Raw genomic sequence first — 144179 nt, forward strand, 5'->3', positions numbered from 1 at the left:
GAATTTCTAATAAATGATCTGTTCTCCCTTCCAGATTGTGGCATTTCTTGAAATTGCTCCATCGAGCTCTTTACCAGAGAAGAGTATCCTGTATAGAAAGATAACTGCTGAGAGGTTCGATGTGCGTCATATTGCTTGGTTACTGAGTTTTCCAGCAATTGATTGCTGCCATCCACTGTCTCTAAAAATTCGGAGGCATTGTGTTTGTTGTTATCTTCTACTTCTTTCGATATTTCAACAAAATCATTATCTGAGAGATCCCTGATCCCAGGTTGGCCAACTTGATTAGTTTCAAGCTTAAGAATGCCTCCATGATTCAGCAGTGTATTGTTGGCGTCATCCTTACTCTGAGTTCCAGAAAATGGCACTAAAGCTGGATAGTCTCTGCTTCCTTTTCTAGATTTGCTCCTATCTGCCTCATTTGATGGGTAAGCTTGCTTGATTGTTTCAGGTTCTGATATAGAACCATGTTCATAAGGATCTCGCATATGAAAGAAAGATGATTCTGACCTCAAAGTTCCATTATTTGATGTCTTAAAGCTTCTTCTTCTCTGTAGGAGTGCTGAATCCTGCCTTATCTGCACTACTCTACCATGAAAACCTTCTCTGGTACTGTTGGTAGAGGGTCCAAGTGTTGCTCTTCTTAGAGTGATCGCTTGTGATTTATTATTATAATTGCTTGACCAAGTTGTATTTGTCCCCTTATATTTTATGGCATGCCTGAATGCATTATTTTGTGGAAGTGATGAACATAAACAGAGATCATTGAAGCTGCTTCTTTTTCCTCGTCTTGGATTCCAATACCCCCAGTCCCTTCTCGCTCTTCGACAAATACATCTTGTAGGTGAAGAGGCATAAAACGTTTTTCTTTTTCTATTGTTGCTAAAGCTAAAACTGTAAAATTCTTGTAGTTCACTAAACACAGTCGACGCTTTAATATGCCCAAGTAAAGCCTCTAGTTCATAGAGTGATTCTGCAAGGCAAATCCTTGCTCTAGTAAAGGGTTTCTTGAGAATCATTAATTGAGTGGACTGGTTCGGTGTGACGAAAAGCTGACCATGCCTTTGTATTTCTACGGGCTTTTGCCCTCTATTCGCATCTTCTTGATTCTTTCTATGTTGCAGATGCATGCTTGACATTTCATGTTTTGTCACAAGAACTCCATCTATAGGATCTTTTGTCGGAACCACTTGATACGTTAAGTTCATTGTCAAAAAATTATGTTCTGTTTTGTGGTAGCAAATAATGAATAAAATCAGTTTTCGTATATTTACTTTGCACATACCCATGCCACTCCAAATGCTAGAACAATTTATGGTGTACAAATAGTGTTCACCCCATATTACAATAAGAGGCGTAACAAAAATGCACGTTAACAAGCCTCTTATCCATGATATTGCATCCACATATAATCAAAGAGAGCACAAGAAGAGATCAATCGACTTACCATTTCTTATCCATGCATATTGCATCATCCAAAGGGCATGAGAAGAGATTGATTGAGCTATCATTACTTCTCCATCAAAAGGGTCAAATAAGATCAGGCCATAGCAATGTGTCTGGCACATAGGCCACGTCCATCTGGGGCCCACAGCCCCATCAACCTTGTTATCAACAAATCCAAACTATTGCCTCTGACACTGATGTTAAATACTTAGATAATAAGAATATATGGTACGGCCCTCTTAGAGGTTCTAGCCAGGGAGCCCGAAGGTCCCAGAAACGCATAGTTTCCCCCCCAAAAATGATTTCTCCCGTTGGACCATCCGAATTGAAAGGAGCCGAAATAGTACTGAAATAAGAATCCTCCCTGGATATTTTTATACTCCAGAAGGACTAACCAGTATGTCCAAACAGGGTGATATTCTGATTCCACCAGGTAATATTCTTTTTAATCAATATAAAAATGAAAATTGGGTTTATCCACGATCAGTTACACTCTATGGGAAAGGAGGAACTTCTGTCCTAATAGGACCAGTCATAGAATATAGCGTATTCAACAATTCTTTTGTAGGAATAGTCTCCCATGCAGAAAAGCCAAACACACAAATACTAATTAGGTTATTTTAGTTCAGTCTCAAAAATGTGACAAGTTTACAATGTAATCTCTTGTTCAGTTTCATTGGCCATTTTGAGCTCTTAAAGAGGTCAATTTGTCGTGCACGTAGGCCCCGGACCCATGTACCACGACCTCAGCACCCTTGTCATCGAAAGATAAAGGCCATTATCTCCCGCCATCGCAAGTGCTGCCCTCGCTTCGGAGACCTCTCCATTCTGGATCGACCTATGCTAGAGATTTTTCCAAGGCAAAAGTTGCAATATATCTAACTTAAAAATCTCACATGTGCAGAAACCAAATTCCCTCATCTGGTTTTTTTTATTATCTTACCTACTCTTATATTTCCGGAGTAATACTCATTTTAATTTGATTTGTTGTTCTCAAAGAAAAGACAACACTTAAGATGTAATCTCTTGTTTGTTCTTATAGGCCATTTTGGCCTATGCGCTGCGTAGTGTGATAGGGCAGCTAAGAACTTCATCACATCAGATACAGATTGAGGTAGGCAGATATACACGACTACCTCTAGAAGAGAGAATTTGCCAATTGTGTCATCAAGGAGTGGAATCTGAAGAACACTATGTTTGTCATTGTAGTGCCTTTTATGAAATCAAAGGGAGATACCATTGCCTCTTTAAACAAGGCTTTGGCCCACTATGCAAAGTAATGGAATATGAGGACCAACAATGCCTAGGACTTTTCTTGCTAGAGCTCAAGAGACATCGGGAAAAGTTATTGAAGAATACAGCCACACAAGCTCATCCACAAAGAACAATCACAACTTTCTTTAGCCCCATCACTCCCACTAATCCTACAAGTCCATCACAGGATACACAAATGGGCTCCAGACCAGGACATAACGAAGGGGTTACAATCGATCGGGCAATGGCAATTTGCCGTGCACGTAGGCCCCGGCCCCATGGACCACGACCTCGACACCCTTGTCATTGACAGATAAAAGCCATTATCTCCCGCCATCGTAGGTTCTTCCCTCGCTTCGGAGACATTTCCATTCTGGATCGATCTATGCTAGAGATCTTTCGAAGACAAAAGTTACAATATACCTAACTTGAGAATCTCACATGTGCCAAAAACCAGATTGCCTCGTTTCTTCTCTTTTCATCTTATTTACTTTTATATTTACTGTGTAATATTTATTTTATTTTGATTTGTTCTCAAAGACAAGACAACACTTAAGATGTAATCTCTTATTTGGTCTTATAGGCCATTTTGGCCTCTTAAAAGACTTTAATATATCTTTCTTTCTTTCTTTCTTTCTTTCTTTGTCCCATCATGATGATTTGGTAACTCCCCTTCTTAGGAAGGAGTCACATACAAAATGATATGTCAATTTTGGACCCATACGTCAATTTTGGCCTCCTCATGAATGATATTCTATTCAAGAGGATCGCATAATAGCATTCTAGATTGTGGGAATTCCCAAAATTTGTCATAATGTTAACACTATTACAAAAACGGGATCCTACATTATTTTCACAAAACATCAAGTGTCATAAACTGATATTCTGCATGAAAAATAGCTTTACTTCTAAGGCAAATTCTAACATAGAAAAACTCGATTCAGATTGACAGGGCTTCTCAGGGCAGATAAATGCACATAAACTACCAAAGATTTTGTTCAGAAACTTAACAAGGACAAATAAACTAAACAAAACCATATAAACTCAATTAATAGCATATAAATTACCAAAGTAAAGAGTACAGAAAGAAAGGGATGTTTCAGAAGCCTTGATTTCAGTTGAATAACACTAGCTCTACTGGTTTGAAACATACATGCATGTATACACATACACGTAAGCATTCATCTACATACATGCATGCGTGTCAGTGTACATTCATAGATGCTATGTATGCATGTCAAGTGTACATTCATAGATGTTATGTATGCATGTACATGCATATATCTATATCCATGGCCGTATCATACATGCATACATATCATATCCATATGCATATCAAACATACATACATATCACATCCATATGAATATGCATATGTACATACAAACTAAGCATGTCGATCATGTCCCTATCATGCATGAGGAATGCAACTAATATCCATGTCCGTACATACCTGTGTGTGTAGATATGGATTCTTGTTCCCCGGGGCACAGAAAAGGGAGATGTTTTTTTTGTTTTTTTTTCTGGTTTGGGGAGGCGCTGCTTCTCTTGGCGCAGGCAACGCTTTGAAGCCCTTCCTTCCTGTTCTCTGATTCCATAAGATTCGTGATTCCATAAGATTCTCTTCTTCATTGCTAAAGACCCCCCCCCATATGTTGATGTGACCCAAAATCATGATAAACACAAGCAGCCCCAAAAAACACACACACACATTTGCTAGGCACTTGCATTCGGTTTCCCTCGTAATTGCGCCGCCTTCTTGTTCTCTCAAGTGTTGTATGTGTCCTGTCTGCGGCCCGGAAAGGCCTTGCGCCCATACCCTCCTCGTTCTGTGTCGTGCCTTTTCTTCTCACATGGCCTTGCCTCGCCATCAAGAGCCAATCCAATCCATCGCACCGCCCTTTTTTGTGCTCATTGTACACAATCAAGGAACTTTTCTGTTGTCCGAAGAACGCGATGTGGTTGGCATGTCCGCTGAATCGAGCGTCGTATGTTGCCGGTATCAAATCGCTCTCGCGTGTTCCCCAGTACCGAACAAGCATGATCCGTGTCTTTTTACATAATTGTTTGCCATGTGTTTCGTGGTGTGTGTGTTTACCAGTCCCTTCTATTGTGTTGTGAGAATGAGATTTGGAAAGTTTTTGCTATGTGAAGACCATGATTTGTTTATGAATTGCGTGTTATTATGTCTTTACGAGATTATTCATTGCGTTCCCTAATGCCTTTCTAGCATTGTCTCGTTAAATGCCATTGGATTGTATTGATATCATTATTTGGAAACATTTTGTAGCATTAGTAATGTTATTAGGCTAACTTCCTTGACCTTACAAGAGTACATAACTTTCACTTGTGGTTTTCCCTTTACCTTTGATATAATTAGAGTGCTTTATTCTCATTTTTTTTTGGGGGGGGGGGGGGGGGGAATGAGAGAGTACTCTATTCTCTTTATTTGATGTTTTGTCTTTATTAATGTTGTCCTTCTATGCAATAGCTCATACTCTCTCGTGATGATAAGTTAATTAGGATATCACATAATGTTCTGAGTTTAGAACCTAATGCATATTTGTCACGCTTTATATGCCACATTAGTGTATTGAAATAATGAACTTACCATCTCCAAACCGCTAAACATATCCATCTAAACTATAGAACGATATATTGGCAATGCACTCCCCATTTTGCAACATTGTCAATATCTTTATTGCTAAGGATTAAAGGTGCATCACATAATGTTCCTCGCCCCTATCTATCAATTATTCACCAAAATCCAAAGACAAATCATATGGTGGGGTTTTCATCATAGGATAGAATTTGATTAAACTTCAACATGTACACAAATGTGGAACATGAGCAATACCATATCTAGAACATCACATAGTGGCTAGAATAGTTGTTGCAAAAACTTAAATTGGAAGAGTGTAAATTTTGGGCTTCCTCCATACAACCATCAAAGAGAATGGCATGGTATAACCAACACCTCACAATTCTCTATGGTTTAGGGAAAAGGAGAAGGTGTTCCTTGTTTGATCAATAAATCAAGTACATATAAATTAATATACAACTCACAAACCCATCATTTGCCTTTGCAATTTGATTTTTTTTATAGTAAACAACATAATAGTATCCCATGAAGTCGTACACAACTTGATCTTTGCCTTTTTTGTAGGCATATTAAGGGCTCAATGATTTTAAGTAGCCACGAACGAAAAAATAACCTTAACGTGCTAAACAACAACATGAGAGAATTGCCTAGGAATGTTCTGTATTTATAGCTCATGAATATTTCTTGAACAAATCAAACAAAAGTCCACACATTAACAATGTCATGCAAAGGTGCGCCTCAAACTATGGCTTGTTTATAGAATGATAATCTTTGGAATGTGAAAGGTAACTGTCCCCTTTTATACTACACAATGTCGGGTAGGGCATCCTGGGGTTGTGCATGTCAAAGAGCAAGGGTTTAGTTCACCAGATAGATGTCATTCGAACACGATAAAGTGATTGGCCACTTTATAATGTGCGGTGTCACGTTAGGCATTTCTGTGTGCGCCCGAGAGTGAGGGTGTGCTTGTCAGATGGATGTCTTTGGAACACAGTAAGTGAGTGCGCCATTTTCTACAAGAGTGACACCCAAGGCATATGAGACGAGATTGGCTAGTTTATACAAATGGATGTCTTTGGAACATGATAAGTGACTGTGTCGATATCACTACCAACAGTGACACACGAGGCATATGATGCAGGAGTGACTAGTTTCTACTGATGGATGTCTTTGGAACATGATAAGTATTGCGTCAATATCTATGTCAGGAGTGACACGCGAGGCATACAACACAAGATTGGCTAGTTTTTATTGATAGATGTATTTGGAACATGATAAGTGATTGTGTCAGTATCTACGTTAGGCATACGACACGAGATTGGCCGATTTCAATGGGAGTGATAAGTGATGCATTCGATAGGCCACTCCACATAACAATCCCCAAAAATTCGGTTTAGTTCAAGAGTGTCAAAACCAAACCGTTTTAAAAATTTGAAACTTGAACTAAACTAAACCGCGAAGCCATTTAAACAGAAACTGTTTAAACCGAACGGTTACAAGAAATCCAAACCGTTTAACTATTAATGCGTAAAAACCGCGGTTTCGTGGTTCGGACTTAGTTTTGAAGTTATAAGTCAAAATTCAAAATTCAAAATTTAAAGATTTTTCCTAAAATGTGAGAATTAGGCTTACAAATGAAAAGGTTATTTAAAAACAATATTAAAAATAAAAAATAAAATCAACAGGCAACCATCAAACCGTTTTAGCCGAACCGAATTGTTAAAAAAACTTGAACCTAGAACCGAACTATGGTCGATTGTAAGCTCCGCGATTGTCCAATTTCTATAGGAGTGACACGCGAGCGTCCGCTCCGTGATTGGCCGGTTTTCTATTGGACTGATATACGAGAGGCATCGGGCCGAGGCTAAGTTGTCTTCTTTTTTAAACTGTGGAGGCATTTATTTGTGTATATTCTTCCCATATGCATCAATCATTTCATTATTGTCAAGCTCAAAGTTATGTATACATATATTAAAAGGACGAATAAGAAGAAGGCCTCACTCGTATTAAGAGTTAGGCCATGATAGAAGAAGAAAAAGAAAGAAAGAAAGACAGAAAGACTCGGTTAGGGAAGAAGCAAGTAAATGAGAGATTGCTGCATCGATCAAATAGCCCTGCCTGTGCAGAACCATCACCATCACCATCACCATCACCATCAGAACAACAGGACTCCTTCTCTTCCCAATCCTCATCGTCTCCAGTGGAGAACGCAGAAGACACCTTCTTCTTCTTCTTCTTCTTCCATGGGGATATCTGGATCTAAGCTCGAGAAAGCGTTGGGGGATCAGTTCCCCGAAGGAGAGCGGTACTTTGGCCTGGAAAACTTCGGAAATACTTGCTATTGCAATAGTGTCTTACAGGTCAGCCTTAATCATACATTTCTTTTCTTTTTCCTTAGTTTACTCGGTCCATCCAGTCTGTTGATTTCTTTGAGCATTTTTATATCACCGGCGTAGGATTTTGATTCCACTTTTGGTTTCTTCTATCGTTTCTTGATTTCTTCCACTCTTGGTTTCTGTCTAATATTGCATTCATTTTTCGAAAGTTTCCATTTTTTCTTCTTCTTTGCTTATTTCTTCTGGGTTTCCTTTTTCATGCATGAGGTAATATGCGATTATGAGAAAAGGGCACCCCATTGGTTGGAATTTAACAGAATATCGATATATTTGCAATGGATGTTTTCCCACCATGAACAAAATCTGTCATGAACAATTCTAACTGGCATGTCCAAACATTTGACACGTGTTTTTATTAGAAATATTGAGAATCGAGTAGATAGGTATATAGAGTTACAACTGCAGAGATGGATATATGAAAACAGAATTTCTATTACATATGAGAGTAGTTCAAAATGGTAGTTTTCCCATGCGCTCACACCTTAGAGCTTAGATAGGATATGGACCGGCTCACTACAAAATTAGTGGGGACTAATGATCAATCTGACCACTGTGTGAGAAAAGTGACTTATAATCTATGTTTGGTCTTAGTATAAATGTGCAAGTCAGTTGACAGTAGTGGAGATATTCCTTTTCTGTCAACTGACTTGTCATTTAATATGACCCAACTCCCTAGGTACAGGCTAGTGCTAGATAATACTTATCTTGAAGTCAATGACGCATACTTCAAGACTAAGTACATCGTAACTTGCCCACAAAATATTCTAGCTGACTTGATTAGCCAATCCTTTTATCTATTTCTCTCTTTCCTAAATATATTGTGTCCTACGCATCTACGGTTTCCTAGATTAACACCTTATCGACCCATATGGTCGAGTTGCACACTAGCCGCTCCTCATTTGGGGCGCTATCACAAAATGTGCACTCTAAGAGCACATATGGGGATAGATTTACAACTTGGGGCTGATCATTGATTATATCTAACAGTTTTAACGAATGGGACACTTTTTTCCTGAACATGGTTGGATTGTTTGGTGGACATTTAGCCTTGTTGATAAATGTTTATCTGCTTTTGAAACTGTGGCTAGTGGTTGGAAGAAAATTTGTTGAAATAATTTATTAACAATTTTCTCAATATCTGAAAGCCTTCTTTCTGAATCATCTGAAAGTTGGAAGGTATTTAGTGTACATCTAAATTCACAATGTAAAGGTAATTTTCAAATAAGCTCCGATTAGATTTTTCTTTCAACCACCAAAGATGCCCCCCCATAGCTTATTACTATTTTCTGGATGGATAGATGCTAGAGGTGGACAAAACAACTAAAGGCCTGGTTGACCTTAGTTAGCAAGTATGCTGAATAAGCTCATCCATGGGCAGTCTCTAAATACATGCACATATATATATATATATCTCAGCAGATGTGATCTCAATGGCAGATCCCAATCACATTACTTTGTTAGCTTTTTATAGAACTCTAACTTACATACTTGATATCCTTTTTTTTAAACATTAGGAGTGCAATATCATTAGTTACATGTGAACTGCAATTTCCGTAAATACAAATGGGATATTAAAATAATCAATAGTAATATGTTTTTGTAATGGTGTATTTTCCAACAATTCTTGTACTAATGCTCTCTAAGGACAAATGTTGGGTATTTTGAAGTTACCTTCAAGAACAATGACATTGCTATGTATGTATACGCTCATCAATGCATAGCTTGTAAACTCCTTGATGAACAAGGATATAGATGGAAATCTGTATGTCAGCCCCAACTGTAGAAACCAGGAAGCACTGTAGACTCTGGAGGAGTGGCCATGCTGTACAAAAAGGAGCTCCACAATAGAGTGCATGTTGTGCATTAAGATGTAGATGCACGTTATGTGGATACAAATAAAAAGAGGGGATCTTAGGGAACTATATATTGCAAAACTTTCCATTCAAGGTTTGCACCTCTCAGAGAATCAACATATCTACCACTATATGATTATATCATAAGATTTGCTACTATGGGGGACATAATACTATTAGGAGACTTCAATGCACAAACAAAGGATGAACAAACAACTATGTTTGACACCAATGAGGTTGTTTATGGAGAAGTTACATCAGAAGAGGTTGGTCTAAAGTGACAAGCTCAAGATATGAGTGAAGTAATGGATTATGGCAAATACTTTCTAGCCTTGAGAAGTGCACATGGATTTGTGACAATGGCTAGGATCAAGTGCTTTGACATATTAGACTCCAAAAGGATGTGCAAGCACAATCGATTACCTGATGGGATTTCCATCTCTTATACTTGAATAACAGATGTCACTATATCTATTAGACCTATTAGCTTGGCAGCAGATCATGCACATCTACGCTTTGAGATGAAGAATGGATGCACAAGGGATGTATATGCTAAGAAGGAGAGTGAGATGCTAAGTACCAATTTACTCGAGTGACAATTGATGTGTATAGTTGAGTATATAATGGCATGCTAGACTTGGATCCTTTCGTATACCTAGATGAAGTTTCACATGTATTGTCAAAGTCATTGTATAAGCAGCCATAAATGCCTTTCCCTATGCTATGAACAATGCCTCCAAACCTGGTAGTCATGCAAAATAGTTGGTATGATGGGAAACGACGTGATACAAGGAGATACTTGTAGCGCGAAGTAACTCAGGGTGTTTATACACAGAAACAAGCAAAAGCAACCTTCCAATGCCTCGTGAGGAAGAAGACGAGATTTTATTGAGCTAAATTTGAAGATAATTTGTATTGCTTGTTTCTAGGGCAAGAAAGTAAAAGAGCACAAAACATGTTTAATGAGAGGCAACCTACCACACTGTTGGAGGGTGGCAGCTCCAGGCCTTCACTCTTTTTCATCTTCATTATCTTTGTTCTACATTCTCTCTCTTCCTAGTTTCTTCTCTCTCTATAATTTGCAACTCTTTAAATGCCTTCTCTCTCTAGAATCTGCAACGCTTTAAATGCCCTTTCTCTCTTTTTGTACGGACAAAGGTTTGTCAATCAACATGAATAAAACTAAAGTGATGGTGTTTAACACCACCCAAGCATGGGTAACAAGATCAGAATCAGAATTCTTCTTGGGAGAGGAAAAGGTAGAATACACACGCTCCTACACATACCTAGGAGTAACATTTACAGGACCTAGGTTCTCCTTATAGGAGGCCGCTTGTGCTCGACTTTCTCATGCATATGCAGCCCTTGGTGCTCTTGAGAGACAATGTGCACATTTGCAGTTCCAAGAGCCACAGACTAAGCTATGGTTATTTGATACACTTGTCACACCAACTCTTCTCTATGGAGTAGAGACATGAGGACCGAGTCTTAAGGCAAATCATTGGAAAGATTTAGAGAGACCTTTAGTGTCAATGATTGCTCGCATGATAAGGAGCAAAGCATCGGTGCCCCATGATATAATCCGGGCAGAGATGGGAGCAACACCTATAATAACCGAGGTGTTGTTCTAATCAGTGACATTTATCCAACGTCTTTGGGAGCTCCCTAAACGAAGGTACCCAAGGTTGGCACTTATGTCATCAAAACAACTGGCTGAAAATGGACACTCATTGTTGGTATGCTCAAATGCAGCAATGGTTTGAGTCACATGGCATGAGTATAAATGCCCTACCCCCGTTCCAATATAGCTTGGACTGTCCCCATCTAAATATGACCAAAGTGGAAAAGAATAGAGTGATCCGAACTGATATTATTAACTTGGAAAACAAGATAACATGGATCAGCCCCAAAATACCACTTGGTACAAAGATGGCCTACTATAAGACACACTTCTTACATACATCGGAGGATGGATTTGTCATCAGGCCACCTTATATGGACATACATCTATCCTATGCGCTGTGTAGTGTGATAGGGCAGCTAAGAACTTCATCACATCAGCTACAGATTGAGGTAGGCAGATATACACGACTACCTCTAGAAGAGAGAATTTGCCAATTGTGTCATCAAGGAGTGGAATTTGAGGAACACTATGTTTGTCATTGTAGTGTCTTTTATGAAATCAGAGGGAGATACCATTGCCTCTTTAAACAAGGCTTTGGCCCACTACGCAAAGTAATGGAATATGAGGACCAACAATGCCTAGGACTTTTCTTGCTAGAGCTCAAGAGACATCAGGAAAAGTTGTTGAAGAATACAGCCACACAAGCTCATCCACAAAGAACAATCGCAACTTTCTTTAGCCCCATCACTCCTACTAATCCTACAAGTCCATCACGGGATACACAAATGGGCTCCAGACCAGGACATAACGAAGGGGTTACAATCGATCAGGCAATGGCAATTTGCCGTGCATGTAGGCCTCGGTCCCATGGACCACGACCTCGACACCCTTGTCATCGACAGATAAAAGCCATTATCTCCTGTCATCGTAGGTGCTTCCCTCGCTTCGGAGACATTTCCATTTTGGATCGACCTATGCTAGAGATCTTCGGAAGACAAAAGCTACAATATACCTAACTTGAGGATCTCACATGTGCCAAAAACCAGATTCCCTCATTTCTTTTCATTTCATGTTATTTACTTTTATATTTACTGTGTAATATTTATTTTATTTTGATTTGTTCTCAAAGACGAGACAACACTTAATATGCAATCTCTTATTTGGTCTTATAGGCCATTTTGGCCTCTTAAAAGACGTTAATATATCTTTCTTTCTTTCTTTCTTCCACTTGGAAAATCACTTTTTTCCAAGATATTCCCTCTTATTCCTAGTTTATTGTACCTGTTTGGTAGTACAAGAGTCACTTAACTACCAAACAACCATTTCACCCACTTTCCCCAATTTTGTATAAATAGGCCATACCAGTCTCTTTTGTAAAAACTTTTACATTTGTTGCTACTTAAAAACAAGCTCTACTCTTTGGCTGTGTCTATACTCTTTGCAACCATTTTATCTACTGCTGTCTAGCAGCCTTCTCACAACTTGGCTGTGTCTATTTTGTTCTAACAACTGTTCCGCTGCTGCTATTAACAACTTTTCTCATATGGTATTAGAGCAGTGAGGTTTCCATATCCTTAGCCTGATTTTTTTTGCCAAAGAGCACATAGAACTATCTTCTTTTATCCCTCCCTCCCAACCCTATAGAGGAGGTTCTCTTAGCAGCCACCCTCCCAACCTACAGAGGAGGTTCTTTTTTCTTTTCCCCGCATATGAGCCTCACCTAGCATCTAGGGAGGAGCCTGCGCATCTACTTACATCTGCTGCAAATTGTCTAGTTGTAGCTCAAGAGGAGGATATCCATGGCCTCACATTCCACCATTGTTTCATCAACCATTCCCCAACTCCCCAAAGAGTCCATCTTAATTGGGAACAATTACTTGGATTGGGAATTGGAAATAAAGACCGTGCTACAGTACCATCGTCTATGGAATGTAGTCAGTGGTAGTGACAAGAAACCACCGGTAACTTCATCCTCTTCAACCAAATCAGTTGCTGGCTCATCTGACGCTGAGATTGAAGCTTGGCTAGATAAGGATTCTCGTGCTCATGCTTTCCTCATGTTTAATATTAAACCGAGCATTGCTCGTCAATTTCAAGATACCTATGAAGAGACAGCCAATGAACTATGGGCAGCCATCAAAAAGAGGTATCATCGAGCTAATCATGCTCAAATGATAGGTATTGAGAGCCAACTAGCAAATCTCAAGATTCATGACACTCCCAACATCATGGATCCAATAACGCAATTTGTTACTCTCCAAAAGGAACTAGTTTCTTTGGGAAACAAGTCAATTGAAATTGAGTTTGTGAGTCGTCTAATGATAAAGTTGCTTGAGTCATTCTCAGCCTTTTGTAACACAATTTCTCTTCTTCCCAACACACTTGATATGAATACATTTCTTGGCATGCTACAAGATAGGGCAACGAGGAAGAAAAGTGCTCAAACTTCCAATGAGACGCTTCTACATGCGAAAAGTAAAGGCAAGTGGTAGCAAAATGGCAACTCTTACAACAAACCCAAGACAAGACCACCAAACACCCAGCCTACAAGGAGCTCACTTGTCATTATTGTGGATACGAAGGTCACATTCAGCCCAACTGTCGGAAAAAGAAGAGGGACAATGCCAAGAAATCTTCTTCTACCGAAAGTCAACCTACACCAAAATCAAACTCGGTCCACTCAGCCAAAGAAACCGTTTTCCTTGGCATTGAGGAACATTCTTCACATTTGGTTGGACCAACTATCTCAACCATTGATGAGTGGTTAGTAGATAGTGGTGCCACTACACACATGACTTATGACAAATCCATTATGCATGATGTGAAGCCTAGCTCCTCCCAAATCTCCATAGGAGATGCCTCAAGCATTGAGGCTTCGTGTGTGGGTAATGTGTTTCTTAACACTTCTTCAAATGACGAACCTACCGTTCGTCAAGATGTGCTACATGTGCCTCACATCTTTGCCAAACTACTTTCGTTCTACCGAATCATTAAGCAAGGTTATGATGTCTACTTTGATAGCTCAATTTTGGAAGTCATTGACACCAACAACCTACAAATTGTAGCTAGTGGCACACAAGAAGGGGGTTTATATTGCCTGAAAAGTTCCCATAGCCCATTGGAAAAATCCAAATCTCATCTTCTTCATCTTCTTCAAGGCTCTCTCATGCCTTGGTGGCACAAGTAGATCCCACGTTGTGGCATGCTAGGTTCGGTCACCTCAACTACGTTTCTCTACAAAAGCTCTCCTCTTCACAACTAGTTGAGGGTCTGCCTATTTTCAAAACTCCCAATACCCCATGTGTTGCTTGTCTTCATGGCAAGCAACATCGAGAGCCTTTCCCTCATGAAGCCACTCACCGTGCAACATCTATCGTGGAGTTAGTGCACATGGATCTTTGTGGTCCCATGAAAACCACTACTCTTGGTGGTGCAAGCTCATGCTTATAATTGATGATTTCTCCCGCAAGGTTTGGGTTTATTTTCTTGTAGAGAAATCTCAAGCCTTCACCAAATTGCAAGAATGGGTAGCCCTTGTTGAGAATGAGACATCAAAGAAAGCTCGAAACATCAGTTTCGACAATGGTGGAGAGTTTATCTCCCAAGCTTTCCACCATTTTTGCTCTCAATGAGGCATTGCTCGCCAATTTTCTACACCCAATACTCCTCAACATAATGGTGTTGTGGAGAGGAAGAACCGGACAGTCCAAGAGATGGCTCGTACAATGCTATCTCAATCTGATATCCCTCGCTTGTTTTGGGGTGAAGCTGTCAACACGGTAGCCTACATCATCAACTGCTGCCCAACAAAAGCAATTGCTGCAATGACCCCTGCAGAAGCATTTACAGGTGTAAAGCCCTCAGTTTCTCATTTTAAAGTCTTTGGTTGTGATGCTTATGTTCACATTTCAGATCATAAAAGGACTAAATTTGAGTCCAAAACCAAGAAATGCAAATTTCTTGGTTACAACACACAATCTAAAGCCTACAGGCTATGGGATTTAGAATCAAAGTCCCTAGTCATCTCTAGGGATGTTCATTTTGTGGAGTCTCAGCCAGATGACTCTAGGATTTCACCTGAGTTCACGGTTGAAATCCCAGCTCCTCTGGAATCTCCTATTTTAGATGAAGATGTCTCACCTTCAGGCCCCCCATCTCCAACAATTCAAACCTCTCTCAATTCCATTCGTTTCTGCTCCCAAGTGGCTTCAAGCCACCATTCGTGATTCTCATCTCTCCGATGCTGAACGTCATGAGTATACATCTGGTTCTCTGATCAACATAAAAAAAATAGGTAGGTCACAATGGCCTCTTCACTCATGCAACTTTGCCTTACTGTGCACTGTTGTGCAATCACAAGAACCCACAACAGCAAAAGAGGCCCTTGTTCTTCCAAAGTGGAAAGCAACAATGGGAGTTGAACTTGATTCCATTGAGTGGAATCATACATGGGAGCTGGTTCCACAGCCTCAACATCGACAAGTCATTGGACTGAAATGGATTTTCAAGACCAAGTACCATGCTGATGGTACTTTGGATAAGCACCAGGCACATTTATTTGCAAAAGGCTACTCACAAGTCGAAGGAGTGGATTACAAGGAAACTTTTGCTCCAACAGCAAGGTACACCTCCATTCGATGTGCGCTTGCCCTTGCTGCTCACAACAAATGGCCCATATTTCAAATGGATGTCAAGTTAGCCTTCCTTAATGGTGACTTGAAAGAGGAGGTTTATGTTGGACAACCTCTAGGTCTTGAGATTTCAGAGCAGAAAAACATGGTCTATAGGTTACACAGCCTTGTATGGCTTAAAGCAAGCTCCCAAAGCTTGGCATGACAAAATTGATACCTTCTTTCTCTCAATTGGGTTTAAGCATTGTTATGTTGACAACAATCTCTATGCCTTTTCCCAAGAAAATTTGCTATGCTTGATCATATTATATGTTGATGACCTTCTAATTATAGGGTTCCTTGCTTCTAAAATCGAGGAGCTCTGTGCTGACCTCAAAACCACATTCGAAAAGACTAATCTAGGACTTCTCCATTACTTCATAGGTATGGAGGTCTATGAATCACATGGTAGTATCTTCCTCTGCCAACATAGGTATCTCAGGCAGCTCCTTGAGACCTATGGCATGTCAAATTGCAGGCCACTCTTGTCCGATGGATCCTAACTCAAAGCTTCGTGAAGATGATTCTCCCATATTTGAAGATATCACCAAACATAGATGGTTAATTGGGTCTCTTCTTCACTTAACTTACACCAGGCTTGATTTGTCCTATAGCGTGAGTATTCTTAGCCAATTCTCAAGTGCTCCGAGACAAAGTCATTGGCAAGCAGCTATTCGAGTTCTTAGGTATTTGGCCAACACACTTGACTATGGTCTCTCTTTTAGAGGCGGCATCGAGCTTGTTGGCTACTCGGATGCTGATTGGGCAGGTGATATTGATTCTAGAAGATCTGCATCTGGCTGTTGTTTTATGTTAGGTTCAGGCTTGATTTCTTGGAAATCAAAGAAGCAAAACTCAGTGTCTACTTCATCGACAAAAGCTGAATATCCCGCCTACTTGGATACTTGTTGTGAGTTGCTATGGTTAATGCAATGGTTTTCTCACATTGTTGTTTTGCAAGACTCTCCTATTGCAGTTTTCACTGACAGCCAAACTGCCCGTGCCCTGGCACATAGTTCAACATTTCATGGTAGAACAAAACATATCGAAGTGCACTACCATTTTGTTCGTGAATTAGTGAAATCAAAAGTCATCAACTTGGCATATTGTCAAACTCAAGAAAATGTGGTTGATTTATTTATTAAGCCACTTCCAAGGCAAGCCATTGATTAGCTCCTTGATCAACTCAATGTTGGACCACTGTTTTGGAGCTGAGAGGAGGTGTTGGAGGGTGGCAGCTCCAGACATGCACTCTCTTTCATCGTCATTATCTTTGTTCTACATTCTCTCTCTTCCTAGTTTCTTCTCTCTCTAGAATATGCAACTCTTTAAATGCCTTCTCTCACTAGAATCTGCAACGCTTTAAATGTCTTTTCTCTCTTCCACTTTTTTACAAGTTATTCCCTTGTATTCCTAGTTTATTGTACCTGTTTGGTAGTACAAGAGTCACTTAACTACCAAACAACCATTTCACCCACTTTCCCCAATTTTGTATAAATAGGGTATACCAGCCTCTTTTGTAAAGACTGTTACATATGTTGCTACTTAAAAACAAGCTCTACTCTTTGGCTATGTCTCTACTCTTTGCAACCATTTTATCTACTGCTGTCTAACAGCCTTCTCACAACATGGCTATTTTGTTCTAACAACTGTTCCACTGCTGCTATTAACAACTTTTCTCACACACAACTTTTCTCACCTTAGGCGTGGCATTAATATGCAAAGGTACTATATGATATCCCAGGGCAGCCTCAACTTAGGTTGCCCTACTAGATGGACAAAACATACTGCTAGTGCCAATCCTCAAGAGTGGACACCCCATGATGCTGAGCAACTAGAGTAAAATCATGATTGGCCATTACTGGGCTAAACCATATGGCTCTATCCTAGAGTCAGAATTGAGTATATTGTCAGAGCGGAATGGCTGCCGTTCAGATGGACAGGTAGGCTTTTGGAAGGGGTTCAATAATTTGGATCACGTATTGACCCACCCTCTGAGACCTTATCAATGAGGGCAAAGCCCATAATAAGAGGATTTATTGCTGCTTTGTGGTTTCCGAAAAGCCTTTAACAATGTGCCTCAGTGCTTGGCTTATGCAATGGCTAGAAGCTTGTGGTGTCCCTATTGAAATGCAATGGGAAATCTATGCATTTTATGAATCCATGTCAGGAAAAGCGGTCTCCCAATGGTTTGATGGAGGCTGTGGCTAACACAATTGGAGTAAAAGAAGGATGCCCACTATCACCCACCCTCATCGATCTCTACATAGATGAGGTGTCACATTACATAGATTCAGGGTTTGGGAGCATGCTAGCAGGTATGACCATGCAAATATTACTATATGCTGATGCTAATGTGCTGATTTTTGAATCTCCCGTGGGACTACAAAGACATCTAAATCCTTAAATGTATATTATGCAGACAAAGGTTTGTTGATAAACATGGATAAACTAAAGTGAGAGTGTTTAACACCACTCAATCATGGGTAACAAGACCAGAACGGAAATTCTTCTTGGGAGAGGAAAAGGTGGCATACACACACTCCTATGCATACCTAGGAGTAACATTTACAGGATCACATCTCTCTATCATTGATGTACCTCCTGATGTAGATCCATTGTTGGATAATGTGGATCATTGAGTAAGAAGATCTACGCGTCCTAGGAGGGAACTGATAGATATGACCCCTCTATACATTACATTATGTTATCAGATGAGGGTGAGCCTCTTACTTCTAATGAGGCAAAACTTTGTGAGCACAAGAAGAAGTGGGAGTTAGCCATGCAAAAGAGGTAAAATCCTTGCATGCAAGTGATACTTGGGATTTGGTTGAGTTGCTCAAAAGTGGGAAGGCCATTCCAAACAAGTGGGTATACCAAATCATAACTGTTAATAGCAAACCCAAGTATAAGGCAAGGCTGGTTGCTAAGGAATATGCCCAAAAGAGGGCATTGATTTCCAAGAGGTTTTCTCGCCAGTGGTTAAGATGACCACACTATATGTCTTGTTTGTTCTCACATCCGCCATGGATTTGGAGTTATTCTAAATGGATGTTAAAACAGCATTTTTGCATGGTGATTTAGACAAAGATCTGTTCATGAAACAGCCAGAAGGACATGCCATTCCTGGAAAAGAGCATTTGGAATGCAAGCTGAAAAGGAGCTTATATGGGCGGAAACAGGCCCCCAGACAATGGTATAAGAAGTTTGATATATTTATACTCAAACATGGGTTCAAAAGAAGCCATGCAGACCATTGTTTGTACACTAAAAAGGATGAAGATGGCAGCCCAATTATTCTCGTACTGTATGTAGATGATATGCTGCTGACTGGGAAGTTAAAGAGCACTCTGAATGCTCTAAAACAGCAGCTGAACTCTACATTCTCAATGAAAGACCTTGGGGAAGCTGAGCATTTTCTTGGTATGAGAATAATAAGGGATAGGCAGCAATATATTTTGCATTTATCCCAAGAAAAGTACATTGAAGAAGTGCTGGACAGATTCAATTTGGCCGATGCCAAGCCTCTTGGAGTGCCACTGCAGCCACATGTTAAGATTTCCAAGGATGATTGTCCCAAAGATGATGATGCAGACAATTACATGAAGAATGCTCCATATGCATCAGCTTGTGGTTCACTTATGTATGGCATGGTTGCCACTTGGCCAGACATTGCTCATGCAATTGGAGTTGTTAGCAGGTTCATGGCTAATCCTGGTAGAGCTCGTTGGGAGGCAATCAAATCTATCTTGAGATACTTGAAAAGGACCAAAGGTAAATCCCTATGTTATGGAAAGGGTCCATTAGAGTTAAAAGGATTTTGTGATTCAGACATGTCAGGTGATGTGGATACACGGAAGTCCACAAGTGGCTATGTATATACCCTTGCAGGTGGGGCTATTTCATGGTGCTTTAGAATTCAGAAGATAGTTGCACTATTTACTACAGAGGCTGAACATATTTCAGCCACAGAGACATTCAAAGAAGCCATTTGGTTAGCTTGCTTAAGCAGTGAGTTTGAGATTTAAATTTAGTTTCTTATGTTGCTTTCTGAAACTATATTCTAATGGAAAATATGTGGATAGCGAAGATGCGTTTACTCAACCATTTCTTAATTCTGTGGATTTGTATATTGATGAACCATCGTTTTGTGTTTATTTTGTGTAGGCCCTGTACTTTTGTGTTCCATTCAGAGATCATCTGTTGGAATATGGAAGCCACATCAAAGGGATAGGAGAGAGCGATGAAAATCTTCTTACATGCTTAGCAGAGCTATTTCTGCAGGTAATGTTGTAACATAGTGAACTTGATTCCTTGCATCATAAATTTGACTCATTTTTAATTTATAGAATGCATATCATGTGCTGTACTTGAGTATTTTGTAGAAACTGGATACTGTATGCTCATTTAGTTATTGGTGATGGAGTTTTCTCAAAGAACTGGACAACAAGAGAGAAGATGGATGCTTTGCTATAACTTACCTGCTTCACAAACTTCTAATTGACATTAGTTCCACTTCACTAAATTTCTTATATTGCATTAATAAAACAGATAAATAATCAGAAAAGGAAAACTGGAGTTATTGCCCCAAAACGTTTTGTACAACGTGTGAAAAAGCAGAATGAGCTTTTCCGCAGCTATATGCACCAGGTGCAGTTCTCTAATGATTTTCTATCTGAGGATCACTTTGAATCATTAGTGAATGCCTTTCTTCATCTTGTCGGATTTTTTTGACCTTTGCATTTATAGGATGCGCATGAGTTTTTGAACTATCTGCTCAATGAGCTTGTGGACATACTGGAGAAAGAAGCAAAAACGAACGGAGTAAAGACACCACATCAAGAGCAGGCGAACAATGGAATATCAAATGGATCCATTAATGGAAGCCAAGAACGGCCAATAACTACGTGGGTGCATAAGTTATTCCAGGTAAATCAGAGTTGTTTCGTCACCATTGCATTTTTTATAGAAACAATAGCTGACATGCTCACAAGGAGTGCATTGTTTTCAGGGCATATTAACAAATGAAACACGCTGTCTGTGCTGTGAGACAATAACAGCGAGAGACGAGACATTTCTAGATCTTAGCTTAGACATTGAGCAAAACAGCTCCATTACAAGTTGCCTTCGCAATTTCAGCTCTACGGAGACCCTAAATGCTGAGGACAAGTTCTTTTGTGACAAGTGTTGCAGGTAGGAGATATTTTTCTTGTGCTCATTACTAAATGGTCAAACTTAGGCACAGAATAGAATGAAGATCAAGGTTGCACCTTGGATTCTTATACTAGATTTGAAGATTTAATCTTATTTATTTATTTTCTTTTCAGTTTACAAGAGGCACAGAAGAGAATGAAGATCAAGGTTGCACCTCGAATTCTTGCATTACATTTAAAGAGGTTCAAGTACATCGAGCAACTTGCAAGGTACAAAAAGCTATCATACCGTGTGGTGTTTCCATTAGAATTGAAACTCTGCAACACGACCGATGACGCTCCCGGTTCTGAGGCTGAATATTCACTATTCGCTGTCGTGGTTCATGTGGGAACTGGCCCCAATCATGGTCATTATGTCAGCTTAGTAAAGAGTCACAATTACTGGCTTTTCTTTGATGACGAGAACGTGGAGATGATCGATGAATCAGCAGTTCAGACATTCTTTGGCTCCACCCAGGAGTACACAAACAACTCTGAGCATGGTTATATTTTGTTTTATGAGCGAATGGATAAAAAAATTGAAGCCTGATCTGCAAACATTTTAAACACATGTATGTATATAGAGTAGATTTTGAAAGGCAATGCCTGGGTTTCCTGCCATCCAAACACTTGATACAAGGCTGGATAATGTGGGTAGTTACACAAAGTCTATTCCTATACAATGCTTAATGTTAAGCTAGCTATGCCTCATTTTAAAGGGTCACAGACAAATTAAAGCGTTTGCTTTGATTCAGATCATAGTGGCTAAGATGGCGAAGAAGAGAGTTCTCACATTATGTACATTGTTTTGGTATTAAAGAGGCTAGCTATAAGAAAAGCAATAAGAGATTTTGTTCTGAACTCTATTATGTTGTGAGTGGTGTGTTAAAATCAAATGAATATAGCCTGATTAGAAAGAAGATTATGGATATGTGTGTGTTTGGAATTGTTGTGCATGGTACCATAAGTGCGAGGTGGGAGGAATTGATCCTTAGGAACACAAAGAGTATATTCCAATATGGAGGGTGGAAGAACATTCCTTTGGCGAGGTCACTCACCATTTATGAGGAGTACCTAGAACAATGTCAATACTAATGTTGCACTAACTCACTCACATATAAGTAGAAAAGCATATGTTTATGTGACTGAATTGTTGTCTTGATTTTTCTAATGCATTCAATTGTTTTGTATCCACAACGAAATTTAGGATTATGCGGAAGTGTTACACATGCTTTAATTCTCGTTCATCTAGTTGCAACTTATGTAGGGATTTAATGGATGGTTATAGTTATTAGATGATACAATTGATTCCTTGTCAAGCTTTAAATGATAATGTAGAGTTGGTTTTTCGACAAAGCTATCCATTTATTTATGTGGTAGCTAAAGACTAAGACTATAGCTAGGCATCAACAATGATTCATTTGAGTCTTAGTTTCAGTTTGCTAAAAAGAAATTGTAATTATTAATCCATTAGCCAAACCATGTCCCCATTTCAAATCATAACCAATCTGTTTGAGCAATTAAAGCATGAAACCAGTCCTTCATGGTTCAAACCAAGCCATCGTCTATTGCTAGCTAGTAGCTACAAACCCACTTTCAATACACTATTCCCTAAGCTTTCAATGTAGGTTTGAATGCGCATGCATAGTTGTTGAAAACGCATATTCTATGTTTTAGAATACTTTGAACTTTGAAGTATTCTACACATATCCTATGTTTTTGAACTTCTATTTTATACAATTTCACATATTCTACATATTCCAAGTTTTCGACGTAGTCTACATGTTTAATGTTTCAAAACAGTTTACATCATTTTAGAGTTAAAATTTTGTTTTTTAAACTTTCGATTTAAAGAAGTATTTAAGGTATTCATGTAATGATTTTATTTGTAAAATACGTATAGTTGTTTTTTTAAAAATTGTAGAATATTTCTATTGATGTTGTATGCTAAGTATTCTACAACAGGAGGGCACATGTGTATATAAGGCCACTCTTGTACAAGATAGGGTTGCAAACAAATATTCACAATGGTGAGGGTTGCTATAACGATGATGGAATAATACTTTACTTATATATAATATGTTGAGAGGGAGATTAATGTGTGGTTAGTGCGAGTAGGTAGTGAACATGCCACCACTTGTTGGTGCTTTGCAATAACTTGTCTTTATGTGAGAATGAGAGAGGGGGTGAGCATTCCTAGTGATATCTCATGCTAAAAATTGTGACCAAGAGGAGACCAATGACTAATAAAAAGTTAATCGGCAACAAACCTCACACATTGATAAACCATTCCTACAACGGATGATGTGCTCTTGCTAGTTCTAAAAAGCTTATAGTAGAAAGTAGGGAAAAGTACCAGGATACCCATGGAAGTTTGTCTATTTACCAGAATGCCCCTAGAAGTTCCAAATTTACCAAACTACTCCTATGTCCAAAAAATTACACTTTATAAAGTAATTATACACTCAAATCTACAAGCCCTATTTACCAGAATACCCTTAAAACACAAATTTCTTTACTTAAGAGATTCTTTGGGTCCTTTGTACTTACTTTATAAAGTGCATTTTTTTGGACATTGGGGTAGTTTGGTAAATTTGGAACTTCCAGGGGCATTCTGGTAAATAGACGAACTTCCAAGGGTATCCTGGTAGTTTTCCCTAGAAAGTACTCTCAAAAGTTGTACCACAAGGTTTATGTGTTGTTATGAAGGTAAATTGTATCAATGTAAATACATATTCACTTGCCAAAGACCAAGTTTGTATCCCAAGGTGTATTACATCGAGTATATGTCTTTCTTTGTTAGAGTTCTATCTCACTACCGAGGTTATGATATGGACCCTATTAAACCGACATTAACAATCGGCAACAGTTCGGTTTGGTTCGAGAGGGTCAAAAACAATTAAAAAAAAACCCGTTAAACCTTTTAAACCGCGGTTTCTACCTGTTGATATTGAACTGAACTATTAAAAAAAACCCGAACTAAACCGTTTAAACCGTTAAGCCATAGTTTCACGGTTCGGTTCGGTTCAAACGATATGTTGCCAATTGTTAACCACCGTATACCCTTTGGTCGATGACATATGTTAGCAATCATATTAACTTGATTCCAAAGCTTGCTCACTCAACATAAGGACTTTATCAAGACAATTAAACAAGCTAAAAGACAAGCAAATACACATCATAAATAGCCACACTCTGATTAATCAATACATATAATGATGTTAATGCATGAGGATTAGTTGTGCAAACATTGATCTTATAAATAAAATGAGAGAAGAAGAAATTTTATACCCTTTAGTATGAATTGTGGAATTTCGGAAGAGCCAAAAAGCCTATATTTATACTTCTGTTATATTTCAATTCTTTTCACACTAGGAGGACATATGGCTTTGCCTTTCCTACTTTTAGTGCTATCCTCTCTCTTAATAAATTGTAGCTTGGTTATGTTATATCTATGCTCATATCACTAGAAATGTTGGAGTATATGGCAACTACGTCTTAACATCTTCCTAGTCCAATGCATGTGCACTCATGAGTGCGTTGGTTCATGTTGCTATCAGATGTGCCCTTTGGGGATGGGAGATGCATAGGTAAAAATGGGGATTGGTGACGGGTTCAAGAATACATCTTTTGGGTGTGGGGATGGACTGAAGGATACATGTCAAGGATCAAGGTTAAGTTATGGATTGGGAAGGAAGGGGGTTTGGATTGGACAGGGTGGTTGGATGGGATCTAAGGAATGTTGAGAGGCGGTATTGGGGTTGTTATGATGAGGGAAGGATGAGTAGGTTGAAGGTAGTTTATAGAGCCTTTTGTACTCAACAAGGCATTTGGCACATAATACACGTTTTGGTAGTTTGTGTGGGATAACATGATGTGCTGAAGGAAATCTATGTTGATTGGAGGTAGGGGTATCTCTTGCATTAGCAATGTTGACTATAAGAACTCTATATGAATCAACCGTTACAATCTTTTTCGATGCTATCAGTTCAAGGAACTGCTATTATGTGCAATGATATGCAAGTGGCATTGGGACAATTTATGGCTTCATGGTCCCCCACTAGCAATTAGATTTGGTTTGGTTATTTCTTTCCTTTAAAAGTTATTTTAGGAGCTAAAGTAACTAGCACTGCAGGTGATGTTATATACTTTAATGTGGGTGATGATGGTAGGTTGTGGCATGTATTTTCTGCATCAAATGTGTGGATGCCCACTAATGTTTCAGCTATTCGAGTAGTTGCAAGATTTGGAAAAAAATGGTTCTTGGATCCACCATTTGAAGAATGCTTATGATGTTGTTCATTGTGGGTTTTTCAAAGAAAGCCGCTTTACAATTTGGGGATCCAGTTGATTATCAATGGAAAAAGTCGAGTGTTGGTGGAAATGGTAAACATTTGGAGTTTTTCCAATATTCGGTTAAGCTAGGTAGAAATTTATTGTTGTGATCAAAGTATAAATGCCCTGCTGCCATGAAGCATTGGACTACAAATGATGTGAATGTATTGCAACTTACCAAATTTTGGAAATGGTTGTGGAGTATGCAGTTGCCGAAAAAAGTGATTTGTTTTCGTTGGTTGTTGATGCATTATGTTCTTCCTATTGGTGATTGGTTGAGGCAAAATCGGCCATATGCTTGTGGAATGCATTGTGGTGCATCTATGGAATCTATGTTGCATTTGTTTTGGTTATGTCCCAGGAGCAAGCAATTTTGGAGTAAGCTGTTTTTATTGCTAAGACACCATTATTCTCGTTCTATTTTCTTGTGGGGTGCAATATTTTGGGTGTCCTTCATGGAGATGTTATGAAGTATGAAAGTAGGAATGCTTCTCATGTCTTTCATTTTTCCCATGGGCACCTCTATCTCACTTCATTTCCATCTTCTATTCCACGGTTTAGAATTGAAAATATGGTTATTTGGTGTACTATTACGTCATTAGCTCTTTGGATAATATGGAAAGCGAGATGTGATACCGTTTTTAATAATGCTCACATACATCTCCGCACCATGCTTATTGAATTCTTGTTGTTATTTGTCCATACACTACGTGGTCAATATGATGATCTGCAGGGTTCAACTGATGTTCTATGGCAATGTCAAGTGGACTTTAAGAAACGATGGCAAGGGCTTCACTTATTTTCGGAGACAACTTCTGCTCTAAGGTGGAATTATGCCATACCTTCTTTTTTGTTGTATAGATTGTAGTTTGTGCTCCTCTTGTTTCTTATATGATATCATCTATTTGATCAGATGTTGGTATTAGCCTTTGTATCACAATAGAGGTGAGATGAAATGTCTCCTTCTGTTTTCTATATGTACATTTCTCAAGTAATATACTAAGGTGTATCTTTCTTTTAAAAAAAAACAATCACGTTCACGGTAAAAACCTCAATAACAAACACAATATAGACTCTAGAGGTCATTGACAACCATCATGTAGAGATCAATGAAACTATTTTTAGAAGCGAAATGAGTCAATGTCAACCATCATATAGAGCTCAACATCTCCCATCGAGATGAGTTGTCGTAGTGGACAATTGCAGCGACACCAATTGCTTACCACCACGTTCATTTTCAAGGCTAACTTTCATTTCATTTGTGCATTTGATAATCATAAAATGCCACGAATTGGATCTCCAACAACAAATCCCCACTAGCAAACACAACCCAAGGAAGCAACTATATTGAAAACTAACACCTCAAACCTAGAACTAGTTGTTGCGCTACAATCCATCTAGAGCGACTAATCTTAGTTGAACGTAAGAGGAGACCCATACCCTCTAGTAGTAACGAACAATAACATTGAGTCGGCCTAGATAAGAAAGGTTGAGCAGACAACACTTATGACCATATGAACATGCTCAAACATATCACACAAACCTAAAAGTCACAGTCTCTAATTTGGGATGAGAGTGGTCACATTCAGTCTCATCCTAGTTGAAGTTTGCTTTTGTATGCTTCTAGAATTTTTTTGTAATGACTTCCTTTACATAAAGTAAGTTTTTTTGCCAACATCTCATGAAGAGGGACATAGTGCATTACCCAACTCTCCTCCCTCGAACAAGAACCGAAATAGATAGTCTAAGCTTGTATATGTTGGACTAAAAGCTACACCAATAGGTGTGAATTGTTGGGCTAAAAGTCCTACTCTACCCATTTACATCTTGTTGTGAACACTCCACTTGGAGTTAGGGCTTAGTTACCCCAACTATAAGTATTGGGAACTAACTCTTGTAATATAGTTTGGTGGGTTTTGAAATATACAATTTTCTCTTGAGCTATAACCGTGTAACTGTCTTCCACCTACTCTCTATATATCTTTGTGTGATTCAATAGCACATCGTTCATCTTCTTGTTTCATCCCTGTTTGCTTGTTCCATTAAATAAGATCCATATTAATCTGCATAAGTTGGCATACCATCACACAATAATTGACTAAGACACATCCAGTGTCAACAAACAGTAAAGTCGAGCTTGCTAGATGAGGAGGCGCATCGGAAAGATAAAGATACGAGCTCCGACTCCAAAGCGCTCCTTACCGAATCGGAACGCGGAAGACATAGAAACCGTAGTCCCCAGAACCGGGAGAAGTCGGGGACACGGTCAAAGTCAAGGGGGAGGCCCACTTGCTTCTATTGCGGCAAGCCGGGACACTTCCAAAAGAACTGTCGGCATTTCCGAAAAGATAAGGAGACTGACGGTACCGATTCGAAGCGGACCCCGGACCGGAACGGCAAAGACCGGAGGGGGCCGGACCGGAAGGGAACGACGGCAATCGCGGCAAGTGAAGAAGAGTTGATGCTCATCACTGAGGAGAGTGAGATAAACCTTGCCGGCGACGAGATGACCTGGGTGGTAGACTCCGGAGCGTCGTTCCACCTTACCCCGGACCGGAAATGCTTCTCATTCTACGTAGCCGGTGATCACGGCTGTGTCCGGATGGGGAATGAAGGTACATGCCGAATTGTCGGCATAGGAGACGTGTGGCTAACAACACCAACTGGATGCAAGTTGTTGCTGAAGGATGTCCGACACGTTCCGGAGGTTCGTCTGAACCTGATATCAGTCGGTCGGCTAGATGATGAAGGCTACATGGGTAGCATCCGGAATGGTGTCATGAAGTTCAGCAAAGGGAGCCTGATTGTGGCTCGGGCCCGGAAGGTCAACACATTGTACCTAATGAATGCCCGGCTATGTCCGGAAGAAGTGAATGTGGCATCCGACACTACCGGTGAGCTATGGCACAAGAGGCTATGTCATATGAGCGAGAAGGGGATGAAGAGGCTTGCAGACGACAACTTCATTCCAGTGAAGAACGTGCACTTGGAGAAGTGCACTGATTGTCTGGCCGGTAAGCAAAACCGGACCTCCTTTCGACCAAGGCCACCGATGAGACATAATGCACGACTGGAGTTGGTGCATACGGATATGTGTCAAGTAGACACGAAGTCACATGCCGGAGCGCAGTACTTCGTGACATTCATAGATGACCACAGCCGGAAGCTGTGGGCCACATCGTTGAAGACGAAGGATCAGGTGCTATCCGTCTTCAAAGAGCTCCACGCGAGAGTGGAAAGAGAAACCAGTCGGAAGCTGAAGGCGGTTCGAGCAGATAACGGAGGAGAATACCGGGGGCAGTTCGAGGAGTACTGCCGCTCGAAGGGAATCTGGCTCGAATTTACTGTGCTGAAGACGCCGGAACTAAACGGGTTGGCCGAGAGGATGAACCAGACCATAATGGAGAGGGTCCGGAGTATGCTGGCGCATGCAAAACTACCCAAGAAGTTTTGGGCTGAGGCACTGTCAACGGCCACATATGTGATAAACAGGTCACCCTCAGTACCCTTGGACGGAGACACGCCATAGAGAGTCTGGACCGGTAAGGAAGTGTCCTACCGGCATCTGAAGGTATTCAGGTGTCTCGCGTACGTGCATGTAGCTAAGGACCGGAGAGGAAAGTTAGATCCAAAGACACGGCCATGCATATTCCTCGGTTACGGTGACGATGAGTTTGAATACCGAGTGTGGGACCTGGTCGACAAGAAGGTATTCCAGAGTCAAGATATTATCTTCATGGAGGACAAGACGCTCGCCGACTAGGAGTCGGAGAAGAAGATAATGAACTCCGAGTCGACCGGTAAGGACCGACTCTACGATGAGCAGACCCAACCGGCAAGAGACCGGTTAGCACTCGAGGGACCAGCCGGTTACGGTGAGGATACCGAACAGGCTGAAGAAGAAGTAGAGGAAGCTGAAACCGGAACCGGCCAAGACCCCGAATCGGATTCCGATGAAGAGCAAATGGAGGAGCCGGTTACCGAAGCCCGAAGACGGAGATATCCTCTCAGAGAGATAAGGCCCCCCCGGAGATTTCCGGATGCAGAGCATGTTCTGCTGACCGATGAGGGGGAGCCGGAAAGCTTCGAAGAAGCGAAGGATGACACCCACAGCCGCAAATGGTTAAGTGCCATGCAAGACGAGATGGATTCCCTGCATGAGAACCATATGTACGAATTGGTGGAGTTGCCGAAAGGAAAGCGGGCACTCCGAAACAAGTGGGTGTACAAGTTGAAACCGGGAGATGCCGGCAACCCCCCGAGATACAAAGCCAAGATCGTGGTGAAGGGGTTCCAGCAAAAGAAGGGCGTGGACTTCGACGAGATATTTGCCCCGGTAGTAAAGATGACCTCCATCCGGACGGTGCTGAGTATAGCGGCAAGCATGGACCTCAAGGTAGAGCAGCTAGACGTGAAGACGACATTCCTTCACGACGACCTCGAAGAGGAGATCTACATGCAGCAACCGGAAGGATTTGTGGAGAAAGGGAAGGAGCACCTGGTTTGCTGGTTGAAGAAGAGCCTCTACGGGTTGAAGCAGGCCCCCCGGCAATGGTACCAGAAGTTCGACTCCTTCATGACCGATCAACGGTACCACAAGACGCAGGCCGATCACTGCGTGTTTGTGAAGAAGTTTGAAGGAGGCGACTTCCTGATACTCCTTCTATACGTGGATGACATGTTGATCGTCGGACGGGATCAAGTCAAAATACGGATGCTGAAGAAGGCTCTCAACCGGACCTTCTCAATGAAAGACTTGGGTCCGGCAAGACAGATGTTGGGGATGCATATTATCCGGAACCGGTCAGCGAAGCAATTATGGCTGTCACAGGAAAAGTACGTGACAAAGGTGCTTCACCGGTTCAACATGTCAGATGCGAAACCGGTCGGATCGACACTTTCGGCAAACTGCAGGTTATCCGATAAGCAAAGTCGGAAGACGAAAGCAGAAAAGGCTGATATGATGAAGATTCCATATGCCTCTGCCGTGGGGAGCTTGATGTACGCAATGGTGTGTACCCGACCAAATATAGGATACGCAGTCGGAGTGGTGAGCCGGTTTATGAGCAATCCCGGCAAGGAGCACTGGAACGCGGTCAAATGGATACTCCGGTATTTGAAGGCACTTCAAATATGTGTCTCCAATTCGGCTCCGGAAAACCTCAACTTGACGGTTACACCGATTCAGACATGTCGGCTGATGTGGATACCAACCGGTCTACATCCGGGTACGTAATGACATATGCAGGGGGAGCTGTTTCGTGGCAGTCAAGGCTGCAGAAGACGGATGCATTGTCAACCACGGAGGCGGAGTACATGGCGGTTGTGGAAGCCGGCAAGGAAATATTATGGATGAAGGACTTCATCGGAGAGCTCGGTATCCGGCAAGATGAATACCGACTCTATTGCGACAGTCAAAGTGCCATCCACCTTGCTAAGAATGCGGCCTACCATTCTCGGACGAAGCATATCCAACGAAGGTATCACTGGATCCGGGAAAGAGTAGATGACCAGGAGTTCGCACTGACGAAGATCCACACGGCCGAGAACGGGTCAGATATGCTGACCAAAGTGTTGATACCCGACAAGCTGGATGCACGTCGGAAGAGAATCGGACTGGTAAGACACCCCATGCCGGAGTGAAGGGGGAGTTTGTTGGGAGACAGGTCCCTCCGGATGGTGCAGACCTAGTGAAGACCGGATGAGGAGTACCCGGCTACGGAGAGCCGGATGGTGCAGACCCGGTGAGCACCGGATGAGGAGTACTCGGCTACGGAGAGCCGGATGGTGCAGACCCGGTGAGAACCGGATGAGGAGTACCCGGCTACGGAGAGCCGGATGGTGCAGACCCGGTGAAGACCGGATGAGGAGTACCCGACTACGGAGAGCCGGATGGTGCAGACCCGGTGAGAACCGGATGAGGAGTACCCGGCTACGGAGAGCCAGATGGTGCAGACCCGGTGAGAACCGGATGAGGAGTACCCGGCTACGGAGAGCCGGATGGTGCAGACCCGATCAGGAATGCTCACTGGATGAAGAGACATATTCGTAAATATGTTTTTGAGAGTCCATCGAGGCTATATTTGTAAATAGCCGAAAAGTCATATTAGTATAAATATGACTTAGGGCAAACTTTTGGTTTGTTGTTGTCATTCTTGTTGGTACAAGGATAGAGTCAGCGTGTAACTATGTACAGAGAGAGAGAGAGAGAGAGAAAGAGGTTGTTGCCTCTGTTGTAACCGCCGCCTGTGGCGAGGATCGTGAGCACGAGGTCGTTGCCTCCGTGAACTCATTGTTGTACATTCTAGCATAGTGATAGTTTGCAGCCTGTGGGCTGCCGTGGTTTTTTCCCTTGGTTTGGGTTTTCCACGTAAACATCCTGTGTACCCTTCTCTTCTTTGTGTCGTGCATTCATTCCCATTTTCTGTGTATGATTCTAAGCTCGGTTGTGGCCGAGCGTTGCGCATAAGGAGCATTTTAGTTCCCGTCACCCCGACCTACTGTGGGGACACTCTTCACGACCTCTAGGGTCACGAAGGTCATAAAGAAATTACAACATAGGAAGTCCATGGACCACACAGGATTGCGAGCAGAACACATCATATATGCGAGAGAGTGCCTAGCTCCCTTGCTAACTGTAAAAGATTGCTTGTGAAAGAGTTAGAAAGAACAATACACAAAGAGAGACAGAGAGAGTATGCGGGGGAGAGAGAGAGAGAGAGAGAGAGAGAGAGAGCAAGACACACTATTTTTCAAAATTATATGAATACTCTGTGGTCTACATCTACAACGCGCTCATCAACGCTATTTATACAAGTCCACACGGGACTGTTAGAATTACGGTGTACTTCAATGCTCACACGAGCATCTGACACTAACTACGAGACTATAACTGCCTAGTAGTCTAACCTATACTAGGCTTCCGGTTACGGATTGGATCCGGCATACCGGCTCCCCAGCTCACCGGTCCTTACTGCTTACTGACTCGGTTGCTCACCGGCATACCGATTCATCTCGCTTACCGGCTCAGGCTTATTCAACCGATTCGGCTCTGATTGAGCTTGCCGCTCAACACTCCCCCTCAAGCTCAACCTGAGGTAGGGACGTAGTGTCAACCTCTGTGGCATTCGGTTCTTCCAACTGACTTCTCCTGGCATCGCTTCACCTTGCTCTCACTCCTTGTCTGGTCCGGTCCCGTTTGCCGCGACCCCTTTGGTTCTGCGCGCCTCGACCTTCGGCATGTCTGCTCAATAGGCCCATCTCAGCTCCTTCACTGTTATGACTCCGGCGCTTGCCGATCCGTCGGTTCCACTGCGATGGCATCGACTTCCGCTGCATCCGTGTCTCCTTGGCCTCTCGTTGATCCGACTCATCCGGATCCATCTATTGAACCGAATCGGCTGTCTCCGACTCGTTCCAGCTCTTGTCGGAATCGGTATCCTCCGATTCAATTTTCGGCTTCAGGCCTCTCACCACATCGGACCACGTCCGGGTCTTGGCCTTCTCTGTGCTTCCCTTGGCTTCTTCAGCCGGTTCACCGAAGTTGAATTCTTCATTCAACTCCGCATCATGGCCATTACGATCGTGATGACCTCCGCATAGCATGCACTTCTCTTCCTGAGTGTACACTTCTTCTTCACAACCGCTTACTCCGACCTGTTCGGATGTGCCAACTTCCTTCGTCGACTCGGCTTCATTTTTCTTCTTGTCTCCACCTCTACCGGTTCTTCTCTTACCTACGGGTTCAACAGTTTTTTTGCCTTTGCCCATTTCGGTAGTGTCTTTGCCCTTGCGTCTCCCCCTCAAGTGCGGCACGTCGAGACGCTGAACACCAAGCATTTCGGTAAAGTGCTGCAACTTGTCTGACCCGAGCGGCTTGGTGAAGATGTTGGCAACTTGCCGATCCGTATGAACATACCATAGTTCAACTTCACCGCTCAGGACCCGCTCACGCACGAAGTGATAATGCACTTCTATGTGCTTTGTGCGAGCATGGAACACAGGGTTCTTGGCGAGCTGCATGCTGCTGAGGTTATCGCTAGGGATCGGCAACAGTTCGGTTTAGGCTTAGCCGGTTTGGCCTTATCCAAGCCATAGGGTTTTTCAAACCTAAACCAAACCAAACCAAACCGATCCCTAAACTGGTTTATGAACCAGCTTGGTAAACGGCTTGTAAACCGGTTTGTAAACCGATTTGTGAACTTCATTACACAATTCTATTACAATTTATCATTGAACTTCATAACACAATTTATCATTGAACAATCCCCCTCCAATATGTTCCAAATGTAGAATGGTTACAAGGCTTAGAGAAAAACAACAAGAAAACATAAAATGTGAAATGCAAGGCAAATTTAACTAATAGATAATTAAAGAAAAACAACGAGAAAAATTTGACTATTCCAAAAATGTTAACTATTCCAATAATTGATCGTCATAATTGTCCCAAGTCATAATATTCCAAAAAAATCACTTGTCCAAGTATAAGTATTCAATAACATCATCCTCGGCAATAATCTCTTCTAAATTGATATCTAAAGTATCATATGCATCATTAATATCTTCAGGAATTGGAATATTAACACTATCAAGTAGATCTATCCAAGATCGTATGCACATCTTGGCCTTGAAAGTGCATGAATGCAACCGTTGCCTATCGTCGAAGTTATCACGAGCTTCGGAGTTAGCTTCCTATGAAGGCGCTGATGAAGCTAGAATAGCCAAATAATCGCATGCCATTTTATACATCCTTGAAAAAATGGATCTGTTTCAAATCAGAAAAAAAGATACTATCAAAATGTGTTCATTAATTACCAACAATAACAAATTTGTTTAATACAACATGATGCAATATAGCTTGAAACCTATTGGTAGACCACCAATGTAGAGGGTCTACGGAACTCTTCACTCGTGGAACCTTCAAGAAACCTTCAATTTCTGTCCGAGCTGATGATTCATGAGATTTGTCATTATTCATATCCCAAATATCCAAAAAATCAAACGAAGATCCTTCACATGCATCTTCGGATAGAGAATCTTCGACATTACTAGGATCATGATATTGGGTTGTCAAGAAACTTTGCACCAATTCTATATCGAGGTTTCTCTCAATTGGATTAGGTGGTTTTGGAATTCTACACTCAAATAAAAGACACTATTAGTAAGAAAGAAAGATTAAAAAGGGGGGATTTTCAGTTAAAAACATTAGTACCTCGGGTCAACAAACATTGCGATTCGAGATGGAATAGATTTCAAGGATTCTTGGTACTTGATTAGATATTGTAAGCATTTGTTACTAGCCTCTTGTTGCACTTGAAGAGTAATCTTCTCGGAGGATGAATCAACCGAGTTCATATCCATAGAAATATATTTATTACAATGTGCTAATAAGTTGTTGAATGCAAGCGCGGCTATTGAGAGGGTCGGATACTTTGACCCACTCAAGTAATTACAAATTTTAGCAGGCACAAGCAACCATTGTTCCATACTTTGTATATGACTCCAATCTTCTATGGAGAGTGTATGGTCCACAAACTCATTAGCAATGACATTGTCACTTGTGGTACAATTCAAGACATCTCTTAATTTTAGGGATTGTTGATACATTATTAGGGTTGAATTCCATCTAGTAATGCAATCTACACATGGTGGTTCATGTTCTCCATTCTCATGCATGGTTTTTGAATATTTTTTAAATATAGCTCTACTCACTTTACTTGTGCGTATAGAATGTAATGTCTTCCTTAACTTCATAGTAGAAGGAGTAATAACTTCTAATGCAGACTTTACACCTAGTTGATATGTATGCACCATGCATCTTAACATATGTGATGATTGTAAAATGTCTTGTCCATAATGACAAAGTAATACCCTAGCTAAATCTTTTGATGCAACTAGAGATTCACTAGCTAGCAATGGGCACGGTTTTGGCTCAAGCCAAACCGAACCGTTAAGCCATGGTTTAAGGGTTTATTGGTTCCCAAAAAATTTAATGGTTTGGTTTGGTTTGGATTTTCGATAAACAGTTCAGTTTCGGTTTGGTTCGGTTCTAGAACTCGGGTTTATAGGTTTATAAGTTTATAGTTTTGGTTTAAAGGTTTATAGGTTTTTGGTTAACTTTTTTATCTTTTACCTTAATAGTTTATTGATTTAATGGTTTAATTAATGATTTTTATTGATTTAATTAATTTACTTAAATGTTTATTTAATTTAATGGTTCAATTAAAGTTTCTTTTATTTATTTAATAGATTTAACTTGAGTACTTATTTAATTAAATGTATTTTTGTTTATTTAGATATTTAATTAGTTTGACTTAAGTGGTTAGGTTTAAATTTTTTCATTAAATGGTTCGGTTTGGTTTTAACTTTTCCCTAAACGGTTTGGTTTTAACTTTTTTTTAAATGGTTTGGTTTAAATAGAGAGATTTCATAAACGGTTTGGTTTGGTTTTTGTTTTCAATAAACGGTTCGGTTTCGGTTCGGCTCGGTTTTATTGCCTTGAAACCGAACCGAACCGTGCCCATTGCTATCACTAGCACCGTTAGAAGTTGTAGATAGAAGACGTGAAGAGATATATTAAATGATTTTAGACGGGAGAATAAAGCTTTTCCGACACGTTTTCCTACCCCATCTCCCGGAAAGACATCTAGGAAGTCTAAAAGCACACTAGGCGGCTTAGTAGACTCGAAACAAACAAAATGTAAAGTCACGGGATAAAATCCTTTCAAACTGTTGTTTGTCCACCCATCAAATGTTATAGCATATCTAAAATTTTGTGAGGACAAATAAGTAATAACTAAATGGCGAAGAACAACATACATTCGTAACACTAATCTCTTAAGTGTACGAGATGATTTAAGTTGATAAGTGGGCAAGACTTCATGCATTAATCTCTTAAAACTAGAAGACTCAATATGTGCATGAGGTAGCATTGATGTGACTATGTATCTAACAACAGTACTACCAAACTTCTTCTCTAGAGTACGAGATATAGTTAATGTAGATGAAGTAGCATCTATGTTACTATATCATTATTCATATATGTGCATAATTATATTGTGAATCTTACTTCATATATGTCTACATTGTAGACTGTAGTGACAAATTACAATGATTGTGGGTATTACTTCATATGAGCCTTGAGGTAAAGTAATTTTAAATTGCCTATAGTCTGTAATATCATTATTCATATATGTGCATAATTATATTGTGAAATTATGTGAATCTTACTTGTATGCTTTGTAAAATAGATGGAATAAAGCACTTTGTAGGCTTGGAAGTTGGGAGTCGAGGCTGCACGATGCACGCAAGCGGCAATAGCAGGTCTTCGTCTTCCACTTTGTAGTATCTACTATGCAGCAGACCTCTCTCTCTCTCTCTCTCGCGCGCGCGTGCGCATTTGTGTCGATGGACTGGTCATTGTCTGTGTCGAGAGTCCTATAGGCTATTACCTAGGTCCGAGTCGTCTGTTTGTGTTGAGCTATGAGACTCGAGAGACTAAAGTCTTATTACCTAATTAGTAATACCTAATTCATCACTTTGGAGTCTGTGTGTACACAGTACACTCAGCATTGTAGACAATTGACTAATGACTCGTGACCACTAACTACTAGTTAGAACTTAGACTCTTGACTAATTAGAAGTTAGAACATAGACTTTTGTAATAAACTGTAGTTACTAGTAATTACTAATTAAATCACTTAAACGGCTTAAACGGCTTAGCCGGCTCGAGCCGAGCTCAAACCGTTAAGGCAGGCTCAAGCCTAAACTGAGCCGAGCCGAGCCGCTAAGCCGCTAAGCCATTTTCAAGCCGGCTAAGCCAAACAGTTTAGGCTTGAGCCGAGCCGTTGCCGATCCCTAGTTATCGTAGTAGATCAGGATCGGGGTCGGTACCTCGATTCGCAGGTCTTGCAATAGTCGACGAAGCCAAATGGCTTCGCAGGTGGCAACGGTCGCGCCCCGGTATTCAGCCTCAGTGCTGGATAGAGCCATTGTTGGCTGCTTTTTGCTGCTCCACGCAACAGCCACGCTCCCAAGAGAAAACATAAAGCCGGAAGTTGAGCGACGATCCGTTGCATCGCCAACCCAGTCGGCATCCGTGTAGCCGACAAGCTCTTCGGTTATACCTTGCCGGTATAAGAGCCCCCGGTCCTTAGTGCCGCTTACATACCTCAGTATTCGTTTGCGCGCACTGAAGGTTCTCCACGGTCGGCTTCTTCATGAATTGGCTTACCACTCCGACCGGATAGCTAATGTCGGGTCGGGTGATGGTCAAGTAGATCAGGCTTCCGACTATTTGTCGGAACCGTTTCTCATCACAGGCTGGTCCGGAGTTGGGACGGATCTTCTGATTCCGGTTCAAGGGTGTGGAGACAGGTCGGCATTCCGTCATGCCGAACTTGTACAGTATATTCAACACATAATGGCGTTGAGAAAGCAATATGCCGTCGAGGGTGCGGATCACCTCGATCCCCAAAAAATAATGAAGGTCCCCCAAGTCCTTCATATCGAATGCGTCCGACAACTGGGACTTGACGCAGTTGATTTCCAGAAGTCCTGGGCTGGTGATGACTAAATCATCAACATAGAGTAAGATACATACCGGACCGTTTGAGCCTTGACGGATGAATAGGGAAGAGTCTGACTTAGAGGCACCAAACCCCATCTTTCGCAACTGGTGCGTGATCTTAGCATTCCAAGCACAGGGGGCGTGCTTCAAGCCATACAACGACTTCCTCAGTCGGCATACCGCCGACTTGTTCACCTCCGACTGAAATCCGAGGGGTTGAGGCATAAAGACTTCTTCTTCAAGATCTCCTTGGAGGAAGGCATTCTTCACATCAATCTGATGAAGATGCCACCCCCTTGCCGCAGCAACCGCCAGTACCACACGAACCGTCGTCATCTTCGCTACATGAGCAAAGGTCTCGTCATAGTCGATTCTGTGGGTCTGCGCATATCCCTTCGCCACTAACCAGGCCTTGTACCGGTTAACTGTACCGTCGGCATTGTACTTTACCTTGTACACCCACTTGCATCCGATCGGTTTACAGTGACGGGGAGGGTCAACCAGGTCCCAAGTTCCGTTGGCATCCAGTGCCCGCATTTCTTCCTCCATAGCGGCACGCCAATTTGTGTCTGTTGCCGCTTCTGCGTAGCTCTCCGGCTCACGCACTTCCGCGACCTTGGTCATGTATGCATAATGATGCGCCATGTACTCGTTATACCCGTACCGTTTAACAGGATCCTTCTAGCGGGTGGACCAACGTAACTCACCGTTACCCGGTATGAGACCCTTCTTGGCCGGTTCGGTCTTCGTTCCCGAAGATCTGCCTATGTCCTTGCCGAAGTCAGATACACACCGATCCGACTCATCATTGCCGGTCTCGAATTCCGGCATCTTCTGCTTCCCTTTCTCTTTGCGTGTGAACCGTCTCCTCGGTTCCTTGCGCGGGGAGAGCACAACAAAGTCTCCACTACTCGTCGTCTCATCATCCGACTAGTTGGACTGATCCAGTCTCTCATTCGGTCCGCTTAACCGGAACGATTCCGAACTCTCATCTTGAGTCCCGACTTCATCTTTCTCTACCTGGGCCGGTTCGGGCTCACTAGCCCCATCCTCCGACATCGAGTCGGGATCGGAAGTCGGAGTCGGTAAGGAATACCACGATGCCGATTCATCAAACTCGACATCTCGGTTGACTCGGACCTGCTTTGTCCGAGGTTTATAACACTTATACCCCTTTTGCTCTTGAGCATAGCCGACTAGGATGCATTTTTCCGATTTTGCATCCAGCTTTCTCCGCTTCTCATTCGGCACATGTACATAGGCTATGTTGTCGAATATCCATAGGTGTCTCAAATTCGGCTTGCGCCCGAAATACAGCTCGTGAGCTGACACCTTGTCCCCGATCCGGTTCTGGATGTAAATGGCCGTTTGGACCGCCTCCGCCCAGTAGAACTTGGGCATGCTCTTTTCCTCCAGCATTGTCGTAGCCGCATCAATCAGCGACCAATTCTTCCTTTCGGCCACACCATTCTGTTGCGGTGTGTATCTACAGGTGAATTCTCGCTGAATTCCTTTTTGTTGCAGATAGTTGTTGAATTGGCCGGAAGAGTACTCTTTTCCGCCATCCGACCATAGGCATTTGATCTTCCTCTCCGATTCCCGTTCCACCATCTTCTGGAGGCTCCAGAAACACTTGAAGACTTCGCTCTTCTGCTCAATGAGGTAGATCCACATATGCCGCGTGTAGTCGTCGATGAAGGAGACGAAATATCGACTCCTGCCAATGCTAACATTTTGTGTCGGTCCCCACACATCCGAATGGATAAGATCAAGCTTGTTACGGCTTCGATTTCTTTCGGTGGGGAATGGAAGCCGATGTTGCTTCCCGAGTTGGCAGGCTTCACAAATCTAGGCTCTCCGGCCGCTAAACTTCGGCAAACCGAAAACGACTTGTTCCGTTTGCAAGTCTTGAAGCCTCCGGTAGTTGACGTGGCCGATCCGCTTGTGCCACAGGTCGATATCCGACTCGACCTTCTGTCCTTTGGCAAACAGTGCGGTGCCGACGTCATTGGTGTTGAGGATAAACATCCTCCCATCTCTACACCCTTGCGCAATAACTTCGCCCTCATCCTCAATGAAGCACCCGAGGTGCGTAAACCGCACCTGCATCCCCTGGTCGACGATCTGTCCGACCGACACCAGGTTCTTCGTGATCGTCGGAACATGTAATACATTCATCAGCTTCCCCCTCTGTCCGACGTGGCTCAAAGGGACTTCTCCAACGTGCACGATCGGGTGGGGAGTGTCGTCTCCGGTTTCGATAACTCCCGGTTGATCCGGCTTCTCCAAAAAGGAGAACCACTCCCCATGGCTCATCATGTGGTTCGATGCGCCAGAGTCAACGTACCACATTTCCTCTGATTTGGAAGTGGTCTTCTTCATTGAGTTTGCCTTGTGCTTCATCACCAAGGCTGGCCCCTTACCGTTCTTGGATCCTCCCGATCCGTTTGCGTAGTGCGAGCTTTGTCGGCCTTCCTTACCGGTCTTGCCGGATCCAAATTTGTCCGAATCGGCACGCTTTCTCCCGCACTCGCTTTCCCTATGGCCCTTTTTGCCACAGTACCAGCATTCCGTAGCGGATTTGTCTTGTCGGCCTCCAGCACCACCTTGACTCCCTCTGCTTGTGGAAGTCCCGGAACTGTTGTCGGCACGCTCACTATGCCTTCGTTCCTGCTCTTGTCGGCCGCCTCCATTGCGTGCCGACCTGCCTCGTCCACCATGCCCGCGGGACCGATCCGCTCCAGTGTACAGCATCCGGTTGTCTAGGAATGCACTGGTAGATGCACCGGCGTGGTTCTCCTCTACAAGGAGCATCGACTATAAGTCGAAAAATGAGGGCGTATTCTCCCTTATACAAACCGCAGTCCGGAAAGCTCCGAACTTGGACGCCAGGCCTCCAAGACAGACCTGCACCATCTCGTCTTCCTCTACGGTGACGTTAATAGAGGCAAGCAAGTCACAGATCCCTTTGATCCGATCTGTGTAATCTGCCACTGACATCTTCTTCTGTCCAACATTGCTCAACTCCTGTCTGAGTTGCAGCTTCCGAGCAGTGGTGCTTGCGGCAAAGACCTTTTTCAAGTTTCCCCAAGCATCCTTCGGTGTCTTGGCGTCACGGATATGGTTGAGCAGCTGGTCACTGACACTGGACGCGAAGCAGTACATCACCCTGCTTGCCGCCTGTTCCCACACTAGGAAGTCCTTGTGTGTCATCTTCGGTGCTGAGTCGTTCACTCCGTTGACATAACTCCAGTAGCCATGCCCAAGCAGGTACTGGTGCATCTTGTATGACCAATATGCGTAGTTGGTTCTGTCGAGCTTCTCCACCGGGAGCGACGTAGCCATACCTCTGTCCATTTCTCCTTTTTTGTGACTGCTTTCCGATCTGTTAGGGTTTCCTTCACAAGCGTAGATGTCTGCAACAGAGGTTCTCAACCCACGCGCTCTGATACCATGTAAAAGATTGCTTGCGGAAGCGTTAGAAAGAACAATGCACAAAGAGAGAGAGAGAGAGAGAGAGTACGCAGGAGAGACAGAGAGAGAGCAAGACACACTATTTTTCAAAATTATATGAATACTCTGTGGTCTACATCTACAACGCGCTCATCAGCGCTATTTATACAAGTCCACACGGGACTGTTAGAAGTACGGTGTACTTCAATGCTCACACAAGCATCTGACACTAACTACGAGACTATAACTGCCTAGTAGTCTAACCTATACTAGGCTTCCGGTTACGGATTGGATCTAGGATACCGGCTCCCCAGCTCACCGGTCCTTACTGCTTACTGACTCGGTTGCTCACCGGCATACCGATTCATCTCGCTTACCGGCTCAGGCTTATTCAGCCGATCCGGCTCCGGTTGAGCTTGCCGCTCAACACTAACTCTAATCTTCAATCGCGCCCTCACAGAGGGTTTTCCACCACAATGGACCATGAACACAGTGGCCCCCAGACATAAAGGGGGGGACCCCATGGACCCAAATACTTATAGGACCATTATGATAGGTCATACCCTTGCTAAATTATATGGTGCAGTAATGGAGGCAGAGCTTAGCGATTATATGGAGACCTTAAATCTTCGTGGACCTGAACAGGTTGGCTTTAGATGAGCCTTCTCCACTATTGATCATATCTTCACACTTAGATGCTTAATTGACCAGACTAAGGCTCGCAAGAAGAAACTATATTGTTATTTTGTGGACTTCCGCAAAGCCTTTGACACGGTCCCTAGAGAGCGGTTGTTTGATAGGCTTAAGAGCTTGAGGATACCAGATGACATGGTTTGGGCCATCTACGCACTATATGAACAAGTGTTCGTGTGTGTTCAATGCCCAGGTGGTATATCCGATAGTTTCACTAGCACTATTGGTGTAAAACAAGGTTGCCCCTTATCTCCGACTCTTTTTGGGATCTACATTGATGAGATCACAGATTTTATTGCTCGTAAGGGAGGCAATGGAGTTTTGCTCTCTGAATCCGAACACGACCTACAAAGGTACTTTAATGCCTTAGATGACTTTTGCACACAACGAGGATTGGTAGTGAATCTAGGGAAAACTAAAGTCATTATCTTCCACACGTCGGCCCAAGTTAGAGCTAAGTGTCACCTAACTATCTCCCATAGCCCAGTTGAGGTGGTTGGATCATATGTCTATCTCGGAGTCACTTTCAGTGCCCGCTCAGGTAAATTTTTGATGACACAAGCAACGAAGGATAGATTTACAAGAGGACATGCATCCCTCTCACTCCTCGAGAGACAATGCCACCAAGCATACTTCCAAGAGCCACGAACTAAAGGGTGGCTCTTTGACTCATTAGTGACTCCCTCTCTCATGTATGCATCAACGGTTTGGGCTCCAGGACTACCATCTTTCATGTGGACACAATTAGAGAGACTATTGGTGATGATGTTATCACGCCAACTCCGAAGCAAATCGTCGGTCCCACATGACATTATTAGGGATGAGTTCACTCTACCCCCTATGTTAGTAGAAGCACTTTTTCGACTTGTAGTCTTTATCCACAGGATACATAACCAACCACTTGATAGAATATCCCATCAAGTCTTTAAGGCTTCTCGAGCACTGTATGAGTCCGGCTATACTAGCTCATGGTATGGCATGATGGTGAGTTGGCTTCTTGCCAATGGTCTAGACATTAATAACCTCCCCCCCCCTTAAGTACGACCACACGACTGATAACACTTTAATCTCTCATGAGGACCGTAATAAAGTAATACGCCAAGAAATATGGCAAATTTATACTCGGTATAAATGGATCACCCCACTAGAGCCACTCCCATCTAAAATGTCGTACTATAAGGAACACTTTATGCACTTCTCTAAGTTAGGTTTTATTACGCGGCCAAGATATCTAAATGTATTCTTACCACATGCACTAAGGGTTGTCATTGGTCAACTTAGAATATCATCTCACCAACTTGAGATTGAGAACGGACGTACTAATGGAGTCCCTAGGGAGGAAAGGATATGTAGGTTATGCCACATAGAGGTAGAGGATGAGTACCATTTTACATGCAAATGCCCCACCTATGCCGAGATAAGGGCAAAATACCAAGGCATACTTGGTTCCTCTCCCACCCTTCCTAAACTATTAGATACACTAGATATAAAGAAGTTAGGTAGATACATCTTAGAATTGAAACAACACAGAGAGAATAAGTTACAAAACGTTGATAATAATGTTGCTAATGTTTACCAACATGTAACAAATGAAGTTTTTCAGGAACAGGGGGAGACAATGAATGTCGACACACCTGCACCACTCGGGCTTTTCCTTGATGAAGCAGAAAATCAAAGAAGAACCAAATGCCCTTGGATGCCGGGTTTCAAAGCAACTCGACGAGATGTAGAAGCAATAAAGAAAATAAGGGAATGTGAACTACACCGCCTAGAAGCCATGGCTAGGGCACTCTATACACCGGGACCATGGGTCACACCCACACCAAAAACTTTTGACCTCCCACTTCTTTTTGAGAGACTTGGGTGGAAATGAGATTAGGCTTAGTGCAAAGTTTTGTACACTACTAGAACTCTCTTAGGTTAAGCTATTTTCTTTTATTTTAGTTTTGATGATTGGATAAACACTCATTTTTGTTGTAAACCAATTGTCTCATGGGTCAAATTTGGCCTTAGAAGACGTTAATATATCTTTCTCTCTCTCTCTCTCTCTCTCACACACACACACACACATCTCTTCCGTTGCACAAAATCACACCCGATTCTTTACAGACAAGAACTTATGAATTGGTTCATTTTGCCATCTTGTTCACTCACAATTGACCTTTGACCAATCTCAACACTAAGAAGCGCTTCAAATATCTATGTGCAAGCGTGTCCTCTAGCACCTTTATGTTGAGCATTCCACAAGTTGGGCAATGTGCACATTAGCATGATGAATAACATCTTTGATTCAAGGCTCGTCTTTAGTCCCTTCATTGTTGAATGGCGTAGCTACTTCGAACTAGCATAGACAATAATGAGAGAAGTTATGGTTAGTGGTCTAGTTGAAAACTTACTAATCAACCATCTAATAATTAGATGGGCAAAGGTGTCAAAAAACATTGTTGATTCTTATTTGATTATATGGTGGATGGAAGAATGGAAGTTAGAATAGGATATAGAAGGATGTGTCCTATGTAAAACTATATAAGCATGATAAAGCCATGCTAGATGCAATCTAATTACGAACCTAATATAATCAGATGTATTTCATATTCTATTATTGTGACATTCAATCCTTGTCTTTTGGACTGTAATTTGAAACTTTGAAGATAACATCCTTTGGTTTTACTTTTGGGTCTTAATGTATTGGTGATGTGCATGTTAAGCTTAATCTACCTAATAATTATAATTACTGTAGCATCTAGTCGATGTCGTTTCTAGCTAAGGTTCAATAACTAATTGAAGTTCTTTCTAACTTTCCTTAGTACATATCCACTTTCAAACTGGAATAGTAAATTAAAATTATTTATTCTTCTAATTTTATAACGAGCAATATGTGCACTTTCTTTTAGCATAACTTACGAACTCTCCTAGGCTTTGACCAAAGAAATGTCAATAATGAAATAATTTTAAACACCTTTCTTAATTATCATTTAAGATATGAATATCTGTTTAAGGATATGTCTCATGTGATTATGGGTGCACATGTTTGCCATCTTGACAATAAGCAAGCATGTTTTTGGAATTTATGCAACTTATGTTTGATTGAAATCTCTATACGACGTTAAACATGGTTTTTGAAAACTTAAGGTTCATGCATCCATAATGACAATTCACATTCGGAGAGGGTGAATGCAAATATATTTGATATTAATGATATGAAAATAACTCATCAACCTACTAGTTTCTGTGATTGTATGATGCGCCAATGTAGTAGATAACATGAGATTTTTTGCTTTTTTGATGTGTTGCCTAGTTACCTTTCATGATTCAAGAAGCTTATAAATGTTCAACGTATTGCAACGACACTAACTTTACAATCTTAACATGTATATACATATAGGTGCCTAGACATTGCCTAGACACTATGAAATGATATGGAAATAAATTTGTCTTGGTGAAAAGATATCCTTCTAAAGTTAGATAGATTTTGTTTTTGTGCACATACAAAAGATATGGTCTATGGAACCAACATAAACATTTGTGTGTACTATGTGCGGAGCTGATAAATGACTTATAATGTTAAAGAATTTTACTAATAATCATTGTAATGAGAGTCCACGAAAAGATGTGTTGTTGAGAAGAAAAGGTGTCTTGTGAAAGATCATGGTTGTAGAATGTGGGAAAAGTGAGATATAATGCAAAAGGGAGGAGGGGAAACAAGGAAGAAATTCAAGGACAGTGACAATGATAACTAAGCTTCAATGTCACATAAAGAACTTGAAGGTGTTTTGATGAGTATAAAAAGAAAAATCCTTGCATCAAGGTACAATCTAAACATGCACAATTTCCATAGAAACAATACACATGCATTCCAACATTGAATTAGACAAGGATATTGTTGCATCGAAAGGAGAATCACATACATATACAATATATGCCTCTTATGTTTTCATGTCGGTTTGTGCATCAACAACATTCTTTTGCATTTCCATTGGAAAAAATGAGGATATACTTGTAGCAACCTAACCCAAAAACTTTTGATTGGGTTTTACCACTAGAAATACACACACAATTCACATGATTGCTATGGATGTGGGTGAAGATTGATGTGAAGAGAAAAAGGGATTAGGATATCTAGGTCATGCTATATTGATTTGAGTCGTATGCATGATAGTTTGTGAGTTTTACATGTCTAGCGACCCAAACCTTTTCCACCTTTTGTGGACCCCTTAATCTCACACATTTTTGACAAGATAAATAGGTATATGATTTTTTTAATGTCCACGGGAAGCCAAAATGCAATTTGTGGGACAAGACAAGATAATGGGGAGCATCTAACTTGGGTTCTCTCAATTTATGACTTTTGAGGTTGTGTTGTAAACTAACTAAAACATAGAAAAATACACTTAACACGATCAAATAATTAGTTGCAATTTGAAAATGACCACATCATTGTTCCTTTTTCCCAAACCTAATTAAAATCGTGATAATATATTTAAGGGGTAAATGAAAGCATAGTTAACATTGCAAAGACTAATTAATTGCCAAAATTAGTGTAACTTCATACTCATTAATGTACAAAGTTTTGTAATGAATGGGCAATTAATTCCACTTATTTGGTTCGTAATTAGTCACACAAGAATTAGCAATATATTAATATCCACTTAGTTGTGCTAAAGTTGTATTAATTAGGTTTGTAAAAAAGAATGGTGAGTTGGCAAACTTGTAAATTAGATTGTGATGTTAATCCTCCTTTGTTGCATGTCTTAACACTTCAACCCCACTAGAGAGAGAGAGAGAGAAAGAAAGATACCAAATGATGTATTCCCCCAAATTATGGATTTATTTGGGAAAAATTACATTATATACCATTGTTGTGTGGATCTTTGCCAAAGAAAACATATGTTGCACCTTCGGTGGATTGACGGTTAAAGGATGGTACACACTTGTTCCTAGTCACTAACAAATGTATTGTATATCATGCAATGGCATCATTATCTTGGCTATCACCTAAAGCAAAAAAGATGTGGAATGTATATAAGTCAAATGCAAGGTGGTGGCAAATATTGCAATGTGTCTGGCATTCCCATTTGCCATTTCATTCAAAGGTATTCATGTGGAGAGTCATGATTGGTGGCCTCCCATTAGGTTCAACCTTAAATAGACAAGGACAAGGGTTCCGTACATGCTTCTTTTGCACCATTTTGTTGGAGAACAATACTTTTTATCCAAGGATAAGGATGAAGAACAAATCCCAATATCGTTGCATGACATTGGAGATCATAACTTTGTTACAATTAAGGTGCAAACTATTACAAGCATAATCGTAAGCACAATAGTAGGCTGGCTAATTCATAAGGAACGAAGGGTGAGGATTGAGTTATCTCAATCCTACGATGGGAGATAACTTTAGAGTGTTTCATCACTTGCTTATCTCAATCCTACAATGGGAAAAATAGTCCCAAGAAAATATTGACACTTACACGCTTACATAGATCTACATATCAAAAGTTATAATCCATAAGAGACATGCACATATTACAAGCTTTCATAAATGCACTTTACAGAAGTACATTGTTCACTTTCAAAGGTATTCAATCCTTGCTCTTTCATTGTACTTGTCAATTTTAGTTGAATGATGTGCGGATACACGAATAAAGATGATAACGAAATCTTCCATGGTTGTTGGTATCATTGTAATTCAAATCTAAACTATTCAAAATCAAATTACTAGTCCATAATAAAGTTTAATGGGATGGTGATACATCCACAATTTGTTTTCGACACGCCAAGAAGCTTTAAAATTTGACATGTTGTCAATTAAGTTGGAATTTGGAGCGCGCAACCAAATGAAAGTAATGTTGATTTAACAATAGATCAATAGAAAGAATAGATATTAAATCTATAACCAACCATAATCCTTAGGTAGATGCCCTTCAACTAGCTAGAGGATAAGATGCATCCCATGCCATATTAAGGTTGTCTAATATTTGTCCCAAATTGGAGGACATGTACATAAGAGTATCTCAAACTAGACCATGGTACCAAATTCCAATTTGGAGGGAAAATGAATAGAACATGAAGAATGTACCAAAAGACTATGGTGAGCCGTTTATGCATGTCATAAACTTGCAGGGCTTAATGTGTGCACACAATAACTATTTTTTATTTTGCATGGAAAGAGCCATCCACAAGATAAATGTCACATATTAACTCGTAGTCATACATCAATGTTTATATTGAAATTTTACATTTGATTCCATTGTAATGCATGAAGGTAGACATGGATAAGTTACGCTACACTTAGCTTGTTCCTTGTGGAGCATGATTTGCACATTATTTCTTCCATCTTCATTGTTTGGTGATGTGGGCTTCTTAAATAAGGACATTGTATAAAAGAGTGTCCCTTTAATTTGGCTAGAGATTGAAAGTTAACTTTACATCCCCTTAGTTGGAATGGCAAGGGCATGTATGTTGGCAACTACACAAGATGTAAGAATCTCCCTTGGAGCTCTCTTTTTGTTACCATCTAAACCCATTTGGAACCACAAGGGGATTCTTCTAAGCCAAATGAGGTATTAATCTCGTCTCTTCGTACTTAATCAAAATGGACACTTGCTAAGTTTTCGAGATGCACCGATGTATCATAATTTGGCTCCACATCACGAATATATGCAGTCTAAAATATTTGATCAACTACTTCCATTTACTCATGTGCCACCACTAGAGACATGCTAGACACTCTTTGTTTGGCAATTAATAATGGTAACATAAGTGTCTGCATTAATGCATCACCATTTCATAACCTTATTATGCTTATACTCCTATCCTTTGGATTCAAGGGGAGTGAGAATGTGCTTTGGAAAATCATCAAGCAAAAGAGACGGTGGAAGGCTAGACTTGTTACATAGATGAACATTGACATAGTTCACACTAAAACCAAACTAATGACAACTTTTTTTAGAGAGGGACATTGTGTCTAAAGGCATTGCCATGGTGTAGCTTAGGTTACATAACTTAATTGGATTTACATTGTACATTGTCATGAAGGTTTGTATCATATGAGTAGAGTCAAAGAGGTGGTGGTGTTAATAGATACATGTACTACATACGCATACGAAGATAGAGAGAATTGTCTGGAAGAGACATGAAGGTCATGCATTCAGCCCAATACATTTTGCATTGGTATCTAGTAAAGTAGTACAAATGAGTGACATTTGAGTGCCAAGTTCCAATGCATTGGTCACTTGGTGTATAAATGAGAAAGATCTGTCATGTACCACAAGAATGTCATCCAAGTTTTGCGAATGACCCAATTAGCGTTCCTTTTGTTCCTAGGCTTATTAACATCATAATAACGTAATCCTTTTGTTCCTAGGCTAATTAACATCATAATAACGTAATCCTTTTGTTCTTAGGCTAATTAATATCATAATAACACAATCCTTTTGTTCCTAGGCTAATTAACATCGTAATAACGTGATTATGGGGCAAGTGTGAGTGCCTATAAGGCTTGCCAAGATTGATTAACAACAAAGATTCACATGGCTTAAACCCTCATTAATGTACACAATTATTTTCTCCAAAGCATATTAATCAAGCACAAACATGACATAACCGTTCAAAATCCGTTCTCAAGATGCTAATTTTATTCCTAAATGATAAGGATCCGAATGAGTTTTTGCAAGGAGCAACAGTGCATCAGTTAGCTAGCTGACATTGAATTAGGTCATACAAAACCCTAATATTGGAGAGACGGATAATGAAGGACAAAGTTCATGACATAACCGTTCAACTTCCGGTCTCTGAGATGCTGATTTTATTCATGAAATGACAATGCATCAATGATTTAAGGATTCTAATCAGCCTTCTCAAAGGAGCAACAATGCATCAGTTAGGTAGCTGACATTGGATTAGGTCACAGAAAACCCTAATACGGAGAGACAGATAATGGAGAACAAACAACAATGCAGACTCAATAATAAGGATCCTAATTTAGTCTTCGCGCAAGGAGCAACAAGAATGCATCAGTTTAGCTGACACTGAATTTAGGTCATTACAAACCCTAATACATATGGAGAGACGGATAATGAAGAGGCTCTGATGGACCAGATTCTGGAGCCAGAAGAGTGGAAACCTCAAAAAGTTAGTACTAGCGCGCGAGGAAAATCGGGAAAAGAGATGAGATCGATGGCGGACCTGCAAATCTGCAGTGAATCCGTCCCACAAAATGGTCACGAGGGAGGGATGGATACAGGATTCACCTGGATAGGTAGGTAGCATGCTACAAAAGGAATGACCATATTTGATGCATAGATAGATCGATAGATCGATAGATCGATAGAGAGAGAGACAGAGAAACCAGGCTAGGCCATTCCTTCCTTCATTCATATCAGATTTGAGTAGAAGGAGCAGGAGAATTTCCTCTGATCCATCTCTCCTTTTTTTTTCTTCTTCCATAGCTCTCTGCTCCTCTCTTCTCCTTCAATCAAATTGATCCACTCCCTCAATCCATGCCCACCACTTCCTCCTCGACCGGCGATGCCTCGCCTGCACAACAAGTGTCAGGCGGCATCCTGCGCGTGCTGAAGGTCCGGAAGATCTTCGAGAGGTTCGACACAAACCGGGATGGCCGGCTAAGCAGGGGAGAAATGGCCGCCCTGGTGGCCGCGGTGAACCCCCGCGTCCGCTTCAGCCAATCTCAGATCACCGCCATTTTAGACGAGGTCTTCCGAACCTACGAAGGCTTCATCGACAGGTTAGGGCTCAGCTTCCATGGCCTTCTTCGCACCTACGAGGACGGGGCCGGTGACATAGACCGCGACTTCGATGCTCTGCATTTGGAGCTCGACATTGATGCTGCTTCCAACAGTAGTAATGGTAGCAAGGCCATGGCACATCAAGCTCATCCTCCTCCTTCTAATGCCACTATGCCTCAAAGGAGAGAATCTGATCAAGCACACAGAAAGCCTCACCAAGATCCGGATTCCAGAAGTTTCCATCGCCAATCCAATGCTTATGTACCCCACCAAAGTGCTACCCATTACCTTCTGGAAGAGCTCCATGGCATCATCTACCGCATGGAGGAGAAACTTGCATCCAAGGTCAAGAAAGAGAGCTCTGGTGATCATAGACAACAATTGCACGCAGGGTTAATAAAGAAAGGCCCCTCCATCATCACCATGGAGGAGGAGGGCAAGAGGAGGACTGTGAATTGGGAGGAGCTTGGCCATGATTATGCAGATTTCCAAAGAGAATGGGCAGAGATTCACGCGAAAGCGGCCGACACAAGGTCCAACAAGAAGGGGTCCGAGGAGGTTTTCGATGCCATGATGGGTCTAGGGAGAGCCCTCTTTGACCATGCCTTCTATGCTGAAGCTCTAGTGAGCTTCAAGAAAGCTAATGAAGTGAAACCTAACGATGTGCGCCCGCATTTCCGGGTCGGGAACACGTTATACGCGCTCGGCCGGCCAGCCGAGGCGAAGAAACATTACTTGTCGGCCTTAGAGGCAGCCGACACCTCGACACATGGCCAATGGAATTACATGCTTCCACACATCCATCTCAACCTAGGGGTTGCCCTAGAAGCCGAGGGCATGCTCCTTAGTGCTAGCAAACACTATAAAGAAGCGGCCATCCGAGAACCGAAGCACCATCGAGCCCTGAAGCTCCTCGGGAGCGCGCTGTATGGCGTGGGGGAGTATCGGGCTGCCGAGAAAGCACTCATGGAAGCCATCTTCCTAAAAAGTGACTATGCCGATGCACATTGTGACCTCGGATCGACACTACATGCCATGGGTGACGATGAGCAGGCGATTCATGAGTTCCAAAAGGCGATCGACCTGAAGCCCGATCACATGGATGCCTTGTATAACCTCGGGGGCCTGTTCCGAGACATCGGAAGGTTCCGGAGAGCGGCAGAGATGTACACAAAAGTCTTGGCCTTGCAACCCAACCATTGGAGGGCCCAGCTGAATAAGGCAGTGTCTCTCTTAGGTGCTGGAGAACCAGAGGAGGCTAGGAAGTCCTTGGAAGAGGCATTTAGAATGACCAATAGGATAGAGCTGTATGATGCTTTGATGCATCTCAAGAGGGTGGATCATAAACGCCTACCAACTAGGGTTGGATTAGGGTTTGGTTCCATCCTTACCAAGAAAGGGGAAGCAAATTCCATTGATGAATCACTAGGGCATGCCATTGCTCTGGAGGATGCCATTGTGGTGGAGGAGGATTCATGCTTCAAGCAGGCGACCAGAAACACGACACCCCGCCAATACCTTCGATTGGCCCTTGAAATCCGACGACTCCAGAGGGAGACTCAACTCGGCCGGTGCGATGTACGGAATGCGAAGAAAGAGCTCGTCGAGAGGCACGTGTGGCCGCCGCCCATCGTCTCGGACAATTCGTCTGGCAACAGTGTGAAATCGATCCGCAAGGAAGAGCTCGAGCAAATCCTGCGAAGGCTTCTACCGTTCTTGAAGCCACTCGCATTCCAATGCGCGGTGAAAGCTATCAATGGCCACATTTTGGGCGTGCTAGAGGGAGGTGCGTATAACTCGGGACGGGTCGACATTGGCATGTTCCTCGCGTTGATCGCGCCCATTTGCTCGGGGCCTAGGGACAAACGAAAGATGGTCGTGTTTGATGCACTCGTCTGGCGGCGGTCTCCCTCGAAAGATTTAGCTAGGGTCTCGGTACTTAAATCCGATGTGTCTCTCTATTTAAGATGGTTGAGAGCTATTTACTTCCCAACTACAAGAATTGATGGAAAACTCAAAAGCTATCTTCACCCGGCATCTACCATGTCATTTTCCGAGTTTGTGTCAATGTTTGATGACCCTAATTCGGGTTTCGGGATCCTTGATTTGGTGTCTAAGCTGGAGAATAGTGACAATGTTCGACATTATGGGCAAACTTGCGATGTGTGCTCCTACCCTATCACCGGACATTGGTTCAAAGAAGTTTCTTTGAATTTCAACCTTTGTTGTTTGTGCTATAGTGAAGGCAAGGTTCCTCAATGTGCATCTAAAAGGACAGAATATTATTTTAAAGAGTTAAGTAGTGAGACCGAGGCCATGAAAGAGAAACTATGTTTGTTTAGGTCTAGGTCATTGACACACAAGACAAATTGAATGCATATCAATATTATGAATATAGATTCAAGTATGTTGTATTAAAAAGGCAATACTCTTACTTTCTGCGTCAACATCCAACAACTTGTTAATGAAAACAACCAATGTGCCCTTCTTTATCAAGGAAGTTTTCATTGAAGAAGTGTGTCAAGTTGGTTATGTCGAGTGTTGGTTGGCAACAATTTGTTCATCAGTCATGTACTAGAAAGTATGAATTGCCATTAATCATAACACAATTGGATATGGAATAACAAAATTTGCTGCCAATGGTCACAAATGTTACAAGGAGTACCAACTTAGATTCATTTACACAATAAATAAGTCGAATTTGATAATTGATTTATTATGTTGGGACTTGAATTGTTGGCATATAGGATCTAATAGCTACAAGTTGTGTGTGGGCATTGATTGATATTATTGTGCTACTTTTAGAAAATCTATTTGAAACTTTTATTGTTGGAAATTCTCACGAGGAACCATAGGGCATTGCCAACCTAAGATCACCCCATTCACTAATTGTCACCATGTTGCTTACATCCATGCCTACTTACGTGGGGATGGATGTGACATATGATTGGTGATCATGTAAACAATTTTTATTTTTTCTTTAGATTGGTGAAGCACTCATTGTCAGTGACGCAATAGTTCTACGCTTTTAGGATAATATTATTAATATGTTTTAACATTTATGAACTATATTTATAGTTATCATTTTTTTAGTGAACAGTGCAATGAAGGACTAGTACACAAGATCTCGACCAAAAGGCATAAATGATTTTTTTTAATTGAACATAACATTTGATACACAAGAGTAACATTATGCAATAGAAGCTATTATACAACCTTATGCAATGTGCCTCATATTTATACATAAAAGATGTGATAGTGAAATCTTATGGAAATACAAAGGCAATGCTTTCATGTTCTACTTTAACATGTAGGACTTTATTTCAATTGTTGTGCTTGAAATTGCTGAAGATCTCGCTTCCAATTAAAGGCGTTCCAAACTATTTCTTAGATCATTACACACACTCTCGTGTAATAAAATTTTGCCATACATAGACCACACCATGGTATCGTGTCCTTACGCTTGCAATTATGCAAGATAATGCTCCACAACACATCTCCTATGTACAAGGACAATAGTAGTCAAATGTGCATGTGTATGTGCGAAATTGGCTAGATTTAGTATCACGTCATTGGACAAAACCCTTTATAGATAGGGATGAATCTACATGTGAGCATAGGGGCAAAAAATTAATGCCACCTCTCTCCATATATCTCAAGATTGATTGGTTAAAGCTCCATGCGGGGGTAAGTTCCCCTTGGGCTACTACAATGAATCTCTTATATATCAAAGCCACATTCATAATGAGATGCAAATCGAGAACAATTACATCACATCACACGAGGCCTTGGTTAAAGCTCTGCATGATGGGATAATGTCCTCGGACAACTACAACATGCATCATAATTATGTCTCCGAAGGCGCACAAGCGAGTTACAAGCCGATGTGAACGCAAGAACGACTATTACACAATCCAAGACAAGGAGGAGTAGAGTATTTGCGACATTGAAGAATTCGTTTGGGTGTCGTGTCTAGCCGGATGGTCACTTTGAGAGGTCCGGGAATTCATTCGGTTGCAACGTCCGCCCTAATGCTCATTTGGGTCCCATCACTCTCTTTAGTGTCATGTGTGTGTATATCTATATCTATATCTATATCCATATCTCTATGTATATATGTATGTATATCTATATATATCTATATCATAGTTCTAGCCATACGTCCCATTCGTGTCATACTCAAACGCCAATATTCGTATCATACTCATACGTGAAAAGGCTCCAAGTATGATTGAAATCCATACGCGGTACATAGATATATTATATATACATATGGTGTATATGGTGTACATAGTGTGTGTGTGTGTGAGGGGGAGAGAGAGAGAGAGAGAGCGTGTGTGGTCTAGAGAGAGAAGCCCTGTTTTGCATGTGTGAGGAGACAATGATTGTGTGAGGAGACAGTGATTGAGTGTATATCTAGACTCTAGAAAGAGAGAGAGAGAGAGGAGCTATGGGTTTTGTCTGTGTGAGGGAGTATGTAATATGTATATTAGATATCTAGATTTTGTAGAGAGAGAAAATCTGTCAGTTCTCGTGTGAGAGAGAGAGTGTGTGTATGTGTGTCAGATGTCACTTCTATTCACAAAATATTATGAATATCAAAAATTAAAAAAACCAAAAAAAAGTCAAAAAAAGAAAAAAAAAAGCCAAACGAATATCGCGTATCATACGCGTACGTTTGCAAACGTTCGCGTACGTCCAGTAAATTGGACGTACGCGAATATTAGGAACTATGATCTATATGACTATACCTATAGGCTATATGTATATGTATGTATATGACACATGTGTATACATACTTTAGACGAGGGAAGGCTTCCAAATTATGTAACATTGTTTTTATTTTTATCATTGCATGACAATCGGTTCCCCGGAGAAGGGAAGGGAAAGGAAAGGAAAAGGACCACCTTCTGTCTCCTCCAATTCGCAGACGAAAAATGCCGTGCATCCGCAGAGCTTTTTAAGTTCCCTTTTCCTTTCCCTTTCCTGAGACTCATGGAGTCGCTCGATTCATCCAGTGGTGGCGTTGTCGTGAAATGGAGAGGAAATCGTCGCTCAAGCTTTGCTGTGAGTAGAAATCAGAGAGATGATATATATATATATATATACACACGTATGTATATATCATATATGTATGTATGTATGTATGTATGTATGTATGAATGTATGTATGTATGTATGAATGTATGTATGTATGTATGAAAGAGATGGGAGAGAGTATACTCTTTAATGGATATGAACATAGTGGACACCTGTTTTCTTTGTTGTTATTGAATGCTTGTGATTATAGCTTTTGAGAGAGAGGAAACAAAGAGAGAAGGCCATCTTTAATGGATATGATCATAATAAAAACCTGTTCTTTTTCCTATTAAATGCTTGCAGTTTTAGCATTTGAGATCATCCTCTTTTGGATGCATTTTTTGACTTCACCGGATGTATTGTTTTGATCGTATCTTCTTTGAATGGATTGCTTTGTTGATATCTTTCTTCAATTCACTTGTTGCGGTTCATATTGAACGCATTTTTGGACAATCCCTACGACCAATTATTTCTTTGTAGGGATAATTTATTTTGTTACATTCTTCTAGCCACCTCTTGTTTGGATACATTTTTTGTGATTTCGTCTTTGGATTTATTTTTTGGTAATATATTCTCCTGCTTTTTCGTTGAATGCAATTTGTCATGCACTATATATTCTCTTTCTCAGTTGAGTGAACTAATTTATAGTTGTAAAGATAGTGTGTTGATTGGTTTGCACCATCTTCCCACTATCAGTTCTCATCAAACTGTGATCTAGCAACATGTACTTTCTACATGATAGATGATGCTAAACATTTTAATCAAAGTAAGAGTCTAGCACAGAGAATGTCTCTGGTCCTATTGGTTTATATCATTCTCCATTCTTATTTATACTTCTAACATGGTATTAAGATTGCGTAGAGTCATATTTTTATTGTAAACTGCATTCACATTGTTTGAAGGTGCAGTTTCATGAATATCTACTGCAAGTAAGTGTATTATTTTGCTTAGCTAGTGAGGCTGTTTGGTAACTTTTATTCAGTTGTGTTTATTTATTTTGGTTTGTTTCACTCAAAGATGAGACTACACTTTCAGATGTACTCTCATGCTCATCCTCATAGGCCATTTTGGCCTCTCAAATGGCATTAATATCTCTATCAATTTTTTGCTCTCGTATCTCACCAATGCTTGGAAATGTTCTTGCTAGAACTCAACAGACATAGAGGGAAGTTGTTTTAAGACAAAAACCAGAACCAAAACTGATTAACAAAAAATAATCATCGTGACTTTCTCTACCTCCATTCCTTCTAATGCTACAAGTCAATCAAGGGTGACACAAATGGGGTCTTGACTTGGACACTCAAAGGTGTTATGATAGATTGGGGAAAAGAAATTTGTTGTGTACATAGGTCACCATTATCATTTTGCACTGAAAGGTGATCCCTTACTTCCGAGATCTCTCCATCGGAAGTGGTTCATGTTGAAGATCTTGCAAAGCTTCAGTCTATTTAAGTATAGAATCTAAAGTGCTTGGCTAATGAGATTCCTTGGTACCTTATTTTCATTTTTATTTGTTTGTTCTCTAAGATGAGGCAACATTTTAAGCTGTAATATCTGGTTAGGTCTCATAGGCCAGTTTAACCATGTAGAATATTTTAATAAAATTTTCTTTTTGTTACATTTTCTCCAACTACTTATGGGTCCTATAGCTATGTGTCTCTACTTTTCTTGTCTTCAATTGTAGGAGACTTTGAACTGGGAGACTGGGAGCTTTACCACTATGTTGAATAGTTAAGAGAGGGAGATTGGAGTTGGAGAAAGTGGGACGTTGTCGTGATGTGGCGGGCCTGAAGGTAGAAAGGGGACAAAAAGAGGCCCCAACAACCACCATGAAATCTTAAAGATGTATATATAAAAAGGAATATATAATAAGCAAAAGTAAATGGCCTAGTGATTAGTGCCATTGACTATGTACAAGAGATGCAGAGTTCGAATATTTGCTAGCGCATATGAAGGAATTATTCCCATGATCATCTTGTAACTACCACTGTTGTACTTACTCACATTGATTATTTTCTAATCCCCACTTTATAAAGGAATTTCTTGAATAAACTAGCGTCTACTTCTTAATATGATGACATTTTAGTCTTAACCTTGTGCAATTTATGTCATTCTTGTGTATAAAGCTTAATCTTGTGCGTTAATCTTCGCCTCCTAGGATTGTTCGCCTCCTCAATCTTTCTCTTTGCCCCAATCTTTGTGCACTTTTATATTAAGGGAATTCACACGAGGAGATTTACAAGGTGGTCCAAAGAATCTTGTCACATGGCATCATGTCCTCCTTGGTTCAGGTTCCCTGTAGTTCCGTGTAAGTAGCACATGCATGCACGTTTTATGCGATAATGTCACCCATGGTAATTTGCTCAAAGTAAATTGTACCCATTTGCCACATCGGGGGGATTGGGAACTTTATCACTTGGGAGATAAATGTTCTACGTTGAATAGGTTAGAGAGGGAGATTGGAGCTAGAAAGAAAGAAAGAAAGTGGTACATCACCCATGGTAATTAGGCATTATGGGTAAGTTAAATACATTTAATTCAACTGTTATGGGGTTATATAAGGCTTTCTCCAAACATCATGATTCCTGGTGAAGGGCAAGGGACTCATTACTCAATATTTTGAGTGTATTGATAATATATAATTCCTAAAGTATGATGTATTAAGTAAGATGTTTATTTCGTTTTGAGATTCAGCAAGAGTTCCATGCAAGTGAGCGGGAAAAGCAAGCAGAAAGGGGACCAATCACACTTTTGAAGGGAACAACTCCTGACAAAGTTAATATTCTTACTTTTCCGGCAGAATCTTCACCAGTATGTTTCCTGAACCTATAAACTTGGTTCAAAACCAACATTTAGTATCCAAAAGGGATGAATAATAGACTTAATGTAACACATGTATATCAAAACCAATATTTGAAATAACAGCAACAAAGGCCACCTGGTTTCTTGACTTTGCGTGCATTAAAGGAGTTGAAGAAGGCATTTGAATCACTTGAAGCTACTAAGAATAAGCTAGACAAGGTAACTGAATGCTTATTTCTCAAAAATTGTTTCACAAAGAAGAAAGAAATAAAGATGGATGAATGTCTTTTAAGAAGGCCAAAATGGCCTATAAGATTAAATGAGAGAGAGATTACATTTTAAAACGTTGTCCTGTCTTTGTGAATGATAAAAATAAAAATAAATGTGTCTACATACAAAGTAAATAAAAAGAAGTGACCAAAGAATCTCATTACCGATACATGTAAGATTCTTGAGTTGGATAGATTCTAATTTCTGTCTTTGAAAGAAACAGTAACCATAACTAACACACTAGAGTTATTTGAGGTACGGCAGATTGTAGATCTCTTGTTTCTGTTTTTTGTTTGAAATTAATACAACTATATGTTCAATTGGTGAGTTTTCTTGTATAAATGTAGAAAAAGGTTTTCTGTGTAACAAATGTGAAAATATATCTATATGCCATTTCATTCTCCAACAGCATTTTCGTTTTTGTCAATATTTGTTTTGTTTTCTTTCCCTTCCTCACAACATGAAAGTGAATATGTCTCGGTTTTGTGAGAAACTTGAGTTCGGTTTTAAATGTGGAAAGCCACTATACCTGGAAATATATTGATTTGATGTTCTTCACCTCAAATAGGAAGCATTTGTGACGATGTGCTTGAATATAGATGATGTGGCTGCATATATGAGGTATTAATGAAAACTATTTTATGGAACAAATCTAATTTTCTGTCTTTGTGAATTTAGTACTGCGTATCAGCTCAAATAGCTTTTTGTTTCCCTCAGTAAAACCGAGATGGAGCAACTGTTTATGAAAGTTGATGTCAATAACAATGGTTTGGTGGATTGGAATGACTTTACCAGTTTCACACTTCTGCAGCAGGTAAAGTATGTGTCTCTGGTTTGGGGTTTAAGTTTGTGTTCGATCAGAAAATGTTATCCTGCACATATATTATTTTAAATGGGTAATGTTCATATTTCAATATCTGAACATTTTTCTCCTCCTTTGCATTTTAGCTATCTAAAGAGGATGATTTACATGCCGAGTTTGCATCATATATGAAGTTAAAAACTCAAGAACTGCCCGCGGATAATTCTTCTGAAGATTCAGAATCTGAAGAGGAAGAAGAGGATGATGTAGCTCCAACTTTAGTTCATAAACATCATAAGGGAGCGAGCAGCACAATAATGAGACCATCACCTGTGATTGAAAAGGTAAGATTCTATAGTATATATTGAATTATTATGCTCAAAGAAATGTGGAAGAAAACATACCCTGATAGTGCAACTTTAGTTTCATGCCGAAGACTTAAATATCTTGGCATTTTTTAGATTATAAAGCTAAATACCATACAAACATATGTAACCTGTACACAAGATGGTCATTTGAAGCTCTGGCATACAGATTCTTTGAAGCTTTTACGTACACAATTAAATGGAAATGGTGGTAAGTTAAAATTTCATTTTATTTATTATTTTGAAGGGAGATTATGCCTTGTGTTTTCAGATATTGAAAAGTTGTGTCAACTATTTTGAGTCTACATATATTGCGGAATTATAATATTTCATTGACTAGAAATGAATCAACACTAATCCTTGCCCATATTCTTTCTCAAGGGATTGTAATGTCAATGTGTTTACCCTTACCCAAATTCTTGAAGGATTGCAAGGGTAACTAGGAAGTTGTAGTAATTTACTTTATTTGGTTGCTTTCCAAGATGAGATGATACTTTCAGATTTAATCTCTGGTTTGTTCGCATAGCCATTTTTTCTTGTTATTCATATTGATGAATTAACATAAACTATCATAATCTCTGTCAGGTATCATAGGTCATTATGGCGTTTTAGAGATTTTTTTATTCTTTCTTTCTTGCTTGAGTTACTTTGATATAAAGGGGGTGCAAGCACAGTCGATTATCTAATGAGATCTCCATCTCTTATACCTGAAATAAAAGTGTTCACTATATCGGGAATACCTATTGGCTTGGCAGCTGATCATGCATATCTACGCTTTGAGGTAAAGGATGGATGCACACACGATGTATATGCTTAAGGAGAGTGGCTGGCTAAGTGTCTATTCACTCGCGAGACAATTGATGTGTATAGTTGTGGTGTATACAATGGCATGCTAGATTTGGATCCTTTCGCACCCCTTGAAGAACTTACCCAAGGTTTATCCAAATCATTGCATAAAGCAGCCACAAATGCCTTCCCTCACACAACGGCCAATCCCCCCAAACTTGGTAGAGTAATACAAAATAGTTGGCATGATGAGGAATGCCGTGATACAAGGAGATGCTTGCAGCATGATGTAACTCGGGGCATTTATACACACAACCAAGCGAGAGCAACCTTCCAACGCCTCATCAGGAAGAAGAAGAGATTGTATTTGGCTAAATTTGAAGATCATTTGTATCGCTTGTTTCTAGGACAAGAGAGTAAACGAGCATGGAAAATGTTTAATGAGAGGCAACCCACCACACAACTGACCTCACCTCAGGTGTGGCAGGAATATGCAAAGGTTCTATATGATATCCCAGGGCAGCCTCCTCTTCCCCACCCGAATGCAACCTTCTTTATACGCCCACATGAATCAACCTTCTTTACACCGCAAAATGTAAGAAATGCCATTGATCGGCTACAATTTTGGAAGGTCCAAGATCATGATGGATTGTTGGGTGAGCACTTTATCTATGGCCGTGACACCTTGCTCCCATTGCTAGCACACGTATTTAATAGAGCCATGTGTGAAGGTTTTCCTACTAGATGGACTCACCATACCATTGTGCCAATCCTCAAGAGTGGAGACCCCATGATGCCATGCAATTATAGGACAATCATGATTGGCCATTACTTGGCTAAACTATATGGCTCGATTCTAGAATCAGAATTGAGTATATGGGGCAGAGCAAAATGGCTGCCGTTCAATTGGACAAGCAGGCTTTCGGAAGGGGTTCACAACTTTGGATCACATATTCACCCTCCGGGCCCTTATTGAGGAGGGCAGAGCCCACAATAAGAGGATTTATTGCTGCTTTGTAGATTTCCGAAAAACCTTTGACACTGTGCCACGTGCTCAGCTTATGCAGCGGCTAGAAGCCCTTGGTGTTCCAATAGATATGCAATGGGGAATCTATGCACTCTATGAATCTATGTTAGGAAAAGTGCGGTCTTCTAAGGGCTTGTTAGAGGAGGTGGCTAGCACAATTGGCGTGAAGCAAGGATGCTCACTATCCCCCACACTCTTCGGTCTCTATATAGATGAGGTATCACAGTACATAGAGAGATTTGGGGGTTCCGGAGCACACCTAGTAGGTATAGCTATACAAATATTACTATATGCTGATGATATTGTGCTGATTTCTGACTCTCTGGAGGGACTACAAAGACATCTAAATGCCTTAAAACTATTTTGTACGGACAAAGGTTGCTCGACTTTCTCGTGGATATGCAGCCCTTGGTGCTCTTGAGAGACAATGTGCACATTTGCAGTTCCAAGAGCCACGGACTAAGCTATGGTTATTTGATACACTTGTCACACCAACTCTTCTCTATGGAGTAGAGACATGGGGACCGAGTCTTAACAAGGAAAATCATTGGAAAGATTTAGAGAGACCTTTAGTGTCAATGATTGCTCACATGATAAGGAGCAAAGCATCGGTGCTCCACGATATAATCCGGGCAGAGATGGGAGCAGCACCTATAATAACTGAGGCGTTGTTCTGATTAGTGACATTTATCCAACGTCTTTAGGAGCTCCCATCAAAACAATTGGCTGAAAATGGAGACACTCATTGTTGGTATGCTGAAATGCAGCAATGGTTCGAGTCACATGGCATGAGTATAAATGCACTACCCCCGTTCCAATATAGCTTGGACTGTCCCCATCTAAATATGACCAAAGTGGAAAAGAATAGAGTGATCTGAATTGATATTATTAACTTGGAAAACAAGATAACATGGATCAACCCCAAAATACCACTTGGTACAAAGATGGCTCACTATAAGACACACTTCTTAGATACATCGGAGGATGGATTTGTCATCATGCCACCTTATATGGACATACATCTATCCTATGTGCTACATAATGTGATAGGGCAGCTGCGAACTTCATCACGTCAGCTACAGATTGAGGTAGGCAGATATACACGACTACCTCTTGAAGAGAGAATTTGCTAATTGTGTCACCAAGGAGTGGAATCTGAAGAACACTATGTTTGTCATTGTAGTGTCTTTTATGAAATCAGAGGGAGATACCATTGCCTCTTTAAACAAGGCTTTGGCCCACTACACAAGGTAATGGAATATGCGGGCCAACGATGCCTAGGACTTTTCTTGCTAGAGCTCAAGAGACATCGGGAAAAGTTGTTGAAGAATAAAGCCACACAAGCTCATCACAAAGAACAATCGCAACTTTCTTTAGCCCCATCACTCCTAATGCTAGAAGTTAACCCTGGGATACACAAATGGGCTTTAGACCAGGACATAACAAAGGGGTTACAATTGATCGGGCAATGACAATTTGCCGTGCACATAGGCCTCGGCCCCATGGACCACGACCTCGACATTCTTGTCATCGACAGATAAAAGCCATTATCTCCCGCCATTGTAGGTGCTTCCCTCGCTTCGGAGACATTTCCATTCTGAATTGACCTATGCTAGAGATCTTTCGAAGACAAAAGCTACAATATACCTAACTTGAGGCTCTCACATGTGCCAAAAACCAGATTCCCTCATTCTTTTCTTTTCATGTTATTTACTTTTATATTTACTATGTAATATTTATTTTATTTTGATTTGTTCTCAAAGATGAGACAACACTTAAGATGTAATCTCTTATTTGGTCTTATAGGCCATTTTGGCCTCTTAAAAGACGTTAATATATCTTTCTTTCTTTATCTTATGAAATTGAAACCCCTTTCATTTTATGTACGAGTCTCTTCTTTTCTTATCTTGCTGCATACTGACAGGCAGAGGATCTATTCCTTAAATCTGTATTCAATCTTCGCGAAAAGTGTATGGTAGTCAAATTCAACTGGGAGCAATACATTGTGAACAAAGGTTTTTATGAACATTTTCCTTACAGAAAATTGCAATATATATGATGGAAACAATCAGTTTCACATGGGCTTTTTAAAAATGCCGATGAGAGGAATGCGATTGCTGTTTTTTTATTGATAGAAGAAGAGGGAATTGTGATCCACCTGGCTATTCTGTAGCAGTCATGAGTTTTCTGCGAACCTGTAATGGTTGAAATTAAGAACTGGTCTGTACAATGGAATCACAGCAGTTGTGATTATCATTAAAGGTTTTGATGGCTGTTTGTGCTCAATTTCTTGGACAATAGTTGTTCCATATTTGCTACCTATTCTGGATTTCTAGTTGTGAAGATCATGAGGCTAATAATGTCCTTTTCTTCAGAGCAGATTCAGCCAAAGTCTATTAGATATTCATGAGCAATAAAGGAAAATTCTGTTGGATCCTCTAGGGCCCAACCATTCAGGCTGATGATTTTCTTCTGTATTATAACAATCTACATTGCAATAACTTATCAAGGCCTGTTTGATTTTCTTGGGTTTTTAAATTTCTATCTGTTATGTCAAAATTTGTAAGCTATAGAAATGCACAAGGAATCTTCATTGATGCTTAGCTTAGTTTTCAAGTATTACATGATCCTGTTTGTTGATAAATCACGATGGTAGACTAAGATGCATGCAACTAATGACGCAGTCTCAAAAGATGTTGCAAACTGAAAAATGAAGAAGCCACCCTCGTTGAAGTGTTCCTTGTGCACATTCATGAATCTAGAAGATGGAATGAATGCAGCCCGCAAATTTTTTATTTGTGTGCTATAAACTAATCAAGTTAAGTGCATATCTTCCAACACAAAAGGAGGTTAATTGAGGGGGATTGGATGGAAATCAACACAAAATGGGGATCCATACACCCTTGAGAAGAATCTGGTAGCCTGGTATAACTTTGGGTCTCCATAAGAAGAATTGCATGATATTATGCAGCTAAAGAGTCATGTTCTAGGCTCATTATCGTTGCCTCAGTTCTTGTAAAATAATCCTTGCTTGTAAAATTGAACACCTGAAATTTGTAATTCCACTTTAATAAAAGAAAGGTTGATAAAATATTGGAAAGTGGTCGATTGTGCTTGCAACTATTAGGTTCAAGTATGTCATAATATAATTTAAATGATCCGTTCTATCCTAGGTATTTGGAATATAATAATTCAATGGGGAGTTCTATCTTAAGGATATTCATCTAATTTGTTGTCATTGATCAACATTTTCAGCATGGATATCTGATATTGCAGCTATGGCTCAACAACCCCTTGCTGCATTTGCAATGGATAGGAGGTAAAAACTATTTTATCTTTATGAGATTTCTTGCTGTATGCTCATTATCATTATGCCCATGGATGTTGGGGAAATAATTCTCAAAGAGGCAACACCATAATCATCCATTTCCAAGGATAAGGGGAAGGGCAAAGCCTTCTTCACCAAGATAGCTATTTTAACATCTTTTTATGAGGCCAAACAAGAGATTACAAGAAAGAAAGATATATCGATGTCTTTTAAAAGGCCAAAATGCCCTCTAAGACCAAACAAGAGCTTACGTCTTAAATTCTGTCTTGTCTTTGAGACAACACTTTATTTGTCTCCACTAGAAGCAGGTGGCATGAAAGAGATAAGAACTATCATTGTGGGTCCATGTCATCTGCTCTAGTGAGGGAACAATGTCATAGTGGAGATGATCTAATCGAATGTCATATTTTTCTCAAGAGAGTGCATTTGCTTCCCCCATGTATTGTGCTTCCCATGAATATTCACATTGGTTTCTCGTGGAGGATGAGTGGGTGGGGTCTCCATGCTATCCTGGAAGGGTCATATAGCATGACTCACAAGATTATGGAATGAAACCATGTTGTCACCATTTAGTACCATTCTCTTGAGATTCCTCTTAGTCAAACTGCTTCTTGAAAGACTCAAAAGTGAAACTGTTGTATGATGTCTAATTCGGTCATTATCACTGCTGTTCTGAAATAGTGGCATTTGGGACCAAGGCTTTAATCCAAACAATATGGGATACCACTATATGTTGTATCTCCTGAGGTTGCCATCCTGTTCGTCCCATCTACATTGTGAAACATATAATGCAATCTGAAGTATTCAGTTCTTAAAAACCACACACATTCAATTTTTGTCGTCTATTTAAATAAGAAACTTATATATGGTATTTATTTTCTTTTTCTTACCAAAATCATCAATATTTTGGCAGCATTACGTTTTACGATGTTGGACGACTATCACTCGATGTTCTTGGCCGTATTAGAAATCTTGTATGTTCCTCACTTTTCTGAAGAATAATTTGACGCTAAAAGAATCTAAAATTTGGGATTGTTTGAAAGAGTGATACATTCAATATATGAGCTAGATAAACAGAATGTAATTGAACATGAGAGTCTTCTACTAAGCTTGCTAATTCTGTGCAATAAGAATTTTAAAATGCGAAGAATTCTTTCATTTGCATTCACTCACACTGTTCTCACATTTTCATTCTAACTTGAAAGATTATTGCCTCAAGGAAAACTAGAGATATAGATCCAAAGTAGCTTCATCATAATGATTATGGATCCAAGATATCCATATTCTCATATAACTCAAAATTTATCTATGCTCACACAAATCCAAAAGCATTTTTGGCATTTGATGTACTTGGGGTACATTTATCAATGATTCTCATGTTTCTTCTCAGACACTGGATAATTCAGCAATACAAGCTTGTAAAACACATGCTGGAAATCTGATGATTTTCGGCATAGGAACATGTAGTGTCAAGATTTAATGTAATGTTTTCTACATTTAATACAATTAGGACTCATCATTAAAAAAAACTTCTCTTGGAATTATCAGGATAATATACCTCTGTGTGCAACATGGATTAGAACTTTGGATGCTGATAAATTGATTTATGGAGATGACAAAGGATTCCTTAATACATTCAATTTCACCGATGAGTGGGGCGGGTTTGTTTAAATCGCCATTGAAGATAATCTTTTCAATTCTCTAACTATAAATGGTGTTTCTGTTTTATTATTTACACGAACCAGATTTGTTTGCATCTTCCATTCAAATATGTATTGTGCACATTGAGAGCATGGTCACTAATGAATAATGTAGAATATACGCTCTTGAAAATTTGATGCAGAGGCTGTGTTCATCTTTGATACCATTCATATTTCAGAGAAAATCCCAAAGTTTCTGCTGGAGTGGCTGATCATTTACTTCCAGGGATGTCAGAAGAACGACCTTGGAGAATTCATTCTTCTTGGGTGACAAGGCTGCTGTATCTCAGTCATTCATCCTCTCTATTGAGTAGCTCTATGGATGGTCAACTAATGATGTTAGACTTGGAAAAGCAAAGGAGAAAGTGGTCAACAAAAGAGCATCCACACGGCATTTGTGCCTTCGCATATGGAAGGTAATTTTCTCCCTATAGAAGAACATTTCTTTAGGTATGCAATAAGTCAATGCACTGAATAAAATGTGTCAAATACTACTATATGCTAGCATTCCTCATGAATTTCCTCTTACAAAAGGCTTTCAATTGAAGATCGATAGCAGAAATAATTCTAGAGTGATATGCAAGATTCAAATGAACCCTTGTGAATATATGCAGAGAGATCTACAATATTGGGTCATGGTTGGAAGTGGGATCATAGAATATTGGAATATATATTAATGTTTTTTAAGAAGCCAAAATGGTCAATAAGACCGAACAACAGATTACATCTTAAAATGTTGTCTAATCTTTGAGAAATATAATTAAACATAAGTAAATAAAAAGTAATTAGAAATATAATCAAGACATGACCAAAGAATCTTGTCATCTATGAATGCAAGATTCTCAATTCAGATATTTTACTTTGTCTTTAAAAGATCTCTAGCATAGGTTGATTCAGAATGGAGAGGTCTCCGAAGAGAGGAAAGTACCAGAGAGGGCGGGAGATAATGGCCTTTATTTGTTGATGATAAAGGTGGGGAGATTGTAGTCCATGAGGCTGAGGCCTACGTGCACTACAAATTGCTATTGCTGCCTCTATCATAACCCTTTTGCAATGTCCTGGTTGGAATCCCATTTGTGTATCCCTCAATTGATTTGTAGCATGAGTAGGAGAGATGGGGGCTAAAGAAAGCTGTGGTTGTCCTTTGTTGATGAGCTTGTGTGGCTGTGTTGTTTGTCAATAAGGAAACCGTCCAGAGAAAAGTGCCATTTTGGTCCAATATTAGACATCACACGTCAACAACTGATTTTCTCCATTTGGTACATACATACATACATATGTATGTATGTACATGCATCCATCCATCCATACAATCACATACTGAAAAATTGTGTCCTATATGTTGCATATATACACACACATAAAAACATTTGTACACACACAGTTAATCATTCATTTAAACATACATAACATACATTTATATACCTACAGAGATTCATTTATACATTCATACATTCATTCATATACACCTAGCTATGTCTTTATTCATAACATATGTATGTATATACATTTGCTCATTTACATTATCATTCCTTGCTTTCACACAAATATTCATGTATTCATTCATACATTTTCACTTTCTTTTGTATTTTAATTTCCACACCGCCATATATTCTATTGTAACACATACATACATCCATCCACCTTTACATTCATCTATCACTGAGTAATGTTTTGTAGTTTGCACATTTAATGTTTTCTTTAGTTCAAGAGAGATCCCCACTTGTGTAAGTATTTGGATACTCTCTCGTAAGATGGCATATGGTTTCCATTTGGATCCACATTCTAATTGATTGGAATATATTTTAATTGCAGAAAGTTAAATTTTATTGCAACCTGTGGTTTGGAGAGGCATGTTAATATCTGGAATCCCTTTACAGCAAAAATAATGGGAAATCTCATTGGCCATCAAGCCCCTGTCGTGGTCTGTTATTAAATTATGTCTTATTTTTAGGTTCATAAGATTAATTAATTGCTCGAGGCACTGAATGCAACCATCTATTTGGTAATCAGGATGTTGTTGTGAATGACAATGAAAATCAAATTATTAGTGTTGCATCTGATAATGTGATAAAGGTGTGGGAGATGAGAAACTACAAATGTATGCAAACAATTTATGCGAAATCAAGTGAAAAGTCTATAGATTCACCAATAATATGCAGGCTTTTGTATGATCAAGAGAAACATGTGAGTAAAAGGAATACAGATTAAATATCACTGTCAATGAGATAAATCATGTGATACGAACATTTGGACTAAAAATCAAATATACCCAAGGTAATTGTTCATTATGAGATTGTGAAGTTAAAGTTTTCTGACCATTTGTCTTTTTCCTTTAGATTCTTTTAGCAGGTGGATCATCCCTTGATGCATGGAAACAAAAAGGGTCAACTGAGCATAAAGTCAAAAAAGTTTGCTCTGTTTTGTATAACCCAATATTTCAGCAGGTTGTCACTACAGTTTAACAAATGCTTTTGAATTTGCATATATTATATTATCACTTCTCGAGTTGAAATAAGAAAGGAACCGAATCTTGATGATGATCACTAGAGACTTGAAATAGTACTGATTCCAATCCTATGAATAGGATTGAGCAAGAAAGGAAGGCAATTATATTTACTTGCATACAATATGTTTGAAAATAGGAGAAAGTATTGATACATTGTTGTTGGAAACATGTATCTTTTGTAATGACTCCAGCTTTATTATAGTTTGGTTGGTTTAGTAGTTATGAGGCTCAGTGGTTAAGAAAGAAAAAAAGATATATTCATGTCTTTTAAGAGGCCAAAATGTCCTATAAGTCCGAACAAGAAATTACATCTTAAAATGTTCTCTTGTCTTTTAGAACAAACCAAAATGAATATAACAAAATATAGGGTACTAAAGAATGTGGTCATCAGAGTCCTATCATGTTATTCCATGCTAATGTATTCAGAGCATAGCTTGCTTTGAGCACTCTAAATTTTTCAAAGTAACATTGCTGAATCCGCGTCCTGACCAGTTAAGGACATGAGCGCGTCCCTGACAGAAAGGGCAGAGCAACCAGTGCACACTGAGAGGCGGGCCGAGCACTTAAGAATATTTACTTAGATGGATGAAATGGGTTCCTTCGATCGAAGGATCCGCAACATGGGCTGCTTCAAGATGGGCAGATCTTTGAAGTGAGGGAAGTACCTTTGGTTCTGGAATGGTCTTTATCTTTGGATGACAAGGTTGATGATGCGGTGACACATTGCTATAGCCGATATATTTTAACCCCTTTCAAGTGTTTTGGTCAAGACCCCATTTGTGTAGCCCTTCATTGAATTGTAGCATTAGAGTGATGGAGCTAATGAAAGTTGTGATGATTGATGAGAAGAAGTTTTGAGCTAACCTATCACATAGCAGATGGTATGAAATAGATGTGCATTTATATATAAGGCCTCATGATAAATCCATCCTGTGATGTGTGTCAAACAGTGCCTTATAGGGGGCTAAGAAGCAGAGATGTTATGGGGCTGATCCATGCTCTTTCATTATCCAATTTAATGACATCAATTTGGATCATTCTATTCTTTTCCACATTGGTTACATTTAGGTATGGAAAATTCAAGCCATGTTGGAATGGGTTAGTGCATTTATACTCACGCCATGCTGACTGGCAAAATTCCTGCATTTCAGTATACCAACAATTATTATCTCTATGATGATCAAGTCGTTTTAATGACATAAGTTCCGGTCTTGAGTATCTTTGCTTAGGCAACCGACTAATCTGTTGGATGCCAGTCACTGATAGGAGTAACGCCTCTGTCAATGTTGAAGCAGTGATTCTTTGCTCCTTATCCTGCGGGCAATCTCTAAGACTAAGTTTTTTTTCGAATTTGTCCAATTATGTGCACTATGAAGGCTCGTCCCACATATTTCTACACCATAGAAGAAAGAAAGAAAGATATACTAACGTCTTTTAAGAGGTTAAAACGGCCTATAAGACCAAAACAAGAGGTTCAACAATGTTTTCTCAACTGAAACAAGAATTAATACAACCAAACAGTACCAAAGAATCTATATGTTAAAGAACTTAAGACTATAAACTTAGTTTGGAACTTTTGTCTTTGAAAAATTTCCATTATGGCCTCTCCAAGATGGAGAGATCTCCCTTGGCTTTTAGTCTTGGTCTTTGGATTCCTTTTCCTTGCACAGGGCCAAAGTCTTGCATGAAGCGGTAATGATGTCCCGCTCTTTTGAAATAAGAAATAGCACAATGACAAACATATTGTTCTACTGATTCATCCCTTGGTGGCACAATTGATAGACCCATTCTTCCATAGCTGTGCATGTATATCTGCCTATCTCAACCTCTAATTGATGTAAAGAAATCCTGAACTACTCTGTCACATGCCAGAGTGCCTGAGATAGATGGATGTGTATCATGAGGACTGGTGATAAATCCATCTTGAGATGTATGTCAGACGGCCTGATATTGGGCCATCTTCTTACCAACGAATGTTCTAGGGCTGATCTATTTTCTTTCATTATCCATTTTAATGATGTCAGTTCAGATCATTCTATTAGGTTTCACCTTGGTCATTTTGAAAGGTGGGAATCTAAGCTATATTGGAGCAAAGGTAGTGAGTGCATTTATATTCATGTCAATTGATTCGAACCATGTTTAATATGCTATTCTGACCACCTTCACTTGGACGATCACAGGGCACCCACGATGTGTTGCTATATTAGAATAAGGGTAGTGCATTTAAATTCACATCACTTGGAACCATTCTTGCATTTGAACAATCCATGATATTATATTACCCTAAGGTATAGATCTAAATTAATGCAACATCAAATTCTACATAGGTGGCATGTACGATTCTTTGATCAATGTGCTTTATCTTTATGAATGGCAAGACAGAGGATTTCCTTGGTTTAGTTATATTCTGGGGATCTCCAATGTTTGTTATGTTTCACTTATGCGCAATGATGCATTGCATATATTCAGAGAAGAAAAACATGTAGAATGTTTTATTCCAGGTTGTAATCGGAGAGGAGACAGATTCGACAGTCACAATATGGGACGTTGAGACTGGTTTAAAAACTTTTTCGTTCACTGATGTAAACAAGTAATATCTTTACAATGATAATCCATACTCCATAGTTATATTCTATAATTTTGTTTTGTAAGACACTAGTATTTCATGATAGGTCAAGGATGTCAGCAATGTCATTTGATTTCTCTGGGAGAAGGTTACTAATTGGAGGACAGGATGGGCGTTTAAGTATGTGGAACTTCAATAATGGCCAACAACTGAAAGAATTCAGAGGCTTTGGTCAGGTACTATTGCTTTCTACCTCTTTCATTTTTGAGAAACACATTGCAGATTTGCAGCCTTCAGCCGACTTGGTCTAATAACCATTCGGTCTCGTACCATTGCGTTTTTCCTGTTTCATATTTTAGGAATGCACTCCAGATTTACAGCCATCTTGATTGGTCCAACTTGATAGGAAGAAAAAGGGGGAGGGTATATCCGATTTTAAAAGTAATCTCAACTCATAATATTGATAGCCTAACTAGCCCAAAATGAACTTCATGACACTGATATGCAAAATAATTAGGGAAGCATTTGATGTATACCCGATCACATACTCTAAATGCAAAAACGGGAATGTGGTAGAACATCAGAGAGAAATGTGGCCTATGCAGTTTGAACAAGCTAGAGTGTCAAAATCTATATAAATAGGACGCTATATTGACTAGCTACCAAATCCACCTCTTTGTAGAAATAGGTTGCTATTTTTCTCATGTCCCCATCTAAACATGACCAAAGTGGAAAAGAAGAGAGTGATCCAAACTGATACTATTAACTTGGAAAACAAGATAACATGGCCCCAAAGCATCTCTTTCTTAGTAGGAAGATGGCCTACTATAAGACACTTTTTACAGTCATCGGAGGATGGATTCATCATCAGACCATCTTATATGGACATACATCTATCCTATCCACTGTGCAGTGTGGCAGGGCAGCTGTGAATTTCATCACATAAGTTAGAGATTGAGGTAGGCAGATGTGCACAAATACCTCTAGAAGAACAAATATTTCGATTGTGTCATCAGGAAGTGGAATCTGAAGAACACTAAGATTTTTCATCTTTCTTTTCATCTGTGTAGATCAGTTGGGGCTGAATAGATGAGTTGGTATTGTATGAGATGGGAGTCCACATACAGATTCTCTAAGACATTGTTGTCACTGTCGACTGAAACAAAGAGTTGAACGTCAAGTGGATTGTGATTAGGAATGGAATCTTTCCGGCTTTACTTAATGCTTTCTTAAACGTAGTAACACATGATACCGATATTAATTTATCATACTTAATTAATACGACTATGGAATACTATTCTGTTCGACTGTCAATTATATATATATAATCTGCCTAACAGAGATACTGAACAACAGTACACAACACAGCATATACTCTAGCTACATAAATTATATTACTTATAACCAAAACAGACCGATGTTGTTACAATGCTCTCGGTCCCTTTTTATAGGTGACCTGAGAGACTCTTCCAAGATAATACACTTGCCATTCGGCAAGAACCTACAGTTACACTGTCCTATTTTTTAACTATTCTATTTTCTTACTCGGCTAAAAATACTATTTCGGCTACTTCCTTTACCATTAGTCCTTTTACGATTACGACTCCGACTAGTTTGTTGACCCGGCTTCGTCATTGTTCCAATCTTCGTGGTCATGTTCGTTCTGGTCGTTGTCCTCAGGCTCGTCTTCGTCGGCATCCTCATTCAAAATATCCAGCAAATTCGGTTCTTTTTCTTCCTGATCTTCATTTTGGTGAAAGTCGTCCGGAGTTTGCTGATCTTCTGTTTGATGTGAATGCTAAGCCCTCATAGGGGACTCTCTTCTTCTCCTGATCATCGTCCGTCCTAGGCTTGTTGTGGTGCGTCTGGTCTTCCTTAGGATCAGCTTGGTTTGCCTGTGGCGCTGTATGCAGCTGGTCTTGTTGTAACATTTCAGCTTCTTTGGGGTTAACAGTTGCCTCGCCTGTTCGGATTGCTGCGATGTGTCGTCGTTGCTCTCCTCAGTTGCTTGCTGCTAACTTTCCTTTTGACGACATTCCTTCTCAGAGGAGTCAAGTTCTAACGCAAGTTGAATTTGTTGGTCGTCGTATTCTTCCAGTAACTTGGTACTTTCCTCCATATGGTGGCTTGCCAGTTCGTAGAAATCCCCTGACAACTCATCTTGAACAGTGGTCAGGTTTGCTTCATCCATCTTGAAAAATTCCTCACCTTTCTTTTTCCTGTTTTTGTGGTCGGTCCACAATAATTGCAACTCAGCTGCTTGAGTTGACCACTTCTTCCAGCCGTTTTGCAGAGCCTCTGTGATTGCCTGATGCATCGTCCTCTTGTGTCGGTTCAATATGGCTTGTACTTTTTCCTCCCCCATGCTGAGCTGATACTTTAGAACACTCATTTCATTTTTTAGTTCCTCTTGTCAAGCTGCTGCTGAGTCGTGCTCAAACTGCAGTTTCGCTTCCGCCACCATGAGTGCGGTTCGCAACTGTTCATATTTATCCGTGAGCTGTTTGTAGTGTTGAGTCATGTCCTCCTTTTCTGCTTCGAATCTAGCTATGTGTTGTTGACATAACTCCTCCTGTGCTTTAAGATGCCCGTTGAGATCATCTATTATTCTTTGCTTCCTGCGAAAATGTATTTTGAGTGCTGTGTGTTGATCATTGAGTTGATCAAACTCCTCCTTCTGGGTTTGAAGCGTGTCTTGGAGTTGTTTCTGGAACCCTTCCATTTATTAATGCCCCCTTCGGAGTCAGTCTCTCATCCTTTGCACTTCAGTGTCCGCCTCCTGTAGGATGGTCTGTACTAGGTTGATTGGGCGACATCCATTCTCCTTGTTCTCTGTTTGTAACAGATGTAACCGGGCGTGCCAAAATATTGTGTTGTCACTGTCAACTAAAACAAAGAGTTGAACGTCTTAATCACCAAGTCGTTCTATCAAGTGGATTGTGATTAGGAATGGAATCTTTCCGGCTTTACTTAATGCTTTCTTAAACGTAGTAACACAGGATACCGAGATTAATTTATCATACTTAATTAATACGACTATGGAATACAATTCTGTTCGATTGTCAATTATATATATAATCTATGTATAGAGATACTGAACATCAGTACACAACATAGCATATACTCTAACTACACAAATTATATTACTTATAACCAAAACAGACCGATGTTGTTACAATGCTCTCGGTCCCTTTTATAGGCGACTTGAGAGACTCTTCCAAGATAATACACTTGCCGTTCGGCAAGAACCTACACTTTCACCAACTGTCCTATTTTTTAATTAGTCTATTTTCTTACTTGGCTAAAAATACTATTTCGGCTACTTCCTTTCCCATTAGTCCTTTTACGACTCCGACTCCGACTCCGACCCCGACTAGCTTGTCGACCCGTATACTTTGGCCAGCCGACCGGCTACCAGACATTGCCATAGCTATGGCTATATCTCCCAATATAGAACTTTCTTTTTATTCGTGGAACGAAATTTCTCCTAGCACATTCCCATACAGGTGAGTTAGAGTGTTCTAGAAGCGTTGGTGTATTCTCTGACTCCAAATCAATGGATATAGAAATCTAGAGGCCTTTTACCTAGCTTAAACAGCGTTTTCTAAAATAGTGGGGGCATTGTTTTGCTTGCAAGTTGAACGAGACATTCACTCCCATTTTGTATTTCAAACTGCCTGTATGCTGGGCTGCAGAATAGTTTAGGATGTGTGACATAGCATTCACCTTTGTTGGAATGACCATTTGAAGATATATTATCTTAAAATTGTTCAGCATTTAAAGCATATAAATCAACTAATTCAAATTGAAAAAATGCTTTCATGTTTTGTTGAAACAATTTATGAGCTGTTGATAGAATGAGGTTAGCTGTGTTGCATGCTTAGAAGAAGGTAAAGTCAAATTTGTTGGTGCTGGAGGTTGGAATGGAAAGGTGAGTTTGTCTAGACTTTAATATATTCTAAGATCTTAAATAGTAATTTATTATTGTTATTATATAAAACGAATAGTTGTAGGTCTGTATATGGGGAGATGGTGTCAAAGAGAGAGAAATGGTTGAACATGTTACTCGAGGTCATTCTGATGATATTATATGCATGGCTATATTCCCTCCTAATTGTTTTGCAACTGGAAGCTATGATGGGAAGGTATGATTTCCAGTTTTTTGAAAAAATTATGAAATTTTCAGTAATACAAAATACTGGGTTAGTGTTGTGGATTGTCAGGTAGTAATTACGATTAGATTCCATATAGAATCAAAATTCTCCTTATTCAATTTATTCTAATTTTCATGGAAAATAATTTGGTTCTGGCATGAATCAGTTAATTTCTTTCTGATTATTTCTCTAAATGTTTTGGTAGTGAATGCAATCAGATTTCCTATAAATTTATTTGTGCTTGAAGTTTTTCTCACTGTTTTAATTTTCATCAAAAATAATCTGCTACTTGCAAGAATCAAATTTATTACTCCAAATTTATTTGTGCTGAATTGCTAATGTTTTGATGGCTGCCAAGAACTCAAATATAACATATTAACTAAATTTCAGGTGATTGTTTGGAAGGTGGATGGTGTGATTAGATGTGTTCTTCAAGCTTCTGATCTTCATTCAAATGAGAATATTTGTAATCCTATAACGAGCCTGTTAACCTTGCCTATGGTATTGCTTTCTCCTTTAATATGACATTAGGAGAACTAATTATCATTAAAAATGTATTTGGGTTACTTTTATATTTACTGTGTAATATTTATTTTATTTTGATTTGTTCTCAAAGACGAGACAACACTTAAAATTTAATCTCTTATTTGGTCCTATAGGACATTTTGGCCTCTTAAAATACGTTAATATATCTTTCTTTCTTTCTTTTGTCCTACAGAAGTCTTCTCCAAGAATGTGTGATCAGTTGAAATAAAATATCTTTCTTTGGATAAGAAATTAAGATTGTAATTTTTTTTGCTTGTACCTAGAAACTCTAGAAATATATGCTGATTAAATAATCTTTAGGAAGATTATAAAAGAGTCTGGTATGCAGCATATTTGTTCTGTGATGTTCTGCTCAACCATTTAACTCCAACATGAAAGCTGACAAAATAAACCATACCATAGTTAACTCCTGACGCAGTGAAAACAAGGATTCACATAAAATAGCTGCTTCAGTCAATTTAGGCCTACCCCAGAAGAACAACTTGTAAACAAAATTGTGTTTTCAGAATATGATGTAATGTATAAGTATATAAATATTATAATATATTTATATTAATACCAAATTGGTCTATGAGACAGGACCAGGTTAACATTATGAGCTTATATGAACTGAAACTTCAATTGAGAAAGTTGTAGAATTGCTAAGTTCCATGTATTCGTGTCTTTTACTCATATAAAGAAGGAATTTAATTTTCGTTTTCTCTATATATAATTGCTCTCTAGGAGAAAGTGTTGATTAGTGTTTCTGCACATGGATATATCTACTTTTGGAAAGTTCCTGAACCTAAACCTGTAAGTTTGGAATTTTTTCAGTATTTCGAAAAGCAAAACATCAAGAAATATTGTTAGATTGAAAATTTATGTGGAGTTGCAAAAGAATGCCTGGAGTAAAACTAAAATACAAAATAGAAAACTAGCTGAAACTTCAGGATAGGCTATATGGGCAACTGAATACAAGGATGTAAGACCCTGAACCTATCTCAGTTGCATTTGAGAGATTAATAGATTCCTTCAAATGCAGCCTTGGGAATTTTAAAGATTTTGCAGATTTCTTTTGATCTCATACTCCTTCACGCGCATACAAAGACATCTAGAATCTCTACATGCATTTTATGAAGAAAAAAATCTACTTGAGAACCTTTGTAAGGCAAAATTTATGATATTTAATACAACTGAAGCATGGGTGAATAGGTTCGATCACGAATTCCTATTTTGTAGACTGCCAGTAATGTACATCAACCTATGTATATGGGAACCTTGAAGGAGGCATGCACAACCAGTGTCTCCAGAGGAATGCAGCTTTGGGAATACCTGAGAGATGTTGTGCTTATGTACAATTACAAGGGCTACATAACAGGATATGGTTGTTAAATACATTGGTCACACCCACCTCTTGAATGCAGCAGAGATATGGGCACCTGGCTTCTGAAATGTAGACAATTGAAGAAACAATGAAAAGTTGTTAGCCACGATGATTGCCTGCATGATAGGAGCAAAACATCAGTATCTCATGAGATAATAAGAGCTGATTTAGGAGCAGCAGTCAAAGAGGCAGGTTTTCATTGAATTTTGCAGGTACTTCTCATCTATAAATTGGCAGAGGAAAGATTGGGATTCATTAATGGAAGATTGGTGCGAAGTACATGACGTGGATATGGTTGCACTCCCACCAATTAAAGAGTATAGCCTTGATTGTCCAGTTTTGAATATGACTGAGTTAAAGAGAAATAAAGTAGGATAAGTGCAGCTAGGCTGGAAAAGGACCAATTCTAAATTCTGCTTCATATGTATGTCCTTGCATGGTTATATTATTCAGGCCAAGTATATGGAGAAACAAAGATCACAGGCCATTTGCATTGCCATAGGGCATATCTAATATCATCTGATCAGCAGACAATTTTAATTTTTGTCAGCTCTCCTAGGCCATTATCATCTTTTAGAGACATTAATATATTGTTCTTTCCTTCTTGTTGCATTTTCAGGTGTATGAAGCTTCACTTGGACATGTAGCTCAACCAGGTCCAATGTGCGTTGATTTCAAGAACCAGGTAAGCTACCATTGCAACATTGTACCAGTAAAGTAGAAAAAAGAAAGATACATTAGCGTCTTTTTAAGAGGCTGAAATGGCCTATAAGAAAAACCAAGATTACAGCAAAAGAAATGTGACTAAGTAAAAAGTAAATAAATAAAACGTGACAAAATGTAAAGAATCTAACTCTCGTAGAGTTTGAGTATGTGGAAGCGTAGTGCGTGTGTGAGCAAGAGAAGGAATCAGAGAAAATAACCTGAAATAATAAAATACACAGTACGGGGATGATAGCCTATGCACTGAAGAAGACAGAAAGATATATTAACGTCTTTTAAGAGGCCAAAATGGCCTATAAGACCAAACAAGATATTACATCTTAAGTGTTGTCTCGTCTTTGAGAACAACAAATCAAAAAAATAAGTAAATAATGCACCTTAAAGATAAAAGTATATAAGATAAAAAGAGACGAGGGAATCTGGTTTTCGGCACATGTGAGATTCTCAAGTTAGATATATTGTAGCTTTTGTCTTTGAAAGATCTCAAGCATAGGTCGATCCAGAATGGAAATGTCTCCGAAGCGAGGGAAGCACCTGTGATGGCGGGAGATAATGGGCCAAGGAGGTTTTATATACAAGTGCTCAAGGGTCTACCACATTATTTGTAGTTGGTGGAATCTACTCATAGATATCTACTCCAGTACGATTCTGTCATCGAATATATGATATTCTTTGAAAACTAATTAGATATCACAATCTAATTCTTCGTGTAATTAGATAATTGACATGGAGGCATCATGGGGTTTCCACTCTTGAGGATTGGCACAATGGTATGCTGAGTCCATCTAGTAGGGAAACCGTCACATATGGCTCTATTAAAGATGTGTGCTAGCATGAGAACAAGGTGTCACGGCCATAGATAAAGCACTGACCAACCAATCCATCATGATCCAGGGCCTTCCCAAATTGTGGAGTAAAAAAGGTGGATTCATGTGGGGGTGAGCCATGTGGGTGGGGAAGAGGAGGTTGCCCCAAGATATCATATAGGACCTTTGCATATTCATGCCACACCAGAGGTGAGGCCACTTCTGTGGTAGTTTGCCTCTCATTAAACATTTTCATGCTCTTGTCCTAAAAACAAGCGATACAAATGATCTTCAAATTTAGCTAAATACAATCTCTTCTTCTTCCTTACGAGGCGTTGGAAGGTTGCTCTTGCTTGTTTGTGTGTATAGATTCCCCGAGTTACTTCACGTTGCAAGCATCTCCTTGTATCACGACATTCCTCATCATACCAACTATTTTGTATTACTCTACCAAGTTTGGAGGGGATTGGCTGTTGTGTGAGGAAATGCATTTGTGTCTGCTTTATGCAATGATTTTGGCAATCCTTGGGTAATTTCATCAAGGGGTGCGAAAGGATCCAAATCTAGCATGCCATTGTATACTCCACAACTATACACATCAATTGTCTCGCGAGTAAATCGATACTTAGCCAGCTCACTCTCCTTAGCGTATACATCATCCATCCTTTACCTCAAAGTGTAGATATGCATGATTTGTTGCCAAGCCAATAGGTCCACCAGATATAGTGAACTCTTTCATTTCAGCTATAAAAGATGGAGATCCCATTAGATAATTGACTGTGCTTGCACCTCCTTTTGGTTCCAACATGTCAGAGCATCCAATCCAGGTCATTCGAAAACTAAGGATGAACAAACAACTACTGCAAACACTGCAAATACTGATGATGTGAATTATTCGAAAACCTAGGAAAATCTATGAATTTTGTGATTTTAAGATGCTTCTTTATCTGGAGATTTGGATATAGGTTACATCATCAGAAAACAATATCACAAACCTCATAATTTTCATGCTTTCAAAATTCCTTTTTATAGATTCGAAAATTTCAAGCTGATATATGGCTTTGTGCTTGATAATCAGATTCTCTTTACATCAGACATAAAAGGATATGTTAAGGCATGGACAATGAAGGAACTAATATTTTCAAAAGAGAGCGTTGATTCAAAGTTATCAGAATTATTTTGTTTCCGTGCACATCATGGAACAATTGTGAGTATCCATAGCAAAAGCCAGGTTTTAACTTGTCTTTTTCACCAGTTCCATGGTGAATTATGATCTTAACTGATAACAAGTATCAAATGTTTGAATATTGACGCCAATCACTATGACTCAAGACATAATGGTGCTCTGATTGAGTTTGTTTTCCATACTTTTCAGGTTTCCATGATTTTTATAGAGGAGAAGAAACTGATTCTCACAGCATCTATTTTCTTTGCTTGGTATACGTTCGTTAATGCATAAACTTGGAGCAAATGTATCGTTCTATCATATGAACTTTTTAACAAATATAAATACTGGTTTCACATAATTGTGAATGACCAGAATTTCCATGATCATATTTAGTAAGCTCAGTGTTCACACACTTGGCTTTTATTCTTGTAAATGGAGGAATTCATTTATGATGACAATCCGGTCCCCAAGATAATGACTACAAGTTATAGTTGGTAGTAGGTACTTGGATACTCATGCAACCAACTCAAAAACTTCAAACATAAAACTCGTACCATGAAGGTGAATGAGTGCATGTAAAATATACCCTATATACTGGAATGCCACATAGGTCACATCTCATTGTTCTAAAAACGTCATATTATATGTTTTCATTTTATCTCTCTGCATCTAAAGGATATATGTGCTCTTTACAGTCAGATTAAAATTTAAATGGCATAATATGTTTGAGTGTTAATTTATTATATTTTTATGTCAAACTGCAAATATTTTCAGCCGATTATGGACAGACACAGGAATCAAGATAGGCCAGTTTGGACAATCAAATACATGGAATTTACAGGTACCTGAAACATGGGCAAAGAAGAATCCTTCTTATATAGCGAACATTCCTCAAGCGCAAGATTTTGATTCTATATCCAGCAGTACCCGCTCAAGCTCAAGAATTAGCACTAGTGCGTCTTCAGGAAGATGTTCCAGCAACAGTAGACAAACCAGTAGGGGAAGTGGCAGTAGTGCACCCTTGGTAATAACTTCAGAAAATGAAGAAATTGATGACGAAAATCGAGATACTTCATTGAAATGTCAAAGTTTTAGGTCAGTCACATTTTCTGTCCTGTGATTATTCTCATGTAGAAATGTATGTGGATGTATTTGATTATTTTTGGCATATGGCATACTGTACTGTATGGATATGCCTTACATTTATAAGAATTCAATCGGATGCCAGTCTTCTAGCAATAGATTGCCAAAAGTCTATGAAGTCAATCAATAGTAGAACTGAAGTGAGAGGCGGGTTCTTTCACCAATTATTTTTGTTAATTTTGGCAGATTCCATCCAATTCATGGTTTGTATTAGCAAGTTCTACCAATGAAATAGGTAGAATGACGGGAAATATAAAGGAGGCAAGGGTTTTTATTAGCAAATGGAGTGGAACCCCCCTTTTTATGCATTTCATGTGTTCGATCTCATGAGCCTCAGAAAAGATATTAAATGTCTCTCTGTCCATTATCCTACACCTTAGACAAGGTGCTTCCCTCGCTTCCAAGACCTCACCATCTTGGGTCAGCCAAAGTGGCAATCTTTTGAAGGCTGAAGTTTAGAATAATTAAGTGATTAGCTAACAAGATTCTCTAGCGTCTTAGGAAGTTTGGACTCAGAGGCCATTTTGGTTGGTGTTCTCTACTTTTGCTGTGTTTATTTTAGAGCAGACAATGTTTTCAGATGTAATCTCTCATTCAGTGTCATAGGAAAATTTGTCCATATAAAGGATGTTAATGTGCCTTTCTTTTTTGTTAAGTACCTTCCGTTCTGGAAAAGAACCGCGAAGACGAAAGCTTAAAAGGAACACTAGAAAAAGGGGGATAGAGTAAATCTCACCAAAAACTAGAAGGCAAATGGCCACTCCTAAATGTCTTTTAAGAAAGAAAGAAAGAAGATATATTAACATCTTTTAAGAGGCCAAAATGGCCTATGAGACCAAATAAGAGATTACATCTTGAGTGTTGTCTCGTCTTTGAGAACAAATCAAAATAAAATAAATATTACACAGTAAATATAAAAGTAAATAACATGAAAAGAGAAGAAACGAGGGAATCTGGTTTTTGGCACATGTAAGATTCTCAAATTAGGTATATTGTAGCATTTGTCTTTGAAAGATCTCTAGCATAGGTCTATCCAGAATAGAAATTTCTCCGAAGCGAGGGAAGCACCTACTATGGCAGGAGATAATGGCTTTTATCTATCGATGACAAGGGTGTCGAGGTCGTGGTCTATGGGGCCGGGGCCTACGTGCACGGCAAATTGCTATTGCCCGATCAATTGTAACCCCTTTGTTATGTCCTGGTCTGGAGCTCATTTGTGTATCCCGCGATGGACTTCTAGCATTAGTAGGAGTGATGGGGCTAAATAAAGTTGCGATTGTGCGTTGTGGATGAGCTTGTGTGGCTGTATTCTTCAATAACTTTTCCTGATGTCTCTTGACCTCTAGCAAGAAAAGTCCTAGGCATCGTTGGTCCTCATATTCCACTACCTTGCGTAGTGGGTCAAAGCCTTGTTTAAAGAGGCAATGGTATCTCCCTCTGATTTCATAAAAGACACTAAAATGACAAACATAGTGTTCCTCAGATTCCACTCCTTGATGACACAATTGGCAAATTCTCTCTTCTAGAGGTAGTCGTGTATATCTGCCTACTTCAATCTGTAGCTGATGTGATGAAGTTCGCAGCTGCCCTATCACAATACACAGTGCATAGGATAGATGTATGTCCATATAAGGTGGCCTGATGACGAATCCATCCTCCGATGTATGTAAGAAGTGTATCTTATAGTGGGCCATCTTTGTGCTAAGTGGTATTTTGGGCTGATCCATGTTATCTTGTTTTCCAAGTTAATAATATCAGTTTGGATCACTCTATTCTTTTCCACTTTCGTCATATTTAGGTGGGGCCAGTCCAAGCTATATATTGGAACGGGGGTAGTGCATTTATACTCATGCCATGTGACTCGAACCATTGCTGCATTTCAGCATACCAACAATGAGTGTCTCCATTTTCACCCAGTTGTCTTGATGACATTAGTGCCAACCTTGGGTACCTTCGTTTAGAGAGCTCCCAAAGACGTTAGATAAATGTCACTGATTGGAACAATGCCTTGGTTATTATAGGTGCTGCTCCCATCTCTGCCCGGATTATATCGTGGGGCACCGATGCTTTGCTCCTTATCATGCGAGCAATCATTGACACTAAAGGTCTCTCTAAATCGTTCTAATGATTTGGCTTGTTAAGACTTGATCCCCATGTTTCTACTCCATAGAGAAGAGTTGGTGTGACAAGTGTATCAAATAACCATAGCTTAGTCCGTGGCTCTTGGAACTGCAAATGTGCACATTGTCTCTCGAGAGCACCAAGGGCTGCATATCCACGAGAAAGTCGAGCACAAGCAGCCTCCTGTAAGGAGAACCTAGGTCCTGTAAATGTTACTCCTAGGTATGTGTAGGAGCGTGTGTATTCTACCTTTTCCTCTCCCAAGAAGAATTCTGGTTCTGATCGTGTTACCTATGCTTGAGTGGTGTTAAAAACCATCACTTTAGTTTTGTCCATGTTGATTGACAAACCTTTGTCCGTACAAAATAGTTTTAAGGCATTTAGATGTCTTTGTAGTCCCTCCAGAGAGTCAGAAATGAGCACAATGGCATCAGCATATAGTAATATTTGTATAGCAATACCTGCTAGGTGTGCTCCGGAACCTCCGAATCTCTCCAATTGTCTATATAGAGACCGAAGAGAGTGGGGGATAGTGGGCATCCTTGCTTCACTCGAATTGTGCTAGCCACCGCCTTTGACAAGCCCTTGGGAGACCGCACTTTTCATGACACGGATTCATAGAGTGCATAGACTCCCCATTGCATATATGTAGGAACACCAAGGGCTTCTAGTCGCTACATAAGTCGAGCACGTGGTAGTGTCAAAGGCTTTTCGGAAATCCAAAAAGCAGCAATAAATCCTCTTATTGTGGGTTCTGCCCTCAATAAGGATCCGTAGGGTGAGTATGTGGTCCAAAGTTGTGAACCCCTTCCGAAAGCCTGCCTGTCCAACTGAATGGCAGCCATTCTACTCTGCCCATATACTCAATTCTGATTCTAGAATCGAGCCATATAGTTTAGCCAAGTAATGGCCAATCATGATTGTCCTATAGTTGCTTGGCATCATGGGGTCTCCACTTTTGAGGATTGGCACAATGGTATGCTGAGTCCATCTAGTAGGGAAACCTTCACACATGGCTCTATTAAAGATGTGTGCTAGCAATGGGAGCAAGCTGTCGCGGGCATAGATAAAGTTCTCACCCACCAATCCATCATGATCTTGGGCCTTCCCAAATTGTAGCAGATCAATGGTATTTCTTACATTTTGTGGTGTAAAGAAGGTTAATTCATGTGGGAGTGATGCATTCGGGTGGGGAAGAGGAGGTTGCCTCGGGATATCATATAGAACCTTTGTATATTCATGCCACACCTGAGGTGAGGTCAATTGTGTGGTGGGTTCCCTCTCATTAAACATTTTCCATGCTCTTTTACTCTCTTGTCCTAGGAACAAGCGATACAAAGGATCTTCAAATTTAGCCAAATACAATCTCTTCTTCTTCCGTACGAGGCGTTGGAAGGTTTCTCTTGCTTGGTTGTGTGTATAAATGCCCCAAGTTACATGACTCTGCAAGCATCTCCTTGTATCACGACATTCCTCATCATACCAACTGTTTTGTATTACTCTACCAAGTTTGGGGGGATTGGCTGTTGTGTGAGGGAAGGCATTTTTGGCTGCTTTATGCAATGATTTGAACAATCCTTGGGTAAGTTCTTCAAGGGGTGCAAAAGGATCCAGAGCTAGCATGCCATTGTATACACCACAACTATACACATCAATTGTCTCGTGAGTAAATAGATACTTAGCCAGCCCACTCTCCTTAGCATATACATCCTTTGTGCATCCATCCTTTACCTCGAAGCGTAGATATGCATGATCAGCTGCCAAGCCAATAGGTCTACCCGATATAGTGAACACTTTTATTTTAGGTATAAGAGATGGAGATCCCATCTGTGCTTGCACCCCCTTTTGGGTTTCAACATGTCAAAGCATCTGATCCAGGCCATTGTGACAAGCCCTTATATATCACAAATCCATGCGCACTTCCCAAGGCTAGAAAGTGTTTTCCATATTCAGTTATAGCGCTCATATCTTGAGCTTGTCGCTTTAGACCAACCTCTTTTGCCATAACTTCTCCATAAACAGCCTCGTTGGTGTTAAACATAGGTGTTTGTTCATGCTTGGTTCGTGCAATGCTTTAGATATTTCGTTAGTATTCATAGCAATATCTGTGTTTTTCAATGTATCTTCAAAATATCCAACATCTGTCCGTAGAGAGCTGTTGCAATTCCATATGGTCATGCGTAGGGTCTCATAGGCCATATATCATCATGCGTTCTCTTCTCTGTAATAATGACCTTGCCATCTCTATATATGGCCCATTTTACTTCCTTTCTTGCATCAAGCACTCGTGGCATGTTTTCTTTGCGGTGTGCTACTTGGGCTGGAGTGAGAACGTCATCTAAGTATATTTTTTCACCCTTGAGTGCCTTTCTTTTAGAGAGGAAAGCTTTTTTCTTGTCAATATCCATGAAGCAGATGATAAGGGCTTTAGCTCTAGACTTATCTCTTCCCATCCTCCACACCAAAGCAAATGGAATATGTGATGCTCCAATCTTTGTTCCGAGAAAGAAAGATATATTAACGTCTTTTACGAGGCCAAAATGGCCTATAAGACCAAATAAGAGATTATGTCTTAAAACGTTGTCTCATCTTTGAGAACAACAAAATCAAAATAAATGTAACTAAGCAAAAAAGTAAATAGAAATAGAAATAGAGTAAGACATGACAGAATATCGTCATCTATTCATGAACTCAAATAAATTATATTGTCATTGTCTTTAAAAGATCTTTAGCATAGGTCGATACAGAATGGAGAGAGCTTCAAAGCAAGGGAAGCACCTCATATATATATTGGTGGAAGATAGAGAAATGTATACAACTTTTAAAAGTCAGAATAGACTATAAGAGCAAAACAGAGATCACATCTTAAAATGCTGTCTCATCTTTGAGAAGAAAAAACAAAATAAATGTAACTGAACGAATACGTAAAATAATAGTGATGGAAGAATCCCACTATTTATACATATAAGATTCTCACGTCAGATAGATTATTAGAAAGAAAGAAAGAAAGACATATTAACGTCTTTTAAGAGTCCAAAATGGCCTATAAGACCAAACAAGAGATTACATCTTAAGTGTTGTCTCGTCTTTGAGAACAACAAATGAAAATAAAATAAGTATTACTAAGTAAATATAAAAAATTGCTATTGCCCGGGGCCGGGGCCTACGTGCACGACAAATTGCTATTGCCCGATCTATTGTAACCCCCCTTTCTTATGTCCTGGTTGGGAGCCCATTTGTGTTTCCCTAACTTAATATACAGAAAATTTGTTGACTTAGCTACTCCTAAATCACCAGCAAGTATGCTTGTCGCTAGTCCTTGTTGTATCTACATGATTTGTCTATGTATATTCTCATGATTGGTTTTCCTGGTAGCTATGGGACGACAAAATTAGTGCAGAAAATTATTCCTGGGATGAATGCTATTTTAACAAATTATGTATGCACAGTTTTTTCGCTATTGAGATAGGTCGATGAATAAATAACATAAAACCGTTTGCTGTTTGTTAGTGGCATGTATGTGAATGAGCTTCCATCTGCCCTAGATTTACCAAACTCTTACATTGAAGGAATAATTTTTCTCTAGGTATCCTGATTCAAAGATTGCAAACATATTGGAGGGTGGTCCACCGCATTTGCGTCTGGAATCTTGGTACAGGCCACTACAAATGGCATACAATAGGAAGCTTCCTACAAAGGTAATTATATGTAGAAATTTTCTTGGCTTCAGTGATTTCAAGAATTATTGATATATTTTTTATGTTATTTCTCAAGGAACTTATGCCCTTTGGACCAATAATACCAAGTGATATATCATTTGTTAAAAAGAAGCAAGAGACGATGCTGGAGAAGGCATCGTCAGTACAATCTAGAAGAAAGTCCAGGAATCAGGTTTTGCTTAATATTCTACAAAAACATCGTGAATCAGTCCCAAATGCACAAATATTTCAGCCTTTAACTCTCTTCAGTGATATCTCGTGCTGTAGGAATCTCCACCTAGGCTTTCGTTGCCACGATTCCGACTGAATCATACTGCACAAACATTTTCTACTATAAAAAGTGATACTTGTTCACCAAGAAGTATGGCTAGTTTCGGCCTGCGTGGGGATACATGGTGAAAGTGGAAGTGATTGTATCTGTTCTTGGTTGGATTGTAGAGTAATATAAAATTCAATCACAGGTTTACATACAACAACCAATTAGTAGCAATTAACCAAAGGAGGGCGATAGATTGGTCATGGAACCATAAAAGATATATTTCCAAGGAAGAACTGCATTTCATAAGCTACTGAATCCATAGGTTACATTCTTCAATATGTCCATGATATACAAATGATGGGTCTATTGCTATGGGACAAAGGCATGGTTATTTTGTTGTCTATTAACCAGAAGGGTTTCCCAAATTTCCCAGTTTCTTTGTCACAATTGTTGCATGCATTTTCCCCAGATTTTATTACTATGTTTCTTGATGCCACAATATTTCTATGTTACTTGATGCAGCCATGCACATGAAAACTCCATGTGTAATATGGAACGCCATGATACTATGTCATTCAGTATGTAATTCTTGCAATGTTCATCATGAAGATGAATATCAACATTATGAGGTCTTCATAACCATGAAGGTTTTATGTTGTCATTCTACCTTAATCTAAGATTGGTCACAAATTATAAAGAGAGATAAAATGTTGTCTCACTTGAGCTAACAATTTGGTGCTATATAATTTACGTAGTGTACCTTCAATGTGTAACCTTATTGAATACACATGATGTAGTCTTTGTGAATGTTGATTAGGTACATACATGTTTATGTTGGCTTCATATTCAAACTTGGTGTCAATACTCATTTTGTCAAATTCTCATTGCTATGCCCCTTACAATTTGCCACTACGGAAAAATAGGTAATTGTTTAAGCTACATGATGACAATAAAAACTCATGCATCAAAATAGAATGTGTAAAACATATATTGCTACATGGCCATATGGATTTATGCTCAATGTGCATGTGACATAATTGTGATATTATAGGATACTTTTTACACAATGAAGGAACCAATCATTTGAAGGTAATAGGAAGGTGTCTAAAGTCATGTGGGCGCTTTCTACTATTGGTTGATGATGTCTTTGGTTACTTGTGATGGTAGGAAGCTTTGTTTTTATAATTATGAGTTTGCAATTGTGACAAATGATTTATCATTGAGCTGAAAATTCAATTCTATTAATTGGGTTTTGTGTCTTGGGGTAAGCTGCAAACAATATGTGTGTGTGTGTGTGTACTTGGAAGTCAAATTCATCTCAAACCGAAGGATCTTTGGCCTTATTCATTTTGTATTAAGATGAAAGTTTTTTGGCAAAAAAACTAGGTTGTAGATAGGGTTTGTAATGTTTATTCTTCTTTATCGGAGTATCTATGAACATATTTCAAAAGTGTATAACATTATGTCTTATATGATGCTTTTACTTCAACCCTTTGGGTTGTTGAAAGTGAATAATTCATATATTTAGAAGAAGTGCATATTGCATGTTGTGATCTATCTCGTTGACACGGCTTTATCGCAATGCAAAGGTTGTTTTGTCATCCCCGTGGGTTGGTTTGTTAGCTCGCCTCTTCACAAAACAATGATGATTTTGTCCCTTTATCAAATGACAAGCAATGTCCATTACCCATAAAAGCATGCAAGTAACTAACTATTAAGACTCCAAAATGGTTAAAAGTAGACATATTAAGGCACCAGTACATACAAACAACTACCACCACTATGCTCTCAAGTATTGAGGCCCATCAACTTGTATATTCCGAGCCCATCGTCTTGTCTTGCGAGTCCGTCGAATCTAATCAGCTCCTCAGCCGATGTTGCACTATCAATTGTAAGTTACGTAGCGAATGTGCTAGAACTGAATGAAGTGGACGACATTAGGCAAGCAAAAGAATAGAAAGGGTTATTTGGATATTTGGATAGGCATGGGAGGCAGGCGAGGTCCCGTGTGGTCCATGTCCTCTCCTAGTGCTAAATTTCTCGTGGGGCCGGACATTAAATTAGGACCCGGCCCATTGAGGAGGCCCCCTTCATTAATGGGAATCTCTGCAGAAACGCTGCTGCAAAAGCTTCAGAAACGCGTTTCCGGGAAGACAAGAAACGGGCACAGAAATATTTCCCATTTTCTTTGTCTCTCTCTTTCCGTTTCTGCAAGCTTCAGAAACGCGTTTCCGGAAAGATAAGAAACGGACACAGAAATATTTCCCATTTTCTGCAGAAACGGAAAGAGAGACAAAAAGAGTAATCGCCACAGTTGTACGTATCTCCATTCTTCAGCAGAAACGGGGGGAGAGAGAGAGTAATTTCTGAGAGAGAGAGAGAGAGATCACCACAGTAATATCTCCATTCTTCAGCAGAAACGGGGAGATGGAGAGAGAGAGAGAGAGGGTAGTTTCTGCTTCGACGATGCTCACTTTGATCAGATCCGTTTCAAGAAAGCATGTACCTCGGACTAGCCATGGCGGAGAATAGCAGGGAAAGGAGGAGGAGGAGGAGGAGGAGGAAAAGAAGCTATGGATCCTCTATCTGTTCATGCGATGACTCCTAACACCACTGCTACTAACCGAGGCCTTCTTGATTACAATTTCTCCTTTTCTTCCCTTCCCAAGAAACGGGAACCATTTGATCTTTCCATTTTCTCCGCTGCACCTTCTTCTATATCCATGGCTCCTTCAACGGGTTTGATCAGGCCGAGTGATGTTCGTGATGATGATTTTGGTGACTTTGAGTCTGGTCCTGCCGTTTCTTTTGTTTCTCCTAGACATACTAATGATGATCATGATGATGATTTCGGTGACTTTGAGTCTGTTCCTGCCATGTCGTTTGTTTCTCCAAGCATTATTATGACGCCTGATTCCTCCTCTTCAAACCCTACACAGGATCTCCATGGATCGTCCACAGGAATGCTAGATTCTTTCGCAGCTCCATCAACTGGTGGCCATATCATGAGTGAAAGTTTAGATACTTTCAGCCATTTCACTGCTGTGAAGAGCATTTCCACTTATTCTTCTTCGTCGTCACTCTGGTTAAACAAAGAAAGTAATGATCTTGACGTATCTAAGCTCAAATCAAGTTCTGTAGATTCGGATATTTTTAACAAGAATGTATCTTCCAACCTATTCGACAATTTTGCTTCAACAAATGCACATAGTTCAAGTGAAACTGTTGGCATTTTCAGTGATTTCATCACCAGTTCCTCGTCTTTCCAGGTAAAGAAAGAAAATACCTATCTTGATGCCTCTATGACGAACTCTGTGGATGCATATTTTCATATACATAGAAAGAACATTTCTCCTGAGGACTCATTTGGCAATTTCTCTTCAAAAAATGCTCATTTTACTGGTGCAAATGTAGACATTTTCAGCAAACCCAGTGCTTCAATTGACAGTTCTTCTTCACTGCAGTTGAAGAAAGAAAGTAAAGCCCATGGTGGATTGAAGGCCAAAAATGGGGATATGGATTCTGATCTGGATACAATGAAGCGTTCTTCTGAGAACATATTTGACAATTTTACGTTACCAAGCAAAATAACCATCCCATCGGATGGAGGAAATTTTGGTGATTTCCCAAATGTAGAAAGCAATGTCGATTCTGATGATTTGTTTTACAAATTTGCTCCTTCAGATCCATCTGTTAAAGTCACGTCAGTGGTTGTCATCCCAAATATAAGTGTTAAAACTGTCCAGGAAGACCTGTTTTCCAAATTCTCTGATAGTTCAGCCCTGCAATCAATCAAAGAAGTTACCCACTTTGGTGGAAACAATGGAATGTCGTTGAAGACAAGCTTAGAAGATGATTGGGGGGATTTTGTAGAATACTCGGTTTCAGCAGCAACCAGCACAACTCAACACAGCACAGATGATATTGAGCCAAATCGAAATAATGTATGGGGAAGTAATAGTGATACAAGCACTCCTTTTGTGAAAACAGAAAGCTTAAATGGAAATGCGAGAGAAGATATGTTTACTGGCCTTGACCCCTTTGATAGAGATAGCTCTTCATATTTAAAGGCAAATAATACACTTGTCCTGGGAAACATGGATTCAGATGATCTGAAAGGCAATGCGAAGACAGCATTCAAAACATCAGAGTTACAGAGAACACTATCAGAGAATCTAACGGGAGAAGTTAGAATAGGCTCATTAATTGAAACATCTGCACCAATTCCTTTGTCTTTATTTGGTGAAGAAGAGCCAGAGGTTGAGGATTGTAGAGATGAACCTTTGCAACCTGTAACTCAGCATTTCCAAGGGCGTTCCAGAAGAAAATCCTTCAGCATTGGTTCATTGCCTTCAGGTGATGGAGTAAACTTTTCTGAAATGATTGCATCTCTCTACCCAGTAGCCGGGCCAGAATCATTTGAGAACAATGTGTTTCAAATGAACAATGAGGATAAAGAACATGAACCAAATGCTGAAATGAAGAAAAAAAAAAGTGTGCTTGATGGAATAGAGGATAATTGTAACTCATCTGAGGGGGGCTTTCGAAACCATAGTTTGGAAGAAGACTTGTTTGATCTGAATTTGGCGCCTTCATCCAATCAAGGCTACGTGCAGGTAATTTTATATAGAGAGTGATTGTACTTTAGATATTTCAGTTTAGAAATGATTAATTGCATTTCCTCTCTTGATTGTGTTTTCATTCTATATTATAAGGTCTAGGCTAACGGCTTTTAAACATATATATTTTACATTCTTCTAGGTTTTAAAGTTTGATTATGTACGCTTAATACCATCCACAAGTCCACTTTGAAGAAACCCTTGAAACAGAATTCGCAGCTTTCATTTTTAACAGCTGATTTTTTTCTTGGAAATAAGAGTTTTTAAACACTACATTAACAAAGTGAGTATTCCAAACGAGAAAGTAAAAAATGGGACACAGAGGAAAGGCTTGAGTAGCTTGTAATGGAGTTTGTTTGCACACATCCACTGCAAGAAAAGAAAGTCTTGGGATTCATAGAGCATCAGATTTTATCATCGTGAGCACAAAGTTGTTGTGTTTGTTTTAGCCTATATGATTTATCTGTTTTTATAAGCATGGTATAGGTTTTTATATTATCCCTTTCTATATAAGTGTGCGACTTTATTTACGGAGTTTCTATGATAATGAAAGTTTTCAATTTCTGAACAAAATTATGTCTTATAACATAGTATTGTTATGTCCATGGCTTATGGTGTCCTAAACTCTGTATAAACTATTTTATGTTCTAAACTCTATTTATCATATTTTATAATTTTCCAAACGTTTCCAACTTAGCCTATCCCCATTGTTCTGCTCCATGCATGTGCTTGTTTTCATTCCTATCATGGCCAATATACTCAGCTTCCTCTGTAGTGCAAACAGATAAAATTGCAATAATATTGTGACGGAGATAAATGAGAAGAATGAAATCTTCTGAAAATGAGAAAGAGATAGCCAATACAATCACATGGACTAAGGGTTGTGTCCGGTTATATTGTTATTGGTGAACAAGTTTTGATTTTAAAAAATCATCCTGTAAGTCCATGAGTACTGAACAGTTTTGCCTCTTTTCACATGATTAGAATTTGATCAGAAGAGTTCACCTGGTTTCACATAACTTCCACAAGATTCCATCAAAGTCATGGTTTAGAGCACCTAATGAGCAGTCAGGGTGTGGGTAAACAAACTTCTAATGATCTGTCTGTTTCATAAATAAAATTGCAATATTTGAATATTAGTTATGCAAAGACACTTGAGGTTAACACATCAAACATGCTATTCAGGCAAGAAGCCATACTTACTCATATTTAGAGAAAACTATTCCACTATAAACATGTTTCAAGAGTTATACCTACAGAGATCAGAGTAGGAATGGGATCTTGCTTACATCTTGATGGCTGAGATTTTGAAATGAACCAACAAGTCTATAGGAAGTACATACAACATAGGAGCTAGCTAGTGTATCGACCATCAACACCCAGGTTGTTCAAACCAAATGGAGGTAGAAGGCCAAATACAAGGTAGTCCCTACTTTAGAAACGTACAATCCTAGATTGGTTAGACAAGAGTTTGTAGATCTTGAGGATTAAAATTTGGAAGAGTCTTTCTTCTTCTGGGCACAATTCCCACAATTCTAATCGTGACTTCTCAGAACTGATAAGAAGTATATCAGCATTCTTGAATGAGGACCTCGTGTAGGTGTCTACAATGGTGCTATAAATGGATGACCTTGTTCTCTCATGTGTGGCGGTGATGAAATTGTTCAGCCAGAATAAGGAGGCTTTGACCACTGAGTTGAGATGATAACTTTACAGGTCATTGTTCATGCATTTTTGTCTCCAAGAGCTAGAGAAGATTGTCTATTTTCTGTCTTCTTTTGTATTTTGCTATTATTCCTACTGTAGTTTGGTGACTGCGCATGAAACTGGTTTAGTTTGAACAAGTTAAACTGATAGATGGCTTTATATATGTAGGATGATTCTTGTGCCAAAGAAGAAGGGAATGAGGAAGCTATGTCTGCTTCATTATTGAGTAGAGCTTCTGTTGATGATCAACACATATTTATCAAGGCTTGGGCTGATGTCTTGGCAGTTTGTGCATCTGAGCTTCAACATGCTTCAAATGTATGGAGTCAGGCACAGAACGAGAGTGTCCAACTAGATTTTCTCGCTAATCATGAAGGTTGTCTATTTAATTTTACTAAATGTGATGCCTCTTAGCTTATGCAAGTGCACTATTCTCTTGCAAACTCTCTAAATTTGGTACATTTTTCGCAGCCCAAAGGTACTTTGCTGCAATTGGGCAAATATATGTGGTTTCTCTGATTCTTGCCTTGACTTTAAATATATGCAAGTCTTGGTTGAGAGTCGATTCAAAGGAAAGTGAAAACCTACTAGCCAGTCTACGATCTTGTAAAGAAACATGGGTGCAAACAAATCTGAAAGAGGCAGTTCGGTTTTCTCTTGATGCATTAAAAGACTCGCTTCCAAGATCACTTGTTTCTTGGAAAGGTATTGAAGATTTCCCATCAACTGCACAGACCATGTGTACTCAAGCTCCTGGCTATTCAGATCTCATTTGCAGACTGTCATTATTGCCATTGCTTCCTTTCACTGGTGAGTACCATTAATTAATGGCAAAAACTCCAAAATATGATTGAAAATCCGTATTTCCCTGAATGCCATGGGTCAACCTCAAAAGAGATATGGAGGATGAATGCTTAGGTAATTGGGAGAAAAAAGGCTGAATTGACCCTGTAATTTGTTCAAATAACGTGTATAATTGCTCAAGAGGGGGTTGACCAAAGGCATTTGGGGGAGATAATGAAAATTTAGGGGCCCTTGGGAAATAAAGAAAAACTTAGGACTGTTTCGGAGATTCTCTTAATGAGGTAGGAGGCGAATAGAGAGAAATTAATTTATTAGTTCGGAATGATTAATGGATGCAAGACATCAATTGCTACTTAACAATCGGCAACGGTTCAAACCGAACCGTTTACAAGTTTTGAAACCTGAACCAAACCATGAAACTGTTAAACCAAACCGTTAAATATTTTGCAAACCGTTAAACCACTAAACCGTAAAAACTGCGGTTTCGGTTTTTCAACATAGGTCAAATTTTAATTTTTTAATTTTTAATTTTGTTAAGATGTTCCTAAAATGTGAGAATAACTTATAAGGTCTAAAAATTAAAAACAATTTTTTAAATTGATTAAATTTTTTTAAAAGAAATAAAAAATAAAAAACTGTTTAAACCGCGGTTTCTGACTGTTAAAACCGAACTGAACCGTTTTAAAAAACCTGAACCAAACTGTTGCCGATTGTTAATTGCTAGATTTTCATGCAGAAACCAACCACGCGTTCTAACTCAGTTTTCTTTGTCTGTTGTTGCCACTATTTCTAACCACATGTTGATCATTATGGTTTAGACACAGGCTTATCAACAATTCAATGGTCTGGATCATCTTATTTTCTGCCCTTGGCTAATGTATGGGCCCAATATGTGTCAAACGAAGCTCCATTGGTGCCATCAATACAGTTACAGAGTTGTTAATTCACATGTTTTTCTTTTAAGTGGCCAGTTCTTTCTTGATGAGAAATTTTGATTATGATCTTTAGCAAGAAAGAAAAAATGAGTTGTCCTCATTTTAAGGCCTGGTTTTTGTACCATAAGTGGCAGCCAATTTTCCTTTGCGTTGTCTTTTGGTTCTGTTATACATTTGATTGTATATTAACATTTATTTGAGATAACCTTTTTCCATTGATTCCATTAGAATTCTTTGATTTGAAAATCACACTATTTTTGTGATCTCTATTATTGATTAATATTTCAAGAACTTATTATGGGCAAAGGATTGTAGCAGATATTAGAATGACAAATATCAGAGTGCTCCAAGCTTCCTGTTTCTTCGGTTGATGAAATATATTATTCCTATGCTTTTTCAACTCAGATGAGATGCTTCTACACTTGTTCCAGTTTTGCATGGCGTACAAATCAGTTAAAGATCAATTGAAGTGTTAACGACAAATAGACAGTAGACATTTTGTCCAGAGAAATTCTACGATCAGTCTTGTCCAAAGCAAAGCAATGTGAAAATAGTGTTTCTTTTTCAATTAGAGTCAACCTACCTTTTGTACAACAAGTAGACATTTTGTCCATAGACATTCTACAATCAGTCTTGTCCAAAGCAAAGCAATGTGAAAATAATGTTTCTTATTCAATTAGAGTCAACCTACCTTTTGTACAACAAGTAGACATTTTGTACATCTTAAGTTTTTGCAAAGAACTCATGTTGCGTGCTCAAACACTTCTCTCCAAAAGAAAACCTGACACAAATTCGTCTTCAACAACCCATGGGCTTTCCATCTCCTATTTTAGATTGGCCTACATCTAGGCCAAGATATGTGCACATTCATTTGCAACATGTTGGATGGATCTGACTCATTTTTGGGCTTGCACATTGGAGCAGGAATGACCATGTCCTAGAATTATCTTTGATATCACCATGACCCACATAAGAACTGCATGCCCCAATTGGACCTTGTTCTGTGCTGAAGATACTAATTTTCGGATCATCTTGGCTACCCTGTGCTCGATGAGGAAGAGCATTTCCATTCATATCCAACTTTGTGCTAACATCAATGCTAGATATACAAGTGTTTTTAACCACTTCATGTATGGAACCAAGGAGGATTTGAACAATATATCTAAGTTGGGGGGTATCATCCACGATTACTTTCTAAGTACAACTTGTAAGGCAAATGAGCTTTCCCACGGGGTTCTCCCAGTAATAATGGACTAAAATCCAACATTCGTGATCATTTAATGATCCAAGAGGGGAATTTGAACTTAGAAGTTCTATACATAGCATTCCTTAAGCTTGTTTTTGGTAAAGTTGATCGTAAAAAATTATGTTAGAGATATTCCATGTTATGCCAAACTCTATTGGCACCCACCTATTTGGATCTTTGGTAACGTGTTACCCATGAATAGGAAGTGCCTTTTCCTTGTTGTAATTGTAAGTTGAATTAGTTGTTATTGAGTCTAGATTGAATTTATATCTCACAAACTATCTTCATACAATCATTAGTAGAATAAGGGACTTGATATAATATACACTTGTAGCATTTCCTTTTATAAGGATATATTATTGATTTTGGTATTATAACTTAAATTGCCATTGTGTCACTTTGAACTTATGGGAAGTGAAATTCAAAAACGAGATTTTGTATTGCTTTTGAAGTGTGTAAAAGTGCATTGGTGAAGCCATATTGTTGAGAGCAAACTTTATTGCCCATGATTTCAAACTATGTTTCCAATGTCAAAAACGAATTTGAAAGGATAATGAAGTCATAAAGCCATATTTTAGGAGCAAAAAAATATTAGTGGGCATGATCCAAAGCTAAGAACATGAGACATTGTATAAGAAACATAAGCATCAAACTCATTCTGTAAAGTCTACAACCTCAACTATAGTCTTTAGGGAAAAAAAAACTCAACTACAACATTGTGTTTATGTTTAATGCAATGACATATGTTTACTTGTTTATGTATGATAATTTCTTTGCTCAAGCTCATAGGGAGTATCAAAAGTCACTTACGTGAGGAAACAATTCACATTTTACTTCAATGTTCTAGTTCAACATGAGACTTCCTATTCCTTGCTTGCAAATCAGTGTTCTAGTTCAATGCGACATTTCAATTCTTTGCTTGCAAAAGTGTCTCCATGTTGCTCCTTCCCATAGGGAAAGAATAAGAAAACACGAAATCTTGTGTCCCTACATTATAATATTTTATACTCTAATTTAACTAGATGGAGCATTATGTATGCGAATCGTGATTTGATTAAATTCAAGGATCTTGTGAGTCTTCTAGAATTGATTTCTAAAACACAATTTTATTATCCTTACGATTGGCTTCTAACTAAAGTTGTCTGTGAGCACGTATATGCCCTTCATATAATACTCGAGTGCATTGATGCTAGAGCATTGGAAAGCTAAAATATCATCGATCGTGAAACATTTAATTTGATTCTAGAAGTGTTTTATATGTATCTAAATCTTCTTCTTTTCCAACAGTTTATTCTTTAGAAAACATTGTTAGTTGGTAAAGCAGAAGGTAAGGAATCTCTATTTGTACAATGTTGCAATGTCAAAAGGAACTCTCGAGTCACTCCACAAAATATGAAACCAGAAAAACGTACTAGAGATGGTGGCGAAAGAGCAATAATGAGAGGTCAATAGAAAAGTGGGGAAGCCCGAGCTAAAATGTGATGGAAGGTGAGTTACATTCCGGGGGGTTGTCCTTGACTCCTCTTCGATTTCGTGAATGACAATTCTTGTACGAGCAGCTGGTGGCAATGCAGGTTCGATGAAAGTTTCTCTTCCCCACGGTTCCCCATGCATTCCAGGCAACTTATTGAGCATGGAGTTGGGGAACGTAAATAAACGTCGTACGATTCGATCGCAGCACTGTCTCGAGGGCGAATCGAATGGTTGGAAGGTGAGCAGGGGGAGCATCGAGTGCATTGGAGCTTAACGGGGGGGCGGGGGGGGGAGATATCACATGTCAGGGGTGTGTGAGTGTGTATGGGGCCAGGACTAGCTATGAAAGGTGAGAGAATGACGGGAGGTTACGAGAGGAGGTTTACACGACAAAGGTGTCCAATGTCCGCGTGTCCATTTGTGCACTTGTCAGTGTGTCTGTCCATTGAGACTCAGAACCACCCCCCCAAAACCCACCCCCTAACAAACTAATCAACACCAATGTGTCAATACACACACTAATGGATGTGTTGATAATAATAATAAGTAAGAGAGGTATTAGAAAGCAGATTCAGGAAGAATGGGGGGGGGTTTCATTAGGAAGAAAAACAAATGTGTGCCTGCTTTTTCTATCAATTGCTTTTTTGGCCTCCTCTCAAAGAAAGGAACAAAAGGAAAAACACAGAGAAACAGAGCAGCAGCAGAAGAAGAAGAAGAAGAAGAAGAAGAAGAAGAAGAAAAGAGACAGAAAGAGAAAAGAAGAACAAATTGAAAGAGAAGTTCCTGCATGCTCTGCTCTCTCTCTCTCTCTCTCTCCCTCTCTCTCTCTCTCTCCCTCTCTCTCTCTCTCTCTCTTCTTTCTCTCTCTTCTCTCTCTCTCTCTCTTCTCTCTCTCTGTCTCTGTCTTTTTCTGCATGAACCCTGCATGTAACTAAATCCTTACTAATTCTTCCTCCTCCTCCTCCTCCTCCTCCTCTTCCCCACATTCTCTCCTTATCTCCTCAGACATCATCATTACCTTACTTTAATCCCCATCTCTTGCCGTTTTAAGCATTTTCATTGCCCTGTTCGTCTCTGCACATATACAGGCTTAATCAATCAATTCGATCGTGAGTTCCGCCATTACCATGCCTTTCATGACAGGCTCAGCTACAGCTACTGGCTGCGCCTCTTTCCTTCTTCCTCTCCCATCTCCTTCTGCTTCTGCTTCTTCTTCTTCTTCTCAATATGTTAGTAACAACAATTATGCAGGCCATAATGTTACCCAATGTGTTCTATTCCTTAATCCCCGACTTAATTCATCCCCAACCACCGTCAGGATTAACTACTCCTCTTCACCATCGCCGTCTTCTTCTTCTTCTTCTTCTTGTTCGTCTTCATGGATGAATGCAATAGTAGTATCGGGGCTTATGAATCGGCAAGAATATATCAGACAAGACATTCATCCTGCGGTATCAGCTTCGGCTTCCAACTCTGCAAGATCAGATCACAACAATTTGTTGAACATTAATAATAATTCAAATAGCCCCATGACAATGGTTCCTTCTCCTTCTCCATCTCCTCCTCCTCCTCCTTCTTCTTCTCCCCCCATCACCATCACAACCCTAGACCCCAGAGAACATCAATGTCACAAGAGCTCCAGGGCCTTCTATAAGACAGCTAATCTAGACAGCTTTAATGATAATGTGGAAGCTGAGGCTATTGTAATCAGTGGAAATGATGATGAGAACATGGTCAACTACGACCTAAGCATCTCTACTGCTGTGTCTGCCGTCAATGGATCTGTCATGAAGAATGTCCCGGTCAATGTTGGAGGCCATGGATGCCTCGATCCATCAGGCACCTCCTTCAAGGAGAAATTCCTGATACGATGCTACGAGGTCGGAATGAATGGCACCGCATCGCCTGAAACCATGGCCAATCTTCTCCAGGTACAATAACTTCCTCTTACATCTCGTCAACACACATAACAAGCATACATGCATGCATGCATGCCTGTTAGATAGATTGATATGTGCAATCCATGCATGCTTGCTTGAATAGATAGATGTGTGCAACGCATGCACAGAGACATAGATCTATGTACAACTGGTTTTCTGTATCTGTGTCTTTAGTGTACCAATAGTTGCTTGTTCTTCTTTGTCGATACTAAAATTTAATCAAATGTAGATGGATGTGCTGCTCAATGCATGCACAGAAATTGTTCAAATGTAGATAAATGTGCTGCTTATTGCATGCACAGAAATTTTTCAAATGTAGATGGATGTGCTCAATGCATGCACAGACACAAAAAAATGTTTATATTGGTTTTCTGTATATAAGCATATCACTAGTTGCTTGTCCTCCAATATGTATGCTTATTCATTCAAGCGTAGATCTATCCATTATAATTTTCTCCTCTGATTTTCAGGCCTCCATCCGTGTATTTTTTTTATCACTGTCTGTTTTGTGTATATATATCTATCTACACAATGTATGTGTGTGTACATACACAAAAATTCTCTTTTTTTTGTGACTACAGGAAGTTGCTTGCAACCATGCACAGAGTGTGGGGTTCTCGACAGATGGTTTTGCGACAACCACCGCGATGCGCAAGAAGAGATTGATTTGGGTAACAACCAGAATGCACATTGAGGTCCTCCAATATCCTGTTTGGTAGGGTATTTCCATCACGTTTGAATTCAAAACCTTTTCTTTATTCAGTTTTGGATCATCATTTAAAACTCTAAAGATGGCAATAATTTGTAATATTAATGCTAGCTCCTTTTTAGCTTGGAACTCTCCAAGAGGTAAAATTCTCGTAAATGGAGAAAAGTTATGTGTACATTGAATGCCTCCTTGCAGTAAATTTTTTTGTCTCTTGAAGGCTTCATTAAACAAAACAAAAAAAACCCTACTTGGGCGACTTTAAACTTTTCTCAATCTTTTTTAGCAATAATGTCAAAATATTGAATCTAAAAGTTATAATGATTTTTTGTATGGTAATTTTTTATCACTGAACTTATATGGAGATATGTGCCTTTTAGGTTACTTGAGTTTGCCCACTTGAATTTCTGTGCCCCATCTATGTTAAAATCCATTGCTCCCATACAAAAGACAAGCCGTGTCTTGCAATTGCTACCTATAAGAAATCTCAGTATTTGGCTTTGAAATCGATGATACCAAAAAAATTGAAATTTGTGTATGTGCATTGAAGTTCTGACAATTAAATTTCCTACTGCATGAAGGTATCTATTATATGCCTATATTTGTCTGTCTATTAACAAATATAAGACACTAGATCTTGAGATGAGTTGTTAACTCTTATTTCTCCATGGACTCAGGGGTAATGCGCTCGAAATGGAGACATGGTGCCAGTGTGAAGGCAAAGCAGGCACACGAAGGGATTGGACAATTATAGACCTGGCAACCAACCAAATCGTTGGACGAGCAACTAGGTGTGACATATAGCTCTTCAAAGTTCCATCTCATGTTCATCAATCATTTGTGCAACATACATAGACATAAGCATTTGGTGACTTCACTATTTAGTGTGTGCTCTTCTTTTTTTTGTTAATGTAGCACATGGGTAATGATGAACCAAGATACAAGACGTTTATCAAGAGTACCAGAGGATGTGCTCAATGAGCTATTACAATATTATCCTACCGAGCCAAGGTCATGTGGACCCAAGCCCCCATGTTTAATAAATCTCTCCTCAAAATTCAATCAAATTTTGGAAAGCTAATAGTATCAATGAAACTTATAAGAATAAATACAATTTGTTTTTAAATGCCTGAAAGGCTAAAGTTTATACATTGATATTACAGGTATGCATTTCCAGAGGAGAATAGCGTTAGCTTAAAGAAGATTCCAAAGTTGCAAGACCCTGCTCAACACATTCGATCTGGTCTCAAGGTAATTGTGCTCACTTGTTTAGTCTCTCATCAGGAAAAAGCTGCTCCACATCGAGCTTTTAGAAATTTTAAGCATGGTAAACCTTCTTTTTTCTACCTTTTGCATTTCGTGAAACTTTGAGCACATTATTTGAAATATTTTTTTCTTCATTTGGTTCTCTTAATTTCTCCTTACATATGATACAGCCAAGGCGTGGAGATCTCGACATGAATCGGCATGTGAACAATGTGACTTACATTGGTTGGGTTTTGGAGGTACAGTGTATCTGTGTCTCAAATCTCTTTTCCAACAAAACAAAGGAGATTTTGATATTTTGGGTTGTTATGATATGCATTGTGACTTTGATAGTTTTGGGATGTCAAAAAAAGCAATTATGTGTATTCTATTCTGATTTGTTGCTTTATTTATGTATCAAAGTGCTTAAGTTTCTGAAAACAAGGTGTGTTTAGGTTAATTAATGCTATGGTTTGACATTTTTATTTCGAAGAATTGATATTTTGTGTTGTATGAAGAAAGTGTCTTGGATTAAAAAATATAAATGTTTTTGGTTAATGCAATGGCTTGATGTTTTTTATGTCAAAATAATCATGTTTTTTGCACATGTTTTTGCAGAGTATTCCGCAAAATATACTCGAGACACACCAGTTACATACAATCACGCTAGATTATAGAAGGGAATGCAATTACAATGATGTTGTGGAGTCATTTGCAAGTTTGGAAGGGCTAATGAATGGTGAAAGTGAAGGTTGCTTGAGCTCGAATGGTTGCGATTCAGATGATTTGGTGTTTTTGCATATTGTAAGGTTGGCAGGCTCTCATATCGAAATCAATAGGGCGAGGACAGTGTGGAGGGAAAAAGCTATCGAAAAATCTTCAAATGCTTCTTCCAATCATAACTAGAGGGGGGGCAGCCTTTTCACCATACATTTAACTTTTCGTTTCGATGCAAATTTCCGGTGAATAGCAGTGTTTTCATGTTCAACGAATAGCACGGTTTTCCGATGGAAGAGAAAGAGAGAAAAAAAGGCAAATTCCGAAATGTCTTTTTTTTGCATGGATCTTATACCAAGTTGGGTGATTGTGACATAGAGTCCCTTTTTATTTAAGGACATAGAAAATAAAAGGGGGTTGGGGGGATCATTTTTTGTGGCCAAAAAAAGATAAGTAGCACTTTGAAAGGAATCCAATGAAAAAGAAGTTGGGTTTCATTTGAATATTGGTGAACTCGAGAGTTTATAAAAAAATATATATAGCCTTGGACAGAGATCGAAATCGGGTTTTCTCTCCAAGAAATGTAGGAAATATGGATGAGTATTACAGCATAATGTTATACTTCACAAATGATCAAATATATACACATATATATATAATTTTGCTTCTAGCCATTGTGCGCTACAATACAATGTCTACAAACCTGGGCTATACAATTGTGTTGGGAATTGTTTGTATACCTCTTAAGAATGATTTTCATCCAACAACAATCTCATTCATACTGACATGTATGATTTGGACACATGCACCCTTGATAATTATGTTTCTCTAAACGTTGTTTGAGTAGTATTTCAACTTCTTGATTTTTTTGTCGAGTTTGCAAAGCTTGATTTGTTTTGTTCTATCCCTAGGGCTTGGATTATGTCATTGATAGATTAGCCATAGGCTTTGAATTTATACCAAGATAGGCAGGAGACTTATTGCCCGACCATCTGTAATAGAGTGTCAATATTTCATATGCAGTTACAAAAAAATCATTATTGCCCTCTTCAAATGTGCAATTAATGATATACTTTAACATATGCAAGTGATAGTTGCAACATGTTAGAATTGAATATAACATGCTAGAACTAGATATGACTTTGCTCTTTTAACGTACAAGTGATATTCACAACATGTTAGAAATATCACATGCAAGAATGGTTCACAACCATCCTTTACCCAAAAAAGGAAGAAAAATCAAAGGTCCCTTTAATGGCCATTTTCATGTTGCTTTAAAAGTTTTGTTCTCCCCAAGCATGAGCTTGAATTTTTTTGCAAGGTAGACGGCACCAATTTGATCACAATTTCTAGTATTTGAGTGAGTTTTGAATATTGTGCACTGTTATGTTATTTTCATGCAATACCAAGCATGCAAAAAAGGTTGTGAGAGGAAGTAGTAAGCCTAAAATTGAGGGTAAAACTTTATGCAATTTCCTCGAGTAAAAACTAATTTGTAGTGTATTCTCATCTTGCATCTAGTCTTGCGCATGAGTTCCCTGACTACTGTTCCAAGCGAGGTTTCTAAGTAAAACACGTGTAATTTAATAGTCGGATATGGTCTTTATTTTCACTATTAAATTTGGTAGGCCATGATCTACATAGTGGGTACGCTTCTCCCTTCACATGTACTCCGCACTAGCATGCATTACGTACTTAATTTATTGTTTGTTTTCATTCAATCACGGTTCACCATGGATACAATCAAGAAGAGCATCGTATCTCAAGTCATCACAATTGTATTTGTCTGAGTAAGAACAATCCTATTTGTAAGATTCAATACATTTATGTTAGGCATACCACTTCTATTCTGTATGTGTGTGTGTGTGTTTGTGTGTGTTGTAAAGGGGAGTCATGAACATATGTCATATTTCTACACAACAAATTCACGATTGTCATGCAATTAATAACACCCAAAATAAGTGAATTGATTAAATTGGCAAGCTTCATTGGCAAAGATTAATTTAAACTAGTTTAGAGAAGGGATAAACAAATTGTACAATATGGCCCTACAAACATGCATATGCACGCACATTTAGTTTTTATTTGGAATGTCGAATAAGTCAAATGACTCGTTTTTACTGAATAATGTTGGTGTGTTGTGGATATCTCTTTTTGGGAGGGGGTCAATTGAAAGTTTTCATAAGAGACATTTTTGAGACATTTTCCAATCAAACTGTAGCGAGCGAAAAGAATAATTCACAAATATTGGGCAACACGCCATTATGGTTCATGAATCATCCGGACATATAGTGTGAAAAGGGGGGACATAAATTGAGCAGCCAGTCAAACTAATAAGTCAAAAGTCTGTCAAGTCAAAAATGCATTGCTTCTCCTTCCAACTCCCCTTGAACATACCTATAAGTACACACTTCCATTTTCCTTCAAATTCACATACCCACTCTCATCTTTTGCCAAAAACACTTCTCTTTTCTTTCATTTAATCAAACTCTCTCTCTCTCTCTCTCTCTCTCTCTCTTCATTGCAAAAAATTTCTTCTTGTGTGTGAGGCTTACACATTCTCTACCCATACTTAGATCTATTGGCTACTTGGCCATGGCATCTTATACTCATTGCCTCTCCAACATCTCATTACTTAATAGTGCGCACCCTAACCCTAACTCTAACATTAATTCCCATGCTTTTTCTCCCATTCAATTAAGGTCCATGACCTCTAATGCTTTGAACCATAACCCTCATCCCCATACATCTCCCATCAATACACCATCCAAATTCTCCACCATCGCAAACCAGAATGCGAACACAACCCTCAACTTGAACCCGTACCCTCGTTTACGTGCATCTCCGACCCAGTGTGCCACCTCGACGTCACGTGCACTACAGATTAATACAACTAATGGTCATGAATTCTCAAATTATGGAGGGGAACCATCAATGAACGTGCAAGAGATGTATGTGTATGAGATTAATGAGAGGGATAGGGATAGCCCTGCATACCTCCCTCTTAGCCACAAAATTGGCTTCTCCAATGGATTTCGTCCCCATGGATCTTTGGGTGATTTGGTTCCTTTCACAAACAAGGTTAGAGAAAGAGTCAATTCTTTCCTAAGCACTAGTACTCAATAGTTTTTTGAAACAGTTCTAGCTAGGAGTATTTATTTGTTTTTAATTCATGCAAGCAAGGATCATTTATCATATGTCACATGGTGTGTCCCACACGCCATTAAATTTGTTCACACTCATTCTTATCCTCAAACTATTCACGTTTTAAAGGTTGTGTGTGTGAGTGTGTGTGTGTGTGTGTGTGTGTGTGTGTGTGTGTTGTATTTGAAGCATTGAGTTTCTTGAAAAAGAACCCACTTTCCAAAAAACAAAAATGATGAATTTAGACTCCTTCATAACTAGAGAGTATAAGACTCAATGTCTTCTTGTTGTTTGCATTGCACCCAATTTCATGTAGAGTCATTGTCGTGACAAAACTTGGACTTGTTGATTGTTGTAGCTCTACGATGGATCGTTGCAGACGAGGCTGGGGATCACTGCTGGTCTATGTGTCCTCATTAAGCACTACCCCGAGAAGGGTGGAGAACGCTACGAGGCAACATATAGCTTCTATTTTGGAGACTATGGCCACATCTCAGTTCAGGTATAGCATAGCAAATTATTGAGTGCAATTCACCAATTTGATAATTCTATTTGATGCACATTCACCAAATTTAGGCATTTTGACACTTGGTGTGTTTTTTACGCCATTCCCATTTATGCATCTACATACATTGGATGAGCACATGTAGCTAGGTGTGAAAGGGATCATGCCAAGCCCATGTGGAAAAGTGCTCACTTCCCTCATATTTCCAATAATGCACAAACTTTATTATCATTTGTAGTCAACAATCCACATAGCAAGGCGCATATAATGGGGCCTAATGGATGGTCCATAGCTAGACATTCTTGAACTTGACAACCAAAACTTTGGCATGCGAGGTCATAGCTCAAGCATCACATGGAAAATATCTAGGTTTAATTTGGTTTTAACATTGAAATTGGATTGCTTCATGCAGGGTCCGTACCTAACATTCGAGGATTCAAATCTAGCAGTGACGGGTGGATCAGGAATATTCACCGGGGTGTATGGCACAGTGCGATTGCATCAAATTGAATTCCCCTTCAAGATCTTCTATTCCTTCTATCTACAAGGCATTCCCATGCTCCCAACAGAACTCACACGTGCACATGTTCCACCATCACAATCCATTAGGCCCTCCCTTGCTGCTAAGCATTGTCACCCAACAGCTACTGCTCCTAATTTCTCAGATTAATACTCCCTATTTGAGAATGTCTTCAATACTAGCCCTCACATATTGAAAAGTGGCCCAATTTTTGGTACAATGTAAAAACAAAGTCCATTGTACATTCTTATTCATTAGTCTACCAATACTTGGTAGAAGGTCTAAGAGTAGTTATGTTTCATTAAGAAACCTAATTAAGCATACTAATGAGTGGGTATCTGTATACAACAAAAGATTGTCCCCGATTGACCATATATACATGTGAATATTTGTCGTTTATCAATTATAGATGGGTTTATTGTTAAATTGGTCTAAGAATCTCTAAATCTCACACTGTGCATATTTGTAGACGACATGTGTTGTATCATGAGCTAAGTGTCTCTACCTCATGGTGTGACGTAGTGAGTTGCAAAAGAACCTCCATGTCAATAACCCATTTACATCAAGAAAAATTAGAAAATGGGCGAGAATTTCAAAATGTGGGACACCATGAACAAATCACCAATCCAAGTCATGTTCCAACTAATATATTATCTAATGATTACAGTAAACTATAACAATGCAATATGTAAGATTTAAAAAAATGAAAACATAAATTTACCATATTCATTCGTTGTCATGAACATTCATTGGGTTATTGGGCTGAAGTGTATCCTTTATTCAAATATCTTTTTCGAAAATGCCTCATTATTTTCAAAAAGTATTGCGCACGTTCCTTGTATATTCATCATGCTCATTGCGAATATGTCCTAAATTGATTAGCTTTATGAGAACTAGTGATAGTGAACCACACTTCCACAAACTAATAGACCTCAAGTCCTATATACTTACCGAATGCTAAAAACGAGAGAGATGCGTTAGAAGGGAATCACAATTATCACGAAGGCAAAAAAAGACAAAGTAGAAACTCTTGGTGAACCTAATGTGTAACTCGTGCCAATTGTATAAGACAAGGTGCGTGTTAGCTTTGTAACAAAAAACACTATTTCCTAGGGGAATCATGATGATTGAAGTAAAACCATTGTTAATATATATCAAGGAATCTATCTTATTATATCTCATTCCTTCTCTTTGTTTGTTGACGTGGTGGTTAACACTATATCGTCAAAATCATAAAATTGAGAGAAATAAAGTTTGATCCTCATTGTGGGCTAGACGATCTCTCATAGATCACAATCGGGTTCTAGTGAATCTCAACTTGGTGGTTCTATGCTTCAATATAAAAGTCATGAAATTGAAAGAATCCAAGTTCAATCCTCGCCACATGTTGGGCCTTGTCCCATATACAGTAAACATTAATAACCTCTCTCTCTCTCTCTCATTATTTTTAAGGTAAGCTATGTGGGGCAACTTGCAAGGTGATCAAAGTATTCTTAAGATCAAGAAGAAATCTCACTTTTTCTCGACTTAATGCTTGTCATCTTCGCATAAAAACATGCTAATATATTATGTATCGTTCCATAATTAACAATTATCCGAATCATTCCAATATGTATTTCTCAAATGTCCCGGAATGAACAAGATGAGAACCTCTCTCTCTCTCTCTCTCTCTCTCTCTCTCTCTCTCTATATATATATATATATATATATATATATATATATATATATATGTAAAGAATCAAATATGATTCTTGTGCAACGGAAGAGATGTGTGTTATGTGTATGTGTGAGAGGAAAGAGAGGAGAGGAGAGAAAACACAAGATAGATTAGATAGAATGGAAAAAAGAATACTCAAGAAGAAGGTGTATATATTCACAAGGAGAATAGCCAATAAAATGTAACATTACAAGATAAAATGTAACATTACAAGGAGTCACAACTGACACTCTATTAAGTAGGAGAAGGGTGCTTTATATAAGGTCACCCTCTCTCTTTATTAATTCACTACAACAACTACTCTCTCTTAGGGAATGTGAAGACTCATAGTCATGGGAATATGGAACTCATTAGTTATGTGTCATAGAATCATATTCTATGACACATAGTTAATGTGTAGAGAGTAGTGGTATGACTCTTGACCTTTGAGTGATCATAGATTCTCAAAGGGTATGTTCACACATTGCACTAGGTTGAGCTTGATTCTCAACAATATGTGTGTGTATATATATATATATATATACACACACACACACATATAGTTATAGTTATAGTTAGGATAGGTGTGGTACCTTGCAAGGGGCATTTTTTAAGATTAACAAAAACACTCTGTCTATATAGTTGGTTAAGTTAAGTGTGGTTACCTGGAAGGGCATTTTTTAAGATTGACAAAAACTCCCTCTCATGAAATGAATGAAGGCAACTAAACAAATCATGCCTGCAAATAATTTGCCCTTCCGTTTCATATGAATTAGAGCACCCCAATTAATTGAAACAAGAGATCCTCTCTAAGGCTCTGTGTTCAACGCGAATCTTCAGATTAGGCCTAGTATGCGAGAGACGGGAACTCCCTCATCTCTTCACCAAGCTTCGCCTGGAAGCTTCAATGGTAATGAAGAACCATATCGGGCGTCACGGTAACATGCCACGGCTAGTAGGTGTAATGAAGAGAGAAACAAAAAAGAATAAGCTTTGGCTGTGTGAAAGTCAATCGATGGGTCACTTAAACCAATTGCTCAGAGATCTTGGATGTGGTTTGTCTACTTGCAAAAGTTATGGTGGCATCCTCTATTTCTTTTCTTTGCTCAGTTGGGGGGGGGAGAGAGAGAGAGCACAAGTGTTACCAAAAAACGACAAGTGTAAGAGAAGGTCTTCTATAACAATCATTTTTAAAAGACCCTTTTCATAATAAGCCTTTGTGTGGTTCCTTGCTTTAGGTCCACCGATGAGTCTCCATAACCAATGTGTCAACTCGTGACCTCGGTCTCGAGTTCTAGTAGGCATGCCCAACTTCTAGGCACTTTCAAAGTTGTCGTGTCTGACTCTGGGGCATCGGTGGCAGCGATGTTCTTGCTTTTGGCACGTGGCTGGCTCCAAGTATTATAATGAATCAATATAATCCTATATGCAATTTCTCTACCTAATAGTAGGGTAGATGGCAATCCGACCCCACAATGCACCTCAATGGGGAGGATTAACTCTAACTATGATTAAGATGTTACCATTCTCGAGCTTGACACGGGGTTCTCCTTCACACAATCTAGACTTGACTTTGATAGATAAAATGGATGATGACTTACTTGAAGGGAGTATGATTGATTGTCAAGAGAACCCGTGTTCTAACGAGAGGACGAGAAAAAGCGTTCTCAAACATGGGCTTCATGTAGTTGTATGAGTACCAAACATTTGACCAATTCATCATATGTCAATATCAATTTTGACAAAATGGCTTCCATGTTGACAATAGTTAATAGCATCCACGATATGTCTAGGTCAAAATGGTGTATAGTGTGCAAAGGCGATTCTCAACATGGGTAAAAGAAGAGGGACAAGTTAGTAAACACAGTTTTCTATTTTATTTTATTTTTTAAAGATATCCATGCATTAGTGTAAACAATTTACAGAGTTTTGATTCTTAAGTGATCGGCAAAGGGAACAACCATCTTGGTGGTTGAAAGTGCTAAAAAGGAGTGTCATTCTTCGAGTACATAAGTGAGTAGCTTTCCACAAAGTAAGAAACTGATGATGATGAGCAACATTATGGTTAGAATCTCCAACAATACAATCCCCTTGTCCCTTTAAAGTATGAACCATGTCCAACCAAATATTATTTGCCAATTCAATTTAGCGAGGCTCTAACTTGATTAAAAACGAGAAAGCAACGAGCCTTTCAGATGTAATATGTAGTAGTACTACTCAATATCTCCCATAGTGGTTGCACCTCCTTCCTTATCCCTAAAAATTACATAAACACTAATGGAAGTACACAAACACTTCTAGAGTTAGTGTGAAAATTGTGGCCCATAGATTCATTGTCGTAACGGAAAATAGAGCTGATAAGTGATGTCCAAACCACCATGCCCCATGTGAATACCGATGGGGGAAAGTAGTTAGCAAATATTCTTAGGCGGTGTTGCCAAACTAGTTGAGAATCAATTTTGAGTTTCGACTTGCAAATGACACTAAGCACAACAAGAGGATATGCCCATCTTATGTAGCCATGTGCCAGGTTTGGTGCACAAGTAACACCATTGTACATGAAGTAATTGTCGTGATTGTTTTCTTGCCCATATGTTAGCCTAGAACGTAGCAAGAAACTTTGGGGTAATACTGTATTGACTCCATTATTTAAAATGCAGTTGTTTCCATCCAAGAATTACTCAAGAGTTGAGATTGTTTTGATGTTCCTTTCAACCATGCATGATTCCAAGAGACTATTCAGTGCAAGTATAAATGATGATTGCTTCAATGTGGGGGGTGATCAACAACTCCGTCCCCACATGTGGAGAAATGGAGTGCATTGGAAGTGTGTGATCGGATTGATGAGGCCTTCTAGGGCATGCCCGTTGATGATAGCGGTGGTAGTGATGATGATGATGGAGTTTTTAACAAAATAAATAAAGATATCCTTTCATTAGTGTAAACATTTTACAAGATTTCAAAGTCTATGTGATCGGCGGAGGAAACAACCATTTTAGAGGTTGAAACTACCAGTAAGGAATGCCTTTCTTGGAGGTCATGAATGGAGTAGTTATCCATACGCTAAGAAACTTACAACGTTGAGCAGTTTTATCATTAGAATCTCCAACTATACCGTCCCATTGACCCTTCAAAGTATGGACTATGTCCAACCAAATATAAGTAATTGTTAAGAATTAGGTAAGTAATTAAGCAAGGGTTCATTAGTACCTAATTATGTGATTAAGTTAAGCGCGGAAGATTATGTGATATGTGTGTGAGAGGAAGAGAGAGAGAGGAAGATACACTTAGGAACAACACAAGATGGGGGATGATAAACTCTATATTAAATTAGCAACATCATCATCAAATACAAAAATACCAACAATGAGGTATATATAGATCTCATGTGCAAGGGTGCACATGTGTGAGGAGAATATAGGTACAAAGGTGTAAGTCTTATATTAAATGTACTTGGGAGTGGAGGATCTAAAATATCCCACTAAGTACAAGGTCCTATTTACGACGTTATAGTCAACACTTCTAACTAGATTCTAACTAGGTAACTACGAAGTTACGTGGTTGACTAACTAACTAACTATAGTTGAGCTTGATATCTCAACCGTAATCAATTCCGTTGGCGCTGCTTTAACTTGACGGAAAATGAGAGAACATTGAGCATTCCAGATGTTATATACAATCGTACTACTCAGTATCTCCCATATTGGTTGGATTTCTTTTCTTATCCCTGAAAACAGTAGTGTCAACAATGGTTGTGCACGAACACTTCCAGATTTAGTGTAAAATCCATGGTCCATAGATTCGGCGTCATAATGGAAAGCATAATGGACAAGAGACATCCAAACCACGGTGCCCCATATGAAAACCAATGGGGGGAAATAGTTAGCAAAGATTCTAAGGAGAAGTTGCCATATCAGTTGAGACTCAATGCATTCCCATAAACAATGTTTTTGAGTTTCAATTTGTAAATGTCATTGAGAATGATGATGATGGTGTTGGGAATGAGGAGCCTAATATGTTTGTGTAATTGATTCATTTCATTGAATGCAGGTATGCAGTGTATGTATGTATGTAAGTGATGCTCATGTCTATATGCTACCAAATCATAAAGAGCTATGACGAGGGGATCGCGGCCACGGACAATGTAGGGTGCTTGGTTGAGGGTGTCAACTTTTTCATTGGTGCGTTTTTTTTATCCATATCGCATACACTCTTAGCCAAGCGTCCTGCACCATTCGTGCCCGCGATTCCCTCGAATGCCCTCTTTATGATTTGGCAGCAGATAAACACGTAAGTGATGTAGTTGCCAGATGGAGACATTGAAACATTGCTTCTGGGAATGTCATGTTGCATAACAAGTTTGGAGATGAGTGTTTCGAATTCTAACCTTTATGTTTAGGGATGGTAGTTTTTCGTGGGTATGGTAATATGGGCTACAATGGCACAAATGATGTGGACATATGAGGCATGTCCAAATTATACGATTATTAGAATTCAAAGAAGAAGGATAATGGTGGTGCAACGAAGTCATATGGAAGCTCTGTATATGTTAAAGGCAATGCAAGAAGTATGGGAGCCGCTATGCACTACTACAATGTGGTTTATTTGGACTGCTTGGTGTTCTACGATTTTTGGTAATACTATTGTTTATCCAGTGTAAAGTGTACGAAATGTCTGGACGCAGATGGTGCATACCTTGAAAGGGAGGTATGATGAAATTAAAGGTGAGATAGAGGTTGCAGTGTTGCAACGCCTTGAATTTATTGCCTTATTGGAAGAATGCCCCTTTTCTCACATCACAAAATGCAAGACCCAAATGGTGCTTAGCACCACCAGTATCGTTGTTCCCACCACCAAACACCTAACGTAAGTAGGTTATGGAGTGGTGGAGTGTTGATACTATTTATATCCTTTAGGGATGGGGACCTAAGGAAGAATGCAACATATGAATGGTAGCTTGACGGTAGCTCAACATTCTTGTAATAACTGTTTATAACTAATGAAAGGATATTTTCCACGAAAAAAAGAGAAAAGAAAACACGTAAGTGATGTATTGTATGTTCATATGTATGTATGCATGCATGTACACGATGCATTGTATGTATGTGTGTGTAATGCACTCTATGTATGCAATGTAAGTATGTTATTTAAAGCAGAGTATGTATTGTAAGTGTGTGTGTGTGTGTGTCCGATGCATCGCATGTTGTGTGTGCGCTATTTCGTATTCTCGAATATTGAGAATATCACGCATGGAGAATATCACGAATGGGGCGCATGTGTCAATCTATGTATGTATGTATGTATGTATGTATGTATCATGTATGTGTCTGATGGCCCAACTGTATTTTGGCAGTTAAAGAGAATGCATACCTCTGTCTTAAGCTTTTCTAGGGTTTTGTTCTCTTCTTCTTCTTCTTCTTCTTCTTCTTCCTCCTCTCTGTTGATGCTTCCATGACGCGTATATACTTCAAACCGCAGACCTGCTCTGTGCGTAACCCTAAAATCAGCCGAAAGCAAGGCCCCACGAAGAAGCTGCAATCCGATGATGCTTCTTCATTTAACATACCACACAGTGATTGGAGAACTCAGTTAGACCCCGATGCCATCGAACAGATTGCTGATGGCCTTGAGAAGATGGTCCTCTCTTGGACTCACCCATCTGCACCTGATTCTAAAACTTACCCTAAACTTCAAACTAACTCTAATGAAGACGTTTCTGCAGTTCTTCCAGAAACGAACACAGACGCTAACCCTAACTTCTCCTCGGGTATGGATCATAACATTCCCTCTAATGTGAACCCTAACCTTAAAATTACAAACCTTTACCATAACCATAACCATAACCCTAATTATAACCCCGATCATACCCCTGACCCAGACCCTAACTCTAACTCTAACTCTAACTCTAACTCTAACCCTAACTCCAAATGTAATCCCAATCCTGACATTAACCCCAACCATAACCCTGATCATGACCATAAAGCTGATTCTAGCCAAAATCCTAACCCTGATTCTAACCAAGATGCTAAGCATAAGCATAGCCCTGATTTTAACCGAAACCCTAACCTTCACTGCACTCCTAGTTATAGCACTAACCAAAATTCTAACCATAACCCGACACCTATACCAGTCTTAATCGAGTCTAGTGAACCTTCAGACATAACCTTGAATATAGTTCCAACTGCATCTTCTAATATTAGCTTACCGGTGACATCTATGGCACCTGCTCTGGATGAGATGATGAGAGGCGAGCTTATCAAGAGCTGTAGGCCGTCCATGACAAGTGCACAATCTTCCATTGCCGATCAACAAAGCGCAGAGGCGAGCTTTTGGTACCTCTCTCCAGCCAAATCGTTACCGTATTGCATCGCAAATGGCCTCGGAAATGTAGAAGAATGTAAGCTGATTCCGGAACCTTCTTTCCACCATGGAGGTGCCTTTACCCCCTTGCAGCTCACAGGTAGCAATTTTGACAGGATAGATCCTCATCAACATCTTCAATGTACTAGTATGCAAGAGAATACATTAAATCATTCTCTTCCCAACCATAGCTATGGACATAGCCAAAATGGAGGTCACCCTCATCGGAAAGGACCACGCATCCGTAGTATCGAAGAAGGAGAAGAAGATGAAGGAGATGGCAATTCTGACAATGATGATAATCTCCAAGACATGAGACAAGAGAATCCTATGTTGTCGGAGAGGGTTTCTTACCACATTAAAACAGCTGGAACCAGCCATTGGAGTGAAAGCATAGAGGTAAATGGTAAGGGTTTTCTCCCAAATCTACACTATTGCTATCTCATCTTTTTGATGCATCCCTTTTTTATCCTTATGGAGGCAATGCATTTGTGTTTTAAAAGTGATTCATTTCATGAAATGTTTGCAATGGAGATTCTGGCACTGTGATTTAGCTTTATGTGCATTGCCACTAAGCTACATACATAAAGCATTACTAGTTCCAATCATGGAGCAGAGGTGTATATGCTCATCCTAATGTTGTTTTCTGCGCATTACTATCGGCAGGCGGAAATCGTATCCATGAGATACTCGAGAAGAAGCTCACCTCAGCACAAAGCGACTGCCATCGATCTCCTTATCCCCAAGCTCTACAGGTCATCTTGTGTGTTTTCGATCTTCGAACATATTCCCATGCTCAATAATCTTGCAAAACCTGAAACCCAATCAGTCACAATGGATTTTCTAACACTTCCTTCATACAATCATTCTCTCAGGGAGAGGAAAAATGTGGTGTTTACAAGAAGAAGGTCGAAGAGCTTCAGATTGCCCTGCTAGAATGTGCTATGGAATATGAAGTCAAGGTGTGTCATCCCTTGAACAGATTGCAGTCACCATATGTGTATGTGTATGTATATGTATATGTTGTGTGTGTGTGTGTGTGTGTATGTGTATGTGTATGTGTACACCTACATGTATATGTATGTATATAAGAATCTCTCCATATTGTTGACAGATTGTTGAGATGAAAATGCAAATGTTGCATATGAAATCAGAGCAACGTCAAAGGGATGGTGATGGTAGTTCACATTCAAAATCAGGGTGTGACAAATCAACAGTGGTAATTCAATAAATAAATAAAACTTGACCACTTTTTCTTTTTTTGTTTTACTTGTTTGGAGCCGAGAATCATAGTGTATCTATGTTGAAAGCTAAGATTTTTCATTCTTTGAAGAGGAAAAGATCTCATCACAGGAAATCGATCAACTATTCCGAGAGAATGGTCATCAGGTGGGAACCGATGGGCAGAGGGTAGAATTCTTAAGGAAGCAATTGTGCAAACAACAACGCGAGAAACGCGCATTGGTACGAGAACTCAATGATTTGAAGAAACGAGAAAGGTATAAAACATATAAATGGGGAAAAACATTCCCCTAGCTATTTGGATGTTCACCAGAATAACCATGTTTTTCGAAAAAAAATTATGAAAACACTGGTCTCGGAATAATGGGTATTCCCAACAACTTTTTATCACACTTTTGAGTGATGAAAAACCGGGTGGTATTCTGTTGAGTATCTGAATTTGCTAGAGGTATTTCCAGCGTTTTTCCCCAATGCATAACAAATAGTTGTATCATTTAGAGGATGAAGATGGATGGTCGTATTTGAATATGAATTATATTCCATGAGTCGTAATATAAAATCCATTATTGGTATATATAACAGGCAATTCGATCTACAACGGCGAGGTTTGGACGATGCATTGGGACGTGTAAACACATTGCAAAGGTAAAGCTCTATGTTATGATTATATATATATATATATATATATATATATGTAGATAGATAGATATAGAGAGAGAGAACCAGAGTTGAGATGAAGTCAATTATACACACATGGATGCGGTCATAAGTTTGATATACCAATATGGTGTAGATTAGGAGAATATGGTGTAACAAAGATGTGACAACGGTAGGAAAAAAATTTGAACTCAAGATCTTCAGTTGATGGGTAAAGCCCATTATGATTAAAAAAAAGAAGAAATACCTTCATTGATTCCATTAGTTTCGTGAAAGACTCATTAATGCATTTATTGATCCCATTGGTCACATTAAGAGGAAGAAGGTTTTCAAAGTTTTAATGTAGATTACTACCATCCTATAGGGAGCTTGCAAAGAGGGAGCAAGAGATTGTGGATTGCCAATTACGCGAAAAAGAAGTGAGAGCTCAACTCTATGAGGTTCAACTAGCGTTACACAAGATTCAAGCTTCACAAATAGAGCCAAGGAAACTCTTGTCTTTGCTCCCTGCTCTTAGAGAATGGCTTCACACCGTCAAAAAGGTATCGCTATCACTAAAATGCCGGTTGAATTTTTGAACTTCTTGGTTGGAAATATATCTATAAACATAAAAGGGAACAAAATCTGATAAAAAGACATAAGAAACTTCTATAAATTTGTGGCATTTTCTCGTAGTTCCTATTATAAATTTAGTGAATCAAGGTAAACATTGATTTCAATGCTTTTGTTTAGGGCACTTGCCCTTCATCCCACAAGTTGAGAGATGGAGCCCTACCCCATAATAGATATATCTCCCTACCAAATCACTACTATTATTGTGCGTGTAGGCTCGAATCATTGCTATTGTGCATTATACATGCACAATAGCAGCGATTTGAGCTATTGCTCATAGGTTGGGAGATCAAGCCCTACCCCAAAGAGAAAGAAAACAATATACAAATATACACACTACGAAGGTCATAGAGTGATGCTCTGCATACTCTATTTATTTTGTGATTTGACATCATTTATTAACATAATTGTTTAGTGTGATTTTGCATCCCTTATCAACATCTTTGTTTTGTGATCTCAAATAGCTTCCAAGTGGCAATACTCTTGTAGAGCCTCATGAGAAATCCACACCCCGGGCTCCAGCACATGTTGATAATATAGTTTGTTCTGTGACAAAGGAGATTCAAGCATTGCAAAAAGCACTTTCGAAGCTAGCTACAAAGAAGTGATTCCACTCCATCAAACCACATGACGCAACTTCTTGCTTGATCCTTGAAATAGACAAATTCTATGCAATTTATTGTAAGATATATGCAATATTATTGGATTTGCTTGTCATTGTTACATTTCCAAATGAGATGTATCATGGTTCAAATTGAAGCATAATGGAAGTTTCTCCCTCTCTCTCATTAGTGGACCTGGAAGCCACTTTTATTTTATTTTATTTTCGATGATTGGGTGCACATCCTGTCATTGTATCATTTGTCTCCTGGGCCAATTTTGGTTTTAGAAGATGTTAATATCTCTCTCTCTCTCATACAAACATATGATTTCTCTTGAGTAGATGGAGCCGATAATTACATTGTGTCCAATCATCACCAGTGTAAAATAAAGTGGAAAGTGAAATTGCAATTTGCAAATTCATAATGTTGTGTTTAAAAGCAAATTGTTAGGTTACATAATCTCAAACTGAAACTACAAGAAGCTTTACAATGAAATCCAACATCAAGTCAACTAATTCCTCAAGACTTGAACCTCCACCATCAAGCTTGCAAAACCCCTATATGTCTCCTATATTTGATTGCTTTGTGGAAGTTATCCTTGAAAAATACATTTTTTGAGTTAAAGGGAGATGTCCAACAATCATTTAGAAAAAAATCATAGTTCCGCTTAATGACCAATGTTTTGAAATCCACCGCATTGATCAAATTAAGAAATTATGCAATCTATCCCATGTAGGAACACAATTGTTGCAAGCTTGAGAGAACTAACCTTTATGAGCACCAAGACCCACTTGATATGGAGCGTGGAAGTACATCCTTTCCTTTACGCCTAGCAATGAAGTTTCAGGGACAATGCATAACTTGTTCATGTTCATAAAAAAATTGTCTAATAATGTAGATTTGAAGTTAGGCCCACAAAGTAATGTATATTAAGTTATGTTTATCCAGTTCATTGAAAGATATTTTGTTTATCTTGGATGGCAACGCCAAATGTTGAACCATCACAATGTTGTAAGTTACCTTATTGGTGTTGATGTGTCACCCTATTAATACAAGCAATAATTCGTGTGATTTCTTATTTTTAGTCATCATTGTCTAATTGATTAGATGTCCAATAGACATTATGGAAGATAAATCGAGACTAGACAATGGAGCCTTAAGAGGGAGCAACCTTATTGAATTTGACAAATCCTATGGTCACGTAAAGTTTCAACCTCTTAAAAGAAAAATGTATGTGCGTAGGAACTTATCATTGGGTGGAGAGAATAGAAATAGGTTGGCCATTTACTTATTGTATGTAAACACAAGGATTGAAGCCTCATGATGGCAAGTTGTTGATATCGTTTAAAATTTCAAGTCTAGTTTGGTGCTCTCATGGCAACAAAGTTTCGACAACGTTTAAAGTACATATTTCTCCAATGAAGAAAAGTTATTCATGTTCTCATTCACAAATCTTTTTGAATGTCAAAAAAGACGTTGTCAAGCTCAAGTCTAATGATAGTATGGTGAAATTTTAAGTTTAGCTTCGCATTTGTACCCGAATCTTACTTTAGTCCATCAGATTGGGAGTAGTGCCACCCAAGTTTTCGTATATGTCTTAGATAGGATCATATTTGCGCTCATTACTTGCTTTGCCCTATTCGTGTGGCTTGGCCCCCCATCCCCCCCTTTCCAGAATTGGTGGCAGACGAAAGAGACCGATCATTCTAGGAAGCATATAAAAGAAAAAGCCATACTCTCAATGATCACCCATGGCCAGGCTGGTTGGTGTGGAGTATAGTCTTGTGAGCCGGTGGCCATGGGGTGGCACCACCACCATCACTAGGTGACCAAGGTTTGTGTGTCTGGGATTCTACTAGGAGTCAACACTGGCTCAACTCAAGCCTAAACTGAACAGTTAAAACGTTTTAAATGGTTTGGCAGTTCGATTCGGTTGCCTTTGGCTTGAGCGTCCTTAACTGGTTTGAGCTCAGTTTGGGGTGGCTCAAGCCCGAACCGAACCGTTATGGTCTAAATCGTTTCCCAAAACCATTAAAGGCTTAATCGGCTTGGACAAACCGGTTAGGAGCTGGTTCGGTTCAAGTTGGAAAACTCCCAAACAGGTTAAGGCGTAACCGGTTTGGTTTGGACTAGGCCAAACCGGTTACGCGGAAACCGAACCATTGCCGATTCCTAGATGCCTAAATTTTCAAAATTCAAATGGTTTGGAAAGAGAACAGAAACCTGTGTGTATCCATGGCCATGGCCATGGCGGACCTTCCTCCTCTGTCTTCTTCTTCTTCTTCTTCTTCTTCCCCACAGTTCCCATCTGTCTGCTGTGCCCACTGCGAGCTCTCCCCTGCCACAGAGTTCTGCCGAGACGAATCTCTCCCTTACTGCTCCCCCTGCTCCTCCTCCCTCCACTCCAAGAAGGCCAGAGCTCACCACATCCTCATGCCCCTTCGTGTCTGCGACCAGTGCGAGAAATCCCCTGCCTCCTTAACATGCTCTCTGTGTGGTGGATCCGGAGAACCTCTCGCCTTCTGCGCTCCCTGTTCGTCTCATCTTCATTCAAGAAAAGCTCGGTCTCATCATCAACTTGTCGCCATATCCATTACTGGTAAGAGGAACTTCACTTCTACTTCTGATTCTCTTCTGCCATTAAACATGGAGGAGGGGGTTACTGATTTTCCTCCCTCGACTGGTCTCTATCCAGGGAATCTTGGCCAGGGTAGGAAGCAGGATGGATCTGATATTTGTGGTGATGATGACGAGGAGCATAAACAGGGATCTATCAGAAACCCCAAACGAGAGGATGAGAAATCCTCATTGAATCGTCTTCATGAATCAAAGAGAAGTAAAAAAAGTAAAGAAGAAATGAAAGAAGAAGAGAACAGCAAAGGACAAAGAAAACCTTTGGTGGACTGTCAGCCACTTTTTCTGCAGGACACCAAGAAGAAGAAGAACAACAACAACAATCATGATAAAGAAAAAAAGAACGATATTGCAAAGAAGAAAAAACAGGACCACAAGAAAGATAAAGAGAAGAAGAAGGCAGTGAAGGGAGAATATCTGAACAACGATATTAAACAGGAGAGTACCAGTCCCATGCAATCTGGTGGAAGTCTAACAAGTCCTGTCTTAACAAATGTTCAGAATCAAGAGACTATCTATCTTAGCGATGATTCAAGCAGTGATAGTGCGCATGATGCTAGCAATGCCAAGAAAAAGGAGAAGCAAAAGAGTGAAGAATACCTGAATAACGATAGAGATGCTAATAAAGAAAATGCTTCTATTGTTGGATGTCATAGAGCAAACCCTAATAGCAGGGTCTTGAGGAGTGCACACAATCAACGTGCTCATTATCTTAGTGAGGAATTGAGTGCTGCAAGTGATGATGACTCGATCAGTGAGAGTGAGAGTGAGAGTAATCATGACACTAGTGATGATGATGAGACCTATGGCACCAAAAAATACCACAAAGGTTCTGTCACTCTCGAGGCATTTGTGGTGAATGTGGAAGCTGAGGAAGAAGGGAATATCAGAAGAGGTACTATTAAGTTTTTACTTACTCCTTGTTAATATACATTCTGTATTGTTTATTGCTAACAAACTTCTTTCTTGTTTATTTGACATAAGAAATTCAAAATATTTTTTTGGCTACAAAGCTTCTTTCTTATTAATTTCACTGAAAAGGATATATTCTAGCCATACAAAAAGAGCCCACTTTCCCTCAAGTTTCCTGACACTAGGTTCCTGAAGACAATGAGGCTATAGAGGATATCCACCATTTTTCCGTACAATTTTCAACAATACGAGCTTTTCTAGACAAGGCTCGACATGCCTGGCTAGATGTCAACCATTTTCTGTGTGGGAAAGAGCTTATGTTTCTCTGTATGCTGAGCTTCAATAGGCGACCTTCTGAACTATGGGGGATGATAGTCATCTTACCCTTTGGGAAGAACCCACCTCCCCCCATGTTTACTCACAATGTTGAACATTAGTAGCTTTTGCAGGCAAGGATCACATATACCTGGCTAGGTGATGGTGAGGGTTAGAAGGCTTCTCAGCCATTTTTAGGGGTCAACTACCTGTATGTTTCCCTAGAATGTTTAAACATCATGAGCAAGGCAGTGTACCTAACTAGGTGTGGTGCGACATGGCTGGGGGTCAGGGGTCTTAATCTGGGTTGTGGATGACAGGAAAATTGTCTTAAGATTTCTTGTGAATCTGAATCATGCTGAAGGATTGTGAATATGAAGAATCATGAATAATGAGCTTGTAATTCAGGTTCTTGTGCGGAAAATCAAGTTGAAGAAGGTGTCCATGGAAGGATAAGGAAAATGCTGGAGCTTGGGTTGCACCCAGACACTCCTGACTTTGAAGCACAACAAGCCTTGAAAAATGCACAACGGCTCCTCACAAAACACAACCTACAACAGGTCACCTATGTGCTTTTCACTTAAAAGTCTGAAATCTGGCCTCATTTTGTCAAGAAAATATTAGTATATTGCTATGCTCATTGTTCAATGCTGTTGGGAGAGCCGTTATATTTGCACTACATAACATATGAGCCTGGTTCTGATTTCCTGGAATTATTCTGTTGAGACATTCATCATATAACATTGCTAGATGTATGTCATGATAAGTTAATGTTTATTTCCAAACTTTCAGGCAGACGTACTGAAAGGAGACTTAGAGAACAATAAAAATGCGTTCGAAGGAGGAATGCGGATTGTGGACCTTCGATCTAAAGACAAAAAACGTGCAGGATGTGTTGCTCATTGGCTCTACAGCTTAGCTCAAACTGTTGCTGAATACTTCGATACCCAATATTTTGTTCAGAAACGATCCACTATTCAGGTTTTGGACCATTACTGATACAAGTATTAGCTTTGTTTCTTTCTCCTGTGAGAAATGATCAAGCTTTGCTCTAATGCAAAATTTATAAGCATTTAACTTCAAATGTGTCCAAATTATTGAGGAAACCTTCAAAAATACCCTCAATTCTTTTTTAGATGAGGGGAAATAAAAAGAAACTCAGGACTATTTGGGAGTTTTCCTTTGATTATTTACTATTTATCCGGTTTCGGAAGCATTTGTCAACACTGATTAGGTCTCATAGGACGCCATTCTGGCCTTGAGTAGATGTTAATCCAATTTCCTCTCTTTGCACTTGTGCAGATTGTGTTCTATGGAATCAAGCAAAATGTCGATTGTGCTGCCTATGCATTTGCAGCAACATTTAATCGAATCTCAAAGCTTTCTGCTGACTTTGTACCTACAAAGATGATGAAATCTGGTCAGGGTAAGGCTAATTCTAGTTCTTCTCAGAGTGTACATAGCAGAGTATCAAGAATGAGCTACAGAACTGGCCTTGTCGAGGGTTTGTTTGAGACAGTGAAAGCCTCAAAAAAGCAGCATCCCGAGACTAAGAAGAAATCTTGTGGTAGGAAAGAACAGAATGCTGAACTAGATTATACCAAGGGTTTAGAGAATAGAGAAGGCACAGGATGTGACAACTCTGAAGAAGAAACTTTTCCTTTGTGTAGTGAAGATTCGGATGATGAGAATGTGAACAAGCCTCATAGCAGTTCAAAGGTATGGGAGAAAGAGAACGAAACTGCAATCACAGCTCTTGTGGTACACTCCAAGAAAGTTGCTGAAGATTTTCTCAAGGAAATGAAGGTGAAAGTGAGGACAAGAAAGCATAGCAATCCTATCATCTGGGATGGAGAAGCTTTTAGGAAAGGCAAGAAGGATTCAAAGACTATAGACATAGGGCAAAAAGCTCTCACAAGGAAAGCCAAGAGGGCTTGAACATGATTCTTTTCAAATAGAAAATGAATTCAGATTGGGATTACTTGATGCATTCCCTATATGATATGGGATCACAGAGAAATGTAAGATCATTCAGCGTTTTGTATTGGATTTGTTTTTTGGTGTTTATGGAGGCTGTGTTTGTGCTAAGTTAATGCTCTCTTATGGGGTTTGTAAATATATATTGACGAATGCTGAGGTGATGCATTGCTAGCAAGACTACCATTGGAGGCTTGGTGCTTGTGCTAGGTTTGTAGATAATATATATTGGTGGATGCTGAGGTGATGCATTACTAGGAGCGAGATATTCTTAGTATCTGTACCAGATTGGGGATATGTTGGGAGTCGTTGTATTGTGGATGGAGAACACATTGTTTATCGTGATGCTGGGTATTTATATATGCAATGGAAAAGATTGTTGAACATGGGGTGATTGTATGCTGCATTGCTTGCATTTCACAAAGTTATGTGACATAACCATTAGGACCCCATATTCAATTCATGATGTTGTAAGGGTTTGAGTTTGTAAGCAAGATGCTCGTGCAATTGTTGTAGCAAATGTTTTATTAGTTGCAATGGACATTACCCACTTGATAGATGTCATTTGAAATTTGGTATTCATTCATGGGCATTATGAAAGATCTTATGGAGATTGATAAAGTATCATGTATGTAATATGCAAATAGCAAATATTAGTGTGACGTGTCTAATACAATTGTACCATTATAGGCTATAGGCAGGATCCAAAAGATGAACGACGAGTAAGTATAAGGCTGCTTCATTAAATGTGAATTGAGATTGATGAGTATGTTGATGGGATTTTATTATGAGAAGGATGAATTGATGCAAAATTCATTTGGTAGCAATACTTGAAATGGTGATGCACTGCCATGAATATGATGATGATTCTCACACATGAATGAAGGTTACTCCCAAATGCCCATTCTAGGAAATTAAGAACCACAATTTCGAAGCGAAAAATAAATAAATGGCATTGTATGTGAAAACTATCTAGCTAGTTATGCTTAATACTGTTGCTTGAGTAGCTATTAAATTGCGTGTGGAGAGTTGGAGAAAGCCAGCAAAGCCAATCAATGGCATGTGTGTCATTCATCCAACCATATAATTTTGCCTGGCATCAATCAATGACATAACTCGAGGCCAGAATCAGATCGAAAGATGGTGTTTCAAAATATTTCGAGCAAATTACTTAATATTAGTATGTTGTTGGAACCACGTTTTAATAGGTATCTTGATACTTGAAAGTTTATGATTCTAAAACATCTCAGCTAACTAAGCAAGTAGGTTATGCCTTCCATATCCATATTTAAACTTGATTTCAAATAGATGTCTAAGAGTTTCATTACCTATCCCCCTCCCCTGCTTTCATCCATGAGAGCCCATGATCTGAATCTCTCGGGCAAATTTAAACTCTTGGGTTTTCTCCGATCCTGCGCACCCGTGCAGTCTCTGAGCTTATCCTTTTGCTTCAATTGGGAAGAACCCACAATCCATGTAAACGCAGATAGGTTCCCATCCTCGGCGGTCTACTGATTCTTCACAATTCATGTATTAGATGATGAGATCCCAAACGATGAAACTTCCAATTAAATGAGATGATCCTTGACCTAGAGCCTTGGTGAAACCACGAGTACAACTTTCTGGCAAACTCTAGACTCAAGTACCTAACAATGGAGCCTTCTTCTCCTAAGGTCGGGCCATGGCATGACCTGTCCCTCCCCTTAGCTATCCTTCTACGGGTTCTTCTTCAGCAAGATGCAGATTTAGCTTCTCTTACCCCTCAACTTGTTCAGATCAGAAGAGGTAATTCTTCACTGTCTCTTTCTTATGCTAAACTTAAAACTATCTAAGGCTTTCTTAACCACAATTGAGAGTGGTTCCCTTGTGGAAGCTATGTCGCCATCATCATCATCATCACTAGCCACATATATCATTGCCACTATCATCATTACCATCATCATCCTCATTGTCTCATTCACTGATTGAAATTCTCTTGTGAAAAGAGTTAGTTGAAGATTTTGAACAAAACTCAGCAGTATATCAATGCTTAGCACATTCTCTAGTGGAGTGTAACGGCATCCTCACAACAAAACCCAAGTTCTTGGAGCTCCTGAAGGAATTCAAAGAGGTATGTCTCAAATTTCTGTCAAAGTTTTGTAAGTTAAAAGACTTGCAGGTTTGGCTTTTCTTATAAAAGGAAGGTAAAAATAGAATGAAGCTAACTGCCAGTCTGGTCAGCACATCAGTTGATGTCATGTGTGAAGTATAGGTTACATGTTCAAGAACCCTTCTTTACACAGCTGAAAGGTATCTTCTTGCAATAAATATTTTGGTTTCTCGCAATATATCCTGGGCTCAAAGTTAGTTGTGAAATGCATGATACAAAATGCAGATGGTTCAAAGACAGTGGAGGGTAGATGTTCAATTGGTGCATACAATAGGTAATTTTTGCGATGTAGTATACAATTAAAGCTGAAAAATAATGTGAAATAGATCATGTGTAAGTTTATAAACCTGCTATGTGTTGATGAACAATTGGAACAATAATACCGGCCAACTAGGTAAAGTAGCTTAACCAGAGATTACTCCAGTGGTGCAAATCCAAAGCTTGTATTCATTAGCAGTTTGACCTAGTAGTATGTACATAGATTATCCAATTGAACATTAATATGTCCATGCTAACGTTTCATATAATGAAAAAAAGCAGTCCATATCTACCAACAAATTCTTGGGAGGAATGAAATTAAAGTGTATATATTGTATACAGGGAGGAATCCCAAATTGTTAGTGAACTAGTACTATAATATTGGCAAGCATTGTATTTCCAACCTCAGAAATCATAGCAAATATGGACAAGAGGTGCTAGTGCTAGTTTTCCATAACATTGAAGTATTAGTGTTAGTGCTGATTACTCAAAAGTGTCATATATATATATATATATATATATATATATAGATAGATAGATAGATAGATAGATAGACAGACAGATAGACATATGTATATGTATCCTATGAAGGACTGCCAATTCAACATGTTTTCTAATCATATGTGTTTGATCTGAAGTGCATGTCAATAATTTGATAACCATTTAGTTATAAATATGTTTTTTGCATATATTAATAAATTGATAAATGATATAAACATGACAAGAACGAACTAAATCATTCTATGGAAGGGGTCAAAAGGCCACAGATATTGATGCCGTTATTCTGATGGATGGTATGCAGCCTTGAGCCTGGAGATATCATACTTTTTAATGACACTTTGACTCGTATTGTCAAGGTATGGGTGCCAACAGTTTCGTAGTCCATTGTATTCTTTAAAGATGGTTTCAATTATTTAAAGCAAGTTCCTCTACGTCATACATGGTGCGTACAGAAAAGATGTGGTGGTATCTTGCACTTGCTTTCTTTTATAAGATCTTTAGAAACATGTAACATATTACCAAAAGAAAGTATATTTTTATGTACCTTATGAACATGACTGAGGCAATGACATACGTTTCCACATCTGTACTCATATTGGTCTTTATTATAGGATGTTTTCTTTATAAGACGGAGCTAAATCATTTTTTATCATTTTAAAACAAGCTCGCTAAAAGTTTTCATTGAATCATCATCACCTTGACTGGAAGCTGAAGTTTTTCTTAGAAAAAAATCTTAACAGATAAATATTTGTAGATGAAACTTAAAAGCGTTTTGAGGTAGTAGATGCAACCTTAAAACCTAATAGTGGCCATCTCTTTGATGGATCACTCAGATACATGGAGACAACGGACTACAAAGGAAAGAGGTGTCAAACTAAAGATTCCTCTCAATTGCAAGTGACTTTCAGCAACTAAATGAATACTTATGCACGAATTAAGAGCACCTGCCGTTTGTTATATAGATCAGAGATGATTAGAAAACAAAATCTATTATTGGAGACATCTATTACATTAATCTCTTCATGATGGAGACACAAATATTTGTCTCTACATTATGGTGCTTTTTTTTTTCGATAGATGTGAAATATAATTGTTTTTGCTCTCTCTGTTGATTGATGTATGTGCCTTACTATTGTTGAAGGTGCACTCTTTGCATGTAGGTTGTTATTCACTATAGCTCCTTTGAGGAAATGCTGGAATCTGAAAGATTAGATGCAGTTCTTCCTGGTATCAACTCTGTTGCTGAAGGTATACAATCTGCAGTGACATTTCTAAATATTTATTGAACATTTAGGCGTACTGGAATTAACTTTTCAGCATGACTTGATGGATTTAGGTGTATTGATATACCGACAATTCTACTCAGAAGAAAAGGAGAGCTTACAAGGCGTTATAGGTATCCATGTACTGTCTCCTCCCGAAGAAAAGCAACCACTTGCAATTGTTGGTAGCATGCTTCAGGTAATTGTTTCCTTACCTAAGATTGTCATTTAGCTGATTTGGATTTCCCCAAAATAGCATGGGTTTCTCAACCCTTTTGTGAAATTTCCCGCTTATGTTATTTATAAAGGCTATAGAAATATTTAGAATTTCTGCTAGATTTCTATAGATTCATGATATTTTATGTCTGCAAAAATAAAAACTCAATATTAGTCAAGAAAGTTTCCCAAACACTGGTTTGTGAGAATAAGACACTACACTCAGATTACTGCATGTTTAGATGTGATGCCACTATTAGGATAGAGTACATCCTTGCTTTTCTTATCATTTGGAAGAATTATCAAAATGCTTCTCAATATATGCATTATAGAATGAAATTGGTCAAAATTAAATGTCTTCTGTTATGGTGATCGTTATGAACGTTATCCTTTTCATTTATGTTGATAATGCAATTCTTCCTCACAAATATTTACTGGTGTCGCAGACAATTGGATTGAATGACTTGAAATCTTTGATACTGACTACTGTTGCAGTGGTTCCATCCACCTGATTTTGTGAACTTAGATTCAGGTAGATTAAGAGGAATGGTATATTCCTCCATATAGAATTTTAATGGATGACAAACTTAAAAATCAGGCAAAAGAGAAATCAAATAACATTGTATGCTAGAATGCTGTTTTGTAAATTGCATTTGAAGTAGTTATTCTCCTTGAATTGATTCTTTTATTGGGTCATTACTTTAGTTGTGTCTTTCACTTTCACTCTCTTGATCCTTGTCACTCAACAAAACAAGACCACTTTTAACCAGCGTCCTCACCACCAAGCCCTCTCCATCTTGGATTGGTCCATATTGGGGATCTTCCATGAGAGAAAATACATGGCAATCTACTTGCATTGAGAAAATACATTTTAAAGTGCAGAAGTCCCACTTCATTACTCATCGACCTTGCTACGGAAGTGTTGTGATGGTCATCTCCATTGAGTACCTCATCATAGACCTATGGGATCAAGGAAAACTAGTATGTGATTCTTGCTAATGCAATGCCTTGAATATCTTTGACAGAAACTAGCTAGTGTAATCTAACAAAATCTCAATCTGAATCATGGCATAATCTTAGTCCAATTATCCATGTAAGCAATGTTTGAGTCTCAATCATGGTTTAATTTGTCCAACCAAGTGTGGAAATGCAAATACTTATCCAATCCAACCATACTTCGGAGTAGTTACAACAAAGTAGCATGTAGGATTAGCAGCTTGCTGACACATTAATGACCAACCAATAATTTGAGAGAATGTAATTGGAGATGGGGGAAGTGTATTCAATGCAAACCACCCAAGGATATTCTATTTGCTATAATAGCGTTTTGTAAAGCATGAAATCAATAATGTCTTGGAACTCTATTTTCTTGATCTTGATCTTATTTGTTTTTATTTGTTAATGGCAATAAATAATTAAGTGGTAGCAAAGTGTTGGGGGCACGATCTCTCTCCCCTTTTGTTTGGCTCTTTCGGGCGTCGGTGTTTGTTTGCTTGTCATCGGCCTTCGGACCTCTTGTCCTGGGGCTGTGTTTGTGTCTGTGAGGCTCAACACTTGTTCACAAGCATGTGACACAACTGTTACAATCAATGGCATCATGACACCATGAAAAAGCCACTCGAGATCCATGAGGATTTGACACTGTGGCCAACATCATGGAAGTACAAGCTTCCACATGGCTTGTATCCAAAGAATCTTAATGAAGAGAATCATCATGCCCGACACCCACGAACAAAAAATTCAATAATATAGAACGTGATTGGTAAAGTAAAAAGAAATTTGGGCAACATACAAGAAAGGTCATTGGATTGACCCAATCCAAGTGTACTAATGGGAAGCAATTGTTAAGCGCTTGGACCGCATCATGATCGATCGTAAAGAAGGGTGTATTAACAAGGATGTTGTACAGTTAAGGGACCTACGAAGAGGAAATAATAAGAACCAAGCAAGGGAAAGGGAAGCCAATAGGCGGCCAAATGTGAAATGATCACATCCTTAATGTAAAAACTATATAAACCACACTTTAGTGTCTTTGTAAAGGTTCTTCCATTTGTAAAGATCTCTATAGTGATTAAGAGCTCAAGCTTCCTCTCCTTTTCTTATAACCTTTTAAACTTACGAGAGATTAGTGATAGTATTTAGTAGAGAAACACTAATCTCTCTTCCTTGTTGGTGCTAGACCTCTTAGCAAGAGGGTTAATAAAGAAATTCCTTACGCCTATTGTCTGTGAGAGTGAGCGTGAGAGATTGAGAGAGATATTGTTCTAAATCATCGTTTAATTGTTAAATGAGTGTGAGGTTTGAAGGTGTTTGACAACCACCTTTGCTCGATTCGCCATCAAAAGACCATACTCCAGTCCAAGCTCCGTAAACGACATCGAGAAGGAATTAACTTTGTCGATACATAGATCCTACACATCTATTTGGTGCCACTGCCGGGGATAAGACCGACGCTTGAAGCCGACTTCGAGTGATCGAAAACTCGTTAGGCAAGCCACTTAACGAGGGAAGAGAACAAAGGATAACCATTGTTCTATTTTCATTAAAATCTTAACCATTTTACATTCCTACAAATATAGTTTCAAGCACCTAATTTTCTGTTTTTTCTTTATTCTCCCCTTAATCTCCCGAACATTAGCAAACTAATTGTCTGATGATCACTAATTATTGTTGAGATATGACCCTTGTAGCGTAAGAGGAATTGGCGTGATTCACGTTGATACATAATCAAAGCGGTTGTACTTGAAACGGCCATTAGTGCCGAAATTTTCAATTTTTTTAAGTCTAACTCAAACAATCCACGAGTAGCAATACTCGATGTCATGAAGACATACATCTTGGCTTATCATGACATTCATCTTGGCGAACCAGGAATCGAACCCCTAACCTCTTGGTTTACATATTGTACTTTAACCATTGTAATAACATATGTGAGATGTAATCATAATAATTATATGTTTAGTTATTACGAGATATTTAGAACATTCTAGATTATTCTAGAATGTTCTTGAATATTTCATGATTATATTTATTATTATTATTATTCATAAATATCTAAAATATTCTAGAACATTCTAGAATACTCCATAAGGGCCTATAAATAAGAGTCCATACACTCATCACAACTCATTCGGTTCAAACTGTCGTGACTCTTGAGTAGGAAGCAGAGAGAGAGTGATGGCGATAGAGATAACGATAACGATAGAGATTGAACCGAATATTTCTTTTCCCTTTCTCCAATAACCCTAGCAAGCTTTCTTCTTTATCCTTCTTTCTTTTTCCCCCGCGGTTATGGAGTCGGTCAGCAAGCAAGAGTATATGCGTGTCCTTTCGGAGCTCGATATGCTCACCACTAAGTTTGTGGCATTAGAGCAAGAAAATCAAAGGCTACTCGGGGATCTTCAACAAGTCAGTACTGAGAAAGCTCATCAATATGAGGAGTTATCACAACGGGTTCATCAACTTGAGGCTACTATATTAACATTACGAGAACAAGCGGCGGGGGTTCAAAACTCCCCAAGGGAACCAAAGATTAGCCTCCCTGCCAAGTTTGATGGTACCAGATCTCTCTTTCGAGGTTTCCTGAATCAAGTTCGTTTGGTGATTCAGTTACATCCCAATCGGTATCCAACTGATGCTGCCCGTGTGGGATTAATAGGAACCTTGCTAAGCGGTACAGCGTTAGCATGGTTCGCACCACTTCTTGAGAAGAAATCACCATTACTGGAGGATTTCGAGGCATTCGTTAAGGAGTTTCAAGCTAGTTTTGGAGATACGGATAGCACTAGGACTGCAATAAACAAGATTCGAAGACTCCGACAAGGAGATCGTCCCGCTTCAGCTTATGCCGCAGATTTCCGTCTCTTGGCATGCGACATCCCTTGGGATGAGGCAGCCTTAATGGATCAATTCCGTCAGGGTTTGCGTAACGATGTCAAAGATCTTCTTCTTACTTTCCATGAAGATCCAAAGTCTCTTACTGAAGCTATTAGCCGAGCTGTGCGATGTGATAATCGCCTATTTGAGCGACGTTCTGAACGTCAACAAATGTTACGCCGCCAACCGGAACAGACATACGCTTCTATAGTCGCCACACCGCCACAAGGTTCTAGACCCGTTACGAGGGATGGTCCCACTCCGATGGAAATAGAGTCGACACAACGTCGAGGGCCCTTATCAGATGCTGAGAAACAACGACGTCGGGCGCATCGCCTATGCCTCTACTGTGGTGGTCCAGGACATATAGCTGTGAATTGTCCACATAAACCCAGGCGTCAAGTTTACCAAGTAAGTGCACATGACAACCCTACATCAAGTTCTACTATCACTTCTAATAACTTAAGTACTAAGCCTAATAGCCCATGCCATGAGAATAGATTTGATGTCTTGAGCCAATTAGAGGATGTGTTAAACGAATAAGTCCGGCCAAAATAGGAGCCATTTGGTTGGACCATCCTAGTTATGTAGAGTCAGTACCTAGTTGTGGTTCCATTTCATCAAATCAAGTTAGTAGAGTTTTTTCTGCACAAGTCGAGCTTAGCACATCTACAGGTCATCGCGCCCTAGCCTCTGCCCTCCTAGATTCCGGAGCCAATTCTTGTTTCATGGATCGCGAGTTTGCATTGACTCAAAACATCATCTTGAAAAAACTCCCAAACCCAGTAGCTGTAGGAGTCATCGATGGTCGCCCTATAGCATCAGGAGATATAGTCGAAGAGTCTGAACCAATTCGTGTAGTCCTAGGTAATTTGGCTAGTGTCATCTCATTTAACATCATTAGTAGTCCGGAGCACTCTCTAGTTCTTGGTCTTCCTTGGTTTGAGTTACATAACCCAACCATTGATTGGAGAAAAAGAACTATTGAAGAGGTCACCGTACAATCCAAGTCTCTTGAAGCTCCAACTAAGGATCTAGGATCCCCCACAATTTCAACAATCTCTATACATCAATTACGAGAGGATGGAAGAAAGGAAGACATGATGGTATTTGCGGTTTTAGCAACTCCCTCATCTAGCTCACAAGAATTGGGGGTCCAACTACCAAAGAAGTACATAGAATTCTCCGATGTGTTCGATAAGGTGAAGGCTAATAGACTACCAGAGCATCGACCATATGATTGCCCAATTGATTTGCAGCCAGGAAAAGAGCCTCCATGGGGACCAATTTATAATCTTTCGCCCACGGAGTTAGAGGTTCTTCGAGAATATATCAATGAGAACTTGGCAAATGGTTTTATCCAACATTCAAAATCTCCTGCTGGTGCACCCATCTTTTTCGTTAAGAAGAAAGATGGTACGCTTCGTATGGTCGTGGATTATCGAGGCTTGAATAAAGTGACCGTTAGAAACCGATATGCTCTCCCATTGATCTCAAGCCTTCTAGAACGCCTCAGTGAAGCAAAGTATTTCACGAAGTTAGATCTTCGAGGTGCCTACAACCTTGTTCGAATTCGTCCTGGGGATGAATGGAAGACGGCGTTCCGCACTCGCTATGGTCATTTTGAGTACACAGTGATGCCTTTTGGCCTCACGAATGCACCAGCAGTCTTCCAACATATGGCGAATGATATTTTTCGAGACTTCCTCGATATCTTCATCATTGTTTACCTGGATGATATCTTGATCTACTCAAAAACTCAAGAAGAACATGATATACATGTTCGCCAAGTTTTGCAACGGCTACGAGAGTATGGTCTCTATGCAAAATTGGAGAAGTGTAGTTTCGACCAATGTCAAGTGGAGTTTTTGGGGTACATAGTCTCTTCAAATGGAATCTCTATGGATCCATCAAAGGTTCAAACAATTTTGGATTGGCAAACACCACAGTCCGTGCGAGATGTGCAATGTTTTTTGGGGTTCGCAAACTTTTATCGCAAGTTCATCAAAGATTATTCAAAAATTGTGTTGCCCCTCACTCAACTGACGCACAAGAATCGACCATTTGTATGGAGTATAGATGCGAACTCTGCATTTGAGGGTTTAAAGCAAGCATTTACATCCGCACCAATCTTAATCCATGTCGATCCAATGAGGCGCTTTATACTTGAAGCTGATGCATCGGATTTCGCACTCGGAAGTGTACTATCCCAAATTGGTGATGATGATGAACTGCACCCGGTGGCTTTTCACTCACGAAAATTTGAAGCCGCAGAAATCAACTATGAGATTCACGACAAAGAGCTTCTTGCCATTGTGGATTCTTTTCAACAATGGCGTCATTTTCTGGAGGGTTCTTCTCAGCAGATTATTGTCTACAATGATCATAAAAATCTAACATACTTTCAAAGTGCTCGAGTCTTGAATCGACGACAAGCTCGTTGGGCGCAGTTCTTAACTCGTTTCGATTTTGTAATTCTATATCGCCCTGGGATGCAACAAGGAAAAGCAGATGCTTTATCTAGACGTTCGTATATGGAACTTCAACCTGGAGAGGCCGCATTTGAAAGCCAAAAGCAAATCCTCTTAGGTCCTGATCGTCTACGAATAATGGCAATGCATACCATCAACACACCGGGAGATTCAAGGCTTCTTGATTCCATTCGTGAGCAGATTGCGACTGATGCGTTCGCCCAAGAGGTTTTGAGCCATATTATCCCAAATCGTGCATCTAGCTCCCAAACTCAAAATCCTCGTCTAGACTACACCCAGTTTAGTTGGCATGATGGGTTACTTTTTCGACAAACTCTCTTGTATGTGCCTGACGGTCCTTCTCGACTCAAAGTCATGCAACAATGTCATGACACACCAATGGCGGGACACTTCGGCATCCACAAGACTTTTGAGTTGATTTCTCGCCGATATTGGTGGCCACGGCTTCGCCATTTTGTTACGGATTATGTTCGTAGCTGTGATACATGTTGCCGATCAAAAAAGCCTCGACATCATCCATATGGCTTATTACAGCCAATGCCTATTCCGGAGAGCCCATGGAAATCTATTTCCTTGGACTTTATTACGGATCTTCCACCTTCCAAGGGATTTGATTCGATTCTCACGGTTGTCGATCGTTTTACGAAGATGGCACATTTCCTTCCATGCACAAAGACCATTACTAGTCAAGAGACAGCTGATTTACTCATGCGGGAGGTGTTTCGCCATCATGGTCTTCCGGATGATATTATCAGTGATCGGGGTCCCCAATTCATCTCGAAATTTTGGCGGCACATGTTCAAACTCTTACAACTTCTTGTAAACTCTCTTCCGGCTACCATCCAGAGACTAATGGGCAGAGTGAGCGCACCAACCAAACAGTCGAGCAATATCTACGTTGTTTTGTCAACTATCAACAAGATGATTGGGTGGATTTACTTCCTTTGGCAGAATTTGCTTATAACAACTCCGAGCATTCTTCTACTGGATATTCCCCATTTTTTGCAAACATTGGGTACCATCCTCGTTGGACGATGCTTGAACATCCTGAACTCCCAAAAAACCCAGCTGCTGAAGATCGGCTCACTCGACTCCAAGAAGTTCAGGATATGCTTTTGCATCATTTATGTGAAGCCCAAAACACTCAAAAGAAGATTGCTGACCGTCATCGGCGTGATTCATCGACTACATTTCAAGTAGGCGATCGTGTATGGCTCTTACAAGGTAGCATTAAAACGACCCGACCTTGCTACAAATTGGATTATCAACGTTTTGGCCCATATGTCATAAGTGGTAAGATCAATGATGTGACATTTCGTCTTGATCTTCCTCCTCATATGCGTCTTCACCCGGTCTTCCATGTTTCACTTTTGGAGCCCTACACAACGAGCTCTATTCCGGGTCGTGTTACACCTCCCCCACCTCCAATTGACGTTTCCAATGGCTCTGAATATGAGGTTGCTGCTATCCTCGACTCCAAGATCATTCGCAACAAACTATACTACTTGGTTGATTGGTTAGGCTATACACCTAATGATCGAACATGGGAGCCTGCCGAACATCTTGCCAATGCCTCCGACATGGTTGTTGCATTTCACAATCAATATCCTCATAAACCAAGTCTGAACTCTTTTCTTCCGACTCGTGCAACTCGTCATCGAAAAGGGGGGATAATGTCATGAAGACATACATCTTGGCTTATCATGACATTCATCTTGGCGAACCAGGAATCGAACCCCTAACCTCTTGGTTTACATATTGTACTTTAACCATTGTAATAACATATGTGAGATGTAATCATAATAATTATATGTTTAGTTATTACGAGATATTTAGAACATTCTAGATTATTCTAGAATGTTCTTGAATATTTCATGATTATATTTATTATTATTATTATTCATAAATATCTAAAATATTCTAGAACATTCTAGAATACTCCATAAGGGCCTATAAATAAGAGTCCATACACTCATCACAACTCATTCGGTTCAACACCAGTCTTTAGCCCTTAGCCTACTCCTTGTAATCTTCTTTCTCATAATATAATCTCATTCCCATTTCTTATCTCTCACTTATACTTTTCTCTCTCTCGCACTCTCTCCCTCTTTCACTCTCTTTTGCTATCACTATCGCTATCTCTACCGCTCTCGCCATCTCTATCGTTATCGTTATCTCTATCGCCATCACTCTCTCTCTGCTTCCTACTCAAGAGTCACGACACTCGACGAGTGACAATAGTCGACAAGCTTGAATACTCAATGAGCTGGAATCCTCGATGAGTAGCAATACTTGACAAGTGGTAATACTTGGCAAACACCATCATCCGAATATCCTCACAACACTAACTGACATATGTATGGCGAGCTCTACTTGGACGGACTTGTTCAAATCCAAATCCACACGCCCAAAAGAGTTTATGCGAGTTGACCACGCATGACGCCACTTCACTGCACCGGACTCGATACCACAGATGGTGGCTAACCCCAAGGATGTTACCCAACATTAACCTCCCCTTGAGCCCGTTAGCTAATGTAGCCCTCAAAACACCTCCACACCACGAGGGCATGACCAGGAACCAACGCAACCTGGAACAACATATTCAAGGCACGACACGAGTTGCGGGCAATAAAATAATAAATCAAACTATGGACGACGCAACTCACAAAAGGAGGGCAACCAAAAGCAATTACATGGCTCCCCTTGAGCTCGTTAGCTAATGCAGCCCTCAAAACACCTCCACACCATGAGGGCATGACCAGGAACCAACGCAACCTGGAACAACATATTCAAGACACGACACGAGTTGCGGGCAATAAAACAATAAATCAAACTATGGACGACGCAACTCACAAAAGGAGGGCAACCGGAAGCAATTACTGTTGAACACCGCTCTCGGCCACAACCGAGAAATAGGATCAAATCACAGAAAACAGGAAATACGAAATGCTCCAAGACAATAGAGAGAAGAGTACACAGTATGTTTTACGTGGAAACCCTAAATGGGAAAAACCACGGGAGTCCTCACACTCCAACTATCACTATGAACAGAGATGTACAATGGTGAAGCTTCAAGGCAACAACCTTGAGCTCACTGTCTTCGCCACAGGCGGCGGTAATACACAGAGGCAACGACCTCCTCGTCTCTATCTCTCTCTCTCTCTCTCTCGGCTGCTCGCTTCACTCTCTCTGTGTGGAAAAACAGAAAATTAAGCAACAACAAAACTGTTTGCCCTAAGTCATATTTATACACATATGACTTTCGGGCTATCTACAAATATAGCCTCAAGGGGCTCTTGGCAAACATATTCACAAATATGTTTCCCGCATCCGGATCTCTCTCCGGGTACATTCGTCATCCGGCTCCGTAACCGGGATCTTCATCATCCGGCTCCGTAGCCAGGTCTTCGTCATCCGGATCCGTATCCGGGTACTCTTCATCATCCGGATCCGCATCCGGGTACACTTCATCCGGCTTCATGCCGGGTACTCTTCATCATCCGGTTCCGTAACCGCAACTGGGCTTGCCGTCATTTATCTCCGGACATCCCATCCGGAGGGACCGAAATCCCAACAAACTCCCCCTTCACTTCGGCATGGGATGTCTCTCCAATCCGATCCTCTTCCGGCATGCTTCCAGCTTGTCGGGTGTAAGTACTTTGGTCAGCATATCCGACCCGTTCTCGTCCGTGTGGATCTTCGTCAGCACGAACTCCTTGTCTTCTATCCTTTCCCGGATCCAGTGGTATCTACGCTGGATGTGCTTCGTCCGGGAGTGATAGGCCGCATTCTTCGCAAGGTGGATGGCACTCTGACTGTCGCAGTAGAGTCGGTACTCCTCTTGCCGGATACCGAGCTCTCTAATGAAGTCCTTCATCCATATTATTTCCTTGCCGGCTTCAACAGCTGCCATGTACTCCGCCTCCGTGGTTGACAACGCAACCGTCTTCTGCAGCCTCGACTGCCATGAAACAGCTCCCCCTGCATACGTCATCACATACCCTGATGTGGACCGGCTGGTATCTGCATCAGCCGACATATCCGAATCGGTGAAGCCGTCGAGTTCGGGCTTACCGGAGCCGAATCGGAGGCACACGTTTGCTGTGCCCTTCAGGTATCGGAGTATCCACTTGACCGCGTTCCAGTGCTCCTTGCCGGGATTGCTCATGTACCGGCTCACCACTCCGACTGCATATCCGATGTCCGGTCTCGTACACACCATGGCGTACATCAAGCTCCCGACGGCTGAGGCATACGGCACTTTCATCATATCCTCCTTTTCAGCCTTTGTCTTGGGACTTTGCTTGCTGGACAGCTTGCAGTTTGCCGGGAGGGTCGATCCGACCGGTCTTGCTTCCGACATGTTGAACCGTTTAAGCACCTTTGTCACGTACTTCTCCTGTGACAACCACAACTGCTTCTTCTTCCGGTCTCGGATGATGTGCATCCCTAGTATTTGCCTCGCCGGACCCAAGTCCTTCATTGAGAAGGTTCGGTGAAGAGCCTTCTTCAGCATCCGTATCTTGACCTGGTCCCGTCCGACGATCAACATGTCATCCACGTACAGGAGGAGTATTAGAAAGTCTCCTCCTTCGAACTTCTTCACAAACACGCAGTGATCGGACTGCGTTTTGTGGTACCCTTCGTCTGTCATGAAGGAGTCGAACTTCCGGTACCATTGCCGGGGAGCCTGCTTCAGTCCGTAAAGGCTCTTCTTCAACCGGCATACCAAGTGCTCCTTCCCTTTCTTCTCGAATCCTTCCGGTTGCTGCATGTAGATCTCTTCATCGAGGTCACCGTGAAGGAATGCCGTCTTCACGTCCATCTGTTCTACCTCGAGGTCCATGCTTGCCGCTATGCTCAGCACCGTTCGGATGGAGGTCATCTTCACTACCGGGGCAAATATCTCGTCGAAGTCGACGCCCTTCTTCTGCTGGAACCCCTTCACCACGATCCTGGCTTTGTATCTCGGGGGGTTTCCGGCATCTCCCGGTTTCAGCTTGAACACCCACTTGTTACGGAGTGCCCGTTTTCCTTTCGGCAACTCCACAAGTTCATATGTGTGGTTCTCATGCAGGGAATCCATCTCCTCCTGCATGGCACTTAACCACCTGCGGCTATGGGTGTCATGCTTCGCTTCTTCAAAGCTCTCCGGCTCCCCCTCGTCGGTTAGCAGCACGTGCTCTGGTTCCGGAAATCTCCGGGGAGCCCTTCTCTCTCTTAGAGGATATCTCCGTTCCGGAGCTTCGGTAACCGGTTCTTCCGATTCTTCTTCATCCGAATCCATTTCGGGATCGGGGCCGGTTCCGGTATCATTTTCATCTTCTTCGGCCGGTTCTGTTTCTTCACCGTCTTCGGCCGGATCCTCGAGTGCTAACCGGTCCCTTACCGGTCGGGACTGCTCCTCGTAGAGTTGATCCTCACCGGTCGACTTGGAGCTCTTCATCTTCTTCTCCGACTCCAAGTCGGCGAGTGTCTTGTCCTCCATGAAGATGATGTCTCGACTCCTGAATATCTTCTTGTCGACCGGGTCCCATACTCGGTAGCCGAACTCGTCGTTGCCGTAACCGAGGAATATGCATGGCCGGGTCTTTGGATCTAGCTTTCCTCTCCGGTCCTTTGCCACATGCACGTATGCGAGACACCCGAACACCTTCAGATGCCGGTAGGACACTTCCTTACCGGTCCACACTTTCTGCGGCGTGTCTCCGTCCAAAGGTACTGAGGGTGATCTATTTATCACATATGTCGCCGTCGACATTGCCTCAGCCCAAAATCCCTTGGGTAATTTCGCATGCGCCAGCATACTCCGGACCCTCTCCATTATGGTCCGGTTCATCCTCTCGGCCAGCCCGTTCAGTTCCGGCGTCTTCGGCACTGTAAACTCGAGCCGGATTCCCTTCGAGCGACAGTACTCCTGGAACTGCCCCCGGTATTCCCCTCCGTTGTCCGCTCGTATCGCTTTCAGCTTCTTGCCGGATTCCCTTTCCACTCTTGCGTGGAGTTCTTTGAAGACGGACAATACTTGATCCTTTGTCTTCAACGGTGCCGTCCACAGCTTCCGGCTGTGGTCATCTATGAATGTTACGAAGTACTGGGCTCCGCCATGTGACTTCGTTTCTACCTGACACACATCAGTGTGCACCAACTCCAATGGTGCACTACGTCTCGTCGGTGGCCTTGAGTGGAAGGAGGTTCGGTTCTGCTTACCGGCCAGGCAATCGGTGCACTTCTCCAGGTGCACATGCTTCACTGGAATAAGGTTGTCTTCTGCAAGCCTCTTCATCCCCTTCTCACTCATGTGGCACAGTCTCTTGTGCCACAGCTCACCGGCAGTGTCGGCTGCCACATTCAACTCTTCCGGACATAACCGGGCATTCATCAGGTACAGTGTGTTGTCTTTCCGGGCCCGAGCCACTATCAGGCTCCCCTTGCTGAACTTCATGACACCGTTCCGGATGCTACCCGTGTAGCCTTCATCATCTAGCCTCCCGGCCGAGATCAGGTTCAATCGGACCTCCGGAACGTGTCGCACATCCTTCAGCAGCATCTTGCATCCGGTTGATGTCATCAGCCACACGTCTCCTATGCCGGCAATCCGGCATGTTCCTTCATTTCCCATCCGGACACAACCATGCTCACCGGCTGTGTAGGATGAGAAGTATTTCTTCTCCGGGGTCAGGTGGAACGACGCTCCGGAATCGACCACCCAGGTCATCTCTTCTCCGGCAAGGTTCAGCTCCCTCTCTTCGGTAATGAGCATTATCTCTTCTTCACTTGCCGCGAGTGCCGTCGTTCCTTTCCGGTCCTGCCCTCGCCGATCCGGACCTCTCCGGTCCGTGGCTCCCCGGTATGCACCGTTTCTCTCCGGTGACTTCTTCGAATCGGTGTCGTCGGCTCCGTTGTCTTTTCGGTAATGCCGACAATTCTTCCGGAAGTGCCCCGGCTTCCCACAGTGGAAGCATGTGGGCCTTCCTCTTGACTGCGACCGGGTCCCCGACTTCTCCCGTCTCTGCGGACTCCGGTTCCATTGTCTTCCCTGTTCCGATTCGGTAAGCAGCGCCTTCGAGTCGGAGGCCGGTTCTTTATCTCTCCGACGCGCTTCTTCGTTCAAAATGCTTGTCTTTACCGTTTGTAGAGACAAGTTATCTTCGGTGCAGGAGGTGCTGAGAGTCACCACCAAGTTCTCCCAGCTATCCGGCAATGTACACATCAGAATGATGGCTTGCATTGCATCCTCCAACGGGAACTTGATCGCCGCAAGCTGGTTCACGAATCCCATGAACGTGCTTACGTGTTCCACCATACTCTCGCCGTCCCGGTACTTGAGATTCACTATCTTTCTCATCAGGGAGGTACGGTTCAACGCATTCTTCCTCTCGTAGAGGCCCGACAGCTTCCGCCACATCTCATATGCGTTGGTGTCATTCGCCACGTGTTGTAGAACGCTCACGTCGACGTATTGCCGAATGGTTGCAACGGCTTTCCGGTTCAGAAGCCTCCACTCCGTCTCAAGTACCCCCTTGGGTATTTCCGACCTGTCGATCGGTTCATACAGGTCCCGAACAATGAGCAGGTCCTCCATCTTTATCTTCCAGTCGGCGTAGTTCTGTGCATTCAGCACCATCATGCCCGGAGGCCCACTGCCGCCGCCTTCCATTTTCTGTGTTCCCGTGCTCTGATACCACTTGTTGAACACCGCTCTCGGCCACAACCGAGAAATAGGATCAAATCACAGAAAACAGGAAATACGAAATGCTCCAAGACAATAGAGAGAAGAGTACACAGTATGTTTTACGTGGAAACCCTAAATGGGAAAAACCACGGGAGTCCTCACACTCCAACTATCACTATGAACAGAGATGTACAATGGTGAAGCTTCAAGGCAACAACCTTGAGCTCACTGTCTTCGCCACAGGCGGCGGTAATACACAGAGGCAACGACCTCCTCGTCTCTATCTCTCTCTCTCTCTCTCTCGGCTGCTCGCTTCACTCTCTCTGTGTGGAAAAACAGAAAATTAAGCAACAACAAAACTGTTTGCCCTAAGTCATATTTATACACATATGACTTTCGGGCTATCTACAAATATAGCCTCAAGGGGCTCTTGGCAAACATATTCACAAATATGTTTCCCGCATCCGGATCTCTCTCCGGGTACATTCGTCATCCGGCTCCGTAACCGGGATCTTCATCATCCGGCTCCGTAGCCAGGTCTTCGTCATCCGGATCCGTATCCGGGTACTCTTCATCATCCGGATCCGCATCCGGGTACACTTCATCCGGCTTCATGCCGGGTACTCTTCATCATCCGGTTCCGTAACCGCAACCGGGCTTGCCGTCATTTATCTCCGGACATCCCATCCGGAGGGACCGAAATCCCAACAATTACATGGGATATTGAAGTCGCACTTGCTGAAATGAAGGACATGTATGCACAAGTGCAACAAAACTCACTCTTCTAGAAGCGTCGTCATGCCCACACCGTCAAGAACGTGGACCCAACTCAATCCCGAACTCAAGCATGACGAGTAACAGCCTGAATGAGGATCATACACGAAGACCTCCCTCACCACCACACATAAATGAGAGCCCAAACCCCAACCCCTCCCAACATTGAATTAGCAATGGTGTTGCAATCCATTCAAACCCTCGTAGCCATGATGGAGAAAGAATGTGTATCCATCGACAATTAGTGATCCTTTGCTAATGATATTGGGAAGAGCATTTCTATTTCAAAGTTGGTCCCTCGTTTCCTCAAATTTGGCGACACCTATGATCACATTGAGTGGT

At 40.0% G+C, this 144179-nt stretch overlaps 9 protein-coding genes, 1 long non-coding RNA gene and 3 pseudogenes across 14 annotated transcripts; 11 read left to right on the plus strand and 2 right to left on the minus strand.

Annotated features, from left to right (window-relative positions):
* The first annotated feature begins 7326 nt into the window (after positions 1-7326).
* Positions 7327-21892, plus strand: LOC147860528 (ubiquitin carboxyl-terminal hydrolase 3-like). Its single transcript, XM_087324540.1, has 6 exons — positions 7327-7662; positions 20013-20129; positions 20397-20495; positions 20595-20774; positions 20857-21038; positions 21173-21892. Exons 1-6 carry the CDS (start codon positions 7387-7389, stop codon positions 21585-21587), a joined length of 1269 nt encoding a protein of 422 aa, XP_087180666.1. The 5' UTR covers positions 7327-7386; the 3' UTR covers positions 21588-21892.
* Positions 15425-16325, plus strand: LOC147860529 (putative mitochondrial protein AtMg00820). Its single transcript, XM_087324838.1, has 2 exons — positions 15425-15797; positions 16140-16325. The coding sequence occupies exons 1-2, from the start codon at positions 15586-15588 to the stop codon at positions 16153-16155; spliced, it is 228 nt and encodes a 75-aa protein (XP_087180964.1). The 5' UTR covers positions 15425-15585; the 3' UTR covers positions 16156-16325.
* Positions 21893-34420: 12528 nt separating the features above from the next.
* Positions 34421-35220, minus strand: LOC147860530 (uncharacterized). The gene is made up of 3 exons (XR_015530268.1): positions 34825-35220; positions 34584-34696; positions 34421-34506 (listed from the first exon to the last, which is right to left on the minus strand). It is a non-coding gene; the product is annotated as an uncharacterized LOC147860530 (long non-coding RNA).
* A 15401-nt stretch (positions 35221-50621) lies between these two features.
* On the plus strand, positions 50622-53291 carry LOC147860531 (putative TPR repeat-containing protein At2g32450 pseudogene; annotated as a pseudogene).
* Positions 53292-55714: 2423 nt separating this feature from the next.
* On the plus strand, positions 55715-88502 carry LOC147860532 (uncharacterized). 3 transcript variants are annotated; one of them, XM_087324259.1, is made up of 27 exons: positions 55716-55897; positions 58604-58720; positions 58835-58930; positions 59550-59602; positions 59699-59795; positions 59930-60127; positions 60245-60359; positions 65217-65280; positions 66203-66263; positions 66838-66950; positions 67169-67405; positions 68805-68913; positions 69003-69176; positions 69329-69436; positions 72000-72088; positions 72171-72300; positions 75921-75995; positions 76078-76209; positions 76609-76719; positions 77488-77556; positions 78747-78812; positions 80735-80863; positions 81032-81093; positions 81599-81919; positions 87675-87786; positions 87863-87979; positions 88075-88502. In XM_087324259.1, exons 1-27 carry the CDS (start codon positions 55826-55828, stop codon positions 88204-88206), a joined length of 3159 nt encoding a protein of 1052 aa, XP_087180385.1. In that variant the 5' UTR covers positions 55716-55825; the 3' UTR covers positions 88207-88502. The 3 variants fall into 3 exon arrangements, with proteins under 3 accessions (XP_087180386.1, XP_087180385.1, XP_087180388.1); XM_087324260.1 differs by lacking the exon at positions 80735-80863 and having other exon boundaries at positions 55715-55897; XM_087324262.1 differs by lacking the exons at positions 66203-66263; positions 66838-66950.
* LOC147860533 (uncharacterized) lies at positions 60834-64134 on the plus strand (annotated as a pseudogene).
* Positions 83685-86266, minus strand: LOC147860534 (uncharacterized; annotated as a pseudogene).
* A 1919-nt stretch (positions 88503-90421) lies between the features above and the next one.
* Positions 90422-96353, plus strand: LOC147860535 (uncharacterized). The gene is made up of 4 exons (XM_087324336.1): positions 90422-92682; positions 94561-94768; positions 94864-95202; positions 96015-96353. Exons 1-4 carry the CDS (start codon positions 90640-90642, stop codon positions 96137-96139), a joined length of 2715 nt encoding a protein of 904 aa, XP_087180462.1. The 5' UTR covers positions 90422-90639; the 3' UTR covers positions 96140-96353.
* Positions 96354-99941: 3588 nt separating this feature from the next.
* On the plus strand, positions 99942-103953 carry LOC147860536 (oleoyl-acyl carrier protein thioesterase 1, chloroplastic-like). Of its 2 annotated transcripts, none has more exons than XM_087324364.1 (7): positions 99942-100781; positions 101372-101505; positions 102174-102287; positions 102412-102507; positions 102660-102747; positions 102933-103001; positions 103360-103953. In XM_087324364.1, exons 1-7 carry the CDS (start codon positions 99978-99980, stop codon positions 103645-103647), a joined length of 1593 nt encoding a protein of 530 aa, XP_087180490.1. In that variant the 5' UTR covers positions 99942-99977; the 3' UTR covers positions 103648-103953. The 2 variants fall into 2 exon arrangements, with proteins under 2 accessions (XP_087180490.1, XP_087180491.1); XM_087324365.1 differs by having other exon boundaries at positions 102660-102823; positions 103360-103563.
* A 2002-nt stretch (positions 103954-105955) lies between these two features.
* LOC147860537 (allene oxide cyclase, chloroplastic-like) lies at positions 105956-108030 on the plus strand. Its single transcript, XM_087324366.1, has 3 exons — positions 105956-106539; positions 106961-107104; positions 107520-108030. The coding sequence occupies exons 1-3, from the start codon at positions 106054-106056 to the stop codon at positions 107775-107777; spliced, it is 888 nt and encodes a 295-aa protein (XP_087180492.1). The 5' UTR covers positions 105956-106053; the 3' UTR covers positions 107778-108030.
* A 6699-nt stretch (positions 108031-114729) lies between these two features.
* LOC147860538 (uncharacterized) lies at positions 114730-118982 on the plus strand. Its single transcript, XM_087324697.1, has 8 exons — positions 114730-116089; positions 116350-116438; positions 116559-116645; positions 116798-116902; positions 117037-117182; positions 117508-117570; positions 117947-118124; positions 118659-118982. The coding sequence occupies exons 1-8, from the start codon at positions 114775-114777 to the stop codon at positions 118800-118802; spliced, it is 2127 nt and encodes a 708-aa protein (XP_087180823.1). The 5' UTR covers positions 114730-114774; the 3' UTR covers positions 118803-118982.
* A 2059-nt stretch (positions 118983-121041) lies between these two features.
* Positions 121042-124720, plus strand: LOC147860539 (uncharacterized). Its single transcript, XM_087325056.1, has 5 exons — positions 121042-121395; positions 121492-122325; positions 123066-123217; positions 123450-123638; positions 123960-124720. Exons 1-5 carry the CDS (start codon positions 121044-121046, stop codon positions 124593-124595), a joined length of 2163 nt encoding a protein of 720 aa, XP_087181182.1. The 5' UTR covers positions 121042-121043; the 3' UTR covers positions 124596-124720.
* A 1411-nt stretch (positions 124721-126131) lies between these two features.
* LOC147860540 (uncharacterized) lies at positions 126132-129743 on the plus strand. 2 transcript variants are annotated; one of them, XM_087325141.1, is made up of 8 exons: positions 126132-126419; positions 126626-126744; positions 126863-126923; positions 127009-127057; positions 127844-127898; positions 128703-128790; positions 128879-129003; positions 129467-129743. In XM_087325141.1, exons 1-8 carry the CDS (start codon positions 126287-126289, stop codon positions 129530-129532), a joined length of 696 nt encoding a protein of 231 aa, XP_087181267.1. In that variant the 5' UTR covers positions 126132-126286; the 3' UTR covers positions 129533-129743. The 2 variants fall into 2 exon arrangements, with proteins under 2 accessions (XP_087181267.1, XP_087181266.1); XM_087325140.1 differs by having other exon boundaries at positions 126137-126419; positions 126620-126744.
* Positions 129744-144179: the final 14436 nt, after the last annotated feature.

The sequence above is a fragment of the Azolla caroliniana genome, unplaced genomic scaffold (genome assembly GCF_043228905.1).
Source record: "Azolla caroliniana isolate FFs.n. ecotype wild unplaced genomic scaffold, voAzoCaro1.0.p SCAF_9, whole genome shotgun sequence".
NCBI classification, from domain to species: Eukaryota; Viridiplantae; Streptophyta; class Polypodiopsida; order Salviniales; family Salviniaceae; genus Azolla; species Azolla caroliniana.

Excerpts from the sequence above, each read along its gene's own strand:
- LOC147860528 (XM_087324540.1), top strand. The coding sequence starts at position 7,387 with ATGAGAGATTGCTGCATCGATCAAATAGCCCTGCCTGTGCAGAACCAT. Across the intron at positions 7,663-20,012 it reads ATTGCAATAGTGTCTTACAG|GCCCTGTACTTTTGTGTTCC; the intron begins GTCAGCCTTAAT and ends TATTTTGTGTAG. Across the intron at positions 20,130-20,396 it reads TAGCAGAGCTATTTCTGCAG|ATAAATAATCAGAAAAGGAA; the intron begins GTAATGTTGTAA and ends TTAATAAAACAG.
- LOC147860529 (XM_087324838.1), top strand. The coding sequence starts at position 15,586 with ATGGGAGTTGAACTTGATTCCATTGAGTGGAATCATACATGGGAGCTG.
- LOC147860532 (XM_087324259.1), top strand. The coding sequence starts at position 55,826 with ATGGAGTCGCTCGATTCATCCAGTGGTGGCGTTGTCGTGAAATGGAGA. Across the intron at positions 55,898-58,603 it reads ATCGTCGCTCAAGCTTTGCT|CAAGAGTTCCATGCAAGTGA; the intron begins GTGAGTAGAAAT and ends TTTGAGATTCAG. Across the intron at positions 58,931-59,549 it reads CTAAGAATAAGCTAGACAAG|GAAGCATTTGTGACGATGTG; the intron begins GTAACTGAATGC and ends CACCTCAAATAG.
- LOC147860535 (XM_087324336.1), top strand. The coding sequence starts at position 90,640 with ATGGATCCTCTATCTGTTCATGCGATGACTCCTAACACCACTGCTACT. Across the intron at positions 94,769-94,863 it reads TTTTCTCGCTAATCATGAAG|CCCAAAGGTACTTTGCTGCA; the intron begins GTTGTCTATTTA and ends CATTTTTCGCAG. Across the intron at positions 95,203-96,014 it reads GCCATTGCTTCCTTTCACTG|ACACAGGCTTATCAACAATT; the intron begins GTGAGTACCATT and ends ATTATGGTTTAG.
- LOC147860536 (XM_087324364.1), top strand. The coding sequence starts at position 99,978 with ATGCCTTTCATGACAGGCTCAGCTACAGCTACTGGCTGCGCCTCTTTC. Across the intron at positions 101,506-102,173 it reads GTCCTCCAATATCCTGTTTG|GGGTAATGCGCTCGAAATGG; the intron begins GTAGGGTATTTC and ends CCATGGACTCAG. Across the intron at positions 102,508-102,659 it reads TATTATCCTACCGAGCCAAG|GTATGCATTTCCAGAGGAGA; the intron begins GTCATGTGGACC and ends TTGATATTACAG.
- LOC147860537 (XM_087324366.1), top strand. The coding sequence starts at position 106,054 with ATGGCATCTTATACTCATTGCCTCTCCAACATCTCATTACTTAATAGT. Across the intron at positions 106,540-106,960 it reads TGGTTCCTTTCACAAACAAG|CTCTACGATGGATCGTTGCA; the intron begins GTTAGAGAAAGA and ends TGATTGTTGTAG. Across the intron at positions 107,105-107,519 it reads ATGGCCACATCTCAGTTCAG|GGTCCGTACCTAACATTCGA; the intron begins GTATAGCATAGC and ends TGCTTCATGCAG.
- LOC147860538 (XM_087324697.1), top strand. The coding sequence starts at position 114,775 with ATGACGCGTATATACTTCAAACCGCAGACCTGCTCTGTGCGTAACCCT. Across the intron at positions 116,903-117,036 it reads GGTGTGACAAATCAACAGTG|GAAATCGATCAACTATTCCG; the intron begins GTAATTCAATAA and ends ATCTCATCACAG. Across the intron at positions 118,125-118,658 it reads GGCTTCACACCGTCAAAAAG|CTTCCAAGTGGCAATACTCT; the intron begins GTATCGCTATCA and ends GATCTCAAATAG.
- LOC147860539 (XM_087325056.1), top strand. The coding sequence starts at position 121,044 with ATGGCGGACCTTCCTCCTCTGTCTTCTTCTTCTTCTTCTTCTTCTTCC. Across the intron at positions 122,326-123,065 it reads AGAAGGGAATATCAGAAGAG|GTTCTTGTGCGGAAAATCAA; the intron begins GTACTATTAAGT and ends CTTGTAATTCAG. Across the intron at positions 123,218-123,449 it reads CAAAACACAACCTACAACAG|GCAGACGTACTGAAAGGAGA; the intron begins GTCACCTATGTG and ends CCAAACTTTCAG.
- LOC147860540 (XM_087325140.1), top strand. The coding sequence starts at position 126,287 with ATGGAGCCTTCTTCTCCTAAGGTCGGGCCATGGCATGACCTGTCCCTC. Across the intron at positions 126,420-126,619 it reads ACTTGTTCAGATCAGAAGAG|AGTTAGTTGAAGATTTTGAA; the intron begins GTAATTCTTCAC and ends TCTTGTGAAAAG. Across the intron at positions 128,791-128,878 it reads TATCAACTCTGTTGCTGAAG|GTGTATTGATATACCGACAA; the intron begins GTATACAATCTG and ends TGATGGATTTAG.